Source organism: Mustelus asterias, chromosome 16 (genome assembly GCF_964213995.1).
Source record: "Mustelus asterias chromosome 16, sMusAst1.hap1.1, whole genome shotgun sequence".
NCBI classification, from domain to species: Eukaryota; Metazoa; Chordata; class Chondrichthyes; order Carcharhiniformes; family Triakidae; genus Mustelus; species Mustelus asterias.
This window is the reverse complement of record NC_135816.1, coordinates 24,662,113-24,776,884: the sequence shown is the minus strand read 5'-3', so window position 1 is coordinate 24,776,884 and position 114,772 is coordinate 24,662,113. Positions and strand designations below refer to the sequence as shown.

Genomic DNA, 114,772 nt, shown 5'->3' with positions numbered 1-114,772 from the left:
ACAGTGACCCAAGCCAGGAATCGAACCTGGGTCTCTGGCGCTGTGAGGCAGCAGTGCTAACCACTGTGCTACCATGCCGCCCTCAATGAAGAAATTTTAATTTTATCAGATCTACCTTTAGTTCTACATCTTGAGGTTAATCTTTTGAATGCTGTTGAATTATTTAAACTGTACCTAATTCCCTATGTTTCCTAAAAGTTAATTGATTGCTCGGGTCACTTGAAGCTGCTAACTGTTGTATTTGGCTAATGAACACACACACTTTCTGGATCAGTAATTTAGCGCACGCGTTGGCCTGAATTTCGCACAAGCTCGAGGGGGCCAGAGGTGCCGCAATTTTCACTTCTGGCCACGAATGTCAAAACAATTTCACGCTGGCTGGCCAGCTAAGGGTTGGCCAGCATGAAGCACACCCCCGCATTGGAGAAGAGCTGTTGGGAGGGGCGAGGGTGTGGTGGATGCTGGGTCCCTGGGGGTGGATTCAAATCAGCTGAGGCGGCTCCCTGAAGAGGTTCCAGAGGCGGCACAGGGAGCTAATCAAATATACGCCATACGGTTATGGCATCGGCAACTGCTCAACATGCTAGGTGGGAGATCAAAGCAGGTGGTCACTCTGCCTCACCCCTCCCACCCACCAAGAGGAAGCCACCCCACCAAATAAAGAAGGCCTCGGCAGAGGTGGCAGCCTAAGTCAGCAGGCACAATGTGGTGCCACATATCTGGATTTAGAGCTGAAGAAGGTTCAATGATCTTCTGTTCTTGGCAAGGTTGAATATCAATTTGGCATGGTACTATGTGGAGACATCTTGAATGGTGGCCATCCTTTGTGGCGCTCAGAGGTGTAAGATTCCGAGTAATAGAAGAAGGCAGATTACCATTTCCTGCTAAGGCTGGGAGAATAGACTGGTGGTATATAAGGGCTGGGTGTGCAAATATGATGGGCACTTTAACTTGGTTCCCGGTAGGGTGGTGGGGAGGCGGAGGCGAGCCTGGTATGGTGTTGCAGGTAGACTGTGGACTGCCTTTGTCCATACAGGAGAAGAGAAGCCATAATGCCAGAGTGCACAAGAACGTGTGGTACTAATCCTGAGCAAATGTGCAATGGACGTCATAGAGCTCGAATGTCAGAGCTCTGACGAAGGGTCATCCAGACTCGAAACATTGGCTCTATTCTCTCTCCACAGATGCTGTCAGACCTGCTGAGATTCTCCACCATTATCTGTTTTTGTTTCAGATTCCAGCATCCACAGTATTTTGCTTTTATCAGTTCATCAAATCAGTTGAGTCTTCCTCTGAGGTATGTGAAACTGCCTCACTATCCTCATCTTCCAGTGGGTCCCCTTTGCTAGTGCCAGGCTGTGCAGAGTGCAGCAGACAACGACAATGAGTGACACATGCTCTGGAAGATATCGCACCCTCTGATATCGCAGTGCACCCATGCAAGGAACTACAAAAGGTTGTGAATATAGCCCAATCCATCACGCAAACCAGCCTGCCATCCATTGATTCTGTCTACACTTCCCGCTGCCTCGGCAAAGCAGCCAGCATAATTAAGGACTCCACACACCATGGAAATTCTCTCTTCCACCTTCTTCCTTCGAGAAAAAGATGCAAAAGTCTGAGGTCACGTACCAACCGACTCAAGAACAGCTTCTTCCCTGCTGCTGTCAGACTTTTGAATGGACTTACCTTGCATTAAGTTGATCTTTCTCTACACCCTAGCTATGACTGTAATACTACATTCTGCACTCTCTCGTTTCCTTCTCTATGAACGGTATGCTTTGTCTGTATAACACGCAAGAAACAATATTTTTCACTGTATGTTACTACATGTGACAATAATAAATCAAATCAAAATCAAATCAAATTGGTCCAGACAGCGAAACCTTATCTTCAGCAGCCCAATGGTCCTCTCAACCGCCATTGTGGAGGCATGAAGTGATAGCGTAGTGGTATTATCACTGGATTAGTAATCCAGGAGCCCAGGGTATTACTCCAGAGACCTGTGTTTGAATTCCACCATGGCAGGTGGTGAAATTTGAATTCAATAAAAATCTGAAATTAAAAGTCTAACTCTCCCTGCAATGCTGCCTGTGGACACCTGGCCTTCTCTTCCTTCTGCCCCTCTCTTCCCGCCAGCAGAGTACACAATCCCCATCTGCTGAAATGCAGTGGGCACTACCCTGTGCACAGAAATGCTCCAAGGCAGTTGACAAAATGAAAGAATCCGCCAAAATGAAAAACCCACCTGGTTAGCTAATCTGCATCCTTACCTGGTCTGGTCTACATGTGACTCCAGGTCCACAGCAATGTTTTTGATTCGTAAATGCCCTAGCCTACGCATTTCAACGGCAATTAGGGATGGGCAATAAATGCCAGTCAGCAATGCCCACATCCCACGAATAAATTTTTAAAAACTCTCTTTTGCCTCTGTCCTTCGGTGCTGGAGTGGCATCACGAGCCACCTTTTCAAAGGATATCCTTTGTCACGAAGCAGCCGACTGCTCAGCTGAGCAGGAGACACAAACACCTGGGAGTGTCGCGGAATGTGTGCCTCCATGGGACCTTGCACAGAATTGATGAATCTGGGACATGTTCATTCACAAAAGCATCCAGCTGACCTGGTGGTGTGATGATGGCCACATGAATGCACCCTAGATGCTGGGGAAACCCAGCATTAGCTGCAAAGCCTCTGGCTTGTTCAGCCTGGCTGGCATGGTAATGAATGAATATGAGGAATGATCTGAACACAGCATCAGTTACGAGCCTCAGAAGAAACAACAGGAAAAGGTATGAAATCTCTGCAATAAAGTAGCAGCAAACGCTCCCCTCAACTCCTAATATCACACACAACCAATGCACCGGCCCTTTCTTTATCCCACCCTTGGATGAGAAATACTTTTAATTGCCTTAAATGGCTGATTAATTGTCAGCCACACTTCCGACTCCCGCGTGCACCTGCTGACCGTAATTTGGGCGGCACGGTAGCACAGTGGTTAGCGCTGCTGCCTCACAGAGGCAGGGACCCAGGTTCAATTCCGGCCTTGGGTCATTGTCTGTGTGGAGTTTGCATGTTCTCCCCGTGCCTGGGTGGGTTTCCTCCCACACTCCAAAGATGTGCAGGTTAGGTGGATTGGCCATGATAAATTGTCTTTTGGTGTCAGGAGGATTAGCAGGGTAAATACATGGGGTTACGGGGATAGGGCCTGGGTGGAATTGTTGTGGGTGTAGATTCGATGGGCCAAATGACCTCCTTCTGAATTGTAGGGATTCTATGATTCTATGAGTATTGTATGAGTGCACGATGGCATCAAGACATGTGTCCGACATCTTGTGAGATTTTAAATTCTTCCAGATCGGACGCACACTCACTACTACCATCTAAAAATCTGGTCATTAGCTGGAGGGGGTATTGCTTCCAACAGTGACGACACATCAAAAGTATTTAATTGTCTGTAAAGGCTTTGTGTTGACCTGAGGACATGAAACACATTGTATTAACACAAGTTCTTCCTTGAATTGTTCAGAATAAATTAAATATATATTATTAAAATTAAAACTGTAATTCTGGATGAGTAAAAGGAAGAAGAGAGAAGGGAGTAAAAAAGACGAACAAACATAAGATTTTAATATTGCTGAATTAAAGTTGTTCAAAATGTCCGTTTATATGACATTAATATAATGATGATAAAGCTCCTCTTACAACTCAGTACCAATATTATAAAGTAAAGTTTATTAATTAGTCACAAATAGGCTTACATTAACACTGCAATGAAGTTACTGTGAACATCCCCTAGTCACCATACCCTGGCACCTGTTTGGGTACACTGAGCGAGAATTTAGCATGGCCAATGCACCTAATCAGCACATCTTTGGACTGTGGGAGGAAACGGGAGCACCTGAAGGAAACCCACACAGACATGGGGAGAACGTGCAAACTCCACACAGACAGTGACCCAAGCCAGGAATCGAACCTGGGTCCCTGGCGCTGTGAGGCAGCAGTGCTAACCACTGTGCCACTGTGCCGCCCTGACATTACTAATTACCAATACTAAGACAGTTTGCAGTGTAGCCGTACAAAATAAATCTTTGAAAACTGGTCAGCGCAGGTGGCACGGAATTTTCTGGACCTGCTACCACATTAATGGTTACATTAAGTTGGCAGAGTCAAGGTCTATTAGAAGGGATAACTTTAATAAATGGTCGGTCTTTGTTCAATACTTTTCTCAACATTTTCCGATCAAGGAGTGGTGATTGGGAGTATTGATGGAAATGTGACGTTGCTCATTTTCAGAATATACCTGCAGTGTGGGCTAACACCATTAAGCATTTATATGTTATTAAAAGATGTGGCATCAGAAGGAACTTGAATATTTCCTTCTCCTTTCCCAACCCCCATACTCAAGCCCTTGTTATCTATTTGCTTAGTTGCACCTGTGAGATTATGAATGCCACAGAGTTGATCTTTGCTTCTTGAGCCAGTCATATCACCTGTTTTACGTCAAGAATGTGAGCCTATGCCAAGTGGCTGCCTATAAAACAAGGTGCAGAGTATTGCACTATGCATTCTCTGTTCCCTACTGCAGTGTGCACAACTATTACAGAGTACTGCAAAAATGAACGCTCAGCTTATGAAAGTCTTTGCAGCTATTTGCATAGCTTCAATTCTTTTGAGCAGCCAGGTATGTAACATTTCAAATTACAATCTTGCAGGAGATCATGTAATGAGGTTATGAAATGAAACATGTAGCAGTTATTTGTATTACAGTTATTTTATTGAGACAAGGTTAAGAATCCTTGCTACAGTCCCGAAACCTGAGTTCATGCCTGAGGTCTCACATGGAAAGATTCAAATCATCACTGTGACATCAGTAGCACCCAGATCCGTCAGGCAGGAAAGGTGGAGGGCAGGTCATTCTGGTGGTGCCTCCTCATGGCAGCTGGTGAATGAGCTGAAGCCTGGGAGCAAGTTGCCTTCCTAAGTTTCAGCTGGACTGCAATATACAGTGAATTTCAGCAATGCAAGTTTCCTGAGTCAACAAAGGTGGTTTATCTTTGGAAAAGTAGGGCGGCAATAGTTTTGCATTGCACTGCGAAGAGATTGTGCATCCACTGCTCTCCTGCACTGATCTAAGCCATTATGGTAACCACATTTCAAGCTGTTATTACCTTCTTAACTATAGCACATACATATTGATTGTGTGTCTTCGTGCTTGAGTGGAAAAGGTGACAGTAGTTTGTGAATTATGGCAAATGATAGCTTAAAAGCCATTTACTGGAGAAAATATACCTCCTAAAATGTTATTAACGTCTATTAAGCTGCTGAGTCCGTAGGGATTATTCTGCATATTGTGTCTGTGGCAGTTTTTTGCTCAATCAATCCAAATCTACTCTTGTTGCATTGTTGTCACTCGTTTCACAGTTTCAGCTGGTATGCCTGTGCGGACTGGTGCTCACAGGCATTTTGATATAGTCAGTTCCAGATCTCAGACCTATGCTTGGAATGAAGGAAAATCATCAGGTTATTTTCTCCAGTCCATACAACTATTGGTAGAATGAGGAGGTTGAGAACTGTTTCCCACCAGTTAATGTGTGTGGGAGACCCAATCAGAAAAAGTCAAAAAAAGAGAAGAGAGAAAGATAATTAGAAACACTTAACAGTCATTGATTAATGACTTTTGAGTTACACAGTAGGATATAATATTGTTGTATCTAAGCTACTGGATGATTTCCGTGTCATTATTAATAATGCTACTCTGGGCTTTTCTCCTAGGCTGATTGCGCCTCTATAGGGCAAGTGAAGACTGTGCTGCAGAGAGTCCGAAGAATGACTCCTCTCTGGAGATGGATCACTTACAGACCCCTTGGGTCCCCTTGCATGAGCAATAATGAATGCAGCTCCAAATACTGCAGGTAAACAAGGCAGATACACAGAAGAATCCATCGTGCAGAAAGAGGCCCAAGGCCATTCAGCCCATTGAGTCTTCATAACTCTCTAAAGGGTCATCTTACCCAGGCCCACCTCTCCTGCCCTATCCCCACAACCCCATGCATTTAGCATTGCTAATCCACCTAACCTGCACATGTTGGGACACTAAGGGGCAATTTTGCATAACCCACACATCTTTGGACTGTGGGAAGAAACCGGAGCACCCATAGGGAGCCCATGCAGGCCCAAGGGGAATGTGTAAACTCCACACAGATGGTCCCCAAAGCCGGATTGTTCCCGGGTCCCTGGCGCTGTGAGGCAGCAGTGCTAACCACTGTGCCACCGTGACGACCAAATTGAAAATGTGGAAAACTAATAAAGTGTAAACTAAAAGAAGCAAAGGAAAATTCAAACAGCCAGCAAATGTGTAACTATTTCCCTTTTATAATTTAGAGATGATAGGAATTAAGATGATCACATATTTCTTTTAAATATTTTAAATAATTAAGGAAACACTGTATTGGATTTACAGGCAAAACAATTTCTACTTTAGTTTAAACTCTCACCCAAGAATTGTCTTGTTTTTGCAGAAAGAAGCGCTGTTCCTTGATTGTCTATGAAGACTGATTATCATCCAAAGTTTTTGTAAAGAATCACTCTCAAAAACAGTCATGTAAATGAACTTTGACCAGTGTATTTATTGTAAATAATCTTTGGGCAATGTCCTTGTGTAAATTACTTTCTAGTCGACGTTCTCTTGTAAATGAATTGTGTACAGTATTGATTGTAAATACATATTTATGTGTATATATGTCAAACTGAGGTTGAATAAAATGTCCAAATGTGTGAAGAACAGTAGAATCAACTGTTTTCATTTCCAGTACACTAAAATCCATATATTGGTAACACTATCATGCATTAGGTGATTGTAATCAATATGTATCACTGTTATGTCTGTCATTTTTACTTGTTCAAAAGATGTGTTGCAACCTTCCCCAGCTGGTCACAACAAACACAGTTGGAACCGGGTTATTCTTCAATAAAAAGTATATGCATATTTATAAATCAAAAATATTTTCTCTTTGCATTGTATACTATCTGTATAGTATATGTGAGATTGATCCATGGACACTGCTTCTTCATTCCCGTGTAAAGTGCCTGGTTATAAATTAGTGGTCTTATTGAAATCAGGAGGAGGCTCTTGAGAGGGGAGATGGTGGTGCAATGGTATCGTCACTGGACTAACAATCCAGAGACCCAGGGGACTCGGGTTTGAATCCCACCACGCAGATGTTGAAATTTAACTTCAATAAAAATCTGGAATCAGAAGTCTAAAGATAACTCATTGTTGATTGTTGTAAAAACCCATCTGGTTCACTAATGCCCCTTTGGGGAAGGAAATCTGCTGTCCTTACCTGGTCTGGCCTACATGTGACTCCAGACCCACAGCAATGTGTTTGACTCTTAACTGCCCCTTTGAAAGGGCCTAGCAAGCCACTCAATTCAAGGGCAATTAGGGATGGGCAATCAATGCTGGCCCAGTCAATGATGCCCAGATCCATCAAAAAAAATAAAAGAGTTGCCCATCTGAGGAATTACTGGAAAAGAAGCATTCAACTCTCTAAAGGGCAGCAAGGTGGTGGTTATTCACTAAACATTCGCCAAATTCAATGGTGTTTTGCAGTAAATAAATGTGTGCCTTCCAATTCCTCATACCAGTGCATTATATATTCACCCCCTGTTTTTTTTTACGTTGACCCTCCCAGTACATCAGCAGTTACAGAGACATGATTCAATATATTTAAAACAAAGATTGCAAGGGATCAGCGATGCTCGAGTGAAACTATATGAGTGGGAAGAATTCTGTGAAAATCAAAGGGAAATGACTTCAGTAAGATGGATTGAGTCACTCGGCTAACAGCCGAAATAAACAGCACTATGGCCTGAATAATTCGCTGCATTTCTGCATTGTGCTGCTAAAGAGGCCGGAGTGGCACTTTAAATTACAGGTCGTGGCCTTAATCTGAGTCACAGCTGATAAGCTCCAATCTCAGATATCCTCTACTACGCTGATTGGATTCTCTCAGTCGATGGCCCAGAAACTACCCAGCACTCAGCACTCGTAATTGGCCCAACTGCCACTTTATTTGGTGTCGTTGGCAGTTTCGAGTCTGAAAGGCAGCCATTTTATTCAACCCTATATCTGTGAAGGGAGACAAAGTGCAATACTGCTGGATATGCAATCGTCTACAGTTTCAAAGTTGATTTTTTAAAAAACGTCATAGCTAGGGTGTAGTGAAAGGTCAACTTAGCTCCAGATAGGTCTATTCAAAAGTCTGATGACAGCAGGGAAGAAGTTGTCTTGAGTCAGTTGGTACTTGACCTCAGACTTTTGTATCTTTTTCCCCGACAGAAGGAGGTGGAAGAAAGTATGGCCGGTCTGCATGGGGTCCTGAATTATGCCGGCTGCTTTTCCGAGGCAGTGCGAAGTATAGACAGAATCAATGGATGGGAGGCTGGTTTGCGTGATGGACTGGGCTTAGTTCACGACCCTTTGTAGTTTCTTGCGGTCTTGGACAGAGCAGGCACCATACTAAGCTGTTATACAACCAGAAAGAATGCTTTCTATGATGCATCTGTAAAAGTCAGTGAGAGTCATAGCTGACATGCCAAATTTCCTTAGTCTTCTGAGAAAGTAGAGGCGTTGGTGGGCTTTCTTAACTGTAGTGTCAGCATGGGGTGGGTGGAACCATGAGTCAAAGGGCTGCTGATTAGTTTTTAACAAGAAAAAAAATCAATTAAACATGAAAAGGTAATGACACAATGGCCCCAACTTCCATCCCAAATCCCAGCATATGCAGATCGCACACGCACATTGACACTATAGCAAAGTCCCGATACATGGACATGTGCGCTAAAAATGCATCATGTTCAAACATCTGGTTCGGTTTTTTTTTTAAAAATAGCTGTTGAAATTGAAGCACTGCGCTGAAACACCTCAATGAAAAGTGACAGGACAGCACTAACCTCACTTACTTGCCCTAATGATAGGTCAGTATTTATACTTTTTTTTGGCACACATTTTTACTATTGTAGTTGCAGCGAACAGAGGCAGCAGACACATGGGAGGGATTCTTTAGGTGGATTAATTTTTTTTGTAAATGTGTTTAAAAGATATTTACAATATATGTAATTCATAGAAAGTGGAAGACATTTTTAAAATTTGTTTTACAACTTTGTCATGACATTCTGTTTCATATGTAACAAAATGGCTTTGAAATGTCTGTAATAAGTTTCAGTTGGATTTTAAGCAGTGTTGTTCATCCCAATTTGAAAAGTCTCCCTGATGCAATGTTGATCCTTAGAAGCCTCTCTCGTGAGTTTGATGTGCGATGAAACGCGTTCTGCATTTACAATGGGAAATATGCAACTAGGTTATTTGAAATACTTTAGGAAAGTATAATCCTTAATGTTGACATATGCAAGCCTCCTGTAAACTGATGTGAACACTCTCTCTGATATGTATTGCAGAATCCAGTGCAGATTGAAAACTTGATCGAGATAACCTGACCGCTGCTGCTTATCATAGAATCCTACAGTGCAGGAGGCGGCCATTCAGCCCATCAAGTCTGCATTGACCACCATCCCACCCAGGCCCTATCCATAACCCTATGTATTTATCCTAGCTAGTCCCCCTGACACTAAGGTGCAATATAGTATGGCCAATCCACCTAACCTACACATCTTTGGACTGTGGGAGGAAGCTGGAGTACCTGGAGGAAACCCACGCAGACATGGAGAGAACGTGCAGATTCCACACAGACAGTGACCCAAGCTGGGAGTCGAACCAGGGTCCCTGGCACTGTGAGGCAACAGTGCTCACCACTGTGCCTCGCTGAGCTTGTAAAATTAATGATATGTCTGTCCCTCCCTCTCTCCCTCATTTTCTTCCATCCCTCCATCATTCCCTTCCCAACTTCACTCATTCCTTTTCCTCCTTCCCCTCCTGGTTAACAAAAAGACAACTGAACCATTTTATTCGATTAAAAAATATTTTATTGCAAGAAATTTGGAAAGGTTGTAGTTATTAGACAAAATGTCATACTGCATCTGCTAATGTTAAACGTCAAGTTAAATGTCAACATGGTATCAACGTTTTGTACTTATAACATTTTGGTTAATAAATGTTTTACATTAAAGTTTACGAAATTCTACAAATAATTTAGTGAAACATCAGAACATTAAAATTTGAAATTCCACAAATAGGCCTCATTGAGACATAAAACACAACATTTAAATAGAAGATAATTATAACTGAATAACATAATTGAAATAATCAGAGGAAATATACGACTGATGAACACAAATAAAATAAACAGATGTTACACCACACATCTTACAGCAAGAACAAGCTAGCTGCACAGAACAATTAAAAAAAAGAGCAGCCATAACAGGAGGGGCTGGTTGAGGTAGAGGTAGCAGTGTTGAAGGGAGAGGAGAGGGACCCCATTTCCTCCTGCGTCACCCCCGGATGCTTTCCGTCCATGTGCGGTAACCTCCTGCATCCTTGATGGCACTGCATCTGTAACTGTAAACACAAAGTTACATTATAATATAGTGCAGATTTAAATAGTATTTTCATAGATTTAAAACAAACAAAACCTAAGTCCACTTAAAATATTAAATGATCATAATCTTCAATCATGGAAGATAAAATATAAAATTATACTTGTCATTGTCTGTTTAAAGGAAAGAACAAAAACAAAAAAAACCCTTCACCATCCAAGACAAAGCAATCTGATTGGTTGGCATCACATCCACTTCCTCCACCACTGACGCTCAGTAGCACTAGTGTGTACTATCTACAAGATGCATTGCAGAAGTTCACCAGCGATCCTTAGACAGCACCTTTCAAACCCACGGCCACCTCCACCTAGGTGGACAAGGGCAACAGACATGGGAATACCACCACCTGCAAGTTCCCCTCCAGGCCACTCACCATCCTCACTTGGAAATATATCGCCGTTCCTTTGCAGTCGCTGCGTCAAAATCCTGGAATTCCCTAACCCACAGCACGTGGACTGCAGCGTTTAAAGACGGCAGCTCACCACCACCTTCTAAAGGGCAACTAGGGACGGGCAATAAATGCTGGCCAGCCAGCGATGTCCATGTCCCACTATTGAATAAAAAATATATAATAGCTGACAGATATGTTGCTTCCTCTAACTTGAATACAAGGCTGCTGTTTAAATCTCTGCTCTTAATGGGAATTCCTTTTATTTTCCCAATCAGAAGGGGGTGTCCTCACTGCTCGAGCTTGCACAGACTGGTAGAAACGGAAGTTTCTTTGCTTTCTTTGAATGCAGGTATGTACTTTTTACTCTTAGTATCAATGGGCCATGGCTTCCTGCTGTTAAATGGAAATTATGGGGCCAATACTTCTTTACTCCCCCTCCCTCCCCTTAGCTTAACAAATACACACATTTTAAGATTAATACGGATTATAAAGTATATCTTAAGCTACAATTGTCGCAATAACACAAAGCCTTTTTAAACACACAAGCCAGTTGTGGCAAACAGACAGTCTGTTCTGAACCCAAGTAAATGTCTGTGGATTTCTTCTCAAAATCCCCCCAGATGATTCTTATACCGCAAGCCACCTTGTCTCACTTGATCAACTCTGGTATCCACACGAATGATATCAAATTCCGCTTTCAAATAAGACACTTTCAAATCTTCTTTAAACCAATGCTTTCTTTCAACTGAGCCCTTCAACGATTCACTGACATGTTTTACACCCCCTTCAGGAATTTAGTCTTCACAGTGGCTTGATCTATCAAATCCCAGGCAATATTAAAATGGCATCAAACTTTCGATTTATCTCTGAAGTCGGCTTTCCAACTTTAAATCTGGTTATTGCAGCTGTCTCTTTAACTCCGTATCCTCAACTCGGCCCATCTTTACTGAACAGTTCTCTGCTCTAGTACCTTTAGCCTCAGGTTTCTTACGACATTTCTTTCTGTCCCTATTCCTTGGTTATCCAGACTTGTATCTGGACCTTTGGGAAGTCTGCCTCTTTGCAGCTCCTTTGTCCTGTCCAGCTTGTCTTTTCCTGGTAGAGTTGAGATGTTCCCTGGTGTCTCATCTCCAACAGCAAACAAATTCAGCTAAAACTAAATTCAAAAAAGCCTTTCTACCTTAAAAGAGCCCCCAGTTGCTAAGCAATGACCACATGCTTCTGCCAACCTATTTACTTTTCATACCATAACCCTCTAAGCACAAGAGAAGCACAGTTGGCACTGCACACACACCCCTTTGCCCAGTGTCAATCTAACCATAGATAGGTATACACAAACATTAAATCAAACACATCAAACTATAACTTATTTCTAACGTTTACCAATACAAATCTAGATCCCTTAAAACTATTTTGTTTCCCTGGCACAAGGAAATGGCAGACTTTGAACAAGTGTTTTGTATCTGTCTTTGCAGTAGCAGACAATAAAAGCATCCCAATAATGGTAGAAAATCAAGGTGTAAAAGGAGAGAGGAAGTTATAATGACCACGATGACTAGAGAAAAAGTACCGGGAAAAATTAATAAGACTAAAGGCCAACAAGCCCCTTGTGCCGGGTGGCCAGCCGAGATAGTGGATGCATTAGTTGTAATCTTCCAAAATTCTGGAAATGTCCCAGCAGATTGGAAAACTACAAATGCAAAGACCCTATTCAAGAAAGGAGGAAGACAGAAAACAGGAAACAATAGGCCAGTTAGCCTATTGTCAGTGGGAAAATATTTTAAAAATCATGATTAGAATCCATTATTGAAGTAGCAGCAGCCCGGCAGAAAATGTAATACAATCAGAGAATCCTACAATGCAGGAGGAGGCCATTCGGCCCATTGAGTCTGCACCGGCCACAATCCCACCCAAGCCCTATCCCCATGCATTTACCTTAGCTTATTCTCCGACAATAAGGGAGAATTTAGCACGGCCAATTCACCTAACCCCTGCACATCTTTGGACTGTGGGAGGAAACCGGAGGAAACCCACGTAGACACGTGGAGAATGTGCAAACTCCACACAGACAGTGACCCAAGTCAGGAACCGAACCCAGGTTCCTGGAGCTGTGAGGCACCGAATCAACATAGTTTTGTGAAAGGGAAATCATGTTGACAAATTTGCTGGAAAATGAAGCTATTCATTTGCAGGGCGGGTAAAGGGGAAGTAGTTGATGTAATGTGTTTGGATTTCCAAAAAGCATTCAATAAGGTGTCACATGTTATTATACAGGAACTCATGGTGTTGGAGTAATATATTTGCATGGAGAACTGGCTAACAAATTGGAAAGTGTCAGGATAAATGGGTCATTTGCAGGTTGACAAATTGTAACTAGTGGAGTGCCTCAAGGCTCAGTGCTGGGATCTCAAATATTTACAATCTGTATTAATATCTTAGACGAAGGGACAGAATGCACTGTAGCCAAACTTGATAGATAGATGGGAAAGCATTTTTGAGGAGGGCACAAAGATTTTGAAAAGGATATAAATAGGTTAAGAAAATGGGCAAAAAATTTGGCAGATGGAACACAATGTTGGGAAATGAGGTTATTAACTTTAGCAGGAAGAAAACAAAATTTTATTTAAATGAAGACTGTTGCTTGCTGCTGCACAGGAGGACCTGGGCATCCTCATACACAAATCACAAAGTTAGCATGTAGGTACTGCAATTAAAGACAAATTGAATGTTGCCTTTGAATGGTTTTGTAGAAGTTACCCTGCTTAAAGTGGTTTTAATTCTAACTTTTTCCTGGGTAACTATTGGGGTTGCCTAGTCAGAACCATCCGAAGTTCGCGATTTTAGATCACATTTTTGGACGGTTCTCAGCAGGGCAATTGCTATGCAAACTTAACTTGTGAACCTCTGAAGGGGATTACCCACACATCTTTGGGATAGCCTCGCAATCCATTGCAGAACTAAGTAGTTAGGCTCTGTATCTTTAAAATAAATCCTAGCAACATTACACAGAGTAGTTAGGATCTGGAATGCACAACCCGAGTGTGGTGGAAACAGATGCAGTCGGGGCTTTTATAATCAATCCATGATATCCACACTGATCTCAATCTGGCCATGATCATTTCCATTGGGGCTTTCAGCTGCCCAGACCCAAGGCTCTGGAACTCCTTCCCTAAACCTCTTTGCCTATCTTTGGTCCTTAACACATTCCTTAAAATCTATCTCCTTGACCAAACTTTTGGCTATCTGTCCTAATATTTGCATGTGGCTTGGTGTATATGTTTTATAATGCACCTTTGGAAAACGTTAGGAAGTTTTATTACATTAATAGTGTCCGAGTGTTGCTTTTTTACAGGGGACCCAGATAATAACAAGTGCTGATCTGCACCTTGTTCACTTTACAATAGGCTTCCATTACTTATTTCATCTTTATTTCAAATATGGAATTACCAGTAGCTTTCTTGGTAGCTGTCACCCATATCATGAATTTTCACGATATTTCACGAGTGGGTACAAATCCCACTCCCAGGGCATGAGCCCAAGTATCTAGATACTCTAGTGCACTACTGAGGGAATGCTGCATGTCTGAGGTGTTATCTTTCAATTAAACCAAGGCTACATCTCCCTGCCCAGGGTGAATGCAAAGATCCCATGGCACTACTTCAAAGGAGGGTAGGAGAGTCATGCCTGATGTCATGGCCAATACATATCCCTCAATCAACATCGGAAAAGCAGATTATCTGCTCATCATCACGTTGCTGTTTAAACGAGTTTGCTGTGCATAAATTAGCTGCCACATTTTCTACAACTTCTAAAGTTATTTCATTGGCTATAGCTTGGAGATATTTACTGGTTGTGAAGTGTGCTATATAAATGCAAGTCTTTCTTTTCCCCCAGTTGATCTCCTGTGATTGGTTCATGCATCTGCAGCACAGTTCTAAAGTTCAGCTTCTAACCTGGCATAACTTCTGGAAAGCACTGCTCAGGAACTCCCTCTGAGATCACAACTAATTGTAATCATTTAAAATTACTTTACATTCTCATTTTGAGTCACACCTAGTCCCATTACAAGTAGATACAACAAAAGTTGCAGTCTCTTTACGTTAGAACATAGAACATAGAACATTACAGCGCAGAACAGGCCCTTCGGCCCACGATGTTGCACCGACCAGTTAAAAAAAAACTGTGACCCTCCAACCTAAACCAATTTCTTTTCGTCCATGAACCTATCTACGGATCTCTTAAACGCCCCCAAACTAGGCGCATTTACTACTGATGCTGGCAGGGCATTCCAATCCCTCACCACCCTCTGGGTAAAGAACCTACCCCTGACATCGGTTCTATAACTACCCCCCCTCAATTTAAAGCCATGCCCCCTCGTGCTGGATTTCTCCATCAGAGGAAAAAGGCTATCACTATCCACCCTATCTAAACCTCTAATCATCTTATATGTTTCAATAAGATCCCCTCTTAGCCGCCGCCTTTCCAGCGAAAACAATCCCAAATCCCTCAGCCTCTCCTCATAGGATCTCTCCTCCATACCAGGCAACATCCTGGTAAACCTCCTCTGCACCCTCTCCAAAGCCTCCACATCCTTCCTGTAATGTGGGGACCAGAACTGCACACAGTACTCCAAGTGCGGCCGCACCAGAGTTGTGTACAGTTGCAACATAACGCTACGACTCCTAAATTCAATCCCCCTACCAATAAACGCCAAGACACCATATGCCTTCTTAACAACCTTATCTACTTGATTCCCAACTTTCAGGGATCTATGCACACATACACCTAGATCCCTCTGCTCCTCCACACTATTCAAAGTCCTCCCGTTAGCCCTATACTCAACACATCTGTTATTCCTACCAAAGTGAATTACCTCACACTTCTCCGCATTAAACTCCATCCGCCACCTCTCGGCCCAACTTTGCAACCTGTCTAAGTCTTCCTGCAAACTACGACACCCTTCCTCACTGTCTACCACACCACCGACTTTGGTGTCATCAGCAAATTTGCTAATCCACCCAACTATACCCTCATCCAGATCATTAATAAATATTACAAACAGCAGTGGCCCCAAAACAGATCCCTGAGGTACACCACTTGTAACCGCACTCCATGATGAATATTTACTATCAACCACCACCCTCTGTTTCCTATCCGCTAGCCAATTCCTGATCCAATTTCCTAGATCACCCCCAATCCCATACATCTGCATTTTCTGCAGAAGCCTACCATGGTGAACCTTATCAAACGATACAATTCATGATCAATATTTAAATATCCTGTTGTGTTAGCTGTGGCTTGTTGGGAGCATCCGTGCCTGTGTCGGGAGGTTTTGAGACCCACTCCAGAGATTTGAGCATAAACAGTAAATAGTAGGTGCTGTACTTCTAGACAGCCGTAAGTGAAAAACATGGTTGGAGAAAATAATAGGACAAATCTCCAAGACCTGATGAGTTTGCACCTTAGGGTAAAAAGAGTGAGGAGATTCAAGATGCATTTTAGCCATAATTTTTCAAAGACTCCAGATTTGGAAATTGTGGTTTTGGATTGGGCAATTGCAAATATTAAACTGTTATTTAAGAGGAGATATAAAAACAATACATTCTCGATGTCAATTGTGCACAATTGCCGAATTGTCATACAGTGACTGAGCACTTGGAACAAGTATGATTAATGGTCAAATAATTAGACCAAAGAGGAAAAAAGCCTGTGTGAAGGACTCTGGATTCTGCTAGGACTCACGTTTTGTTCATAAATTCAGCACACCGCTTAGATTGGATTAGGTTGGGTGCCTTCAATCCCGAGGGACTTTCAACTATTACTTTAAAGTTAGAACTCGAGATGTTGCAGAGGAGACATTATATGGAAGCGCATAATATTTAATTTAGAAAAACAGAATACAATACAGCAGAACAAAACTGAGTTGTGAAGGACAAATTTAGAGCAACATGTCAGGCAATATTTCTTTACCTGGAGCGTGACCAATAAAATGGAAGTTGAGGCCATGACACATGACTAATTTAACAGCCAGATGCTGTAATGGGAAAATGATGGTATTTGCATTCTGGAAACAGGAAATCAAGAGCAGTTTTCATTAAAATCTGCCTTCGGCTTATCAAAAATCAACCTCAGATGAAAAAAAAAACATTTAGATGATTAAAGAGAATGGTGAAGACAAAGAACAAAGAAAATTACAGCACAGGAACAGGCCCTTCGGCCCTCCAGGCCTGCACCGACCATGCTGCCTGACTTAACCAAAACTCCCTAACCTTCAGGGGACCATATCCCTCTATTCATGTAGTTGTCAAGACCTCCCCTAAAAGTTACTACCGTATCCGCTTCCATTACCTCTCCTGGCAACAAGTTCCAGGCACCCACTACTCCGTAAAAAATCTGCCTCATACACCTCGTACAGTCCAAAGATGTGCGGGTTAGGTTGATTGGCCAGGTTAAAAAATTGCCCCTTAGAGTCCTGGGATGCGTAGGTTAGAGGGATTAGTGGGTAAAAAATATGTGGGGATAGGGCGTGGGTGGGATTGTGGTCGGTGCAGACTCGATGGGCCGAATGGCCTCCTTCTGCACTGTAGGGTTTCTATGATTCTATCTCCTTTAAACCTTGCCCCATACACCTTAAATCTATGCCCCCTAGTAATTGACTCTTCCACCCTGGGAAAAAGCTTGACTATCCACTCTGTCCATGCCTCTCAATCTTGTAGACTTCTTTCAGGTCTCCCCTCAACCTCCATCGCTCCAGTGAGAACAAACCAAGTTTCTCCAATCTCTCCTCATAGCTAATGCCCTCCATACCACGCAATATCCTCGTAAATCTTTTCTGTACCCTCACCAAAGCCTCCACATCCTTCTGGTAGTGTGGCGACCTGAATTGAACACTATATTCCAAGTTAAAGTTCTATAAAGCTGCAACATGACTTGCCAATTTTTAAACTCAATGCCCCGGCCGATGAAGGCAAGCATGCTGTATGCCTTCTTGACTACCTTCTCCACCTGCATTGTCACTTTCAGTGACCTGTGTACCTGTACACCCAGATCCTTTTACCTATCAATACTCTTAAGGATTCTTCCATTTACTGTATATTTCCTATCTGTATTAGACTTTCCAAAATACATTACCTCACATTTGTTCAGGTTAAACTCCATCTGCCATCTCTCCGCCCAAGTCTCCAACTGATCTATATCCTGCTGTATCCTCCGATGGTCCTCATCGCTATCTGAAAATCTACCAACCTGACTGTCGTTCGCAAACTTACTAATCAATCCAGTTACATTTTCCTCCAAATCATTTATATATATTACAAACAGTAAAGGTCCTAGCACTGGTCTCTGAGGAACACCACTTGTCACAGCCCTCCATTCAGAAACGGACCCTTCCACTACTACCCGGTCTTCTTTGACCGAGCTAGTTTTGTATCCACCTTGCCAGCTCACCTCTGATCCCATGCGACTTCACCTTCTGCACCAGTCTGCCATGAGGGACCTTGTCAAAGGCCTTACTGAAGTCCATGTAGACAACATCCACTGCCCTACCATCAATCATCTTCATCACTTCCTCGAAAAACTCAATCAAGTTCGTGAGACACGACCTCCCCTTCACAAAACCATGTTGCCTCTCACTAATACGTCCACTTATTTCCAAGTGGGAATAAATCCTATCTCGAAGAATCCTCTCCAATAATTTCCCTACCACTGATGTAAGGCTCACCGGCCTGTAATTAACTGGATTATTCTTGCTATCCTTCTTAAACAAAGGAACAACATTGGCTATTCTCCAATCCTCTGGGACCCCCACTGTAGCCAGTGAGGATATGAATATTTCTCTCAAGGCCCCAGCAATTTCCTCCCTTCCTTCTCTCAGTATTCTGGGGTATATCCCATCAGGCCCTGGGGACTGGTCTACTTTAATGTTTCTCAAGAACCCCAATACCTCCTCCTTTTTGATCTCAACATGACTCAAACTATCTACACATCCTTTCCCAGACTCATCATCCACCAAATCCTCCTCTTTGGTGAATACTGACGCAAAGTACTCATTTATTACCTCGCCCATTTCCTCTGGCTCCACGCATAGATTCCCTCCCTTGTCCTTGAGTGGGCCAACCCTCTCCCTGGCTACCCTCTTGCTCTTTATATATATGCAAAAAGCCTTGGGATTTTCCTTAATCCTGCTGGCAAATGCTTTTTCATGACTCCTTTTAGCCCTTCTTACACCTTGCTCAAGTTTCTTTCTACTTTCCTTGTATTCCACACTTGCTTCGTGTGTTCCCAGCCTCCTAGCTTTGACAAATGCTTCCTTTCTCTTTGACTAGGCTCACAATATCTCTCGTTATCCAAGGTTCCCAAAACTTGCCATACTTATCCTTCATCCTTCAAAAGACATTTAAACATCACATTTTCTAACTCTTTAATGTGTGCGCGCGTGCATGGGTGGGAGGAGGGGAGAAGAGAGAAACATTTCAGCAATGTAGCTTGATGGGAAGACTGCAGCCTTCACATGCATGGTAGCACGGATGCAATAAAAACAAAGACTAGTCAGCATTTGAAAAGTTTATTAAAGAAAAAGCTCACTGGAAGTTCACTAAAGTTAACAATTTTGCATTATACAAAGCAGACCTACTTTCCTGACAGAATAATTAACAAGAATCTGAGTGTTTTTTTTTATACACAGTAAATACGTGAATCCCATTTTCCTTAAAAATATGCAACTTGTGGCTGAAGTTGAAAAATACAGAGCGGAGCTGCAACAATCTAGATTTGCTAGAAACCCTTTTCCATTATGATGGAAATATATAATATTCTTTACAGAAGCCCAAAGTTCAGGTTATACAATGCTTTACTTGCCATAACCACATTATTTTACAAATACTTCCCAATGCAAATGCGTCATATCTGAGACAATCTTGACCCTGCAGTACTCTTTGTAGAGTCAAAGTACTGTATACTGCAAAAGATGGCACTATGTTAGAGAGCAACCTCATCCACAGTTATAAAGCTTTTACTCACTGAGTTCACTATTCACCTCCATTTGTATAAGTCAACGTAAGCAAGTGTTATAAATCATAAGCAAACAAGTTACTTGGAACATATTTAAAAGAAAATTAGAATTAAAAATAGTCCATTTCCCATAAACTCTAAAAAGGTACATTGTGTAAGGTACATTTTGTAAGTTACATAAACTAAATTATATTAACTAATTGTATTTAGTAATACATTTATTTGATGGGGATAACACTCCATGAACTTATATTGTTCAATTAAAATACAGGCAGTTACTCTGAGGACCTCCAAAACAATGAAAAATGCTAGCATTCAAGTTACTTCATTTTTTCTTCCATTATTGGTACAGACAATTTGTTTTTAGGTGGGTTGGGGAAGAGAAGAAATATTAAACAATCTAGCAATCAACTGAACATTGTGTGAATAACTTTGCAAAGAAATAAAACGTTAATTTTCAGGAAATCCTCCAAATTAAAATCGAAAAAGCCACAGGCAAATTGAGAACAATGGTGAGGTATAAACACTGATCAGAACATGTTTAAATAATATTATAGGAACATATAAAAGTCAGCTGCATACTAAAGTGTTCATAGTTATCACTTCCCTTTAAATTTATTTAAAATGTTTTCTGTCATTTTATATCTGAATGTTCAATGTGTTTTGACGAATTGGTCTATAGCACTAGACTGGAAAGAAACAAAAAATACTCTGTAGAAGCTAAATGAGGAGAAGATAGTTTCCAGTAAATTTTGTTCATCTTTGGATTCTGAAAATGAAAGTACAAACCATAGGGAGGCATTAAATGCAAACAGCTTGTTAAAAGGTCTAGATGACCTAGACATCTACAGTAATAAATACTATAAAATATTATAAGGTCAGTTATTTCTATCAAATAAACATTTATAATTAGAAATGCACATTACATTAAAAAACTTTTGATACTTTATGCGCAGACATCGTATCAAACACAAACCTATTACACACCTTCAGTATTAACATCACATACACATAGCTCAAGACGACAACGGTAAAGATTGAAACCATTTTGGAATTCGGCTGAATGACAACGTTTGAGGATCTCTCTAGATACCACTGGACAGGAAGACTGCTAGTTAGTGGTTCAACGGGCATTCCATGTGGTTCAATACATTTAGCAGTTTCTACAGAATGGACACTGGAAAATACATTACAGATTACTTTGCAGGTATTAGTTTATAACAAGTGGCTCTCTCATTTTTGATTACACCAAGTATTATTTGTTTGACTTCTCCAAAGTTTGCCACCAACACAAAGGCATTTCGGCAGTAACAGATGTGAGGAAAAGTATGGTTGCTGAGCTGTTCCATCCAGCTCCATTATGAAACTCTTAAGAATATGAACGGTTGCCATTTTAAGTTTTAAAAAATATATTCCTGTCTATTCCCAATGTTAAAAAATTCCCTGTTCTTAATTCATGGTGCTGCAGAGGCCGATTGTTACATCGGGCATACCTTACACAATCAGGCTGGTCCTTCCACATCAAGCATATTGGAAACATTCAACAATAAGAAGTTTTTCTGGGAAAAGGGAAAGTAAGCCTCCGCAATTCATTCACATTCTATCACATCCACGTACTCGCAATACTGATGTCACTTCAAAGTAGATTGGTGGATTTTCTGCAGGAAATCCATTTTGCAATATTTAAAAGCAGCTAAACAGAAAACATCTTTAGAATGTGCCTCCCAAAATAAAAAATAAATATATAAATAAGATGGCCTGATTTAGATTAATAACCCACCCAAATAAATTTCCTTTGTGTTTTAAACTACTTATACATTTGCTGATTGTGGTCTAATCATCATAAAGCTAGAATATGGCAAGTATACAATTTCCTGTTTTTAAAACTTGGCAGAATAGTTTTAAAACAAAAACTTTCAACATGGTAAATATTTCTAGACCAAAGTTAATTAGATTTAAAACAAAGTTACAGTAAAATAGACTATTTTAGGCTGCTATATTTCTCCAGTTCATCTGGCTGCAGATTACAAGAATGCTTGCACTCTGCACCCCCACCCACCCCCTCCAAATATTTTGTTTAGTCGCAGAAATTATTTCCCACACTAGTGTAATCATTTTAGAGTGACATAGATATCTGGCAGTTGTAGACACAAACTATACCAACATTCAACAGCACAACATGACCCGAGATGGGGAAGACAACTCGAATTAGCTTTCTTCAAAATTACATCATTACACAGCCTTAATGCTTGATGTAGCACCTTGTAAACTACTGTAAATATAAAACAAACCAGGGGAGAAATACAAGAGATGTATAAGGCACACCCAGTATGTTTGATGTGGCAGATTCAAACTCCCAAAGAGCATGGAACAAAAACATGGAAAATGCAAACTTGGTTATACTGCTTCAGTTTTAAAGAAATGCATTTATGTTAATCAATGATATTTAAAGCAGTGGTGTAAGTCTGATGCATAATTATTGTTGCATTGGTAATCCGAGTCCCCAGATCTTAGATTTAATACATAGAAACTCGATCAATTATTTATATTTATAAGTACTTTTTAAGCTGTGGCACATCCCACTCTTACTTTAAAAAAAACATTCAGTTAAACGAGAAGCATTTCCGACAAACACAGTATTCACTGTAAAGGATGTCAGTTCATATCTGGTACTGTCCAGCTGTGCATTTCTCAATGCTAACTCCTGTCTATGTACACTGTAGGTTTGGATAAGATGCTTACCTAGTGAAGCAGACCAGCAGATACTTGGAAGTTAGGGCAAGCTGTGTTGGTGATGCAAGCAGCTGCTACTCATTTGTCCAGCATCTCAGATAGGTTACTATAACCATATGAATGTTGTACATCTCCTGTACAAGGGTGCATGCATTCTGTACAAATGTTACACTAAACCATTTCAGACAATTCACTTATCCAGTACGCAACATTCAAAAATGAATGCAGTAAGGTACCCACATTACAATGTCTTAAAATGGTCAACTGGCAATAAATCCGTTCATAATTATATCGACTGTGCTAGAAAGTCAATGCTGTTCACAAAGAACTGTATACCACAGTTACAGCACAGCACATTTTTCTACTTTCGTGGATTAACTAAATTTCCCAAGTAGGTCACAGCACCTAACCTGGAAACAAAGTCTGGCCTTGAACATACTATCGCCTCTCGCAATTGAGTTCTTAATATACCCTGTGATAATTTCTGATTCAGCTCAGAAACTGAACAGTATTCAAAAGGTAGACAAACTCAGTTATTCTTACAGTTGTTATGTCTGTGGAACTATTAAATAGAACACAAAATAAAACACAAAAGCACGCATTGGAGATTCCATGTAAGATGACTTGGTTTTCTTAGCTCTGGTTGCTTGATTAGTGTAATGTAAAAGTTGCTAGTCACAGTGTTTACATGATTGCAAACAGAAAAAAATGATCCTTCATAATTGGGAAAAGCTTCTGAAGCTCTTGCTAAGATATTTGTGAAGAAATGTCATATAAGCGTTAAAATAGTTATATGTACTGGGTTCAAAAATAGTTTAATCAGCGTGTAACTCGTCATAATTTTTGTTCTGTAAAAGGTCAGGAGCCTATTTACAATTAGAAAAGTGGAAACAGCGACGTGAAAAGATAAAGTAAGTAAACAACAGATTTTTCAGGTCTTCTGTCCACCTTTTCCAAGCTCATGGTAACAGGTTAGCATCCAGTCGGAGCCAATGTAAACCCTGACGAGTGTAGCGTACAAGATCAGTCATACTGCTACTGCTGAACACCAAAGGATGCATCACTTTATCCAGCTCCACAAAAAAGTCTGTAAGCAAGAAAACAATTTTTCAATAATTTCATTAACATTATTAGCGATAACAATTATTGAAACTTCTAAGTATTTACCTGAAAAAGAGCAAGATAATTTAAAAAACAATAATCCAAGTATTTATTTGTGCAATAGTACAAATGTACTATTCAACTTATTTTCCCATTGGTACATGTGGTATTAATTATCACAAAAAGGAAAAAAATAAGAGCAGAGGAGGTCATTCACCCCCTCCAGCCAAAGCATAAAATCACGATCAATAAGATCAGGGCTCATCGTCTAACTCAGCTACACTTTCCGGCATTATTCCCATAGTATACAAGGACCCATCAATCTCTGATTTGAATGGACTCAATGACTGAGCATTCACAGCTCGCTGAAGTCAAGAATTCTGAAAGTTCACAATCCTTTGAGTGAAGGAATTTCTTCTCATTTGGCCAATCCTTTATTCGGAGACTGTGACCCAGTTCTAGACTCCCCAGCTAGGGAAACATCCTCCCAACATCTAACCCATCAAGCTCATGAAAAATTTAATGTTATAATGGGATCATCTCTCATTCTTTTAAACTGTAGGAAATACAGGTCTGGTGGACTTGATTTCTCCTCATAGGCCAAACCCTGCATTTTCCAGGAATAAGTTTAGCAATCCAAAGGCAGTGCTTTCCAAACTTTTCCCCAAAGTGACCCCATTGAGACTTGAAAATTTCATGATAGGACCTAGAGCAAGTAGGGGTAAAATTTGAGTGAAGGGGGAGAGAGATATTTGTGACAGCCAAAGGGAGGTGGGGAGGGAGAGATGATGTGAGAGTCAAGTATTTAAACTGCAGGGTTTTTAAAGAAAAACACACTATTTTACAAGCTTTTGTGTAGCAGGAATCTGTTAGGCTACACCCATCAGTAGAAATAGTGCAAACATATAAGGGGGCCTCGTAGGAATTAGCACTCAGTCCGAGCTTCACGGCAGCCATTGCTGTGCCAGAGCTCACAACTGCAAAAGCTAGTCCTGTGATTTCCCTTTCATCTGTAAGTGACTTTGCCCAATCATATTATGATTTTCTAAGTGCTCTGATGCCACTTTCTTAATATTGGATTTCAGCAATTTGCTAATAGTACATGCAAACAGGCTTGTAGTTCCGTGTTCTCTCTCGCTGCCTTCTTGAATAGTAGGGGTTCACTGTTTACCTTTCAATTTACAGTACAATTTCTAGAATCTAGGAAATTTTGAAAGATAAAATATATCTGCTATCTCTGTTAACTACTTCATTTAAAACTCTAGGGTTTAAACCATTAGGCCGATGGGATTTGTCATCTTTTAGTCCCAGTATTCCATAGTAGACAAGGCATCCACAATTATACTCCTACGCCAATTAAGTTGTTAAGACAAATCATTTAAATTCCATTTTTAACAAATTTGAGCTAAATAAAAGGCTTGGGACTGTGCACTGGACAAATATGGTTTTAGAGCAAGCTCGACAGTGACAGCTGTTAAGACGTACTTTAATTTTACATTTAATTCTGTCGCGCCCATTACAGGAATGTCATATTAGGAACTTGCAATCAATATTTTTAAAAGTTGGATCCAACCAAGCTGGTGTCGCAAATCATATGACTTCTGACACATGGACTACAGACAGCATCAAGTTTCTACCTGAATTTCCAGCAAAATAGGGACCTCTCAGCCACCTGTGGAATTCACATATCTCATTGCTTAAGGATGGGCTAACACAAAAAACTTACGGAATTTCCAGACTACCTGTTTTCATGTTTTATATTGGACAAAAGGGAAGATTGAAACTCAATTTGTGGCAGATGGAAGTGAATGGCGAGCATCAATTTTACAGCAAGACTACCAGTGCGGAAGTGCACATTTTTGTTAAATCATGTTGCACCGGGAGATTGCAGTCTGTGGAAACCTTACACCATGGAGGAGAGTAGACTCAAATAATAGCAACATCAGGATTTCCATGCTATTTTCTTGATATTAGTCAATTTCTGCAGAGTAATAGATGTAAATGCTGGAAATTTCACTGTCATCAGCACCACAAAATCTGGTTCATGACATCCAGAAATCATCTCCACTCACATATATCACAAGATAATGATTAGAAATTGTAATCTCTTTCCTACCCAGGGACATAAAGCAATCACTATTTTGAGATCAGTTAAATCGAGCACTTCAGGTTCCAACTAACTCTGCCTCTTAACCAAGTCTCTCGACTCATCCGTGGCCTCTGATTTGTCCAACATCCAGCCTTGATGAGCAGAAATTTCCAAATGAATATTGGGGAAACAGAAGGTCCCTGCCAGAAATCTCATCATCAATTCCATCCACCCCCCCTCTGAGATTGTGCAGACCTTTTACAACCGCAATGTTTCATTTAACCCCAAGATGAGCTTCAAACACATATCTACTTCATCACCAAGACTGCCTTCTTCCACCCCAGTAATATCACCCATCTCCACCCCCTGCCTCAGCTCAACTTCTGCTGAAAACCTCACTCATGCCTTTGCTCGCTCTATACTTGTCCAATGCTCATTTGGCCAGCTTCCCATTTTGCACTGTCCACAATAAGCTTAAACTCATCAAAAACACCGCTGCCTGTATTTTAACTCTCACTACATAAAGCCCCATTCACACATCACAACTATGCTACTGTCCTATATTGGCCCCTGCTCTGGTGAAGTCGTGGTCTTAAAATTTTGATCTTCATTTTCAAATCCCTCCATGGTGTTGGCTCTCTTCTATCTCTGTAACCTCCAAGAATCCTACAAGATATCTGCACTCCTCCTTCAACTAGCTGCCTTAGCCTTAGGCTCTGGAATTTCCTCCTTACCTCCCTCTCTCCACTCCTTATGGCCCATAAAATCTACCTCTTTGACCAAGGTTTCGTTCACCTCTCCTAATTATCGAGGGCGGCACGGTAGCACAGTGGTTAGCACTGCTGCTTCACAGCTCCAGGGTCCCAGGTTCGATTCCTGGCTCGGGTCACTGTCTGTGTGGAGTTTGCACATTCTCCTCGTGTCTGCGTGGGTTTCCTCCGGGTACTCCGGTTTCCTCCCACAGTCCAAAGATGTGCGGGTTAGGTTGATTGGCCAGGTTAAAAATTGCCCCTTAGAGTCCTGAGATGTGTAGGTTAGAGGGATTAGCGGGTAAATATGTGGGGGTAGGGCCTGGGTGGGATTGTGGTTGGTGCAGACTCGATGGGCCGAATGGCCTCCTTCTGCACTGTAGGGTTTCTATCATTTCTTCTTATCTGGCTCAGTATCAACATTTATTAGGTTTCGCCTTTACAGCAAATCGCACTGCAGAATCTAAAAAACGATCTCAGGCTATTTTCCCTTTCTGATGGTACTATATTTACACGTTAATAATATGTAAGCGCTGGGCTTTTAATTGAGGGAGTGGTCAACATATCTGCTGATGCCAAGCTGATAATTCAAGTTGCTAGAGTTCTACATTGTATGCCTGTTAAACACAGGCACCACTAATATAATGCACTCTTACTAACATACCAGGTATACTATAAAATAAAAGCCATTCATAACCTACCTTTGTTTTCTTTTCCCAACTGGTCAGCTTGGTCCCACACTTCCGTGGCATACAGGAAATTGGATGTGACTTGAACGTAACTAGCTGCCATCTGATGGATTCTCTGTGGTATTGTGACTGAGGCAGAAGAACTACTGGAGGAAGTATTACTTCCAGAGGAATAACTCCCAGTATTACCTGGAGAAAGTTTGGGAGAGACTGGAGATGGCGTACCTGCAGCTTTGCTAAGTAAAGAGGGAAAAAGAAGTTTTAAAAAAAACTTTAAGCACCTTCAAAAATGGTAAAATACGACAGCAAACTTTCAGACAACCACTTAAGTAATTCTGGTTTTTCTAGTTCTTTCCTTCCTCATCCTCTTGAACATAAAGGTTTATTTTGTAGAAAAATTCTATAGGTATCAGCTTCTCTGTGACTCCTCATCCAAGTGGCATAAGAGAATCAGAAATTAAGTACCAGCAACTTATTTGACAAGTACCACCATAATCTCAAGTGGGGCACATAATGGCAGAGAAGGCACTGATGCTTAGAAATGATTACACTTGGAGTTGACTGATACAGAAGGCTTCTTCGGCTTTTCCAGTACTTACCCCTTAAATAATTTTTCTATCTTTTCAGCATTGTTGTTCAGTAGTTTTATTACGAATAAAAAAAAAGAGGCATTTTTCTAGAGAAAGCTTCTGACCTATTTCCCAAAGTCCTGTGGTGAGAACCTCCATCAGGGCGAAGTCATATCAGATCGTATGTGGCTTGAAGCCACAGAGCTTAAACTCAACATTGGGCACAGTTTAAAAAGGCTTAGAGCTTCTTACAACTTAAAATGTATTTAAATGATTGTGATGGTTAAAATGCAATTGTCAAGAATGGATAACCATAGCAAAAACATAATCACAACATAAAATTCTTTGCAGTACATGAATTGTTAAATTAAGCATGGTCTCAGAAAAGTTTTGTTTTCATATGCAAGGCAATCAAACTTTTTTTTTAAGAGCTTGTGTTGCTTTTTAATTATTTAGTCAGAATGAAAGCGTTCCAGAATGGTGGTGAATTCAGAAGCTAGTTATGTGATATGCCTTGCAGCCCTCTTGCACACCAGCAGTCAAATCAATTAAGAGGAGGAAGTGACGTAACTGGCAATTCAGAGGCCGAGGCTAATGCTCTGGGGGGGGGCCTCTGTTCAAATCCTACCAAGACAACTAGTGGAATTTAAATTCAATGAATAAATCTGGAACTTAAAGCTAATTAAACCACTGCTGACTGGTAAAAAAAAATCTGGTTCAGTAATGTTGTTTAGGCAAGGAAATCGGCTATTCTTACCTGACCCAGCCTACATGCAATTCCAAACCCGCAGCAACTTGGCTGCCTCTTAACTGCCCTCTGAAATGGCCCAGCAAGCCACTTGGTTGTATCAAATCATTATAGAAAAATTAATACGGAATAAATCTGGATGGACCATTCAGCATTGACCTGTGCACTAGAAATACAAATGGCACAGTGTGCCAAAATTGGAAGACCTGTTCCATAAATTAGTCAAGCAATAGCCTGATGCTATAAGTATTGATTCCATGAATATGACTCTGTCTCAGACACCACTGAGGCGGCAACATAGTGGCATATAGTCAGGAGGAAATTGCTCTGGGAGCCCTCACGTTGGCTTCGGACCCCATGAATATCATGGAATCAGGTAGAGGAAACCTCCTGCTGATTACCACCAACCAACACTCCGCTCAGCTGATAAATCAGTACTGCTCCATGTTGAACATCAATTGGAAGTAGTATTGAGGATGGCAAGGGCACAGAATATATTCTGGGTGGGGAAACTTAAATGTCCACCACCAAGAGTAGCTCAGTAGCACCACTACTGGCCGCATCCTAAAGGGTACAGCTGCTAGACTGGGTCTGAGGCAGGTAGTGTGGGAACCAACAAGGTGAAAAACTTACTTGACTTTGACCGTACCAATTTGCCTGCCACAGGTGCATCTGTCTATGACAGTATTAGTACAAGTGACCGCTGCACAGTCCTTATGGAGACAAAGTCCCATCTTCACTTTGAGGATACCCTCCATCGTGCTGCGTGGCACTACATCCGTGCTCAGTGGGATAGATTTCAGACAGATCTAAACTCAAAACTGGGCAATCCACACGGTGCTGTGCAGCATCATTGCAGCAGCATCATATTCAACCACAATCTATAACCTCACGGCCCACATATCTCCCACTCTACCATTACCATCAAGCCAGACGATCAACCCTGCTTCAATGGGTGGAAAAGGACAAGCAAGGAGCAGCACCAGGTGAACCTAAAATGAGATGTGAACCGTGTGAAGCCAAAACACAGGACTACTTGCATGCCAAACAATGGAAGCAACATGTGATAGATGGAGCAAAGCGATCCCAAAAACCAAAGGATCAGATCTAAGTTCCACAGTCCTGCAACATCCAGTCTTGAATGGTGATGGACAATTCAACAACTGGAGCAGAAGGCTCCACAAATATACACATCTTCAATGATGGGGAAGCCCAGCACATCAATACAAAACACAAGGTTGAAGCATTCACAACTACCTTCAGCCAAAGGTGCCGAGTGGATGATCCATCGGGGCTTCCTCCTGAGGTTCCCAACATCAGATACTAATCTTCCATCAATTTGATTCACTCCATGTGATATCAAGAAATAGTGAAGGCACTGAATACTGCAAAGGGTCCTGACAACAGCATTGATTACCATCACTGAATCCCCCACTGGCACCTTGGGGATTACCATAGAACAGAATCTGAACTGAACCAGCCATATAAATATTATGGCTACAAAAACAGGTCAAAGACTGAAAATTCTGTAGTACATAACGCACTCTTGATTCCCCAAAGCCTGTCCACAAGTCAGGGGTGTGATAGAATACTTCTCCACTTGCCCGAATGAGTGCAGCTCCAAAAACACTTAAAAGCTTGACACCAGCCTGGACAACTTGATTAGCATTCCACTCACCACCTTAAACATTCGCTTCCTCCTCAAGCAACACACAGTGGCAGCAGTGTGCACTCTCTACAAGATGCACTATAGCATCTTCCAAACCCGTGACTTCTACCACCTAGAAGGACAAGGGCAACAGATGCATGGGGCCATCAAGTTCCCCTCCAGCCACACACGATCGAGACTTGGAACTAACTATAATCACGGCGCTTTCACTGTCGCTGGGTCAAAATCCTGGAACTGCCTTCCTAACAGGACTCGATTGTACCTACACCATGTGGACTGCAGAGATTCAAGAAGGTGGCTCACCACCACCTTCTCAAGGGCAATGAATGCTGTCCTAGCCAGCATTGCCCACATTCCATAAAAGAATAAATAATTTAAAAATCAAGTATTTAAAATAGCTTAGTGGCTATCATAATAATGAGGAATTTAAAGAGTGAAGATAAATATTTATTTTGAAGGAAATTGTTTCATGGCAGTGATTGGAAAATGCTGCATTTATAATTTTTTCATGAACACCCCCAGACCCCTTTGCTCTTCTCCCGATTTGCTTTCCTATTTTTTCTTACAAAAATGTATCACTACAAATTAAACCCAAAAGTAATGACGACAATTTTTTGCCTAGAAAATGTCTGGGAGTTGAAATGCAGTTCCTACATGTGGTGGGGGCTTTCAAAACAAACTGGATAAGCACCTGCAGATACATTTTCAGGGCTATGGTAACAGGGTGGCTGAATTGCTTTCAGAGAGGGCCACTTTGACTCCATGAGCTGAAGAGCCATCTTCTCTGCTGTAATCGTTCTAAAATTCTAGGAAGGCTTTGGAAAATCCACGTATATGATGTGTCACACTACCTCTGGCTACTCTAGACATTACCTCTTCAAATAATTTTATATAGTAGTTAAGCACAATAGCCTTTCAGATTTTTTGAAAATTTTTATATTGCATTTTGCATCTCCAGGTACTTATTTTTATATCATGTTAAATTGACTGGTCTATAATTCCCAGGTATTTTGTCCATCTCTCATCCTGTATACAGAAACATTAGCTGTCCATCAGTTCTTTGGCACTATTAACTCTTGCATTGCATACAAACTAGTGCCATCATCTTCTGTGTGGGCACATACCATCTGGACCTGGGGCTTCATCTGCCTAGTTTTGCTAGATTGTCAACTATTTTATTTCTTTATATCCCAACTGTATTACCATTCTTTTTAAACTTACTCTTTGGTAGAGTTAGCTTTAATGTTTCTGCAATTTCTCTGTCGTTAGACATCTTGCTCATACTGTAGTGGCCCTATCCCTATTTAATTTTTCATTTGCTTTTTTGCATCTTTAGACTACTTTTTAAAAACATATTCCTATTTCTTTCTGATATCATAATTTTGATTTGTATTCCTTTTCTTAAACTTCTCTCCTATTCCCTTTGACTTCCTCTCCTTCAGTATACAAGTCTTTCCTTGCCTTGAACTGCATTCTGTTGTGCTTTCCATCACCCTGTGAGGGAAAAACCTAAAATCAACCCCCCTCCAATCCTTCTACTAATTATGTTTATTTGGTTCTCGATGATTGGAAATAGCCCTTCCGAATTAATACATCTCAATTGATTTCCTTTCACTACTTCTTCCCGCCAGTTTAATTGAGTGTGGTTGGAAGTCGCCTATGATTATTCTATGCCTGTTGCTAGCTTTCTGATATGATATTTCTTCCGTCTTTTTGTTATTTCTCTATGGTATACCACTTGAAGGATGATGGATCTCTACTTCTCTTATTAACTCAATCCAAATGGACTGTGTCTTTCTTTTACTGCTAAAAACATACTTTTACTATAGCTATGACTATCTTTAATTAAGGTTTTTTAAAAGTATATTTATTAGTGTCACTAGTAGGCTTACATTAACACTGCAATGCGGTTACTGTGAAAATCCTCTAGTTGCCACACTCCGGCATCTGCTTGGGTACACTGAGGGAGAATTCTGCACGAGCACTGCACCTAATCAGCACGACATTCCGACTGAGACGAAGCCAGAGCAACCTGTGGAAACCCACTAAGAAGTCTCACAACACCAGGTTAAAGTCCAACAGGTTTATTTGGGCAAATACCATGGTATTTGCTACCAAATAAACCTGTTGGACTTCAACCTGGTGTTGTGAGACTTCTTAGTGTGTTCACCCCAGTCCAACGCCGGCATCTTCACATCATGGAAACCCACTAATACAGCTATTATCCCTCCTCCATCTTCTGCTCCTTTCATTCTGAAATTTATTATATCCTGCAATATTTAATTGCTAATCCCATTCGTTATGTAACCATTTAAGACTTTTCTAACCGTAGGAGTAGTAAATGGACTGTAAAATTAAAATTAAATAAGCTTGGCCTTGATTCAAACAAATTTTTAGCTTTAGTGTCTGAATGTCAATCATTTTGCTTTGTAGGTGGATAAATGCTCTCCTAAATGGCAAAGTAGCAGCAAGGCAGCAAAATAAAACTGTACTTTCATTATCAGTTTACCAATTGGTTAGTCCATGGAAGCAAAAAAAAATCCCCAAACTACCAGCAGCCTGTGGGTTAAGAGTCACTGCAGTAAATAAACAGCAATATCACATGAAGTGTCAAATAGCCCACCAAATAGCCTTAGTTGTGCCCAGTAACTAGAAGGACATGGAGCTTCCATGCTTCTCTGAACCAATGGTTTTAATATGGCAAAACTGAGCAAACTTAAAGTAGCGTGCTAAGGATTTAAATTCTTCCTAAAAAAATATATAGATTTATCATAGAATTCCGACAGTGCAGAAAGAGGCCATTCGGCCCATTGAGTCGGCATCGACTCTCCGAAACAGCATCTTACCCAGGCCCATGCCACCGCCCTCCCACCCTTTCCTCGAAACCTATTTGCCATGGCTAATCCACTTAACCTACACATCTTGGATATTAAGGGGCAATTTAGCATGGCCAATCCGTCTAATCCACACATCTTTGGACTGTGGGAGGAAACCGGGGCACCTGGACAAAACCCACACAGACATGGGGAGTACATGCAAACTCCACAGACAGTCACCCAAGGCCAGAATCAAACCAGGATTCTGGTGCTGTGAGGCAGCAGTGCTAACCATTGTCAGTAAAAGTTCATTAGCATCATCAGTTATTCAAGTATGATAGCCAATTGTTTTAGAATCAACTTTGCTTTTGGAAACATACCATTTAGCACATTTAAAAATATCCACTGTGAGATAGACAACCAAGTAAAGCTGACAGATTCAAAAGCATAACAGGAATGATTCACACTCATCAACAGGCATACACACAGGAAAAATAAATTACCTTCCTACGCCAGGTGATTGAGCCTGCGCACTGTTATATGAATTCTAGAAAATAAAATTATTTAATATCACAGCAATGAAATGTCTAGATTAATAGCAGCCAAGTAAAATAAACTGGGTATAAAAGCTCCATAATAATTTACCTTGAGGTGTTCAGTCAACGTTTTGGAGTATTTTAATGCACTGTCTTTCTTCAGTTTAAACAACCTCATGTACAAAAGTGACTGACATCGGAGACTAGAAAACAATGACGTGAATTTTAACTTCATTGTTAACCAGAGGAATTTACTATTGCATATTAATTACTATTGCACATGTTTTTCTACTCTGATCAGTTTTCAGCATGGACTAAATATTCAAAGAACGACTTAACCAGTTTTCCCTTTATCTACACTGTTTGCCTCAATTATCCCTTGTGGTAGAGTTCCACTTTCTTACTGCTCCTTGGGCAAATCACTTTCTCTTGAATTTGCTCTTAGATATATTTCTGACAATCCTAGGTTTCAGCCCCTAATTTTAGACTCGCCTTCAACTGAAAATACCTTCTCTCTCAAAACGCTTTCATAATTTTCAAGGCCTTGATTCAAGTCTCCCCCGCAGTCATCTCTCTTTTTGAGTAAAGAGCCCCTGACAAGTTTATTCTCTCAGTTCCAGTCTCATCCCCATCATTTTTTTTCTTGTTACAAACTGAAGTATCTTGTAGGGGATTTCAACCTGCATCCACATCAGGTTGGAAGTCCAACATAATCTCCCACACCTTATCAATAGTATTTTGATGTAGTTCAACTCCAGTGCAAACCGGAAGCATCATTAGAAGGTATAAAAACAAAATAATTATTACCTCCGCATGATTGTAAATAATTATAAAACTAAAATGCGATGCAGAAATGTTAAAAATACAAGTTTATTATTACAAGCCACCCATATAAAATAACCTCTCTGCTGGTTACAGCATCAGGTTAAGTAAATTTACAGGAGAATCCAGTAAGATTAGGACTGACAAAAATTCTTGCTAGCTCCCATGAATGTGTTAAGGTCCAGACTGTACATTAAATAGAAGACTGTAATAGCTTAAACCCACCACAAGACTGCCAGCTTTTTATCGGCTGCTGTAGCATCAGGTGCCATATGATTCTTTAATTTCATAGTGTATCTGGGAAGAAAAAGACAACTCTTGAAACAGAAATAGAGGGGACATTTTTTCTTAAAAGCAACTTAGTCACATACAATTATAAGGAAAACAAAATGATATTTTGAAGTTCAGAGGTTTTACTTACTTTATTAGTTCTACGGTTTCAGCATACATAGGGAAAGGAGATTTGGCTTCTTGAGAATTACGTTCCAAAGCATTACCACACTCGATGAAAGACACAACAGCATCAAGGTAATACACTGCTTTTTCAAACCTGTCCGACTACAATCGACAAAACAGGAAGCAGTCAGAGCAGAAGTCCATGGAATAAATCAAAAGAGACATAAAAATCAAGATTTCATTAACAGTCGTGTAGAGTACAAAAGCAAAGAGTCAATGCTAAATCTATTCAGTTCGGCACAGCCAAGAAGGGCCAAAGGCCTGTTTCTGTGCTGTAATGTTCTATGGTTCTATTGAAAACACTGGTTTAAGCAGCGAGAATATTGCACCTAATTTTTAATGCCCAATTTGGGGAGGAAGGTGAAGCCGTGGAAATGTTAGCAAAGTTTCATTAACATGCATCAGGGATGAGGGGTTTTCGTTATGAGGGGAATGAAAAACTGGGGCTCTTTTCATTAGAAGTGAAGGTCATATATACTTTTTAAATTAATTTTCAAAACTTCTACAGGATTTTGATAAGGTGGAGAGATGAGAACTATTTTCACTGCAAGAGTAACTAAAGAGGGTAATTTTAAGATATACATCAAAAGGGGATTCTTTATTGGGAACAGTGATGGAAGCAGAATCTACAATACATTTGAAAAAGGGAGGAGTGGAAAAGTATTTGAAGGGCAAAAATCTTAGGCAAAAAATCAGGAGAATGGGATTACATGGATAACTCAGAGCCAGGTAGCCCCTCTTCTGTCCTGAGAGTTTCTATAATTGTGTAGGACCACCAGAAATTAATACAAATAAAAAAAACAAGATTCTCCTAACCAGTATTTGAGATGGGGAAAAATAAAACAGCTGTTTTTCCACCAAATATATAGAACACTTAAATAAAAGAGTTCCTTTCAAGTGGACAGAAGTGCTGAGGACTGTACAAGATATTCTTTAATTCAGTGGTTTTCTAACTTCTTTTTCTGGTCACATGCTTTTTACACATGGCCACCCCATATGACCCACTGACCAGGCAAGCTGCAGTACTGCTACTACAGTCGTAGTCTAAATGGAATTTACTGTACAAAAATACACCTTCTTACCTTTTCCTTTTATAAAGCGCACATAACTTGAATTGTATCAGGCAATACTAAGCTTTTCCTCATGCTGGCTATGTCATTGTCTGAATCGAGAGATCCTCATTGTCATACTACCTTCTATAAAATGCACGCTATAAACAGAACATTCCGCTTTTCTTTTGAACAGGATCACAGAACTCCTTGGAATTTTGAACACAACGCTCAACGTTTTGAACAGGACAAAAGAATATATGTTTTGAAAAAGGACCAGAGAACAACTCACTTTTCTTTTAAAACAGGATACCCAGCAACCCATTTTCAACATCCCCATGACCCTGCTCTAATTACCTGCTTTTAATATCTATTTTCAATAGTTAACTCTTTACCAAATATCGCCATACAACAGAATACTTCAGTAATTCTACCATCTCTAAAATGTGTCTTTCTAGGACAAAGTTAAAATACTTAAATGACTGAGATAAACAGCAAATGTTGCTATTTACAATAGTTTATAAATTTCAAGCTCAATATTCCAGCTAAGTGAGATACTAGCTTATCAGCATTAAACAGAGCTGCTTTACTCAACCTGTTATTACAATTGCAACCAAAAAAAGCTGCCTTACTATCATTCAAATACTGACCAAGAGTTGCTTTTGACTGGTGGAGGGAAATGCTGAAAATGGAAGAACAAGTATCAATCACATCTGGAATTGCGTCTATATATGAAGGGATATGCTGTATGACAAACCAATCATTTGGGTGAGATGAGTTGCTATGGTGAGCAAACTGAGACACTGAATAGAATGAATCCTAGAATGGTTACAGCATAGAAGATGCCATTCAGCCCAATGAACCTATGCCAACTCTCTACAAGAGTAACTTAGCTATTGACATCACCCCCTCTTCCCCCCTACCCCACTCTTGTTTTTCAGACTGGAGGAAGGTGAAGTGGTGTTCTCAGGGGTCAGTACGATGACAACTGCTTTTCTTGATCCATGTTAATGACTTGAACTTGGGGTGTGCAAGGTACAATTTCAATACTTGGAGAACACAAAATTTGGAAGTGTAGTGAACTGTGAGGAGGATATTGATAAGACTTCCAAATTTGCTTCTTTATACCTTATTGATATTAGCGTCTCATTCCAGATTTTCTTAATTAAATTCAAACACCCTTGCTTTGGTGGGATTTGGCCTCACATCTTTGGATCCTCAGGTGTCTGAATTAATAGTCCAGTAACATGCTACCATATCCAAATTCATCATCTGGACTCCAAATGTGTAATATGTAATTTGGTTGTTTCAACTTTAGGGCAAGAAAACTAGATAATGGCACTGGAAGACAATGCATTTGCTCTCATCTGTTCTTCAGATGTCAGGTTGTTACCAAACTAAATAGGGCAAGCATCATTGTGGAGTGCTTACCAAAGCATCTGCATTGTGCTTAAGCTTTTTTGCTTCCTGAAGGTAATGATCTGCTGAATGCAACCTAAGATGGAAAAAGACAAAATTAGTATTTCGTGTTTAGTGCTCTGCACTGTTCAAATTTGCCAAATGCTAGCACCATTGCACATTAACCATACTTCACATGCATGCCAATAATAATCAAATCTTCCAAATTTTATTTGAAAACTTTTTTGATGTTGCTTAGCATTGACAGAATAAAATTTAGTTTAAAATTTCATTTTGAAACTATACATGGCCTAGATCTCGTGATCAACTGTGAAGCAATGCGGACTTAGACTGATGCCTGCAAAAATCTAGTCATCTCTGTGGCACGGATTGGTGTGGATTTCCCATTTCCAGATATCAGCTTGAATCCGGCACCCTCAAGGGGAATTCTAGGTCCAGCAGCAGTGGTGTTATCAGGCAGAGTAAGCAACCAATTGCATTAAATGCACTGAAATTTTCACTTTTCATTAAAATTTTAGAGAGTGTGATAAATGATTGGCCATAAGGTAGAAGCTGAAATATCAAACATTAAACACCCAAGAAATAGAGGAACTGAAGCAAACATTGAACCCTTAGAAGCAGACAGAGGAGAATGGGGAATTGGCAGAGACATAGATACAAAGTATTTGTTCAGTCTTCAGTCGAAGACACAAGTTATTTATCAGCAACAATGGGTAACCTAGGAGGCTAATAAGAATGAAGAAATTAAGGATATCCTCAGCAAAGAAAAAATGTAAAGGAAGTCGCGGGACTAAACTCCGACAAAATCACCAAGGCCTAGTGGCTTACATCCTATGGTTCTAAAAAAGATAGCTGCAGATATAGTGAACGCATTGGTTAATTTTCCAAAATTCCCTAGATCCTGGAACATCCATGGGTACATGAATGAAGAGGAAATAAAGAGATACGGACCGAGTAAGAGTAGAAGGTTTTTTTAATATTAGGGCATCATGATCAGCACAGACTTGGAGGGCCGAAGGGCCTGTCCCTGTGCTGTACTTTTCTTTGTTCTTTAGCTCCAGTTAATGAAGTTAGCAAATTTAACAGAGCTATTCAAGCAACAAAGAACACAGGAGTGGAGGCCAGTTAGCCTGAAATGTCATCAGAGAAATGCTGGGAGCTATTAAAGAAATCGTAATACACTTCAAAAAACATAGTGTGGTTAGAACAAGGTAACATGGTTTTACTAAAGGGAAATCTTTTTTGGCAAATTTATTAGTTTTTGAGGATGTAACTAGTAGAGTGGGTTAGATCAAGAGTAGAAGTTCAAGAACCCAAAAAGGTTTCTAAGTACAATTAAAAGGAAAGAACGATAGTCTAGTACAGATGATGGAACCAAAGACCCAACAGCCTTGTCCTGACAACAACTAAAGGAGAAATGGAGGGTAAAAACAGAAGAGGAAGAAGCAAAATTGCATGGGTGGTTAACATTGGAACATGGACTAAGGGAGGCTTGAAGAAAGAAAGGGAAGAAGCAAGACAATGGTAACTGCCCATTAAAGCTATGGTGAAAACATACAAACAAACTAGTAGGGTAGATAAAGGGGAGCCAGTAGCCATAGTATACTTGGTTTTCTAAAAGGCATTTGAGTAAGTGCCACATAAAAGGTTACACAAGGGCTCATGGAGTTGAGGGTGTTAAATTAGCATGTATACAGGATTGGTTAGTGAGGATGAAGCAGAGAACAGGCGTAAATGGGGCAGTTTGAAGTTGGCAGACTGTGACTAGTGAAGTGCTGGAAGGATCAACGTTGGGGCCTTAGCTATTTATATTAATGGCTTAAACTTAAAGGAAGAGACAGAGCCACAGTATCTTGGTTTGCTGACAATACAAAACTAGGTGGGAATGCAAGCTGTTAGGAGGTCATAAACAGGTTGCAGAGGCAGAAACAGAGACATAGACAAGTTGAGTAAGTGGGCAAAAAGATGGCAGATGAAGTATAATATGGGAAAGTATAGCATAATATGGGAAAGTGTGAGGTTATTATTCACTATGAGTGTAAGAATAGAGAAGCTTTTCTGAAGGAAGCATGAAACTTGCAAATGCTGATGTTCAGAGCGACTTGTGTGTAGTTGTATAAGGGACTAAGGTTAGCATAAAGGTATAGTTAAGTAGTTAGGAAGGGAAATGGCATGTTGACCTTTAATGCAAGAGGATTGGAGAATAAGGAAGTCTTGCTATAGTTGGATAGCAAGGTCAGGTCACACTAGTGTGTGCAAGTATATTCATTAAGTTGGGCCATGAGATGCAAGAGTTGTCCTCCGATGAGAGGCTGAGCAAGTTGTGTCTATATTCTCTGAAGTTTGGAAGAATGAAAGGTCATCTCACTGAAACATTCAAGATTATGAAGGGACTTGACAGGGTAGATACGAAGGTATTTCCCCTCACTGGGTAATCTACGACAGAGGGCACAGTTTCAGGATAAAGGGCCAATTGTTTAGGATGGCGATGAGGAGAAATTTCATCACTCAAAAGGGTTGTAGATCTCTAGCCTAGAGGGTTATGGATGGGTCATCATTGAATACAGTTAAGGCCGAAAAAGAAAGACTTTTGCTGTCTCAGGGAATCAATGATATGGGGAGTGGACGGGGAAGTGGAGCCGAGACCCAAGACTAGCCACACTCGTATTGAATACCAGAGCATGTTCAAAGGGCTGTACAAAATACAGAGAACATCAGTTTCACATGAATAATAAAAGATTGAAGGAGTCTGAGCATTTATGCAACTCTATTTTTGGAAAACTTTAGTCAAATGAAAATTGAAATACTGTTAAAAATAAGTGTGACAAAAAGGTTGAATGATATGTCAGTGGTCAAATGCACAGCCAACTTTCAGTTAAGTATAATGAACACAAATCTTCTTAATTATGGAACGCAGAATAGAAATTGAATAAAACATGGCTTTTTTTTTGAGGTCATACTCCTTCCGATAATTCTCCTTGGCTTTATTTTGAACTAGGAAACCAGGATGAGGGCCTATACTACAGAGCAACACTCAGGCAAAAAACATTAAAACTGGCAAGGTAAAGCATGAAATAATTAGGTGACACCAAGCTTGGATTTTAAATGTTGAACGATTGTAGTAAGAAAGTAAGAGCTACTAAAGATAAGATTTTCCTCAGGTTGGGGGCCCTGGGAAAGAATATTCTAAAGTAGAGATTGTGCAATGAGTCTGACTTGCAAGATGTTGACACATGCTAACCTACTGCTATAGATGAAAAGATAAACAATTACAGTTCACCTAGTTCATTGAACAGAACTCAATTACATCACCAGATTTGAACTCTTATGATTTAAAACATTTAATATTTCGTACTTATAAAATCGGTATTGTCCTTGAGTGTTGAACAATTATTGAAATTTAGTTACATGGATTACCAGAGAGATGACCATTATACTTACCGGTCATCAAAGCTGAGTTTGGGCCTTCTTGGCTTTAAACCATCGCCTGATGGCGTTGATGACTGTAAAGGGTTCAAGGAGCTAACTGGGTTTTTCTCTTGTAACTATAAATAAAACAAAATCAACTGAACTGTGTACTTCAATGAACATTACAAGAGTCAAATGCACTAATCACATTATGGACACATACCAAGCCCCATCGAACCATGATTCTGTCAACCACCTGAACATGCAGAACGTCAGCAGCAACTAACCTTTCCACAGCATGATCAAGGTAGGCACTCAACCTTATTTTGTATCCTCACTCCCATTATGCATAACTTGGTATTAAGTTGCAGAATTACATTGACTCAAGGCAGGTGTGAGCACAGCACGTGATTGCCAATACTCATCTCATTCACCATAGGACACACATTCGACAGTTAACTTGGAACATAGAACCATGAGGAAATGCATCAGGCATTTGTGAACTGCACCATACTGACACAGCATCTTGGTGCAATATTGTAATGTGATTAGATACTTAAGTTTTGAAATTTATCAAATACAATGACTTACTCTGTTTTCCTTAGGACGCAAGGTTGTTTTTTCTTCAGCCTTTTTATGCTTGGAAGATGAAGAATTGCTTTTGCTGCTATTACTGCTGCTACTGTTCTGCTTTGTGTTACCAGTATTGCTCTTTGACGTGGAGGTTTGATTGACAGTTTTCCTGCGACTTTGATGTTTGTGCTCGGTCTTGGGTGTTTTTTGCGCAGCACTTGCAGATGGAGAAGGTAGAGGCACATTTTCCCTTTCAGCAGTTGGTTTTGAAGAGCTGTGAAATTACATTGAATCAGTTTTACTCCTTCAGAATAAACAGATGCTAACATGTTAAATTGCAGGGTCATACCCCACCAACCAAGGAATATTAAAACTATGGAAATCACCAATGGTTGATGACCTATCTGCCTGACAATTGGTGTTTCCGACAGGTTCCCTTATCAGTTTCTATACTCACCAGTTTCTGCATTTTAATCAAACATGTGCCACATTCTGTCCTGATATGTGTGCTTGACTATGAGGTCAATGTTGGCATAGTAAGCATCTGATCTTACAGTCAACATGCTCATTGGAATTTATCGGAGTCCAATTTTAAAAAGAACCAATGAGCGGAATGAAACGTTGATGGTACAGACTTTTCTTCATGGTCAGGCCAGTGGTGAAAGACAGCAGCAGATTCTTAAAACATGCAACTGGTTGAAATTAAAAGCAAGTTGAGAAACTGACTGGGAAATGTTCAAGAGCATCATAATTCAAGATAGATGGATAATCCTCTCCCACATTTGACATAATGGGTATTAGTCTAATTCAGATTTCAGTCCAAATCATTTTAGTAGGGTGGGATGTCGATGCAGGTTACTGGAGAGTTTCCCTGTTCAGGAGGAATTTCTCATTCAGTATCTGGATGGCCCGACTAGAGAGGGGGGGCAAACCTTAACCTCCTCTTGGGAAATAAGGAAGGGCAGGTGACAGAAGTGTTAGTGAGGGATCACTTTGGGACCAGTGACCATAATTCTATTGGTTTTAAGATAGCTATGGAGAATGATAGGTCTGGCCTAAAGGTTAAAATTCTAAATTGGGGCAAGGCCAATTTTGATGGTATCAGGCAGGAACTTTCAAAAGTTAATTGGGGGAGTCTGTGGGAAGGCAAAGGGACGTCTGGTAAGTGGCACGCTTTCAAAAGTGTGTTAACCAGGGTTCAGGGTAAACACATTCCTCTTAGAGTGAAGGGCAAGGCTGGCAGAAGTAGGGGAACCCTGGATGACTCGGTATATTGAGGCCCTGGTCAAGAAGAAGAAAGAGGCACATGACATACATAGGCAGCTGGGATCAAGTGAATCCCTCGAAGAGTATAGGGGGTGTAGGAGCAGAGTTGAGAGAAATCAGGAGGGCAAAAAGGGGACACGAGATTGTTTTGGCAGATAAGGCAAAGGAGAATCCAGAGCTTCTACAAATACATAAAGGGCAAAAGAGTAACAAGGGAGAGAGTAGGGCCTCTTAAGGATCAACAAAGGTCATCACAAGAGATGGGCGAGATCTTAAATGAATATTTCTCACCAGTATTTACTGTTGAGAAAAGCATGCACGTTAGGGAACTTGGGGAAATAAATAGTGATGTCTTGAGGAGTGTACATATTACAGAGAAGGAGATGCTGGAAGACAAAGCGCATCAAGGTAGATAAATCCCCGGGACCTGATGAAGTGTATCCCAGGACATTGTGGGAGGCTAGGGAGGAAATTGCGAGTCCCCAAGCAGAGATATTTGAATCATCGATAGTCACAGGTGAGGTGCCTGAAGATTGGAGAGTGGCAAATGTTGTACCTTTGTTTAAAAAGGGTTGCAGGGAAAAGCCGGGAACTACAGGCCAGTGAGCCTCACATCTGTGGTGGGTAAATTGTTGGAAGGTATTTTGAGAGACAGGATCTACAGGCATTTAGAGACACAAGGACTGATTAGGGACAGTCAGCATGGCTTTGTGAGTGGAAAATCATGTCTCACAAATTTAATTGAGTTTTTTGAAGGGGTAACCAAGAAGGTAGATGAGGGTAGTGCAGTTGATGTTGTCTACATGGACTTTAGCAAGGCCTTTGACAAGGCACCGCACGGTAAGTTGTTGCATAAGATTAAATCTCACGGGATCCAGGGTGAGGTATCTAAATGGATGCAAAATTGGCTTCTTGACAGAAGCCAGAGGGTGGTTGTAGAGAATTGTTTTTCAAACTGGAGGCCTGTGACCAGCGGTGTGCCTCAGGGATCAGTGCTGGGTCCACTGTTATTTGTCATTTATATTAATGATTTGGATGAGAATATAGGAGGCATGGTTAGTAAGTTTGCAGATGACACCAAGATTGGTGGCACAGTGGACAGTGAAGTTATCTCCAATTGCAACGAGATCTTGATCAATTGGGCCAGTGGGCTGATGAATGGCACGGAGTTTAATTTCGACAAATGCGAGGTAATGCATTTTGGTAGATTGAACCAGAGCAGGACTTACTCAGTTAATGGTAGGGCGTTGGGGAGAGTTACAGAACAAAAAGATCTCGGGGTACATGTTCATAGCTCCTTGAAAGTGGAGTCACAGGTGGACAGAGTGGTGAAGGCAGCATTCGGCATGCTTGGTTTCATCGGTCAGAACATTGAATACAGGAGTTGGGACGTCTTGTTGAAGTTGTACAAGACATTGGTAAGGCCACACTTGGAATACTGCGTGCAATTCAGGTCACCCTATTATAGAAAGGATATTATTAAACGAGAAAGAGTGCAGAAAAGATTTACTAGGATGCTACCGGGACTTGATGGATTGAGTTATAAGGAGAGGCTGGATAGACTGGGACTTTTTTCTCTGGAGCGTAGGAGGCTGAGGGGTGATCTTATAGAGGTCTATAAAATAATGAGGGGCACAGATCAGCCAGATAGTCAATATCTTTTCCCGAAGGTAGGGGAGTCTAAAACTAGAGGGCATAGGTTTAAGGTGAGAGGGGAGAGATACAAAAGTGTCCAGAGGGGCAATTTTTTCACACAGAGGGTGGTGAGTGTCTGGAACAAGCTGCCAGAGGTGGTAGTAGAGGCGAGTACAATTTTGTATTTTAAAAAGCATTTAGATAGTTACATGGATACAATGGGTATAGAGGGATATGGGCCAAATGCAGGCAATTGGGATTAGCTTAGAGGAGTTTTTTTTAAAAAAAAGGGCGGCATGGACAAGTTGGGCCAAAGAGCCTGTTTCCATGCTGTAAACCTCTATGACTCTAATTCCAATGTGTGATATACTGTATGCACTGGCCTTCCCATGAAAATTCCAAACTCCTATGCAGTGTGAAAACTCCAGAATACTCGTACATAAAATCTGTCATTGTGTTTCAAAAATATAATCTTAACAATTTCAGTTATGTCATGTAATCACAATGATACAGGTGTCGCTTTGGTATTATTCTTTCATGGGATGCAGGCATTGCTGGCTAGGCCAGCAATTTTGTACTCATCCGCAATTACACTTGAGACGGTGGTGGTGACCTGCCTTCTTGAACCACTGCTGTCCATGTGGTGTAGGTACACTCACAGTGCTGTTTGGAAGTTCCAGCATTTTCATCCAGTGACAGTGAAGCAATGGTGATTTCATTCCAAACCAGGATGGCTTGGAGAGGAACTTGCAGGTGGTGGTATTCCCATGCAACATCTGCCCGTATCTTGCTAGGTGGTAGCGGTCACATGTTTGGAAGGTCCTGTTGAAGGGGCCTTGGTGAAGTATCACAGTGCATCTTACAAATAGCACACACTGCTGCCACTGTTCATCAGTGGTGGAGGGAGAGGATGCTGTAAGTGGTGAATGGCGAGCCAATCAAGCTGAATGCTTTGTCCTGCATAGTGTGAACCTTGAGTGTTGTTGGAGCTGCACTCATCCAGGCAAGGAGAGAGTATTCGATCACACTCCTGACTTGCGTCTTAGAGATGGTGGAGGGGCTTTGGGGAGTGAAAAGGAGAGTTACCTTCTGCAGAATTCCCACCCTCTGAGCTGCTCTGGCAGCTGTGATTATCATTCTCATTGATGATTGGAATGGGACTGGTGTAACGCACCTCAATATACAGACAAGCAAGTGGAAGCGATGGAAAAATGAAAAGGGAAAAAATAGAATGAGGACAAAAGACTCCTTCTCCAGAATGCTCCTTGTCCTAAAGTTCTGTGTGACGCAAGATGACAGAATGAAAATGGGATGATCTCCTACAATGGCAACCAAACACAACATCTCTAAGACTTCCTCAAATTTGCCTGCTGGATGAGGCAGTAGAGGGTGCTGGTTATGAACACGGAACTGTATCTCACTTTAAACAGCTGTGTTCAGCTGAGGGCAAATTGGTGAAAATGAAATGTTCAAAAAATTTGTAATGGTGGGAAAAGGTTAATTGGCGAATGCATCTAAAATAAGTTAATCCATAGCACTCACTCTTTACTACTGGAGGGCTTGTGGTTAGAATTACTCCTTTCTTCTGCTTTCGGCCTTTTGTTTTCACAACTCTCATTTTCCCCATCGTTCTGAGCAAACATGCAAAATAATAATCAAAATTTAGAAAATTTACATCGATTGCAGTTTTGCACTGATTAATGCACAACATAAACAATACTTTGCAACATTCCAATACTTCAATGTCATTTAGTATATCACATATCTCCTTAGATTCATGGGATCCAAGTTGAATGTAAATTGCAGGAAGCAAAATGTAATGGTTAATGTTAGACTGATTGGCCATGCTAAATTGCTCTTTGCGTGTCAGGGGGACTAGCAGGGTAAACTCGTGGGGTTACAGGGATAAGGGATTGCTGTTGGTGCAGACTTGATGGGCTGAATGGCCTCCTCCTCCACTGTAGGAATTCTATGATTCTAACGTGTGTATTTGCGACTGGAAAGCTGTTTTCAGTAGGGCTCAATACCAGATGCCTTGCTGTTTGTGACATATATCAATGATTTGAACTTGAATGCAGTGGGTATGATTAAGTTTACAGATGATATAAAAATTTGCCATTGTTGGGAAAGGGAGAGAGAAAGCTGTTGATAACATGCAGGAAGATATCAATGGATTCTTCAGGTGGACAGAATAGCGATAAATGGAGTTCAATTTGGAGAAGTGGGAGGTAATGCATTTAGGAAGGGAGAAAAGGCAAAGGAATACACAAGTGGCAGAAAACTTGTGTGTAGAGGAACAGAGGGACTTTGGAGTACATGTCCACAGATCACTGAATTTGTATGAATAAGTAGATAAGGTGGTCAATAAAGCAAAAAGGATACTTGCCTGTGTGAACTGAGCAATAGAATATAAGAGCTGGGAGATTATGCCAGAACCGTATAAAACACTGGTTCGGCCACAAAGGTGTGACTGGACGATAGTGGAGATTAACAAGAATGTTGCCTGGACTGGAAAACTTTTAAGTCTGAAGATTGGATAGGCTGGGTTGTTTTCTTTGAAACAAAAGAGGTCGAGGGAGGCCTAATTGAAGTGTACAGAATTATGAGGGATCTAGATAAGAGTGGATAGGAATGCCCGATTCATCTTGGTTGAGGGGTACATTAACCACAGGCCATAAATTAGGATAAAATGTGGGAGGTTTTGAGGGGATTAAATGAGAACTCTCTTCACATGGAGGGTGGCAGGGATCTGGAATTCACTGTTTGAGGGGTTGGTAAAGATAGAAGTCCTCATTACATTAAAAAGTACTCGAATATATACTTGGAGTGCTGTAAATTACAAGGCTATGGATCAAGAGCTGAAAGGATTGGGCTGGATGGCAACATGATGAGCTGAATGACCTCCTTCTGTAAATGTCTGACTCTGTAATGCCAGCAGGATTATAAAAGTATAGAGAACAAGGAAAATTTTCACTTAATTTTCTTTCAGTATTTTAAGTTTTACAATCCTAAATTTGAAATAGCTTTCATCTCTGCAAATTGTGGCAAATCTGGTACTAGCTGTATGGACAGTTGAACAAACCTCTTCAGATAGGGAAGGAGGTTAAAATGTGATCGTAGAAGAAACATTAAAGAGGCTAAGAATGTTATTTTTCAATCTAAAAATGCATTTTCTCTCCTAGCCAAGTTTAATTGTAGCATTAAACTTATTCCAGGCTGCCACTATTGCTGCTCGGAACCTGTTGTAAATACCCTAGCTTTCTAGGATATACCTGATATCCTAGATTTTGTTTCTATACTCAGTCAGTGCAAGGTTAACAGCATTTTCCACTTAAGGTGAGTAAGGAGAGAGGGGAGGAATTAATTCAAAGCAGAGCAAACTCCCAGAAACAGCAATGGGCCAATGAGTATTTAATCTATTTTCATGAAGTTGATTGAGGAATAAACATTGGCCAGGACACTAAGGATTATCTCCCTGTGCCTCAAAAGAGTGCTGTGGGATATTTTCTGTCCAGCTGAGAAAGCAGACACAATTACAGCTTAATATCACAGTTGAAAGATGACATCTGACAGTGCAGCACTCCACTAGTGCTGTATTGGTTTGTCAGCCTTTGCTTTTGTGCTTCAAGTTCTAGAGTGGGTCTTGAACACACAACCATCTGATTCAGAGATGAGTGCTACCAACTGAGCCACAGCTGACACTAAAAAATGGTATGACACACATTCTTTTGAAAAGTCATGCGACAGAGCCAATACTACAGTTGAAAGAGTCTTGATTATAAACAAAATTGAACTATTTCTACATGGTCATTTAGTCCATCTCTAAATGCATGGTAGAATGAGTCAAAAATGTCTTCCACTCACCTTATGTTTTCGCTTGCCTTTATTTGATTTTTTTTCAGTAGACTTTGGAGTGTCTCGCATGTGCCTATCCAAAGAGATCTCCTTGTCCACTTTGGGTTGCTCAGTTTCCTTACGAGGTGATTCAGGTTTCCTAGATAACAGACTTAAGTCAATTCTAACAATGAGTGAAGTAATGTTACGATATTTATCATCAACATCACTCAATGGTGAAAGGAGTTCTTTCTCTTCCATAGGAGAGAAAAGCCTTTGCCGAAAAAAGCTGTCTTCCCCATCAACAGAGGATTTATGGACAGGAGTCCTATTATTCTCAGAATACTTTGGAGTTTGGGAAGCAGGAGGGAGAGCTTCACTTTGCTCAGAATCAGAAGAAGACAAGTCTGTTTCAACATACTCCCTTGATTTCTGAGGTGTTTTATTGGCACTCTTGTGTTTTCTTTTTTCAATAGTTATCCTGGTAGAGGACTTGGATTCTCTCTTTGTGCTGGGTTTTCTAGAACCCTTTGTAGCAGCTTTATGACGGTTTGCAGGTATAGGAATTGCTCGATCAGAAGTGGGCTCACTTTCAACTTTTAGCCCTCCTCTTGGTTCCTCAGTTACAGCTGGTCGCTCTGCTTTCTTTGGCTGCTTTTTACCAACTGTCTTCCTCTGTGCATTGCCATCACTTTGGGCTGGTGACTTTTGGCGACTTCGAGTTTCTGACCCTTTCTGTGCATTTCTTGAATCCCTCCCAGGAGTAGCTGTGCTTACATCCTTGGATCCACCTGGATCCTCGTACGTGACACTCTGGTCTCGGTTCTCCTTCTTGTAACTGTGACTCTGTGATGACTGAATATGACTGTCCACAGATGAAGCTGGTGAGACTTTGTGAGAATTCACCTTGTTCAGCCAATTGTCTAATTGCCACTTACTTGAAGGTGGTGGTTCAGGCTGGAACAGAAAAGAACAGAATTTTAAATTGAGGTTCATAGACTTAAAAAAACAAAGTGGGAGATGATGGCATAGTGGCAATGTCACTGGACTAGTAACCACTAATTCCTCCATGGTAGCTGGTGGAATTTAAATTCATTAATTAAAACTAGTCTCAGGAATGGTGACCATTAAACTATCAATTGTCGTAAAAACTCATCTGGTTTACTAATGTCCTTTAGGGAAGTCTGACATCCTTAACTGATCTTGCCTACATGTGACATCAGCCCCACAGCAATGTGGCTGATTGTTAACTGCTCTCTGAAATGGCTTAGCAAACCACTCAGTTTAAGGGCAATTAGGGATGGACAACAAATGCTGGCCTTGCCAGTGATAACCACATCCCATCAGAGAATATAAAAAGTGAAAAATAGTCTCGAAAGAATTCTTTTGAATGCAAACACTGTCAACTTGGTGGCCAAAAACACATTGGTTGCGTTTTCCTTGGACCTTTGTCAAATACCTCCAATTTTTTCAATCCAACAATAGTAACAAATCATTGTTTCTATTATTTCCACCACCAAGTAAAGAAAAATGGAATGCTTTCAAAGTAGTTCTTATACAAGAAGCTATTCAGTTCATAGGGGTTAAAAAGAGCACATGAAATAAAACTGCATTGGCTAATTGACCATGTTAAAGATAATTTAGACTAAAGTAGAAATATTTTTTACAAGGAAATCTGCTCTCGAGAATAAGAATAAACACAACCAAAGTGTGGAGAAGCTAGGTGATAGCTTCATGGTAATGCCAAAGTGCTTTCCAACTATGTTAAAAATCATGGGGGGCATTGAGAACTGTTAAATAAATATTCTGTACTAATTTTCATTATTGATGATGTTAGATTATCAATAACAGAACATAGGGGTGGTGGTGCTATACTTGAACCCAGAATAATGATCGCCAAATGGGACTAGGTTGTGGGCCTAATAGTATGCGCACTGTGTCTTTGACTCTTTGTTGAGGAAGTTACAAAGTTGATCAAATTTAAAACCCAGCTTACATGTATCTAGACTTCAAGGCCTTTATCAAAATATCACAAAGTTACTAAGAATTTTGTGGGATTGGAGGGAAATTTTGGGATTGAAGAAGAAACTGTTGGTGCCGTCAACATAAATTCATTAGCAATTGTTGTGGTGCTTAGTGAGGGTCAGTTACTACACTAGTCCCAAATGTATGGCAAATAGAGCATTTGTTGTTCATCATTTCTCCAGTACAACACAGAGGGAATACTGCATTGGCAGAGGTCTAGTCTTTCAGATGAGACGTTAAACAGAGTTCCCACTCGCATCTCAGGTGAATGCAAAATATCCTATGGTATTATTTCAAAGAAGAGAAAGGGTGCCCTGACTAATATTGATCCCACAAATCAATAACAGAAATAGATTATCTGGCTATTTTCACATTGCTGCTTGTTTTGTTGGAGCTTGCTTGCTGCATTTTCAATATTAAAGCAGTGAGCACACTTCAAAAATACTTCATTGGTTGTAAAAGAACTTCAGAACATTCTTTGGTCATGAAAAGTGCTACAGAAATGTAAGTCTTTGTTTTATTGAGGGAACAATCACACTGTCTATATCACCTACATTGGTAGATAACACAAAATGTGGGTGCAACGGCCTCAAATGATGAAAACAAATTTCAGGCAGGTCTAGATGAGATGGAGAAATTAGTCCATATCCAACAGGTGTCCAGATAAATTCCATATGATATACACTTAAGTACGGACAACTCCATGAGGTAACACCAGAACAGGAAAGGCTCGATATATTTTCCATTATTTAACAAAAGTCTCCACTGACTAGGAGTGACAGCTTGAAATTGAACACCAGTTTTCTCTTTCTTTATGAATAAAACTACAGGACTCACCAATTTGATGTGGAATAGACATCTATGTCAAGGAAGATGGTGGGTGACATTTAGTAATGGAAGTAGATAAACCAGATTCAGTAATAGCAATTGAGTTGCTGGGCTTTGGCAGTATGGAGTGGTGGCATTAAAGCATGACAGTACAGTTGGAAAAGCTGGAGCTTCAATAATGTGGTGGAAGAACATTGGAATGTAGAACCTATTTTACTGTGCGATCTCTAGGTTTTGGAAGTACGGATACAGAACCCCACATTTTGGCAACACTGGGTGAGGAAGTGTATGAAAACTGGGGTAGGTACTGGGATTTGTCCGCACTTGGCACTTAGTGGGAAGTGATCACTGGAGAGTTCGGTAGTCTGAATTTTTAAAATGTATTCGTGAGAAATTGGTGTCTGGCAAATAACAGTATTAAATGGGAGTAAAGTATATAGCCAGAAAAGATCAGGCAGTATTGGTAGCTAACCACTGCAGGACAGGGGGTAAGGAAGGACGAACTGAAGAGGGAATGCCCTGACAATTAAATTATTTTAAGAAAATAAAGTGAAAACTGTTCTGAAGCGCATTTTGGCATCAGTTGTACAAAATAAGTTTAGAAATCTGTCATAGGATAAACAGTCTTTCAGAGGGAGAAAAACCTTTAGATGCTTGGTAAACTGTGGAAACTATATACATGTATATTGTTGGATCTCTAAAGTGAAAAGGAGACATAACTGAGTCAAAGTTGTTTAATGTAACTTTATAAGTTAGGGATAATTGATGAAACAATGCATTGCATGCAGTATCTAGAACCATTTAATATTTATTAATTCTGCATTTCAGTGGCATTGGTCATCACAGAATTATCTCTGGTTGTTTCCTTGCATTTAATTTGTACATTCCCTATCGATGTTAGTGTAAAGGGGAAAGTACAACAGAAGGGAGTTTCAAGAAGTTTCAACTAAATGCAATCCGGCTTACGAAACTGCCCAATACCAAAATGACAGCCTTCGAACACCTGGCAAGGTAAATGACACCAGTCACTGGTATACCCTTACATCATACAGTCAGGTACATGAAGATGAAACTCCTGACATACCTCAGGAGATATACATGATGGTTCATTCGCCTCACTGTCACTAGAGCTGCTCTCACTTTCAGAGTCTGATCCAGAACTACTTTCAGACCCACTGTGGCTGCTGGAGTCAGCCCTAGGAGGTTCCATAGCCTCATTGTTTTGCTGGGAAAGTTCAGAACTACTGAAAAAGAAGAATTATTTGGTAAGCCAATTAATAAATTTATTTTAACGTAAAAATGTGAAGTGGAAGTAGTCAACTATTTTTGCATCTATCACCAGATAAAACATTACATTTTAAGTGATATTTTCTAGCTGCACCAAAGATCTATTGTTAACCAGATATGCAAAATCACCGCATTAAACAAATTACCATGTTTCTACCTCTAATCGCAAGTAGTTTCTACATGACCTTTCTACATTACACAGATAACTACTACCTACCCTTCAAGATTAGTTCTTGCAGGTGGTTTCCCCAAATCCTAGGATTAAAGAAAAATACAAAGATACTCATAAAATTAAGGCAAATTGATACTCAAAACTAGGATATACCATTTCTTTCAAACATATTCCAAATATTTCTTTGGAAAGATGTGATATGTCAATTCTTCTCAGTACAAGTATATTTAAATATGGTCAGAAAATTTGTATTTTTGCGATGTACATTCAATGAAGGTTGAATTGCTCCACCCAAACAACGTTCAACTTTAGTACACAAGTAACAGAACCAGCAAAGTCTCCTAAAAGATGTTACTAAATATGTATTGAACCATTGAGCACAAAGCTAGGGGCTGATGTATTAAACTACACAAGATCGATAAACATACATGGGAAAATAATATTTTATTTGATAGCAATAAAAATCTGTTTCTAGTTGTTCTCGTAAATTGAGACCCAAATACAAAACCATCAGGATTAGTGCAGTTTTGGATCTTTTTCCCTCCATATGGTCTCCAAGCTTCAGATTTGACTTTACAGAGAAACGAATGAAAAAATCCACTTGCAAATACACCACCAGTTCTTTTTTGTTTTATCAAGCTGCAAAGTAAGTCAATCTATCAATGTATAGTTAATGCATTTCATTTTCCATTTCCATTCCTTTGTTGTTCCTTCGCCATCTGCTGCACGTGATCCTTTACGTATGGTTGTAGTTCTTACTTCCATTACCTTGAAGCACAAATATAAACCTTTCTTGCCAATCAAATATCTCAAAGTTTTTGGTGAGTGAAAAGGTCATCCAGGGGAAAAAAAATCTTGGTCCACTCTTCAAGAATCAAGCAATTTATTCATATCTTTCCAGCATCACATTTATCGATAAATTGCAAGTTAGTTTCAATAACTAAGCACTTCCACTTTTTCATACACAGTAAACAAATGCTGGAGTGAAGGCAAACCTGGTCTGCATCGCTGTCTTCACTGCTGCTAAGTTTGAGGTCATCTTCCAACATTCTACACAAAAAGAGAGAATTACCACTATCATCACTGTAAGAAGCAAGTCTTTTTGTTAGAAATTGATCTGCATCAACATGTTCAGCAGCTGTATTTGGGATAGGAAGTTCCAATTTCAGTGGAACTCTCTCCAGACAGCTAATGGAGTAAAATACCAAAGTTTTTAAAAAAAGTCAAATCTGTCAGTCAGGAATACAAAAATCACAAATTCGTTAAATGACCATACAAAGGAAAATAAAATCCACATTTCCATGGAATATTTAGGGCTGCAGTTCATTGAAAAAAAAAAGGACTGCGCAAAAGGGGTTCTATTCAAAGGCCTATCTCACTTTAACTTCATTAAGCAATTAATTTATATGTAGTTGTGGTCCAAGTAGAAGACAATTATATTTTCAGAGCATAGAAAAAAGTGATTGTTGGTAAATAATAATCTAAATCAAAATTAGTTAATTGAATTAATCTCTTGCAGTTTGAGTTATCTGAACCCTAAAGTTATTTTAAACAATTACCAGCTATCAAGGTGGATGACTAATGTGCATCATGTACATTAAGTCCTTGCTTCAAGTTGTTTCCTTTTTAAATGTGTTACAATCTAACATTTTTAGTGTTTAGCATTGTGGATTCATACTAATATTGTTTTGCACCAGGTGTGCTGAAAGGTAACGTGACCCAATTGTCAGTTTTTGGAGCATAGTTTCCTCACTCCCTAACACTGGCACCCATTCAACATTTGTGCTTACCGTCATGATCACACAAATTGAAACTGACGTGACACCTCTCTACACACATGCACGCACCCACACCTCCCCCCTGCACACACGCCTGCAAACCCCCCCCCCACACACGCACCCCAACTCACACATATGCCCCACCATCCCACATTTAGCTGTCAATGTCCATCAATGCCATGACACGGTCTGCAATACCTAATTCCCTTGCAGACGACACCTGAACACCTACTATAGAATTTGGGAAAGTGATCTAGCTCTTTTAGACTGTCCTACAGGATCATTTGCAACTCAGGTACAAGCATCAACGCAAAACATTGCAACAATCATACTGTATACCACAAGTTACATTGAAAATCCCATGCAGATAGACTTACCTTGAAGCAGTCTGGTCAGTTTCAGAGCTATTTAAAAAGAAAGAAGGCATTAAATGATACCATTTATGAACTATTTTGATATTTTGATATCTAAGCATCACTTCATAGAAACCCTAGAAACCCTACAGTGCAGAAGGAGGCCATTCGGCCCATCGAGTCTGCACCGACCACAATCCCACCCAGGCCCTATCCCCACATATTTTGCTCACTAATCCCTCTAACCTATGCATCTCAGGACTCTAAGGGGCAATTTCTAACCTGGCCAATCAACCTAACCCGCACATCTTTGGACTGTGGGAGGAAACCGGAGCACCCGGAGGAAACCGGAGCACCCGGAGGAAACCCACGCAGACACGAGGAGAATGTGCAAACTCCACACAGACAATGACCCGAGCTGGGAACCGAACCCGGGACCTTGGAGCTGTGAAGCAGCAGTGCTAACCACTGTGCTACCGTGCCGCCCTCACTTCATGAATGTTATTTGAATCTTTAGTAACTTGGAATCCTGAGTAGCTTTAAAAACATAAAAAGCTACACACAAGATTCTTCTGTTCACTTCAGTTCCAAAAGGAGACCTCCGTTCAGCCAAGAATACATTTACCGACACACCAATATCACTAAACTGTACGATTTAAAATTAGAAAATCAAATCAAAGCCTCAATTATGGCATTGAAATTCTTTTTACTAGTTCCTGTTATTTTGTGTACTCCTTGTACAATTTCAGTGATTGAAATTGCTAACATACTCAATACTTAATAAAACGGAATGAGGACTGCAAACTTAGGAGCAATACAATATCAATGTGGCATCTAACGGTGGGTTACATATCCATTGGCTGTTATAAAATCAAATAATCCTCATAAGCCCATGGCACATTATCAGGCTGCCCAGATGAAGTATTTGAAAGTGATGATTGAGAGGGGCTAATTGTTTTAGGAGGATGAGGATGGCAGTTAGATAATGATTAGGTTTACTGTTAAACTGGTTAGTTATTCTGAAACATGTCAGAATACGTCCACCTGGCAACCCTCCAACAATTTTGTTGTTCTTTTGTGAATCTATTCACAGGGAACATCTTAACTTGCTTGGTAATGACCTCACTATTCTCCTGTCTCAATAGAGTCATTATAGCACAGAAGACGGCCATTTGGTACATCAAGTCCAAACTGGTTCTCTGTAGAGGAATTCTATCAGTCCCATTTCCACAGTCCACAACAGAGATCAATAAATTAAGCACTGATTAGGACTTGAACATTGGGCAGTGTAACATGGATCTCCTTGGCTTGTTGGAACATTCTACAGTCCAAAATAATGGGAACTTCCACTACCACTGCCAGCACAGATACTGGATTGAAGCGGACACTTGTATAGCTTGTATGCTTTAATATCATGCCACATACTGTATTTACCCTGAAATCCTCCTGATCTGATGTTGATATATTGGAATCACTTGACCAGTTTTCATCAATGCATGTTTGCACTTCCCCAACAAGCTATTAACAGCTGTACTTTCTCAAACACCATGACGTATGGTGGCACAGTGGTTAGTACTGCTGCCTCACAGTACCAGGGACCCGGGTTCAATTCCGGCCTCAAGTCACTGTGTGGAGTTTGCATGTTCTCCTCCTATCTACGTGGTTTTTCCTCAGGTGCTCCAGTTTCCACCCACACTCCAAAGATGTGGTTAGGTGGATTAGCCATGCTAAATTCATCCTTAGTGTCAGGGGGATTAGCAGGGCAAATACGTGGTGGTACAGGAGTTATCAGTGAAGGCTTGATGGACTGAATGACCTCATTCTGCAGTGCAGCAATTCTGTCATTCTATACTTAAATTTTGAACGGTCTAAAGCCCATGATTAATACAGATCACATGATTTGAGAGATGCAAAGGAAGGTGAATACAAGGATTTTGATGACAGATTTGTGAGATGCAAATTTCCAATCCTGATCACAACAGTAGGGAGGGGATCAATTGGAAGAAACTATTCTAATACCTTTCTCTTATAGCATTTCACAGAAGTGTTACGATGCAGAAGGCGGCCATCTGGCCCATTGTGACTGCACCGGCTCTTCAGACGAGCATTATGGCTTAGTGCCATTCCCGACCTTTCAGCACCTCCATGCATATTGCTTTTATTCAAGTAATCATCTAATGCCTCCACCACATTTCCAGACAGTGCATTCCACACCTGAACCACTCGTGAGAGAAAAAAATCTTTTCACACCGCGTCAACTACTTTTGCCAATCACTTTAAATTTAGGTCCTCTCTTGATCATTTTATGAGGGACCACTTTCTCCCCATCTATCCTGTTCAACCCCCTCATGATTTTGAACATCTCTATCAAATTTTCTCAGTTGCCTTCTCTCCAAGTAGAATAGTCCTCGCCACTCCAACCTTTTCCCATAACTGAGGTTTCTCATCTCTGGAACCATTCTTGTAAACCTTTTTGCATGCTTTCCAGTGCGTTCACATGCTTTTTATAGTGTGGTGCCCAGAACTGTACACAATATTCTAGTTGAAGTCTAAGTCCTGTCCTGTATAAGTTCAGCATAACCTCTTTGCTCTTGTACTCTATGCCTCTATTAATAAAGCCCAGAATACTGCATGCTTTATTAACTGCTCCCCACCTGTCCTGCCAACTTCAATGATCTATGCACATTAACACCCAGCCCCTCCCTACTCTGGCGGACTCAATTTTAGCACTTATGTTATGTGGTCTCTCTATGTTCTTCCTACCAAAATGCATCACCTTACATTCTCCATATTGAATTGCCACCTATCTGCCCACTCCACCAACTTGTCTCTGCACTTCTGTCCTCTTCACAGTTGATGTGGAGATACCGGCGTTGGACTGGGGTAAGCACAGTAAGAAGTCTCACAACACCAGGTTAAAGTCCAACAGGTTTATTTGGTAGCACAAGCCACAAGCTTTCAGAGCGCTGCTCCATCATCAGGTGAGTGGGAGTTCTGTTCACAACAGGGCATATAAAGACACAAACTCAATTTACAAAATAATGGTTGGAATGCGAGTCTTTACAGGTAATCAAGTCTTAAAGGTACAGACAATGTGAGTGGAGAGAGGGTTAAGCACAGGTTAGAGAGATGTGTATTGTCTCCAGCCAGGACAGTTAGTGAAATTTTGCAACCCCAGCAAGTCGTGGGGGTTACAGATAGTGTAACATGAACCCAAGATCCCGGTTGAAGCTGTCCTCATGTGTGCGGAACTTGGCTATTAGTTTCTGCTCAGCGATTCTGCGTCGTGTGTCGTGAAGGCTACCTTGGAGAACGCTTACCCGAAGATCAGAGGCTGAATGCCCGTGACCGCTGAAGTGTTTCCCAACAGGAAGAGAACACTCCTGCCTGGTGATTGTTGAGCGGTGTTCATTCATCCGTTGTCGTAGTGTCTGCATAGTCTCCCCAATGTACCATTCCTTGGGACATCCTTTCCTGCAGCGTATCAGGTAGACAACGTTGGCCGAGTTGCAAGAGTATGTACCGTGTACCTGGTGGATGGTGTTCTCACGTGAGATGATGGCGTCCGTGTCAATGATCCGGCACGTTTTGCAGAGGTTGCTGTGGCAGGGTTGTGTGGTGTCGTGGTCACTGTTCTCCTGAAGACTGGGTAGTTTGCTGTGGACAATGGTCTGTTTGAGGTTGTTTGAAGGCAAGAAGTGGGGGTGTGGGGATGGCCTTGGCGAGATGTTCATCTTCATTGATGACATGTTGAATGCTCCGGAGAAGACGTTGTAGCTTCTCCGCTCTGGGGAAGTACTGGACGATGAAGGGTACTCTGTCCGTATCCCGTGTTTGTCTTCTGAGGAGGTCGGTGCGGTTTTTCACTGTGGCGCGTCGGAACTGTCGATCAATGAGTCGAGTGCCATATCCTGTTCTTACAAGGGCATCTTTCAGCGTCTGGAGGTGTCTGTTGCGATCCTCCTCATCTGATCAGATCCTGTGTATAAGGAGGGCTTGTCCGTGGGGGATGGCTTCTTTAACGTGTTTAGGGTGGAAGCTGGAGAAGTGGAGCATCAGGAGGTTATCCGTCGGCTTGCGGTACAGTGAAGTGCTGAGATGACTGTCCTTGATGGAGATGCGTGTGTCCAAGAATGCTACCAATTCTGGAGAGTAGTCCATGGTGAGTCTGATGGTAGGATGGAACTTGTTGATGTCATCGCATAGTTGTTTCAGTGATTGTTCACCATGAGTCTAAAGGAAGAAAATGTCATCGATGTATCTGGTGTATAGCATCAGTTGAAGGTCCTGTGCGGTGAAGAGGCCTTGTTCGAACCTGTGCGTGACGATGTTGGCATATTGAGGTGCGAATGTGGTCCCCATGGCTGTTCCATGTGTCTGGATGAAAAACTGGTTGTTGAAGGTGAAGACATTGTGGTCCAGGATGAAGTGGATGAGTTGTAAAATTGCATCTGGAGATTGGCAGTTGTCGGCATTGAGTACTGAGGCAGTTGCAGCAATGCCATCGTCGTGGCAGCGTGTAAATCAGCGTGTAAAGACTCACATTCCAACCATTATTTTGTAACTTGAGTTTGTGTCTTTATATGCCCTGTTTGTGAACAGAACTCCCACTCACCTGATGAAGGAGCAGCGCTCTGAAAGCTTGTGGCTTGTGCTACCAAATAAACCTGTTGGACTTTAACCTGGTGTTGTGAGACTTCTTATTCTTCACAGTTTACAATACTTCCAAGTTTTGCATAATCTGTAAACTATGAAACTATATCCTGCATACCAAGATCTAGGTTAACATACATCAGGAAAAGCAAGGGTCCCAATATTGACCCTGGGAAACACCATCATAAACCTTCCTCCAGCCCAAAAATATCCATTGACCATTATTCTCTGCTTTCTTTTATTCAGCCAATTTTGTATCCACGTTTTTACAGTTCCTTTTATTCCATGAGTTACAATTTTGCTTGTCTGTTGGGTGGCACTGTATCGAATGCCTTCTGAAAGTCCATGTACACCACATCAACAGCATTACCCTAATTGACCCTGTTACCTCTTCAGCAAATTAGTTAAACATGATTTACTCTTCAGAAATCCATGTTGGGCCTACCTAATCAACCTGCATCTTTCCCATGTGACTACTAATTCTATCCCACATAATTGTTTCTAGAAGCTTGCCCACTACTGATGTTAAACAGACTGGCCTGTTATCCTTAGAACCTTTTTTGAACAAGGCGTAACATTTGCAATTCTACAGTCCTGTGGCATCTCCCGAATCTAGGGAAAACTGGAAGATTATGGCCAGCGCCCTTGCAATTTCCTTTCATACTTCCTTCAAAATTCTTGGATGCATCTCATCCATTGCTGCAATTAGAATGATGATTTATTGGTTTGGAATTTTTTTTAATGGAGAAGAGGGGAAAAAAACTGGCAGTTTGAAACAAAAGTAAATAAACTGGAATTAAGTGGAGCACTTTTTTTTTTAACTTAGGATGCTTATTTCATTCTAGACAGTCTGTTTTACAATAAAGCTAATTATCCAAGCACCCACTCCAGAAGACAAGGGCATTGACATCATAATTACAACAGACTTGAAACTTTACAAGAGATGCATTTTGCCATATTTATAGATAATTCCAAAGTACGATAGAAACATAGAAAATAGTAGGTGGCCATTTGGCCCTTCAAGCCTGCTCTGCCATTCAAATGAAAATTACTTACCATTTTGCTTGGTGATGATTGGAGGTTGATTTTGATGTTGCATTGTATCTCTCTGCAATTAAAATCTCATTATTAAAAAATATACATAGTTCTAAGCACTACCAAAACAGTTGATGTCCTTCTAGTAGGTAGAGTAAATTTCTACTCAACTTCGGGATAAAGGCTCCTTTAATCCTCAAGTCATTATGCCTAGAGAATGCAAGTCACAGACTAAGTAGATCCCAGTTCAATGCTTGATCTGTGCTGAATTAACTGATCTCAATTGGGGTAGTGTTAGAAGCATTATGCTGGTCTCAGTAACCTAGGTTGCCGATGAAAATCATTTTCTTGTATGCGTTGCTAATTGCAACCCTTTCTGGTGTAATCACTGGATGAGGATAGAATCAAGTTTGTCTGTTCTGTTGAAGCCTGTTTGCATTGAATAGCTCAGCAAGGAGTTACTGAGTTCAAGAGGGAGAAGAGAAATTGGGGAAAACAGACACACTTTCCTGGTTATAATTTGACGAAACTGTGGTTCAGGGAAGAAATTTCAGAGGTTTGGACAACTAAAGGCAGAGTGATCAATGGTGGAGTGAAGAAATTGGAGGATGTGTAGGAGGCCAGAGGTGGACTGTAGTGTCCTCATAAATATAGACTGAAAGAAGCTACTAAGATGAGGGGTGGGTGGTGCGTGAGACCAATAGGAATATGACTACAAAAGAAATGAGATGGAGACAAAGTAGGTCATTGACAGTAGGGATGATGGATGAGCAAGCAGGAGTCGAGTTCTGAATGAGTTTAAGTTGAGAGGAGGCTGGCCAAGAGGCCACTGGAATAGCCAATCATAAGGTTGCAATTCTGAACAAGATTTAAGTAGCAAGTGGGTTGAGGTAGAGATGGGATATGTTACAGAACTGGAGGTAGAAGTAGACAGTCCTTGTATGGCAGAGAACATACATCTCAGTACTCAGTTGAGGATCAAATGGGGCACCGAGGTTGCACACAGTTTGATTTAGCCTGAGACATTGGTCCCAGAAGGCAATGGTGAGGGAATGAAGTATGTGAGGTAAGGAGGCAAAAAGACAATGGCTTTGGCATTTGAAAAGTTTATTTGGAGGATGACTATCATATTGATAAGTGTGGAATCAATCAAGGGAAATTTAATAGTTGGGTAATACAGGGAAAGTTTTGGAAAAAGGGGTATCAACGTTGGCTCAGTGGTAACATCCTTCCAAAATTAGGTTAAGTGAGACTTGAGCACATAAATTAGGCCAGCACTGGAGTGTAATACTGAAGGAAACACATAGAAATAGGTGGTCATTCAACTGTCATGCATGTCAGTTAGATGAAGGCTGATTTGTATCTCAGTACACTTTGCTCCACACCTCGATACTCTCCAACTAACAACCCCGGAAGGGTAGGGGATTTTAGTTAAGCCAGGTAGCATGGTCGGTGCAGACTTGGGAGGGCTGAAGGGCCTGTTCATGCGCTGTAGTTTTCTTTGTTCTCATTTATAGATCTGTTTTGAAAGTTTCAATTGAAGCAGCAGCAGCATCCACCACTTAATGGGAGAGAAAGATTTGGATTTCCACTGCCATGAGAGAAAAAGTGCACCCTGATGTCATCCCTAAAAGGCCTGATTTTAATTTAAGATCATGTTTGTTTTGGATGGCGTGTTGGACAGAAATAACATCTTTTGGATGAGATATTAAGTGGAGGTTACAACTGCTCTTAAGTAGAGATTACAACTGCCCTCACTGGTGGACATAAATAATTCATAGAATTAATCTTCTAACAGCTGGATGGTGAAGCAGGAAATCAATCTTTTATTTAATACTAGATATATTTATGGGACGCAACATTGTAAATGTCTTCCTACTCCCTAACCAACACCTTTTGTTCCAAGTATGTGCTTAATGCACTTGAACTCATTTAATGCCTTCCACTTGTATATCCTCAACGTTAGTAAAATTAGCAATTAACACTTCTATTTTAGGCCCTGTTCTTTTTTCTATTTACATGAACAATGTGGTTTAAGTAACAGAGGACTCTTCAATCCATCTGTATGCAGATGATACAATCTTATATTCTGTAGGTCTATCCATTCTTTGTTTTGCACAATTTGCAACTCAGTTTTGCTAATGTACAACAGTACGTTTTGGTCTTCATTTGCTGAACTCGACTGAAACCAAGTTTATGTTTAATAGGAAAACGTCTTAGTCTACCTGTGATCAGAGTTTTAGTGCTTGATAACTCGACCTGAGCAAATTTCCACTTACAAGTATTTCAGAATCTGATTGAACTATGCTTTGACTTGCAATTCGCACATTTGACATTTTAAGTCTAGACTCGGGTTTTCTCTATCGCAGTAAATCCTGCTTTACTCACCTACCGGATACACCGTAGTTCAGATGTTTATCCTGCATTTTTGGTTACAGTGACTTACCTTATAAAATGGCCTCCAAAACCTCTATTGCTAAGTTAGATGTCCTCTTTCACTCTGCAATTAGATTTGTGACTGGTCTACCTTATCACAACAACCACAGTGACTGCACTCCTTGATTAGCTGACCCTCATTGTACACAAAGGCGCCAACTCCACTGACTTCTGTTAATTCATTGAATCTTACTAGGGAAAACACCTGCCTATTGGAAAATTTGTTACATTTTACTGCGAGGTCATGTGACTTGATCAAATTGGTCACTTCAAGGGTGAGCACAGTCTTTGGTTGCAATTCATTTCAGTTGGCAGCTGCTAATGAACGGAATGAGGTACAACTAAACCTGATGCTAACCAATTATATTACCATGGATGTCTTGCATTGAAGGGTTAATGCCCTGTTGCTGGTACTTTCACTTACTAAACTATCAATTCTCACTCATTGTTAATTTGTATTTTATTGTTTTTGGTGTTTAAATGAATTGCATCGTGTAATTTTTGTTGCTACGGCATTAACTTCATGGCAAGGTCAATCCTGTAAATGAGAATAGGCTCTCAATTGACTCACCTGGCGAAATAAAGGTTAAATAAAACACACAGCATCATTTAAAGTAGAGCTGGAGGATTATTGAAGTAGTCCTGGCCTATGTTTGCCCCTCAGTTATCAATAAATCAAATTATCTGTTCTAAAAAGAAAAAGTGCTGCGAAAACGAAGTAGGTCTGGCAGCATCGGTGGAGAGAGAAGCAGGGTTAATGTTTGCATTAGCTGAGTTTTTCCAACACTTTGTTTTTTATCCAGATTTCCAGCATTCACATTATCGTTTTTTTGGGATGGCATGGTTCAATTCCGGCCTCTGGTCACTTTCTGTCTGGAGTTTGTGCATTCGCCCCGTGTCTGTGTGGGTTTCCTCTGGGCGCTCCAGTTTCCTCCCACAGTCCAAAGATGTGCGGGTTAGGTTGAGTGCCCATGCAAAATTGACCCGAGTATCAGGGGATTAGCAGGGTAAATATGTGGGGTTACAGGAATAGGGCCTGGTGGGATTGTGGTCAGCGCAGACTTGATGGGCCTAATGGCTTCCTTCTGCACTGTAGAGATTCTATGATTGCTGTTTATCTGGTCATTTATCTCTGCTGTTCATTGGTCCATGCGGTGTTCACATTGACCATTGTATTTATCTTACCACGGTGATTAGACATCAAAAGTATTTAATTAACTGATGAGCTTTACGATGTTCAGGGAAGCTAAAGGCACTACATAAATGCAAGCTTATTTTTTTCAATCTTTGTTTTACATTTGCACTTCAATTATAGTTATACTTCAGATTTTTACTTAGTAAACAACATTAGATAATAAAGTAATTATTTTGACCTAATTACCCATAGCATTATAAGCTTTTCAGGGTTACTTTGCATTCTTCACAATCAACAAAACAGATACAATCCTGGGTAAACAATCTTATGATGTGGAGATGCCGGCGTTGGACTGGGGTAAGCACAGTAAGAAGTCTCACAACACCAGGTTAAAGTCCAACAGGTTTATTTGGTAGCACAAGCTTTCGGAATGTCGATTCTTCTTCAGGTGAGTGAGGAGCTGTGTTCACAAACAGGGCATATATAAACACAAACTCAATTTACAAGATTATCTGGTAAATCTGGTGCTGTGAGACTTCTTACTAAACAATCTTATACCATCATGGACTATCCTTAATCAATAAGGAGATATCAACAACCAGCCACTAGGAAAGAACTATCGCCTACCAACTTCATTTTTTAGCACCGTTTTGCCTGCTTCAATCAGTCAGTTACCTGGCGTATATCAATATCAAGTTTTTGCTTACTGGTGCTTTTTAACCAATGGATAGGCATGTTAAGCACAGTAAGAAGTCTCACAACACCAGGTTAAAGTCCAACAGGTTTATTTGGTAGCAAATACCATCATTTATTTATTTGCTACCAAATAAACCTGTTGGACTTTAACCTGGTGTTGTGAGACTTCTTACTGTGCTTACCCCAGTCCAACGCCGGCATCTCCACATCATAGGCATGTTAAAGCAGTCCTTTAATTATTTGGCCTCTAATCTTTCCTACCTGCTGCAAAGGAGTGCCTAGTTTCTTGTGGCGTTCACCACCCTGTGATGCCAAATGGTGGGCATTGCAGAATCAAATCTGCACCTGACCATGGGATATGCTGCCAATCTGACTTGAAATAAAAGGCACATCAGATTCTGAAGACAAATTATCCTTGAAATCTTAATGTGGCCTGACAATTATAAATAGATATGGGCAACTGTTAACCATTAGATACCTTAATTTTTAAATCATTCCACATGTGTAGTGAATATATCATAGAATCATAGAAACCCTACAGTGCAGAAGGAGGCCATTCGGCCCATCGAGTCTGCACCGACCACAATCCCACCCAGGCCCTACCCCCACATATTTTACCCGCTAATTCCTCTAACCTACGCATCCCAGGACTCTAAGGGGCAATTTTTTTAACCTGGCCAATCAACCTAACCCGCACACCTTTGGACTGTGGGAGGAAACCGGAGCACCCGGAGGAAACCCACGCAGACACGAGGAGAATGTGCAAACTCCACACAGACAGTGACCCGAGCCGGGAATCGAACCCGGGACCCTGGAGCTGTGAAGCAGCAGTGCTAACCACTGTGCTACCGTGCCGCCCCTATATGTTTCATTATTGTGACAAGATTTTAAAAGTACTAGTATATTCCCATGGAAGTACTCACGGAGGTACATGAAAGCGTATGGTAGAGTTCTGATAACTGCTGGGAGAGTTCAATAAGTGGATAATGGTGGCACTTCCTGATTGAAGTTGCACCCAAAAATCAGAAAATGGTATTACAATTTCAGTGCTAAAGATAAAGAATGCTGTGCATTATTTTATAAAGCTATGATATACCACAAGGAAACAAACTAACTATTAAGGTGTAGGTGTCTCTTTGGAAGGTTAAAAATGTCTAGCTAATGTTAAGTAAACACTGGTTAAGCCCATACACAGGTCGGGTTTGACTGTTTCTCTTGCGTTTCTGTCACTGCAGCGCGTACATTCCAAGTAACTGCCTTTGCTCGTCATTACCTTTCAGCAGAGACAGAAATTTCATTAGCGTGCCATGATTGAAGTACATAGTATTTGTTTAGATTATGGTAAAGGAGGATCTTCCAAGCTGTGGCCATCAGCAAGTTGGATGAAAAGTAATTTTCTATTCACAGGAGCATCACACCATGTAACGAAGACTAATATAATATGGATAAATTAATAAATATCCAAGTTTAAATAGCTTTAAATACTTACTCTGCCCTGGTACACTGTAGTTAACATGCTGAGATTCCTAAAAAATAAAAGATAATAAAGATGTGAAACGTACTGCAACGAAAATGGTCACCCGAGGACCAGAAATGGAACAAACTTCTCCTTTAGCCACAGATGTTCTGCCGACTATTCAAATTTTAAATAATACAGGCCTTCAAAATCCACTGCCATTTAGGAAATTTTCATAGTTCACTTTACCTGTAAGATCATGTACATATTCTGTAGGATTTTAGTCACGATGCATGCTGTAAAACAGTGCTGGAAGTAGCTTCTGAAATTTATTGACAATTAGGACCTCTTTCAAACTCAGTGCAATGAACTTTCCACTCACCAAAATCAGTTATTTGAACTTTAACCAGAGAAAATAAATCCTAAAAAGAATTAAAATACACTTTTTTTTTGGTTGGGACAAGAATCAATCAGCGGGTATGGAAGAACAGCTACAGGACGTAAAAAGGATCAGGTGCAGCATGAAAGCAAAAGGAAATGGAAAAAGAGAGAAAGAACACACCAAGGTTAATCCCAAACTGTAGTGATTTTCAATTTGCAAAAGGTACAAATAGTAGAGGTTCCTCAAGCTAGCTAGTAAGTATACTTCTAAATTGGCTGCAAAATAAATGCATCATCTTAAAATACAAACTGATGCCTGTACATAATCACAGGTTCCACTTAGTAGTATATTAATAGAAATATTCAATTTGCTGATTCATTTGAGATTCTCATCTCAGGAATGGATTTCCATTTGTTCAAAGAAATAGTCAATGCTATCAACATTAAAATGCATCAACTTGTAACGTGCCAAATTTCAGAATTAAGTTTAACGTGGTTTGGTCGATTGCAAGTACATTTTTTCTACTAAAAGGATACAAAGATACTCAAGTTCCCTTCCTTTGTGAACTCCTCTGCAATGCCTTCCTCACTCTTGCAGTGTGCTTGTCCTTTGACATTTCTTCTTTTGCTCTCTCACTGAGTAGCTCCTTTTTCTTCTCCCACATCACGGATTCACAGCTACATTATTTCCTTCCTACATCACACCAATTCCACTGTTCTTGTACTCTTCTCTTGACCCCAGTTTTAAACATTCCATGTCTGTAGAAGTAAACACAAATACCCACCTTTGTTGGAAATGGAAATTTTGATGGCTCAGCCTTGCACGGTGTATGAATTGCCGTCAGAGGTGGTGGCCAGGAGTGAGTCATTTCCTATAGCACACAGTGTACAATGGGTCAGAATTGTATTCTATAACAGATGACTGAATAGTAAATCCTAATCAACATGTAACTTACACAAGTTTTATCGAAACAGAACCTGATTGGGGAAAATTGGGCTTAAATTCTCTGGGGTTTAAAATGAAAAGAGGTGATCTCATTGAAACCTACAAATACTGAAGGGGTTTGATAGTGTAGATGGAGATTTTTCCATTGGTCAAGGAATGTAAAACACAGAGGCACAGTTTCAGGATAAGGGGCCAATCATTTAGGATCGAGACTAGGAGGTATTTCTTCACTCAGAGGGTTGTGAATCTTTGGAATATGCGGCCCCAGAGGGTTGCGGATGGTCCATCGTTGAATATATTTAAGGCTGGGATGGACAGATTTTTGTATATGAACAGCAAGCAGGACAATGGAGTTGAAGCCCAAGATCTGCCATGATCCCATTGAATAGAGTGAGCTGAGTTGACCTGCTCCTGTTTCTTATGTTTTGTTCTGATAACAGCTCAAACAATCTGGAGCTTCAACTATCGACTACATTAAAAAGTTCACTTTTGCACACGCATCCTGGTAACATTTTTCATTATAAATTTTTATACTCAAAAACTTTAAGGAGGCTGATGTGGATTTATCAAGGTACAATTACACCCTCCCACCAATTAGATCATAACAAGTCTACATAATCAATTTCCATTATAGATGTGGGCATCAGAATTTACAAGGGACATATAGATTAACAGAATGTTTTAAATTGGGTGGGGACTAAATCACGTTGTGCACTCTGAGCAAATTATCCCCCACCTTCTAATTGCACTTCACTCAAATATACACTTGATCTTTGACTTTGCATGTACAATGCCACGGGGATTGACTAAGAAACTAAAGATACTTTACCCATCACTACATTGTCACTATTCTTTTAGTTCCACAGATTTCATCATCCATTTCAAGTTTGTCGTTACCTTTTAATTCCAAAGATTTCATCACAAGTGAAGCTCTATTTATTTGTGAACTCCTGACCCAGTGTCTCAAAATCCGGAAGGACCCGAAAACTGGGTCCCACCCTGGAATCTACAATCTCCATCATTGCTCACCATATCCGAATCGCTGAAAGCTACTCTCCTACTTTTTGCACTGTATTGTTTGTGGAGGTTATAAATAGCCCTTTATCTTATGGTGGCTATACAGGAATTGCATGAAGCTTTAAAGTAATGTTTTATTTTTAGTGCTTTGTGCAAAAGTGAATGAAATACCCAAAATCCAGAAAATCCCCTAAACCGGCACCTGCCCAGATATGGGGTTGGTGCCTGTATAATGAGCTTTGAAGTAATGTACATATATGAGGAAAACAGTATTAACACTACAGTCAACAAAGCTTATTTTCAGGTTTTCCACTTTTTCTGGTTTTACATTATTGAATCACTGCTGCTATTCGGTTACAGAAAATTCAATTTCGCAAAATGGGAAGAAATACCTATTGCCACTGTAAAGCAACAACAAACCATTTTACAAAGTAGATCCCACACATATTACTAACTGCACTCTCTGGGATTGCTTTTGCAAAACTGATGGCAAGCTTGGAATTCACACGATCACCCTTGCACTGCAAAAGTAGAGAAACGCATTGTCTGCATTACATTAAGCCATACAGACAAGGATTTGATCCCTGCTATGTGCTAAGTTAGACAGCAGGGAAACACTATAATTGCCCTTAGCACTGATGACGGAAAATATCAGCAAAGAGAGCTTCTCCTTATCACCAACTAGTGCACATGCATTTAAAGCGATTGTGTGAACACAGGACTGGTCTTGGTTATAATTAACCACACCATAAATCGAGCAATCTGTCGGGCAGTGACCCATAATATCAGATGTTTCCAGTATCTGTGATATTATACTGTGGCAGCACGATTGCCTTGAATAAGGCAGCACCTCTGGTAAAGGGGGGAGTAAAGGGAGAGAGGATAAAAATAAAAATGCCAGGAGTAAAGGTTAAAGATGTACTAACATCCATAATCATAATGGACGTACCTTCAGAATCTCATCCACACAGCTGGCATCACCTGACACAGAAGACTGCAAATTGCAAAAAGAAATAAATGTAATTTTTCCTTACCAACAGAATATTTTATTTGATGGTTTCATGTCTGCTGTATACTACTGACCTTGCAACCAAAGCATCAGAAACACCACCATTTTTAACAAATTTAAACCAGATCCCATGTGAGTTGGACATCACTTATGCCTAAATGAGTGAGCCAACAAACTAACAAATAAAAGGTACCTATCAGAAAGCATTCCATGAAAAAGCCAAAGACTCATTAAACAGCATTTTCTAAATCCCAGAATCAAAGCAACATGGAAATACATGTCTGGTGACATAATTTTTGAAGTTTCAGGAACCAGTTTTTCCCTTTGCTGGAGTCCACAGTCAGCAAATTTTGAATTGTATTCATGCAAACATCATAAACAGGAATCATTAACAGGCTAAACAGAATTCAAAATAGTTACCCACTCATAGGATGTAGGTTTCACTGGCAAGACCAACATATTTGGAAGGAGGAACTGAAGGCACTGCTGCTAAGTTTGCAGATGATACAAAGATATGTAGAGGGGGAGGGGGGGGGGGGGGGGGGGGGGTGTGGCGGCAGCTCCAGAAGGACTTGGACAGGTTAGGAGAGTGGGCAAAGAAGTGGCAGATGGAATACAATGTGGAAAAGTGTGAGGTTATGCACTTTGGAAGGAGGAATGGAGGCATAGACTATTTTCTAAATGAGTAAATGCTTAGGAAATCAGCAACACAAAGGGACTTGGGAGTCACTGTTCAAGATTCTCTTAAGGTTAACGTCCAGGTTCAGTCAGCAGTTAGGAAGGCAAATGCAATGTTAGCATTCATATCGAGAGGGCTAGAATACAAGAACAGGGATGTACTTCTGAGGCTGGAGAAGGCTCTGGGCAGACTCCATTTGGAGTATTGTGAGCAGTTTTGGGTCCCGTATCCAAGGAAGGATGTGCTGGCCTTGGAAAGGATCCAGAGGAGGTTCACAAGAACGATCCCTGGAATGAAGAGCTTGTCGTATGCGGAATGGTTGAGGGACTCTGGGTCTGTACTCATTGGAGTTTAGAAGGATGAGGGGGGATCTTATTGAAACTTACAGGATACTGTGAGGCCTGAATAGAGTGGACATGAAGAGGATGTTTCCACTAGTAGGAAAAACTCGAACCAGAGGGCACAACCACAGGCTAAAGAGACGATCCTTTAGAAGAGAGATGAGGGGGCATTTCCTCAGCCAGAGAGTAGTGAATCTGTGGAACTCTTTGCTGCAGAAGGCTGTGGAGGCCAGGTCATTGAGTGTCTTTAAGACAGAGATAGATAGGTTCTTGATTGATAAGGGGGTCAGAGGTTGTGGGGAAAAGGCAGGAGAATGAGGATGAGAAAAATATCAGCCATGATTGAATGGCGGAGCAGACTCGATGGGCTAAGTGGCCTAATTCTGCTCCTATGTGTTATGGTCATATGTTGCCCCTCCCCAATTGCTCTTGAACTGAGTGGTTTTGCTAGGCCACATCAGAGAGCCATTAGGTGTCAGTACATTGTTATGTTCTTGGAGTCACATGGAAGCCAGACCAGATAAACTCTGCAGAATTCCTGCCCTAAAGGACATTGGCTTTTACAACAATGATAGCTGTCATGGCCACCATTACTGATACTAGATTTCAATTCCAGATTTCATTAATAGAAGTAAATTCCACCAGCTGTCATGATGGAATTTGAACCCAAATCCCCAGAGTATTAGATTGGGCCTCTGGGTTACTAGTCGAGTGACATTGCCACACACCACTGCCCTTTGTTATCGTGGCTAAATAGCTACTTAGTCTCTCAATTTATTCCTTGCATACATAAAGTAAAACCTGCAGATGCTGGAGAGAACTCAAGAGAATACAGGAAACATTCAAGTCAGGCACCATCAATAGAAAGGACAGAGAAATTGATATTTCGGGTGCAAACCAAATGCATAGCTGAAATCATAGAATCCCTACTGTGCAGAAGGAGGCCATTCGGCCCATCGGATCTGCACCGACTCAGAATCTTACCCAGGCCGGCCGCCCGATTGATCCCCTTAACCGCGAATCCACCTTACCTAAACAACCTGGGGCACTAACAGGCAATTTAGCATGGCAATCCACCTAACCTGCATATCTCTGGACTGTGGGGGGAAACTGGAGGATGCGGAGAAAACCCATGCAGACTCCTTACAAACAGTGACCCAAGGCTAGAAACGAACCCAGGTCCCGCGTTGAGGTAGCAGTGCTAACCACTGTGCCACCATGTCGCCCCTTGAAATGTCAACTATTCTGTTCTGACCAAAGATGCAGTTTAAAAGCACCTGCAACTTTATCAGCTTTTGTTTTGCCACTTTGCTTACCATATTTAAATATGAGCCCTCATTAGCTCTTTCTGATGGATGGCAGCACTTCTTGACAGCCCTCATTTACTCCCATAACACAGCAGTCTGCCTGCTCGAATATGGAATTTCAGAATTTTCTTTCAAAACTGCCCAAACCAAGCTGATAATCAGTAATTATCAGTTTTCCTAAATTAGGTCAATTAAATAAACGTTTACACAGTAAGTGGAGCACCTACTGCTAACTTATCCACAATGACAATCTAACAATATATAGAGGTGAACAAAGGTTAATTAGCTATTGTTTTGCAAATTCATTCACTGCAATATTATAGACCAGCGCTTCCTCCGTCGGTTAGGCAGTTTTATGTAAAGCTGTCATTCCAGCTTTTCCAATCAAAGGTGTTTTTCACTTTGTTGGCTACTGATAGGTGTAGTAATCAGCCTATCAGTAGCCAATGCGCTGAAAAGCTAGTCTCAGGTTGGACAAGCTAGAAATAGCAGCAAAGTCAGGGCAAGAGTGACGGCAACCAACTGGTGAAATGAATTAAACCGGAGAACTGCGGAATGGACAGCAAGAGAGAGGGAGAGGTGGGAGAGAGGGGGAGGATAAGGGAGTATAGGTAGTTCAGAAGTTAGGGAGAGAGGGCTGTGGCTGTCTGGATGGGCAAAAGAACAAGCTGGGATGATGGTGTGAGAGTGAGGGGGTGGGGCCAGAGGTAGAGAGAGAGGCAGACAGAGCGAGCGAGAGCGAGAGACACAATGTGTGCGCAGGAAAGAGAGCTTCTTTTGAGTGAGTGTCTGTGAGAGTCTGATATGAGAATCCAGCTCTCCACAACACTCCTGATATTAAACTAATTTCTGGTTGGGGATGGAGAGTTAGGCTAATGGCCTATCCATGTTAAATGGGTCATTGTTACAGAAACAACCTTGATTAAAAAAAAAGAGTAGAGCAAAAGCTTTTTGTTTAAAAAAATCATTCAAGGCATGTGGGTGTTGCTGGCTAGGCCAGCATTTATTGCCCATCCCTAACAGCCTTTGAGAAGGTGGTGTCGAGTTGCATTTATGAACCACTGCAGTCCATGTGGTGTAGGTACACCCACAAGAGTTCCAGCATTTTGACTCAGCAATAGTGAAGGAATGGCGATATATTTCCAAGTCAGGATGGTGAATATGGTATCCTAAGCTTTATTAATAGAAGCAGAGTACTTGAGGAACGAGGTCATGTTGAACTTACATAAGACATTAGTTAGGCTTCTCATTCTGGAGTACTGCATCGAGTTCTGGGGGCCATACTTGAGGAAGAATGTGAAGGCATTGGAGAGAGTACAGAGGAGATTCACAAAAATTATTCCAAGGATAAACGACCGTAGCTATGAGGATAGACTGGAGAGGTTGGGTTTGCTTTCATTAGAGAAAAGAAGGCTAAATTGAGAAGACTTGATAGTGGTACTCAAGATCCTCAGGGCATGGGCAGAGTAAACAGCAAGCAACTGTTCCTATTTAAAAGATCAAAAACCAGAGGACAAGATTCAAAATAGTGGGCAAAAGGAGTAGAAGTGATGGGAGGAAAAACGTTTTCACCCAGTGGGTGGCTGGAATCCGAAACGAACTTCCTAAAAAGGTGGTGGGGGCAGGTTCGATTGTGATATTCAAAAAGGAATTGGATTGATATCTGAAAAGAAATAACGTGCAAGGTTATGGGGATAAGGCAGGAGAGTGGGATTAGGTAGAATGTTCTTTCATCAAACCAGTGCAGGCCTCCTTGTGCAGTGTAGAGCTTTTGTGATTGCCTGGCACTTGTGTGGCAGAAATGTTACATGCCACTTGTCAGCTCAAGTCTGGATATTGTCCAGGTTTTGCTGCATTTGGACATGGACTGCTTCAGAATCTGGGTAGTCGCGAATAGTGCTGAGCATTGTGCAATCATCAGCGAACATCTCCACTTGACCTTATGATGAAAGGAAATTCATTAATGAAGCAGCTGAAGATGGTTGGGCCTCAGACACTACCCTGAGGAGCTCCTGCTGTGATGTCCGAGAACAAATGATTGACCTCCAACAACCACAATCACCTTCCTTTGTGCTAGGTATGACCCCCAGCAAGCGGAAATTTTTCGCGATAGCCACTGATTCCAGTTTTGCTCAGACTCCTTCCTATACTAGTCAGAGTGAAACCTCAAAGCAGAAGCTGTTCACTTTACAGTTGAGACTGTCAGTTTCATGACTGTCATGATCTAAGGGTCTGTGCAAAGATAAAATAGTGCATTCTGTCTCAGCAGGGACAATAAAGGTAGCAGTAAAGTGCAGCTAAACTAACTCCTTTATGGCCGTAGATTTGTATTGAACTAACTGCAAATTCTGTATTGTTCATAAAATCTGGATTTGAGGTTTTAAAACTACTTGAAGGAACTTATGGTGCCAGCAAAATACCATTTTTTAATGTCAGATAAGATGGGTACATCAATTCGATTACTTCAAAATTCAGTTCTTGAATTATTGGAAAACAAAATGAGACAATTCACTTACCTCCACTTGTTGAGATGGGATTTTTAGTTTTGAGAGATGTACTTTGTTGCCCGACTTCATTTCTGCCAGACTACTGCCATGAGACTGGTTACCATAATGCTCGGAAGGAATCTTCGGTTCTAATGATTCATTAGGGGCTTGATCCTGTCCATCCATAGGCCTTACATATGCAGTGGGTTTCTGTAACATGGAGTTGGGTTTGGACATCAATGCTGGAGTGAATGACTGCGAAGAATGCTGCCCACTAGCAGGAAATGTGTGAACACGAGATGGAGAGTCCCAGGTAGCGTCCAGGTCTCGAGGAGATTTTGACCGATGCCGCTCCTTACTATGGTGGTCACTTCCTTGAGATCTGGAATGACTAGAACTTAAAGATGAAGAAACTGCAGGTGGTTTCGCTGGGCTGACCGAATGGGATTTTGAATGTTCAGATCCATGTTGGCCACTTCTCTTACGACTGCTGTATGAATCACGGTCGTGTCTCTGGCTACTGCTACTGCCACTACTGCTGCTGCCACCACTAAGTCTTTGGCTACTGCCATGGCTGCTTTGCAACCCTGAACTTGACCTCTTTTGTGACTGTGATGAAGTACCAGGAGCAGAATTTGCTGGACCTACTGGAGTCCACTTACTATTTTGGTGAGATGTACCGTGTCTCTGATCACCAAAGAAAGCTTGGTCAGGTTTCTCATCTGTAGTTGATGGAACTGTCCCTTTGGGGGGTATGCATATGAGCTTTTCAAGAGATTTATCTCCTATGAAGTCTTTCATTTCATCATAATTTCCCAACATGCTCTGGATTCTGCTAGAAAGTTTATCTTCCGTTCGTCCCTGTTTTTTAAAAAACAAAAGTATATTAAAGAGTAGAAAATTCAATTTTAAGTGTTTAGCCAATGATGAATGCAACAATTGACAACTACAAAGCATATGGCGGGAACTGTGCGAATCATGACAATCACAATCGTGGGCGAATTACATATACACTTTTACAGGGCCTTCTGTTTCAATTACTGCTGTTGCATCGTTACATCATAAACCACCAAGAGGTCAGTGTGATTTCTAGCTGTACAACAAGAATGCAAAATTACACAACCAGGTGCAGCTCTAACAATAAAACAGAACGGAATATTGGTACAACCACAGTGCAGAGCCAAAACATAGTATTGAACATTACCATTTAAAAATGCACTCAGGAAAACTGTGTAATCTGATCCCACACCTCTTTTACCCCTAAAAGTAGGGCTTTTTCATATTGACTGCAACTTTCTTTGCTTATTATAAATTTGGACTATGACAATTTGTGCAATAAAGTTTATAGCAAAGGCAACTATCATAGCATCTTCAAAAAAACTCAGGTTTACAATCCTTAATATTTATGAAACAACCAGGAAATTCAGATTACATAGAGTAGACCATAGCATGCACACAAGACACTGAATAAAGTAGTAAACTACCCTAAGTATATATGATGCACACGCTATTGTGAAAACTAAAGGTATTTTGATTTTTGGTGAGTAGTGGCTCTTGACTGCAAGATATTGATTACCTTCAGAGGCAGAAAAAACTCAATTATTTTCCTGAAACAAACCCACACAGAAAATAAAAGTACAGCATGTTCAAAAAGATTTAGCTTAAGCCCATCAAATGCATTTCACACAAGACTTCCGAAGCCAAGACTTTCCACTTGGTGCCTGTGGAATCCACAAAAATTGCCATATTTCAAAATAAATCGTTAAATTTGAAACACCTTGAGACATGTAAATGTTTTTTCACATATTCGAGGCTTATTTTTATTTATTCAGTTTCAAATTTGCTATTGTCAACTTTATAATATTTCTATTTTAGGACCACAAGAGAAAGGGTCAGGACACATGGCTTCCTGTCCTAAATAAGCTGCATGTTCAAGGATAATTATTAGCTTTGCTCACCCATATTTACTGTACCTGTACTTTATACGGCTCAGCAAAGAGAGGGGAATTTCCAGCGAAAGTCTCTTCATTCTGAATTCCTTGATTTCTTCGTTCACGTTCTTTCATTCGTAGTACATTTCTATCTTCACGGTTCATGTTTCTGACAAGAAAGAAACAGCCAGTTGTGTTTTCAAAGAAATGTCGATGGCATGAGTCTAAAAGAGTCTTTTAAAACCTGCAATTTTTGAGAAGGCCTGATTGGTGCCAAATGTTACATCAGTAAGTGTGTTAAATTCACATTTGGAAACAACTGCTGCCAGGTCCAGCTTTTTTCTAGTTTCATTGTCTGTTTTGCTGGCTGCGTCTAGCGTATTTCAATGCAAGTAAGTTGCTAATAAATGTAAATAAAATAGAGCACGGACATGAGTTAGTTGCTTTTGGTATGGTCTTATGTGGTCTATACGGACATCAAGTTCAGGACTTTCTCCAAACCGATCTTTTACCAATTAGGTCATCAGTACCCCCATTTGGATAAAATAACAAAGGCAAATTCATAATAAAATGATGGTTGATGGAAACAATGACTTTAAGGAACAGAAGCATTACCAATAAATTTTTCAATCAAACACTATGATTTTGGAGACTTGCTAATTTCATTGTGACCTTCTAGTATAACTTATGAGGACATTATAAAATTCATTCATGAAATATGGGGATCACTGGTAAGATTAGCATTTATTGCCCATTCCTAATAATCCTGGAGAAAGTAGTTGTGAGCGGCCTTCTTGACCAACTGCAGCCCCTGTGCTGTATGTACACCAACAGTGCCAACAAGGCAGTTCCAGGATTTTGACCCAATGACAGTGAAAGAATTGGGAGGGAACTTCCAGGTGGTGGTGTTCCCATGGCCTTCTGGATGGTATTAATTGTGGTTTTGGAAGGTGCCAAGGAGTCTTGGTGAGTTCCTGGGTGCACCTTTTGGGTAGTACACACTGCTGGTACTGTGCATCGGTGATGGAGGGAGTAAAGGTGGTGAATTACTCACTGCAGGATTCCTAGCCTTTGCCCGACTCTTGTAGCCATAGTATATGTTCAGTTCAGTTTCTGGTCAATGGTAACTGCCAAGGTGTCGATAGTGGGTGATTCAGCGATGATAATGCCATTGAATGTCAAAGAGCGATGGTTAGATTCTCTCTTGTTGGATTGCCTGGCACTTGTGTGGTGGGAATCTTACTTGCCACTTGTCAGCCCAAGCCTAGATATCGTTCAGGTCTTACTGTATTTGGACACGCACTGCTTGAGTATGAGTCGCCGCGAACGGTGTTGAACATTGTGCAATCATTAATGTTGAGTGAACATCCCTAATTTTGACCTTATGATGGAAGTAGCTGAAGATGATTGGGTCTGGGACACTATCCTGAGGAACCTCTGCAGTGATTTCCTGGAGCTGAGGTAGCTAACCTTCAATAATCACAGCCATCCTCCTTTGTGCTAGGTATGACTCCAACCAGCGGAGAGTTTTCCCACTGATTCCCACTAACTCCTGTTTTGCCAGGACTCGTCGATGCCACCCTTGGTCAAACGTGGCCTTGATGTCAACAGCAGTTACTCTCACCACACCTCTGAAGTTCAGTTCTTTTGTTCACGTTTGAACCAAGGCTGTAATGAGGTCAGGCGCTGAGTGGCCCTGGTGGAACCCAAACTGAGTGTCAATGAGCAAGTTATTGCTAAGCTCATGTTGCTTGATAGCACGGGTTAGAGATCAAAAACCCCAAGGTATATTATGAAGTGAAACTAGACCCCAACTATTTGCTATTTTGGCAGTGAGGATAAGGTGTTTCACTCCAGGTGTGATTCTGTTGACACACTAGGAAGCCTTTAGCAAAACAAGCTTTATTTAATACAGTTTAACTATAACCAACAAATTAGCTTAACGTTTACCAATTGAACAATATTTAAACATGACAACATACAGTTCTTAACTATTAACATATTAGTTATACTAATAGATTCTGAAAGGATATACTGGCACTGGAGGGGGTGCAGAGGAGATTCACTAGGTTGATTCTGGAGTTGAAAGGGTTGGCTTATGAGGAGAGACTGAGTAGACTGGGGCTATACTCATTGGAATTCAGAAGAATGAGGGGAGATTTCATAGAAACATATATTATGAAGGGAATAGACAAGATAGAAGCAGGGAAGTTGTTTCCACTGGCGGGTGAAACTAGAACTAGGGGGCATGGCCTCAAAATAAGGGGGAGCAGATTTAGGATCGAGTTGAGGAGGAACTTCTTCACACAAAACGGTTGTGAATCTGTGGAATTCCCTGCCCAGTGAAGCAGTTGAGGCGAACGCATTGTGTTTTTAAGGCAAGGATAGATAAGATTTTTGAACAGTAAAGGAATTAAGGGTTATGGTGAGTGGAGTTGAGTCCACGAAAAGATCAGCCATGATCTTATTGAATGGCAGAGCAGGCTCGAAGGGCCAGATGGCCTACTCCTAGTTCTTAAGTTCTTATTAGTTCCAATTCAAGCAATATTCCTCTTAGACTTAAATCCCCTCTTCGAAGTCAGTTCGTAACACACAGGCTTACATCTTGTTCTTCTAAACAGTCCTAGAACTTTCGGTGGCACAGTGGTTAGCACTGCTGCCAAACAGCACCAGTGACCCGGGTTCAATTCCAGCCTTGGATTTAAGTTTATTTGTCACAAGTAGGCTTACTTTAACATTGCAATGAAGTTATTGTGAAAATCCCCTGGTCACCACAATCAGGCGCCTGTTCGGGTACATGGAGGGAGAATTTAGCATGGCCAATGCACCTAACCAGCACGTCTTTTGGATTGTGGGCGGAAACCAGAGCACCTGGAGGAAACCCACGCAGACACGGGGAGAACGTGCAGACTCCACACAGACAGTGACCCAAGCCAGGAATTGAACCCGTGTCCCTGGCCTCCTTCTGCACTGTAGGGGTTCTGAGAGCTCTATGAGATTAAGCATTAGCACGTAATTATACCACGAGTGAGAAATGGGTACCAGCCATAGTTTTGGCAAAAACAGGTCCAATTTCTTACATGGTTCAAATTGAAGATGAACTAATTTGCTGACACCAGGCTGACCAAATGTCATTTCAGAATGATTTCTCAGAATCATCTTCAGAAATACCAATTACTTAGTCCCTAGTGTTGCAAATAATACTATGGAAAACTTAGTTGAATCGGAGGTATCTGATGATTGTGCCTTAGCTCTACCACGTGAGAATGATGCTGAATTAGTTCCAAGAGAGGAAGTGTCTACAGAAGTTCCAAATCATACTTCTCGGGTCAAGGACAGCCAAATTCTAGAACATTGCGTACAACTAAAGAGAAAGAGATGTCCTCCTAATCGACTTTCTTATTGACTCTGTATAATGATTAATGGTGCATAGTACTGTGTCTAAAGTACTATTGATCCGATATATAACATGACAGTAATTTGTTGTCATGACCACCAAATTAAAGGGAGAGGGATATCATACTTAAGTGGGTTGCAGATTGCTTTAAGAGCTGATTGCATGAATTGATGATGATGCCATCAGGGTGTTGCACAGGCTGCTGTTTTGTTTGTACTCTGGACAGGCAAGGACTTCAGGAATAAATCTGTTATTGTTAGTCTGAATCTACGTGTGCAAACTATGTATTTTCTTTGTGTAAAACCCACAAATCCTAGCATAGTGTGGACATTACACTTCCCAACACATTCACAGTTGCCCAGTTGACCATGCCATCTTACGCATAATTGCATCATATCAAAGACCGATAAGGCCATCTGATTCCTTGTACTACCCTCCATCTGCATCTTCTTCCATACCAACTCTACTTCCTCCTATATTCCTTCCTAAAAAACCTAATTCACTTGTATGAAGTTTCAAATTCTGAACTATTTCGCCCACTGTTCCCAGCAACATTCCTGCAGCTACAGATTTGCTCAACCACACCCTCACCTTTGCCCTACTCCCCAATAAAACCACTAGTTTCCTCACCTTGGTTGTTGCTTCAAGTCCCAGAAACTGACTTGATATGACGGACAACTGATTTAGTCATCCACTGCGGCTGGATCATTTAAAACAATAAATACAAATTCGAAAGATTCTATGAGAAGGAGGCAGTATCCCTGGCTAACTAAGTTAAGGATAGGTTAAAATTGAAAGAAAAGGCATATACTGTGAAGATTAGCGTTAGGCCAGAAGACTAGCAAAATTTTAGAAACTGGTAAAGGATGAATAAAAAATTAGGAGAAATTAGAATACAAGAGTAAACTCGGAAGAAATAAAAATAAGCAGCAAGGGCTTCTACGAGTATATAAAAAGGAGAACTCTCCTTGATCCGTCAGAGGTTGAGAAGGGAATTAATAGGAAACAAGGAAATGGCTTTAAACGAGTACCTTCTATCTGTCAAGGCATCAATGAAAGGGAGAGGTGAACTTATCAGGAGAGAAAAGTGGGAAAATAATGGGACAGAGGTTGACCAGATGGCCTGCATCCTAGGTTTTCTAAAAGAACTGACTGTAGAGATAATGGATGCATTGATTATAATCTTCCAAAATCTCTAAATTCTGGATAGTTCCAAGCAGATTAGAAAACTGTGAAGTTTTCAAGAAAGGAGGGAAACAAAACATTAAATTTTAGACCAGTTAACCTGACATACACCATTGGGAAAATGTTAGAATCCATTAACATAGTCGTAGCAGGACATTTAAAAAATCATATTCCAATCAAGCAGTTGACATGGTTTTATGAAAGGGAAATCGTATTTGACAAGTTTACTCAAGTTCTTTGAAGTAGTAACAAGCAAGATGGATAAAGGGGAACCAGTACGTTGTGTAGGTGGATTTGCAAAATGCATTAAATATAGTGCCAAGAGTTGGGGGTAATATATTAGTATGGATAGAGGATTTGCTAACTAGCAGTAAATAGCTGAGATAAATGGGTCATTTTCAGGTTGGCAATCTGTACTTAATAGGGTGGTACAGGGATCCGCGCTGGGGCCTTGCTTACAATCCATATTCATAATTTGAATGAAGAAAAGAATGGATAGCAGCTAAATTTACCGAAGATTCAAAGGTAGGAAAAAACGGATTGTGACAAGGGCAGAGATTGCAAATGGACATAGGTAGGTTAAGTGAATGGGCAAAAATACGGCAAATGGAGTATAACATATGAAAATGGCAGAAACAATAGAAAAGCAAATTTTAGTTGAGAGACTGCAGAATGCTGTGGTGTACAGGGATCTAGGTATCCTCACGCATGATTCACAAAATGTTAGCACGTAGATATAGCAAGTAATGATGAAGGCAAATGGGACATTAATATTTCTTGCAAGGGGATGGAGTAGGAAATTCTTACTACAACCATACAAGGCATTGGTGACACCACACCTAGAGTTTTGCACACAATTTTGGATGTATTTGCATTACAGGCGATTCACAAACATTGAGGAGGTTGATTCCTGGGGTTAAGGATGTCTCATGAGGAAAGAGTGGGTAGGTTAGGCCTATATTCATTGACATTTAGAAGAATTAGAGGTGATTTTATTGAAACATAAAAGATTCTGAGGGAGCTTGATAGAGTAAATGTTGACAGAACGTTTCCCCTCATTGGGGGGAATCTAGAACCAGGGGACAAAGTATCAAAATAAGGGGTCTTCCATTTAAGATGGAAATGAGAAGGAATTTCTTTTCAGAGAGTTTGAAATTTTTTTCCCTAGCAAGCAATGGGAACTGAGTCACTGAATATGCTTGAGGCTGAGTTAGACAGATTTTTGATCCACAAATGAGTCAAGGTTTTTTTGGGGGTGGGGGAGAAGGTCACAGGCAGGAAAGTGGAGTTAAAGCCACAATCAGGTTAGCCACAATCCAACTACATCGAGAGGCAGGTCTGAGGGGCCAAATGGCCTCCTCCTGCTTTTATTAACGATATGTTCTTAACAGGTCCTTTGCTCATCTGTTAAAACTGCTTACTGTTCTAGGATCATCCTGGAATGCAAAGATAACCTCTGGCTTCTTTTCTACCCTGCAAACCATCTTCTTAAATGTCTCTTCCAGCAACGAGAGTCAATTTCGGTGTCAGTAAAATGAAAACCACCTGATCAGCCACTTCTGCCACGTCCTTCCCTCCCACTAGTCCATCTGGCTAAACTTGCTCTGAAGCTCTCTCTTTGCCGTCCCCACTCCCGTCTCCCAACTACCACACCAGCCCTGAATTGCACCTTGCTCTAGTTTCTTTACCATCTGCCTTCATGCCATTTCCAGGCTCATCTTGCCCAAAAATTCCAATTTCTGCTCCCTTGACCCTATTCCACTGAATTGTTGGGTACCCAATTTCATATCCAGAATCCAAGGTTAGCTGAAGTTAACATTTTTCTCTCTCTCAAACCTGCCATCACCTCTCGCCACAAAAAAAAATTCTTGGCCCAAATGTGCTTACAAACCACTGGCCCATTTCAAAATTCAATTTCTGTCCAAAGTCTTGGAACATATTGTCATCTCCCAAATCCATGCTCATCTTTCCAAGAACTCCCACGTTTGTATCCTTCATATTCTGACCATCCAGTGCTGAAACAGCTCTTTCAAAAATCACATAATTACATCCTACCTGACAATGACACAAGTAGGCTTTTCCTCCCGGTCCTTCCCAGCATACCTGCAGCCTTTGACAAGCTGACCACATCATAGTCCTTCAATGCCTCACCACTGCTATCTGATTGTATAAAGATGAACGGGAGGTGAGCAGAGGGTTAGAAACTGCATATAGGCGCAAGCTTGGTGGGCTGAAGGGCCTGTTCCTGTGCTGCATTCTCTTTGATGTTAGCAAGGACGATTTTGCAGGATCAACTTGGCATGGTATGCTTTTGCCGTTTCCAGTACCTAGGTTGTATCCTGGGTTTCAGATCTATTCATGATCTCTCTCCCCCATCGCTATCACCAGCCCCTTAACACAAAGTGACTACATTCATGTAACTTTGACCTTCTGAGCATCCCCAATTTTAATCGCCCCACAGTGGCCGCACCTTCAGTTGCTTCAGACCAAGGCTGCGGAGTTCCCTTCCCATATCTCTCCACCTCTCTATCTTGCTTTCCTCAGTCCAGAATCTTCTACAAACGTACATCTTTGACCAAACTTTTAGCCATCTGATAGATGACTCATGTGGTCATGCTTTTTTTATAATGCCCCTGTGAAGTGCCTTGGGACGTTTTATTAGATTTATACAGCATTTTAAAAGGAAGGTATTGTTTATGCACAAGGCTGATGATGGTAAACCAATGGAAAATTGCTGGTATAAACACCTGAAAGTGCATCTTAAACTACTTGTACACACAACTTTGTTGGACATTTAAAATACAATGACCCAGGCCTGCAAACAAGTTACATCTCCAATACCTCAACTAAGAATGGTCCATGGTGCAGCCAAGTGAGTAAAGTAGGAAAAGGAAATCAATTTCGAAGTGAACAGAATTTTGTGTTTCTTCCACTTGTGATGTTAGTGTACCTTTAAGAGATTTTTAAAAATTCACGTTCGCGGCCGTAGGTGGTCATTGTTGGGAGGAGAAAAAACTGTGGGCAGCTCAGAAAATTTCATTTTCAGTTTGTTTGGAGCTGCAGGTTTGTGTTTTTAGTTTTAGAAGGGACACAAGCTAAAAAGAAGTGTTTTCCCTCTCTCCCTGTTGTTTTGAAAATTCTGTTGGTTAGCTAAAAACAAGAACTTGTTTTCCTGAAGGGTGAAAACCTGCTGTTGTTAATAGAACATAGAACAGTACAGCACAGAACAGGCCCTTCGGCCCACGATGTTGTGCCGAGCTTTATCTGAAACCAAGATCAAGCTATCCCACTCCCTATCATCCTGGTGTGCTCCATGTGCCTATCCAATAACCGCTTAAATGTTCCTAAAGTGTCTGACTCCACTATCACTGTAGGCAGTCCATTCCACACCCCAACCACTCTCTGCGTAAAGAACCTACCTCTGATATCCTTCCTGTATCTCCCACCACGAACCCTATAGTTATGCCCCCTTGTAATAGCTCCATCCACCCGAGGAAATAGTCTTTGAACGTTCACTCTATCTATCCCCTTCATCATTTTATAAACCTCTATTAAGTCTCCCCTCAGCCTCCTCCGCTCCAGAGAGAACAGCCCTAGCTCCCTCAACCTTTCCTCATAAGACCTACCCTCCAAACCAGGCAGCATCCTGGTAAATCTCCTCTGCACTCTTTCCAGCGCTTCCACATCCTTCTTATAGTGAGGTGACCAGAACTGCACACAATATTCCAAATGTGGTCTCACCAAGGTCCTGTACAGTTGCAGCATAACCCCACGGCTCTTAAACTCCTGTTGGGGGCTGGACCAGAGTCTCTCTGGTGTTTTGGGAAGCTGTCTTGTCTTCAAACTGTTCGGAGTCTCAAGAGCATTTCACTGCTCAATTCGACTAACAGCCTCGATCCTAGTATCACATGGGCATTAGTCTGTGCTGTGTTAAACCTGTGAAGAAGGGTATTTTGTCTATGGTGGTTCGTTTTGATTGGGGCAGCTTATATATATTCATTAAGGGTTATACATTATCATGATTGTTTGTAATTGTTAATAGTTCTTGCTAATTTTCTTACCATACATGTTAACTATATTCCTAAATAAACTTTGTTTGATAAAAGTTTCCTAGTGGGTCACTTGAATCATACCCGAAGTGAAACATCTCATGCTTATCCTAGCCAAATTCAAAACTTATGATTCAGGCAGGCTTTATAAAACACTTTGGAGTTTCTAATCTGAACCATAACACATTAATCACAAAAAAAATTAAATAATAAAATGTACCTACCAAGTGTCATCTACTGTAGATAGGACTGAAAGATAAGTGCACATATCTTTCAGTCCATGATAAAAGTATCCAGACCGGACAGATAGATTTGATTTTGTGATACAAAGAGTAAAGTATGAAATGGCCAATCAGCCATAGTAAATACTGGCCATGTATGGATTTGAGTGAATTATATATAATGTAAGCATCTTAGAACATAGAACATAGAACATAACAGCGCAGAACAGGCCCTTCGGCCCACGATGTTGCACCGACCAGTTAAAAAAAAAAACTGTGACCCTCCAACCTAAACCAATTTCTTTTCGTCCATGAACCTATCTACGGATCTCTTAAACGCCCCCAAACTAGGCGCATTTACAACTGATGCTGGCAGGGCATTCCAATCCCTCACCACCCTCTGGGTAAAGAACCTACCCCTGACATCGGTTCTATAACTACCCCCCCTCAATTTAAAGCCATGCCCCCTCGTGCTGGATTTCTCCATCAGAGGAAAAAGGCTATCACTATCCACCCTATCTAAACCTCTAATCATCTTGGTATATATCTAAACTTTCATCAAGGCAAGAAGTGTCACTTGCACATCACATGATGCCGTTTAGAGATTATTGCAGTCAGTTATATAACAATCTTCAACTTTACACATGATGCAGCTTTATTCATTTTCCATCACTGTGCCTGTGATTGCCATCTCTGTGGACACCAGCCAAACAGCTGTTACATGCTTGTGATATTGGCAAACATTCTCACGATTAATGATGGCACCTTGACTAACTTCAGTAAGAAAGCTGCATCAAGGAACAAGGCTTTCATCATCGAATTTTGCAATGGTGCACAGTATCCCCGATGTGGGGGAAAATAACTGCTATGCAAATGATAACGGTTTTATTTGCCAAGAAAGTTACGGAAAAGAATCAGTATGAGGCAATGCCACATAAAGGTGTAGGACAGGAAAGAGAGAAAACAATTAACATTAGTTAGTAGCGTAGAGGATATAATTCACTCCAAACAACAACTAGTACAAAGGCAGCTCTCAGAAACACTCAGTGCCACTGTTAAGGAGATGGTAGTTTTCAGCTGGATGACATATAGAAGTGAGGCAGACAAGAATTACAAATCCAGGCTGCCAGGGAATTTGGTGAGGGAATAACAACACTTCTTGAAGAGGGATGCTGCACTGCACCATTTTTTTTCTCCTTTTTGGGATGTGGGCATCACTGCAAAGCCAGCAGTTGTTGCACATCCCTTACTGCCCTTGAGACAGTGACAATGAGCCATCTTCTTTAATTGCTCCAGCCTATCTAGTGTAGGTACATCAGAGTGCTGTTAGAAAAAGGGTTCCAAGGCTTTACATAGAAGCACTGAAGATAGGAGCAGGAGGTGGCCATTCGGCCCTTCGAGCTTGCTCCGCCATTCATCACAATCATGGCTGATCGCCCAACTCAACAGCCTAATTCCAGCTTTCTCCCCATAACCTTTGATCCCATTTGCCCCAAGTGCTATATCTAGCCACCTCTTGAATACATTCAATGTTTTGGCATCAACTACTTACGGTAGTAATGAATTCCACAGGCTCACCCGTCTTTGGGTGCAGAAATGTCTCCTCACCTCCGTCCTAAATGGTCTACCCTGTATCCTCAGACTGTGACCCCTGGTTCTGGACTCCCCCACCATCAGGAACATCCTTCCTGCATTGACCCAGTCTAGTCCTGTTAGAATTTTATAAGTCTCTATGAGATCCCCCCTCATTCATCTGAACTCCAGCAAAAACAATCCTAATCTAGTCAATCTCTCCTCATATATCAGTCCCGCCATCCCCGGAATCAGCCTAGCTGCACTTGAAAGCAAGAACATCTTTCCTCAGAAAAGGAGACTAAACTGCATACAATACTCTAGGTGTGGCCTCACCAAGGTCCTGTATAATTGCAACAACACATCCCTGCTCCTGTACTTGAAACCTCTCGCAATGAAGACCAACATACCATTTGCCTTCTTTACCACCTACTGCACCTGCATGCTTACCTTCTGGTCCCACTGCACACTCCCCTCTCTCAATTTACAGCCAGTCAGGTAGTAATCTGCCTTCTTGTTTTTGCTTCCAAAGTGAATAACCTCACCTTTATCCAAATTATACTGCATCTGCCATTGATTAGCCCACTCATCCAACCTGTCCAAATCATGCTGAAGGATCTCTGCATCCTTGTCACAGTTCACCCTCCCACCCAACTTGGTATCATCTGCAAACTTTGAGATGTTATATTTTGTTCCCTCATCCAAATCATTAATATACATGGGGTGAATATCTGGGGTCCCAGCAGTGATTCCTGTGGCACCCCACTAGTTACTGCCTGCTAATTTGAAAAGAACCCATTAATTCCTACTCTTTGTTTCCTCTCTGCTAACCAGTTTTCTATCCATTTCAATACACTTCCCCAATCCCATGTGCTTTAATCTTGCACGATAATCTCTTACCTCTTTGACCCAGCAACTGTGAAGGAACAGGATTACAGATTCAAGTCAGGATGGTGTATGATTTGAAGGAAACCTTGCAAGTGGTGTTAATGTACAGAAAATGCATTGTGCATTTTGTACACTTAAGTCTACCATACACATCTCCCACCAGAGAGAGTTTAGAAGGTGAAGAAATCTATGTTTGAACAGCATATGTAGTTTTGATTCCAAATGTTTCTTCCCAAGAACTTCACAATACTGCTCCCATGTGTCTATTGCTCTGATCTTTCTCAGGTGTACCGGTCACAAGTTTGGAAGGTGCAGTCCATAGAACCTCAACAGTGCAGAAAAGAGGTCCAACAAGTCTGCACCAAGAGTCCCACCATCCTATTATGGTAACTCCATTTACCATGGCTAATCCACCTCACCTACCATATCTTTGGACACTAAGGGGCAATTTACTATGGCCAATCCACCTAACCTGCATATTGTTAGACTGTGGGTGGAAACCCATACTGACACAGGGAGAAGGAGCCTTGCTGAGTTACTGCAGTTAATCTTATAGATGGTACACACTAGTGTACTGGTGGTGGAGTGAGTGGATGTTTAAGTTGCTGGGTGGGGTGCTGATCAAGTAGGTTGCTTTATCCTGGATGGTGTCAAGTTTGAAGTGTTGATGGAACTATAATTATCCAAGAAAGTGGTGGACAGGCCTGAGGGAGCTAGATGAGCTACACACCAAAGATTTCCCAGCCTCTGACCTGTGGCCAGAGTATTTATATGGCTGATTCCGTAATGTTTCTGATCAACAGTAACACTTAGGATTTTGATAGTATGGAATTTTGCCACTGAATGCAAATGGGAAATGGCTACATTTCCTCTTGTTGGAATTGGTCATTGCCTGGCACTCAAGGCACATGTTGCTTGTCATTTATCAGTCCAGACCTGAATGCTGTCCAGGTTTTATGGACAAAGATTGCTTCAGCATCAAGAGGAGCTGCAATGGCACTGAGCACTGGATAATGATCTGCAAGCATTCCCACTTCACTCAGGATCAGTCTGGCAGATAAGTTATGGCCAATTCAGTCAGTGCTACTGAGCCACTCTTGGTGATGGGCATTGAAGCCCCCAACCCAAAGTATATTTGGGGCCCTTACTACCCTCAGTGCTTCTTCCAAATGGTGTTCAACATGGGAGGAGCTAGAAATAGTGTGGTCCGAATGTTAATTGCCACTCAGAAGTTCCAAGCCTCAATGTTATTCAGGTCATTCTGCACATGGATACTTACGCCTTCAGTACGAGGAGTCACAAATGGCACTGAACATTGCACAATCATCAGTGAACATCCCATCTCTGACCTTATGATGGCCAGAAGGTCATTGATGAAGCAGCCAAAGATGGTTAGGCTTAGGACACTACCCCAATGCGCTCCTGAAATGAAATCGTCGGACTGAGATGATTGACCTCCAACAACCACAATCATCTTTCCTTGTGCTAGTTACTGTTACTGGGCCAGTGTGTGGAGTTTGCACATTCTCCGTGTCTGCATGGGTTTCCTCCGGGTGCTCCAGTTTCCTCCCACAGTCTGAAAGACATGCTGGTTAGGTGCATTGACCTGAACAGTGTGGCGACTAGGGGAATTTCACAGTAACTTCATTGCAGTGTTAATGTAAGACTTACTTGTGACTGATAAACAAACTTTAACTTTACTTTATGGCTCCATCCAGTTGGAGAATCTCCCTCCTCACCAACACCACCATCCCACCCCAATTCCCATTCCCACTGACCTCAATTGTGCTAGGGTTCCTTGATGCCACACCCAGTCATATGCTCCCTTGGCGCCACAAGCAGTCATTCTGTTCCTCTTATAGCTTCCTCAAGTCCAGTACATTGGTTAAACATGATCTGCAATTCGTGAAACCAAGCTAGCTACTATCTCTAATTAACCCATCACTCAAAAGGATTTCTAATTATCATTTCAAACAAGTTAAGGCGTGGTAATTTACAAGAGCCTAGGGCCTAATCTAGTCCTGCAACTTGCCTTGGCTTTGTGATTTTTGAAGTTGCTATTCCATCAGCATTTAGCCACATCTTCATTTTCAGCATTTACTTACTGCAAAGTAGCGATTTAATTTTTTGGCAGTTTTGCTGCCCTCAGCCACCACCTGCCCATCATTTAATTTTGCTTGTTTTAGATATATGACTAGTTGCTTTCTTATGAAGCTCTCACTAATCCTTTGTTTGTCAGACTGATATTATTAATCTATTCTGTTCCCACACTGCATAAGAAACTCATCAGTTTTAAACCATACATAGCTGCATAATTTCTAACAATTCAGAATACAATCTCCAAATTGGAACTTCATAAATAGTTTTTTAAAAATCATTATTTTACTGTCCAACGTATCATTCAATTGAATTGCTTTGCAATACACTCAAACATTGTTTGCAAATGAGCATCAGCAGTATATTTTTTAAGTGCTGTATCAATTTCCACTGCCTCAATTAAACCATGAAATATTAGGAATGTATTGGAATTTGCAAGCTTCAGAGAACTACACTATTTACAAAGTATTAGAACAAACTTGCATTTCTATAGCGCGTTCAACACAAAATATTCCAACAAGCTTTACAATCAAACAAATAATTTGTTACCTAACCCCAAGATACATTAGGCCAGGCGACCAAATGCTTGGTGGAAGAGGCAGGCTTTAAAGGACATCTTGAAAGAAGAAAAAGAGGAATAGGGACTGAGGGGGTTAAAAGCTTCAGACTTTGCAGCTGAAGACGCTGCTGCCAGTGGTGGAGCAATAAAAATTGGAGGCCAGAATTTAAAAAAGGTTCTAGGGATGGAGGAGATTACAGAAATTTGGGGGAGTGAGGTGTGGGTTTGGGAATGTTGAGGCCAGAGAGAGATTTGAAAACAAGAATGAGAATTCTCAAATAAAGGCTTTACTTCACCCAGAGTTACTATAGGTTAGTGAACACAGGTGATATCACCCTCGGACTTGTATGACACTGGGAGAATTTTGGATGACCTCAAGCTTGGAGGGTATCAACATGGGAGGTTGGCAAGGAGTTGGAATAGCTAAGCCGAGAAGTTACAAAGATTCAGATGAGGGTTTCAGCAGATAATCTGAGACAAAGATTTGGGTGATATTACGGAGGTGGAAATAGGCAGCCTTTGTGACAGAGTGAATCTGTGGTTGAAGATCTTGGGCTCAAATGTGACATCTAGGTCACAAACAGTCTGCTTCAGCCTTAGATAGTTGCCAGGGAGAGGGATGGAGTTGGGGCTAGGAATATGAATCTGTGGTGGACACCAAAGACATTGGTTTTATTCTTCCCAATATTTAGATGGAGGAACTTTCTGTTCTCAGTGTCAGCCTGACATCTAAGAGTCAGTGAAAGGGCTGATTGTAGGGAGTAGTTGGTGAGGTAGAGCAAGGTGTCATTATTGTACACGTGGAAACTGCATTGTTTTTGGATGATGTCACCAAGGGGCATCGGGGGGGGTGTGTGTGTGTGTGTGTGTGTGTGTGTGTGTGTGTGTGTGTGTGTGTGTGTGTGTGTGTGTGTGTGTGTCACCGGAGGTAACCATGCAGGAACAGGAAGAGATGCTAATACAAGAGATACTTTGAATACAATTAGGTAGAAAAAAAGGATGGAACTTAGTGAGTATAATCCCACCCAGCTGGACAGCAGGCTTTGGAGGAGGATGGTATGGTCAATTATGTCAAAGGCTGCAGACAAGTTGAGAAAGGAGAGATAGTTAACCCCTGTCACAGTCACATATGTTATTTACGATTTTGCCAAGAGCTGTTTTGGTACAGTGGGGGAAACCTGATCAGAAGGTTTCAAGACAGAGTTCCTGAGAAAGATAGGCACTAATCTGAGTTGTGACAAAAAGTTCAAAGATTTTGGAGAAGGAAAGCTGGAGATGGGGCAGTAATTTGCAAGAAGAGAGAGCCCAATGGATTTTTGAACAGGGTGATGACAGCACTTCTCCTGTACTTTCTCCAGTGCCTCGGTATTCTTTTTTATATGGAAACCAAAATTAATTGAGAAAGTTGAAATTTAAAGAAGAATTCAATTTCAGATCACTTGAATTCCATCCAAAATTGAATTGGAGTATCTTTGCTCACAACACACAAAAGTAAAAAAAACCTTAATTAACTGGGCAGCACGGTAGCACAGCGGTTAGCACTGCTGCTTCACAGCTCCAGGGACCTGGGTTCGAATCCCGGCTTGGTCACTGTTGTGGAGTTTGCACATTTTCTTCGTGTCTGCGTGGGTTTTCCCCAGGTGCTCTGGTTTCCTCCCACAGTCCAAAGATGTGCGGGTTAGGTTGATTGGCCATGCTAAAAATTGCCCCTTAGAGTCCTGCGATGTGTACGTTAGGGGGATTAGCGGGTAAATATGTAGGGATATGGGGGTGGAGCCTGGGTGGGATTGTGGTCGGCGCAGACTCGATGGGCCAAATGGCCTCTTTCTGCACTGTAGGGTTTCTATGATTCTATGAATCAAAATACTGTATTCTAAATACCAAAGCATTTCAACTTTTAAAACAAATTGAACATACTGTTCAAGCTATTGAGCTAAACTTCTTAACTGACACACACCTAGAAGTCAATTTAATGATGAGATGTGTCCACCCAAATCCAACATCAGAAATATGACTCAAAAGAGTCTATTAAGAATTATAACACACAAATTCCTTTCAAATTCAGTATTTAGACTGGCTAAAAAGTTTGCCTTGCTCTTTACCATTTGGAGAAAAATTGTCATTTAAGATTTTTTAAAACTTTCTAATTAGTCTACACCTTTAAGATCAAATCTAAATTGATCGAGCGTTTAGAATAAAATGAAAGGATTTCTTTTAGATTGAATTGAGTGCCTGCTCTACATGTAATTTATCATGCAAAGGCTGATACTAATCATAGCATTTTATTTGTACTATAAATATAACTTGGTTATACTTGTTGGGTTCATGAGTACCACAGCTAAAAAACCCCATCCAACTGGCAACTGGAGGTCCAATTCATATTTCACCATAGTTCCTAATTTACAGGTTTTGAATTCAGACTCATTATTATGCAAGGCAGTCAACAAGGCTTATAATCATTGCACATGAAATATTGCAAACCTTTTTAAAAATAAATGCTGCTGCATTTTGAATATTTTCATCAAAATAGTTAAAAGTTTTAAGGGCTCAGAAAGGTCATGAGGTTTATGTCACACCCAAACTTAATCAAATGTAATTCCTTATGACTGTGAGTCTACAAACTCCTTGACTTCTTCATTGCCTTCAATATTATGACCTACTTTATCCTAACCACAGTGGTGGGCTTGACAGTTTAATTTTTACTTGCTTAAAAACCAAAAGCAGAAATCAAATAAGCAACACAACTTCATATATTTCTAAGGGTGTGCTTATGCACTAGTTTAGCAGTGGGAAGCCGACATCACTTCTTTGTACTTGTGCTAAATTGTTACTTGTGCTAAATTGGTGTAAATTCCGAGTAAAGTTTCCTGGAGAGGCAAGTTTCACAAGGCTTTGATTTGACACCACATGAACTGCAAATTTAAAATGGTGTCAAATCTGATTTGTAAAATTGGACCCAAGAAACTCTAATTGACATAGCAAACGAATAACTTTTCTCTAGTAGTTAAATTTGTAACTATTAGGGTGACAGCTCTGTTCATGCACATATTTAGGTAAAAGCTAAAAGTTTCAGGAGAGGCCAAGCAATAGAAACGGGGTTCTTCTGCATGGCTAGAAACGCAAGTGTCCAATTGTTATTAGGTCAGTTACTGTGGTATAAACACACCCGTAAAATCATTCTAATGATTCAACATTGTCTTGTTAAAAGTGAACAGCAACAAAAAAATTTTCAATATCTCCAATTTTCGAGCTTTGGAGAAAATGAGACTATCAAGTCAAAGTTCAATTCCAAAATGATTCACATTCAAACATGTAACATTAAAGTCACTCAAACATATCCAAACGTATAATAACCAAACTTTTAGATACTTACCCAGTCTGAGAAGCCATGGAGAAGTGTGTGAAGCAAGGTAAAAGGCTTCACTGATCTGAAAGGCACACTCAGCTCACATCTCTTCCTACATCTCTTCTCTCACAAATCAGGAAATAAACTTTTCTTCTGCAGTTTTGAGAGAAATAAGAAACCCAGTTACATGAAGAAAAGGTTGTAACTGAGCTCAATTCTGTTTCTGGACGTACACAGTATAACAATGGGGCTAGGAATAATACACATTTAAAGCAAACAAGGTTCCACATTGAATATCTAAAATGTCCATCCTCCTCCTCCACAATTGTCATGCCGCTTATGGCACCTTTGCCATCCTCAAATTCAGGATCTCCCAAGCCTACCACACACATTCCCCTGCAAGTACAGCAGCCGCACCTATAGGCCATAAGATTGTGCTTGCTTTGGTTATCTGCCAGATACGGCTGTACCATCGCTCCTTAGACGAAAACTTAACCACTCCAAGAACATCTACAAAGTTCCATCCCACTTCACAACAAGCTCTCTCCTCAGAACTACCATTCTAAATGTAAGCTACTGCTTTACTTGCTGTTGCCTCTTCAATGCTCAACTCCTGGTTCTCACTTTCCTTCCTGTTAAGTTCTCGCTCCAAAATCTTCCTTAAGTGCACATCTCATTTATGAAACTCTCAACCTGTTCTCTTCAGCCCTTCTTAGGCCAACACGTGTCATCAGCCCCATTTTTGCTTACTGTTGCTTGTTAGTTAATTCTATGTGCTTTCCATCCGATCCACAGTTCAGACATTATGCTGTTGAGATAGTGATTACAACTCACCGCATTCCACTAGACTTCTCCACCACCTTCCACAATTTTAACCATTCCTTTGTGGTAGTCTCATCTCATTCTACTTGCATCTGTCAAAATACAGGCACGGCACCACCTCAAATGAGTTATCATAGTTTACCCTCTCAGTCACTTCTCCTGAACATTTACATATTATGTTGGACATATTACCCAGAAGAGATCAGTTTCAAATGCATATTAATAATGACCTGGCTTCCCCATTGATCCAAATGCTGTTGCTACACTCCAATTGCCTGTCTGATATGAAACCTGAACAAGTCAAAACCGTCATCTGTTTTGTTGGTCAACTCTTGCCTTGACTGCCATCCAGGAGAGGCAGGACTGCTCAAAGTTCTACCAAGAATCATTATACCTACCAAGACTGCTTTATTCTATTTCTGAATTATTCTCTACCTTCTCAGCTAGATCACCACCACTGCTACCTTCGAGGCTTGATTAATTGATTACTCATTTAAATAGTGACAGTAAGCAACCTAATTTATACAGCATATGACATTCGTATCGCTTTTGTCCCTCCAAACAAGGTGGCTACTTGAGCCCAACTAAGCCTATTTCAAAATTTGTCTCCCCAGTTTCAAATCCCTAATCTTTAGTGCTTAAATTTCAATTGCCATTTTTCGCTTCTACATCACTTTTCCTTGTACCCTTGTTCTCTCCAGCCAGAGACAGAAAGTAGCCTGGCTGCAGAGTTAACATTTCAGGCGACTGTAGCTATTTCCCTCTCCACAGGTGAGGTCAGATCTGATTATTCCTAGCATTCCCTATTTTTACTTGATATTTCCAACAACTGCAGTATTTTGCTTTTGTCCAAGTGAGACACCCATTTTACAGGTGCCACACGAAATACTGAGTATATTTACTCGTCTTATCTTTTTCCCTGTCTGTTTTCAAAAGCTTCCTCAATGTTACTGCTTTCATGATTTTGCTTCTCCACCATGAACCATCCATACAATCCTTTCCTTAGATCAATTTTCATCTTGGACATAAAGCACTTTCAAAGTGTCACATGAGGAACATTATAATAATGCAAGTTGTTGGATACCATGCTGCTATAGCATAGCACAGTCAGATACACATAGATTTCCACACACAAATTGTTTTATCTCATCTGAACTATGACAGCAGTATTTTGTCAGCATTGCACTGGGAGAGCCACACTAGATTACAAACTCAGGTCCTTAAAGTTTGACTTTATCCAACCTATTTTTAAAAAATTCTACATGACACATCAGGAAGTGACCACCTTGCATTTAACATCTTGGGAATCACCGACCAGAAACTCAACTGAACTAGCCTTATAAATGCCAGTGCTCCTGGAGCAGGTCAGAGACTGGGTATTCTGAGGTGAGAGACGCACCTTTGAATCAATGTTTTCGTTCAGCAATGCAACCTGTGTGTTTCCAGGCAAGTAGAGCACAAGTAAGTCCATTTAAATTGATGCACAAAAAATGTTGGAGGGCCTGTACACTTAAATGAATAGGCAGATAAAAACAAAGAAAGGGAATGTTGCTCAGAACTCATGAAATGCATACCACCAACTACAGGGTAAGAGTCAAGGGAATAACGGAATACTCTTCACTTGCCTGGATGAGTACAGCTTCAACAAACACTCAAAAAGCCTGAAACTATTCAGCATCAAGCAGTTCACTTGATTGATTGATATCTCATCCACTGGCTTAAAATACCCAGTGTGCACTGCAGCAACCTGCCAAAGTCTATTCAGCAATATCGCCCTGGCCACCTAGGGCAAGATGGCAGGCACATGTAACACCATACAAGTTCTCCTTCGAGCACATGCTATCCCAGAATATATTGACTGCCGTTTGTTCATTTTAGCTGGGTCAAAATCCTGAAACTTCCCGACAGCATGCAACTTGACCATACTCAAGTGATTCAAGATGGCCCACTGGCACTTTTAAGAGCAACTAGCAATGAGCAATAAATTACAGCTTGACAAGTAGCACCTACAACCCAAAAACTGAAAAAAATTAAATCCCCTCTGAAGATAGATGCATTGTGTCAAAACACAATGGGCTTAACGACCAAATCCAATTTTATTCAATAATTGTAGCAATGGTTAATCAAGTAATTGGGCTTGAAACCCTGCCAATACAGCCCCCATCTTCCCAAACTTGAATATTTACAAAAACATTAGTGCTCCCATGAGTCAACTGAAATTGGCTGGGTAATAATAAGACTGTTATAAAGTCTGAGATGTTACTGTTAGGCACAATGCAATACATTTAAACTTGGCTATCAAAAGGGTACCAACCAGACTTTTAGCATCCCCATGTCTGCATGGGTTTCATCCGGGTGCTTTAGTTTTCTCCCAGTCAAAAGATGTGCAGATTAGGTGGATTAGCTATGGTAAATGTGCGGGGTTACGAGAATTGGGCAGAGGGGAGGGCCTGGGTGGAATGCTCTTTCAGAGAGTCTGTGCAAACTTGATGGGCCGGATGGCCCTTTTTTTGCTCTGTAGGGGTTCTATGGTTCTATAGTCTTGCCCAACCCACTGTTGCTTTATCCAATACAAAATCCTCAATCAAGAAAGCAAGGTAAGGGACTACTTTACCCAGTAATCACAGAATCTGAGACCCAATTGCCCCAGCCTTGTATCAAAACTCCTCTGCAGTCCTACGAATTTAAAGACTTCCCAGGTTACAGAGCTGCCCCTAGTGTGGGTAAATGAGTGTCTACGTAACATAACATTCCTGTTTTTATAAAAGGTCCATCTCAAAGCAATGACAAATTTGTCAATAAATTACAGAACATTACATATGTACGCATTTTGTCAATCACACTTCAAACGTACCATGCTACCCAGTGCAAATTTCTAGACATCAATGGAAATATACAGAAAGGCAATCAGATAGATGTTTTAAAACAACAACAACCGCTCACACAATGGTACAAGAATAATTTACTCTTTTACCAAGATAACCTTCGACAGCCCTCTTGTACCTCACCCACTCTATTCACTTCACCTTTAGCAGTAGCACCTTCAGTACACACTACCTGAATTCTGGAATTCCTTCCTTAAAGTTGCCTCAACTCCATCAGGATGGTCCTTCAAAACAACCTCGAATCAATCTTTCAATCACCCTTAATATTTCCTTCTTCAACCTGGCATGAATATTTGTCTGATCATGCTTCTACAAAATGCTTTGGGACTCTGTCAAAGGCACTATATAAATGCAAACACAATCTTGTACATATTACGAGTTTCAAATTTTACTTGTTCTCTTTAAATCAATGCATTTAAGAGTATTTAAATTATTTTTCTGTATCTTGCACTTATTTTTAAGGACAAAAAAATTGGGCGGGACGGTGGCTAGCACTGCTGCCTCACAGTGCCAGGGATCCGGGTTCGATTCCCGCCTTGGGTCACTGTGTGGAGTCTGCACGTTCTCCCCATGTCTGCGTGGGTTTCCTCTCAGGTCTGAAAGACGTGCTGGTTAGGTGCAATGACCTGAACAGGCGCCTGAGTGTGGCGACTAGGGGAATTTCACAGTAACTTCATTGCAATGATAACGTAAGGCTTACTTGTGACTAATAAATAAACTTTAAAAAAAGATTGACTTCTGACAACAGCAGAAATGCCCACGAACAATTTGCTGATCAAAGATTTCCGTTACAAATTATAAAATGCTAAATGAAAGTTGGTAAATTCAGTATTTGTGTACTTGAGCTTTGCTCTGGGAATTTAAATAACTAAAACTGGATTGGAGGGGTGGATCAAGCATGTTCATCTTGATTTGTTGCAAAAATTGTACTTATGCATTAATATGAATTATATCACTCAGTTTTATGGTCATCTCAATCCTTTGTCACAATTGCTATCAGAGGGTCTTGTTATTACTGCGGTTGCTACTGCAGCATTGCTTCAATATCATGTCAAAATTGCAGCTCAGTGTGACCTTATAAACTCCCTTCCTGACATCCATTTATCTACATTCCATAAAATGTTCATGAGGAAAAGGATGAGTTGGATGTTCTATAAATTAAGATGTACACAAATGGAGAAGGTTGAAATAAAACCAGAATGATGCAGCACAGAAATGGAAACCTGTGCTGGTAATTCTCTCCACAAGCTACAACTCTCCTGCTTTTAAATGCTATTCATTTTCAAGAAAATATCCAACTCAATTTTAAAATCTAAACTCTTCTTGAACTGTTTGTGGCACATACTCCAAATATTGTTTGTTAAAACAAGTAGTGAATTAAAAAAGATTTTTAAAACTATGATCTTAATACAATGACCAGTGGAAGCAAACCATTATTATTTAGCTTATCATTGTCCCTCAACCCCTCATAAGGAAACAAAGTCAACACTAATTTCGCAGCTCTGATGAAAAATAAATCTCAAAAGTTCAACATGCCTCCATGTTTTTATATTCTGATACAAAACTAAAAGGTACAATGTTAATATTGCTTTGTCTACTGGCTTGCCACCTTGCATCACTGTTTATTTAAAATCTTACCAATTGAGCTGCATTTCCTTACTAAATGTACCACTGTACTTCCATTTTTTGCTGTATTAAACTGCATCTGCCACTCAGCCTGCAAGTCCAGGTGTCCTCCGGTTTTTCACAATTAGCTATACCCCCTAACTTGGTGTTATCAGAAACTTTCAACATCGTTGCGTAAATTTTCAAGTTCACTTCATTTGTGTTTGGAATAAGTTTAGACAAATACAGACCTCTATGAAACACCATTTGGTAGCCAATGCATCTAATCACCAAACTAATTTTGGTATTTTCAATTTGCAGTATTGAGATGGTTGCAATACCAGAGCTGCTGCCCATTGGATAGCAAATTACAGACCTCTATAAAACACCATTTGTGACATCTGTCCAGTCCAAAGAATTTCCTTTCACTTCTGCTCTTTGATTGTACCCTCAGGCACCTACCAAGGTAATCAGACTGCTCATAAATCCATCTTGCTGTCATAATTAGTTTGAAAGACGTTTAGCAAATTCATAGATCCTGTTTCTTTTGAAAGAAATCCAAGGCTGTGGTTTGGATATTTTGGTGTATGGCTGTTGCAACACTCCAACATAGTTTCTAACAGATAAGCTGTGGAGTCTACAAAAGATAGAACTATTAGTGGGGCTCAAACCAAGAGTTGGGGCATGAGAATTGTTGAGGCTGGGACAGAAATCTGAAGATACAATAATTAACTCCTCAATATATGAAATAAAGTTTATTAGTGTCACAAGTAAGCTTTACATTAACACTGCAATGAAGTTACTGTGAAAATTCCCTAGTCGCCACACTCCGGCACCTATTCTGGTACAGTGAGGGAGAATTTAGCATGGCCAATGCACCTAACCACTAAACTAATATTGGTTTTTTTAACCTGCAGTATTGAGATGGTTGCAATATCAGAGCTGCTGCCCATTGGATAGCAAATTAAACTAATGCCACATTTAGTCCAGTGGTTCAGATGAACATTAAAAATGCCTCAAATATTTTGGAGAGTTCAGTGCCCTGGTAAACATTCCACCCTCAATAAATAACAAACCAGTCAGATATTGCTGCTTTTTGTACATTCTATACAAAATAGCTATCATGTCTACTTGAATAATTTTATTTCTTCTCACCTATCTCTCCTTAAATCAGCAGAGTATTCAACATGCAGAAAGCCACAATCTTTAAGAATCTCTGAGCCAAACCACTAAGTTCCTTGGTGCAGAGGGACAGACATCACTCACCCAAGTCTATAGAACTTGGATACTGGTTGATATCAATGTTAAAATCCTCAGGTGGACATGTGGATGCTGCTGGAGCTTAGCCAGCTAAAAATAATACATCTTAACAGTACAAAACATTGGTGAGCCCATCCAGCTAGGACCACCCGACTCACAAACGCTTGCAGCTTCATGTATTCTGAGTGGGAATAATCTTCACCTCGGGTGACAGGTTGGCCCTTCCAAGTTCCATTTGTGGGGTCAGGTTGGTCAGTCATTTTTGTCACCAAAATCACTCCAATTTAAATAACTGAGCTCTAGTATGCATGCTCACTCAGAAACTGAATTCAAGGTCATTGTTGACTCCTTATCTGAAGCAACTGAGAAAATAGGCCTTTCCCTAAAACACCCATAAAACTAAGACCATCTTCTGAATAGCTCCCATAACACACCTCCCTCCAACCAGCTCCCAAATCTCAACATTTCACCCATCAACAGCAAAATCCTGTAAAATTAGGAACATCTGCCATTGGAAGCCTTCCCTCAATGAAGATAGACGCTGAAATTCATCATCACCTCCATCTGCCAGCTCAGCCTTCAGCCCAAAGAGGAAAACCGTATTTAAAGATCAGGATCTCAAACCTGGGTCGAAGGTCATGGCTGACCATGCAGCAGCAATTCCTGCACTCCTACATGCTTCAGAGACTTGGCCAGCTTATATATAGCAAGTACTCAAGAAAGGCAGTTCAACAGCAGTGTCTCTCCCAAGCCAACATGCACAGCATTGAGATGCTAATCACTCAAGCAGCTCCCAGGACGGACGTATCATTTGTATGCCTGGAACCAGACTCTTGAAGCAATTGCTCTACTTGGAACATAGCAGGGGGTTCCCAATCATCCCTTAACGCACACATGTTTTGCAAATGTTCAGGCAATAATTCTTTTTTTTTGCTTTATACATAATTATTGCAGTTTTCAGTTCAATTAACTCCCGAAACTTTAAAGCCTGCACATTTATAAATAATTTGTTATGTCCACTGTACCCACTATTCTAGCTGCAGTAAATGCACGGAGGTTACAGGAATAGGGTGGAAGAAAAAACTTTCCAGGCTCTTTCGGAGAGTCAGTAGACTTGATGGGCCAAATGACCTCCTTCTGCCTTGCAGGGATTTTATGAATAATTCAATATGGAAGTAAACAATATAAAATGTACAATAACTGTGGATCCAATATATATTGGATTTTACTCATAATAGCAATATCCTTTGATAACTTTGTCTTAATGCATTTTTATGTGGTTTCCAAAAAGCACCATGGTCTATTAAAACAGCCAAAAATGTATTTATATATACACTTTCAATATTGACATTTATTATATTAACCTCGGTATTTACTTTACCATTACCAAATAACAAACTTAGTTGTACTCAGATTCAATCACAATCTACTTATGGCAAACCATATCTTTAATTTATCCAATTCAACACTACAAATTTCAATTAGCAGTTGCAGATCCTACCCAGGATTTAAAAAAATGGTGTCATCTGCAAATAAAACGAATTGAAATAACTTTGATACCATACAAATGTGATTTATAAATCAATTAGGACCCAAAACAGATCCCTGTGGGACTCCACATACAACATTCATATGATCTGATTCATAACCATCTATTTTTACAAACTGTTGCCAGGATAGGAGGCCAATTGGCCCACATCAGCCCTTGAACAACAATTCATTTGGTTCCATTCCTTTGCCTTTCCCCCCACAGTCCAGGAAATTATGTTTGCTTCAGAAAATTTTCCAATTCTCTTTACAAGGCCTTGAATGAATCTGAATCCACTATGCACTCAGGTAGACCATTACACATCTTCGCCACATGCTGCATAAAAATGTTTTTCATGTCACCGTTGTTTCTTTTCCACCCATGTGAGCAGTTTCTCCAATGTACTCTGTTCAGATTCCTCAATTGTGAAAACCTCCATGAAATCTCCTCTCCACCTTATTTGCTCAAGGAGAGCAGCCCTAGCTTCTCCAACCTATCCATGTAATTGGCTCCAGGGAAGGGAGAATTGTGAATTCTCTGCACTTCCTCTCCTCCTTCATAGAATCATAGAAACCCTACAGTGCAGAAGGAGGCTATTCAGCCCATGGAGTCTGCACCGACCACAATCCCACCCAAGCCCTACCCCCACATATTTACCCGCTAATCCCTCTAACCTACGCATCTCAGGGGCAATTTTAACCTGGCCAATCAACCTAACCCGCACATCTTTGGACTGTGGGAGGAAACCGGAGCACCCGGAGGAAACCCACGCAGACACGAGGAGAATGTGCAAACTCCACACAGACAGTGACCCGAGCCGGGAATCGAACCCAGGACCCTGGAGCTGTGAAGCAGCAATGCTAACCACTGTGCTACCGTGTGAAGCAGCAGTGCTAACCACTGTGCTACCGTGTGAAGCAGCAGTGCTAACCACTGTGCTACCGTGCCGCCCTTCACCCGTGGTGCCCAGCATAGGACATAATAGCCCAGATGAGACCAAAGCAGAGTTTTTAAATACAGGTTCATTATAACTTCTAAAACAAATGCAAAATACTTCAGATGCTGGAAATCTAAATTAAACACAGAAAATGCTGAATAAACTCAGCAGGCCTGTGGAGAGAGAAACAGCTAACGTTTGAGTCTGTATGACTTCTTCAGAGCTGAAGGGGTAGAAATGTAATAGATTATATACTTTTTTTGGGGGTGGGGGGTGGTGGACACCTATCTCTGATGGGTCTGTCATACCAGTGGGACAGGGCGTTCTTACGAATGGCGATGGAGGAATCTGGGATGTTGAGATAATTCTATGAGTATGACTACTTAACTAATCTGTCGAATTTTGGCACTAGTCCACAAATGCTAATCAAGATGACTTTGCAGGGCCAACTGGATTGGGAGTAATACTAAGAATTAGCATATTATTCAAAATGTAGCACCAGATAAGCAAACTTCCAATTTAAAAATGAGATCAGTTTCCAGACTGATCTATTAACACTGAAGTAATGTCTTTGCCTAAGCATTCCAAAAGCATTATGTGCTCTTAGTGTTTCTCATTGACCCAATTAAATCAGAACTGGTTAGAGCCAGTCTCAGACAAGCCATTTTGTGCAGAGTTTCAAACATGACACATCATGAAGTTCTGCTCAGGATGTCATTGATAGGAGCAGTGGATTTTCTTTTGCAGTGTTAGTCACTCCCACACTACAGCAAGCTTCCATGCCCAAAGAAAAGTTCTACAAATATCTTCTTTTCAGCAACTGCTAACCAGCAGAATGATGTGGAGATGACCAGCAGAATACCAGACATGGTAGTAAGGTGTTTTTTTCTTGTAATACTGGTACAATTATCTAAACTCAGGAGAACGGAATTCCCCTATGAATCAATTCTACACTGGTATAAGCATTCTGCCACATTTACAAGCAACAGTTGCTCACATGGAGACACCAAATGCAGGGAAGGTGACCTATATGCTGAACACCAAACTCTTATCTGAAGCTATGAGCTTGAAGTGGTGATCCACAGACTTAAAATTCCCCTCACATTCTGAGCTCTCAGTATTGAGCTTTATAAAGTGCTTCTAAAAGTCCACCATATACCCAGGAAGAGCAATGTATCTTTCTCAGTAGTTTCAAAAGAGTTTTCTTTAGAGTAGGGGTTGCTGGTGAGGTGGGGACGAAGGCGATCTTGGTTAGCATAGCTCTTTTCCTTTTGGAACTAGCAGACCAACCCTAACTTGTCAACATTTTCACTTCTAATTCCAGATCTGGTATACAGGTTTTCCTTGTTTCTTGCCTTTTGGGCAAACACCTCATTGTGCCTTAGTTATTCACCCACACATTTTCTCTCATGTCTTTAATGAATCTATAATTAATGCAACTGGTTACCTCAGATGATCATTCCCCTTGCACCTTACTTCTGCTTTTCAATCTTTCTCCACCCCCACTATATCCCCATCACTGTCAACATTCTCATTAATCTTCTGTTGTAAAAGGCTAAATAAACCATTGACCTGTCTTTTCTCCATAGTTTCTATTTTGTTTTCAGCATTTCTAATGCAACTGTGTATTTTTACTTGCAAGCAAAGGGATAAATAGCGAAGAATAGATTCCAATCAATGACAAGAAAAATTTGGGGAGATGATTGAAACCAGAAGGTTCTGAGGATGGGGAAGATGAAGCAAAATCAGGGGTTTAGAAAGTGATGCCAGAGTTAAATGAAAAGTCTTCCAGCAATAATGGAACTAAGTGAGGAAAAGATGCATAAAAGACTTAAAGCTGAAAAAGTGAAGGTGCTTGTTGGGATGTCGGGCAAAGATTGGATGCGCTGAAACCATGAATACATCTATACACAAAATCAATGCACTTAAGAATGGGGAATCAAGGGCACAAGCACAAATTTTAAGAGCAGTAGGCCATTTGGCCCCTCAGGTCGGTTCCTAAGATCATGGCTGATCTGCCGGTGACCTCAACTCTACCTTGCTGGCTGTCCACCATTATCCTCTACTCGCTTGTCAATGAAAATCAAATTCAGTGAAGTTCAACGACCTACTGTCCATTTGAGGGGGAAAGAATTCTACAGACCAATGGCCCCCCAAAAAATATTCTCATCTCCCTCTTAAATTGGGGAACCTTAATATTTAAATTCTGTCCTCTTGTTCAAGACTCCACGCTGTCCACCCAAAGAGGAAATGTTCTCTCAGCATCCACCCTGTCAAGTCCACTCAGAACTTTACATGGTTCAATAAGATCACCTTTTCTAAACCCAAATGAGTATCGGCCCAACCAGCTCAACCTTTCCTCACACAACATCCCCTTCATCCCATCAGCATGTCAATTGCAGAAACAATGATCACATCCCAAAAAGGCAACCATACAAAATGCCTTCATTCAACTGCACCCTTCACATGCACATGCATCATATATGCAGACATTCAAAATAAATGAAACTGAACAATTTACATAACTTCTAAAACATTAGATGAAATCTGATACTGATCTCACCAAATTATGACACAGATACCTGTAGGATTCATAGAGAATCCCTACAGTGCAGAAGGAGGTCATTTGGCCCATCGAGCCAGCACCAACCACAATCTCACCCAGGCCCGTAACCCCATGTATTTACTCTGCTAATTCCCCTGACACTAGGATTAATTTAGCATGGACACAAAAACCCAAGCAATATTACCAACTCTGGCATTGCTCCGTGATCAGGGATAACGCAGTGTAGAGGATCAGAAGGACCTTGGGGTCCGGGTCCATAGGACTCTTAAATCGGCCTCGCAGGTGGAGGATGCGGTCAAGAAGGCGTATGGCGTACTAGCCTTCATTAATCGAGGGATTGAGTTTAGGAGTCGGGAGATAATGCTGCAGCTTTATAGGACCCTGGTTAGACCCCACTTGGAGTACTGCGCGCAGTTCTGGTCACCTCATTACAGGAAAGATGTTGAAGCCATTGAAAGGGTGCAGAGGAGATTTACAAGGATGTTGCCTGGATTGGGGGGCATGCCTTATGAGGATAGGTTGAGGGAGCTTGGTCTCTTCTCCCTGGAGAGACGAAGGATGAGAGGTGACCTGATAGAGGTTTACAAGATGTTGAGGGGTCTGGATAGGGTGGACTCTCAGAGGCTATTTCCAAGGGCTGAAATGGTTGCTACGAGAGGACACAGGTTTAAGGTGCTGGGGGGTAGGTACAGGGGGGATGTCAGGGGTAAGTTTTTCACTCAGAGGGTGGTGGGTGAGTGGAATCGGCTGACGTCGGTGGTGGTGGAGGCAAACTCGTTGGGGTCTTTTAAGAGACTTCTGGATGAGTACATGGGATTTAATGGGATTGAGGGCTATAGATAGGCCTAGAGGTGGGGATGTGATCGGCGCAACTTGTGGGCCGAAGGGCCTGTTTGTGCTGTGGCTTTCTATGTTCTATGTTCTATAACAGTGCACCACATTTGCACTTTCCAATGTTAAATTTATTTAAGTTAGTAGACAGCAACTATGTTTGAACACAATAGAAAACCATAGAAAAGTTAGTGCAGAAAGAGGTCATTGTGTCAGCACTGGCCAAAACCGAGAGAAAAAAAGAAATGAGGCACTCACTTCAATCCCACTTTCCAGGACCTAGTCTGTAGCCTTGCAGGTTACAGCACTTCGGATGCAGAACCAGGGACCTTTTAAATGAGTTGGGCATTTCAGCCTGGCAGTGAATTCCAGATGTCCACCATTCTCTGGATGAAAATGTTTTTGCTCATGTCCCTGTAATCCTTCTACCAATCACCTTGAATCTATATGCCCTGGTAATTGACCACTCAACTAGGGGTAACAAGTGTTTCCTGTTTACCCTGTCTAGACCCCTCAATATTTTACACCTCAATTAGGTCACACCCTAGCCTCCGCTGTTCGAAGGAAAACAACCGTAGCCAATCCAATCTCTCCTCATGGATGCAATTTTCAAACCCTGGCAACATTCTTGTATCTCCTCTGCACACTCTCCACGTCAATTACATTCTTCCTGACCAAAACTGTACAAAAAAAGCTTCAGCTGTGGCCCAACCAGCATTTTATACAGTTCCATTATTACATCCTTGCTTTTGTACTCAATACCTTGCTCAATAAGGGAAAGCATTCCATATGCTTTCTTGGCCACTTTGCCTATCTCTCCTGCCACCTTCAAGGGCCAATGGATGTGCATTCCAAGGTCTCTCACTTCAACCCCAACTCAATATCTTCTCTTTTATTGCTTGGTTTGCCCTCCCGAAATGCATTACCTCTCACTTTTCTGGATTTAATTCTATTTGCCACTTCTCTGCCCCTCAAGCAAACCACTGATGTCATTTTGGAGTCAAAAACTATTCTCTTCACTATGAACTACACTTCCAATTTGTATCATCTGAAAATTTCCTAATCATACCATCCCCATTTAAGTCTAAATCATTAATATATACAACAAACAGCAGTGGAACACCACTGTAAACAGTTTTTATTTGCAAAAACATTTATTGACTATGACACTTTGTTTCCTGTCACTGAACTCATTTTGGATCCAATCTGCATGGTCCTGCATCTTTTCTGACCAGTCTGCCATGTGGGATTTTGTCCAATGCCTTACTAAAATCCACACAGACAATATACACTTGTACTACCCTCACCAGTCCACCTTCTTACTTCTTTCAAAAATTAAGTTAGTAAGACACAATCGTCCGCTAACAAAACCATGCTGTCTATCCCTGATCAATCTACTGCCTAAGTGACAGTTTATCCTGTCTCGCAAAGTTATTTCCAATAATTTGCCCACCACTGAAGTCAGACTGACTGGGCTATTGTTTTCTGGCCTAATCCTCTAGCTCTTTTTAAATAATGGTACAATGTTTGCAGACCTCCAATCCTCTGGAATCTTTTGATTTGATTTATTGTCACATGCAATGGGATACAGTGAAAAGTACTATTTCTTGTGCACTGTACATACAGTACTTGAGGAGAGGGTGCAGAATATAGTGTTACATCATAGCTAGGATGTAGAGAAAGATCAGCTTAATATATGGTAGGTCCATTCAAAAGTCTGATGGCATCAGAGAAGAAACTGTTCTTGAGTCGGTTGGTATGTGATCTCAGACTTTTGTATCTTTTTCCCAATGGAAGAAAGTGGAAGAGAGTATCCCGGGTGCTTGATTATGCTGGCTGCCTTTCTGAGGCAGCTGGAAGCGTTGATGGAGTGAATGGATGGGAGGCTGGTTTGCGTGATGGACTGGGCTACATTCACAACCCTTTGTAGTTTCTCTCAGTCTTAGAGCAGGAGCCATACCAAGATGAGATACCAATAGGAAACATCTTTTCCGGATGAGAGTGTCATAGCAGACATGCCGAATTTCCTTAGTCTCCTGAGAAAGCAGAGGCGTTGGTGAGCTTTCTTAACTAACACGTCAGCACGGAGGAACCAGAATAAGTTGTTGGTGATCTGGACACCTAGAAACCTGAAGCTCTCGACCATCTCGTCTGTATCTAGTGATTGGAAAACGATCCTCAAAGTACCAATTATTTCGCCTTGGCTTCCTTCAATAGCCTGGAATACAATCCATCTGGCTCTGGTAATTTATCCACCTTCAAAGATGCAAGTCCCTCCAGTACTTCCTCTCTCACATGACTTTTGAACTCAAACTTTTAAATGTACTTCAAAGAATCTATGCCTTTAAGAGGAGAAAGTTGGAAAGAAAATTATAGCTTGCCGTTATATTGAAATGCGAATAGCACGATGTTCAATATCTGGTCCCTTCCGAGCATGGAAAGGTTAGTAGTGAAAGTATCAGAAGTACCTTGAACTCTCCTGGAGCAAGGAGAGAAAAGCAATATCAGGTGAAGACAAAATGAGGCTAATTTGTTATGGGCGACACACTATGGCAAATCATGTGGATGAGGTATGAACGTCTGCCAATGGAATTGCACATTATCATTAACATCCAAAGACACAACATTACATACCTGCCTGTCACATTGTTTAAAAAGATGCATGCAATACAAGCTTCTTCAATTTTATATCCTTCGCTTTAAAATTCAAACCTGAGCATTCCTGCCTCAGAACTAAAAAAAACTGAAATGATTCCTCGGAATCAACCAAAATTCTACAGTGGCTAGCCACGTGTAATTTTTTTTGACCACACAGATGCATTTTTTAAAATGTAGACTTCCAGTACAGAGATTTATTAACGTAATGAAACACCCCAAGGTGCTTCATAGGAGCATTATTCACAAAGTATGATACCCTACCACAAGGAAATATTAGGCCAAATGACCCAACAGCTTGGTCAAAGGAGGAAGTTTTAAGAAAGGTTTTAGAGGAAAGTGAAGTAAGAGAGGCAGAGAAGTATAAGGAGGATGTTCCAGAGCTTGGAGCCTAGGCAACATGAAAGGTACAGTCACAATGGAAGAGTGATTAAATTTGGGAATGCATAAGATCCCAGAATTACGAGTATCTCAGAAGATTGTGGGAAATTACAAAAAGAGAGAGAATTAAGCCATGAAGGTATCTGAAAACAAATATACAAATTTTAAAATCAAGACATACTTGACCAGAAGCCAGTGTTGCTCAGGTCAGGGATGATAGAGGAACGAGACTTGAGTTACGGCACATACAGCATTGTTTTAGACAACCTCAAGTCAACAGACAATAGAATTTGAAGACCAGTCAGAAATGTGTTGGAACAGTTGAGGCGAGAGGTAACGAAAGCATAGAAGGTTTCAGCTAAGCTGAGACAGAGGAAAAGCCAGGCAATGCTACGTAGGTGGAACTAGGCAGTCTTCGTGATACAACAAATGAAGCTCATCTCAGGATCAAATGCAATGCCAAGGGTGCAAACAGATAAGCTTATCTCAAACAGTTGGCAAGGAGATGGATGGCATTTGGAGCAGAAACCCAGAGCAATGACTGCAATCTTCCCAATATTTAATTGGGGGAAATTTGTGATCATTCAGCATCAGATGTCAGACAAGGAGGCTGATAATTTAGCAATAGTGGAGTCATTAAGAGGTGTAGTAGAGCTGGGTGCCAGTGTGTACCTGTGGGCATTACTGGTAAGGCCAGCATTTGTTGCCCATCCCCAAGTGCCCCTGAGAAGGTGAGGAGCTGTCTTCTTGAGCCGTTGCAGTCCACGTAATGTAGGTGCACCCACAGTGTTGTTCAGGGGGAAGTTCCAGGATTTGAGCAGCGATTGTGAAGAAAGTGATAAATTTCCAAGTCAGGATGGTGAGTGACTTGGAGGAAAACTTCTAGGTGGTGGTGTTCCCAGGTGTCTGCTGACCGTCTCCTTCACGATGGCAGCAGCTGTGGGCTTGAAAGGTGCTGTCCAAGGAGCCTTGCTGAGCTCCTGCAGTGCCACTTGTAAATGCATAGAAACAGGTAATTATGCCAGGCCTACAAGATGTCTGTGTTTATGCTCCACTTGAGTCTCCTCCCATTTTTCCTAGTCTGAATTTAATCCTATGTTTCTTTTGTCATTTTTATTCATTTATGGGACATGGGCGTCGCTGGCTGGCCAGCATTTACTGCCCATCCATAGTTGCCCTCGAGAAGATGGTGATGAGCTACCTTCCTGAATCGCTGCAGTCCACATGCTGTGGGTTGAACCACAATGTCATTAGGGAGGGAATTCCATTTTGTCACATGCTCACCTAGCCTCCCCTTAAATGTATCTATACTACTCACTTCAAGTATTTTGTTTTTGAGTGATTTCCACATTCTACTCTCATCTAAACTGGAGTATGCCTGTATTGAACATTATATATTCAATTACACTGGAGCTAAAGGGTTATAATGTGAGGAGGACAGGTTGCACAGACCAGGCTTGTATTCCTTTGAGTAAAGACTAAGGGGTGAAGTGCTAAAAACGATCAAAGGAGTTGATGGTTTTTCTCCACCATCTAGCGCATTTCCTCTGGTGAAGAATCCAGAACAAGGGTGGGCAACCTTAAAATTAATGTCAAGCCACCCAGGGTGATGTCAGGGTGCACTTGACATGCAAAAGGAAGCAGAAACCGAGAACCAACTCTCTATTCACCCGCAAAATAAAATTTCAAAACTGAGATTCACAGATTTGTTAGCTGAGTCTACTAAGGGTTAAGCGCATGGAGTTAAAATCATGATTTGTTTTCCACATTACAAGATCTGCCTATCCATCAGATCTTTTGATCCCATTGATTGCAAAGTACTCAGATCTCCTGAGATTGTAAATGGAGTTGTAGAAATGCAACTTCTCTATTATTCTTATTTTACTTTCAATGGAATTCCAAGGTAAATGGAATTTCCCAATATTTTCAACAGTATTTGAAAGGACTATCCTTCAACCCATCCTAAGCTATGTCTAATTTTTTTACAGGAAGATCCATACAATATGTATATTTGCAGTCTGCATGACCCACAATCTAAACTATGAGACCAATCTAAACTAAAAGACCTACATTTATATAATGAATGCTCAGTCAGTTTAAAATGACTCCCATACAACAACATTACAGAATTTATATTTCCACTTAATCAGCTTCTAAAAAAACCCCCGATATATCAGGTCCTCTGTCACTCTGTTCGCCATTAGGGATTTAGAGATGGGGAAACAATAAACCCACCAAAACAGTGGTCATTAGGAAGGAACACAAAGTTCCATTATATGAAAAATGTTTGGTGAAGATAAAATACAAAAAATAATTCAAATTCAGGTGAGAAGTTATACTTTTAAAAGTTGATTTATGTAGTCACTTCCCAGTAGGTTACTGCCAAACCACACAGAACAGGCTCTATTTTGTTTTACCGTCGTGATTCTCAGCAATCAGAAAACTTCAAAATCAACAAGCGAAGGACCAAAAAGTCAAAAACCCCAAAATTACACAAGTTTAATGCTACAATGCTGTTATTCCATTCTGTGTATGAACCAAGTCTCTACAAGTCAAACAAGTAACATGAAGAGCTTGGTGCAAATCTGACAAATGGAGTAGTCCATTTAGAATAGGGATAACAAAATAAAACAAACAAGTTTGTATTCAACACTTCAGTTCAAAAACAAGTTCAATAGTCTAACTACTGATTTAAGTTCAAGTCAGAATAATTGTTAAAAAATACTCACTACCCTTAAATTCCACATTTCAACCGTCAGTTTTGATGCAAGAGAATGAGGCAATTCTAAAAAAAATTGCAGAATAATCTGGAACAACGCCATTGTTTAGTAAGCTTTCCATTGAAGCTATTTCTCACTCCCCTTCTCTGTCCCTTATCTTGTGTATGGCTACAGACCATGGCTCATCATCATTGTGATATCACAAGAAACGCTTCACTATCAACATTACACATTCAAAATTGTCTATTCATTCAGAAATCAAATTATCCATCAAATTTAGCTATTTGAAGACACAGGGGCAACCCATTACTAAAAGATACACTCGTAGAACACAAATAATGGCATTTATATTGAAACAAACTTATCTAGAAATGGCAACGCCAAAAACATTTCAAATCTAATATAAAACCAGGCGCAACTAATGGCAGTTGTGGACAACTGTAAATAGATTACATTACATACCACTTGCTGGCCCCAGACAACTTAAGATAGCTGATAGAGTCAACACTTGCCACAATTCAGGGTAACGGGCACCAGAGTATCTTGACAAAGATAAAACGTTCCTAAGTTCGCACTTGGTCAACAGTGCATAAATATACGGTCAACATTAAAAGAAAACTTCAAACAGTGAGCAGAATTAGATGGACAGATTAACCACCGCTCTGAACACTTGGCTGTTTGGGGGGGGGGAGGCGGGAGAAGAGTCCATGTCATACGTCCTTCCGTTCCCTTTCCGAGAAACTGCATGGTTAATCCTGTCGCTGCCAACACAATCCTGACGGTGGACATCTTTGTTAATGGATTTGTAGTTCTCGTCGGGCGCCGGGACGGCCTCCTGACAGTGTGTGTGTGTCGGTGGGGAAAGAGACACTCCGGGGATGCGGTGTCGGTTTGCGGACCCCCCTCCCGCAGAGCACCCCCCCCCCCCCCGGGGAACAAAAGGCTTCGGCCCCACTGACGCGTCTCAAAGACTAAAGGGGGGGGGGGGGGGAGCACAAAATTTATCACACACTTCAAACCGCCAACATCCCAGAGGACAACAATTTGTGTGGGGGGGGGGGGGGGGGGAGAGAGAGAGAGAGAGCATTACAGCGACACAATTAAGATATAATCAACCCAGGGTCATTTTTTTTGGGGGGGGGGGGTAAGAGAGAGAATCTAACCCTTTTTTTTGGTTTGGGGAGGGGGGGGGGTGTAGGTTATAAACTCCCCCCTCCTCCAGTACCCAGACGCCTGATTTTGGGTGAAGGTTGGGAGTGGGCTGATATCCACACAGACACCCCGGGGCCCACTGAGCAGAGAGAGAGAGAGAGCGCGCAGCCAAGTAAACCACAGCGGCTTTGTTTTTACCTTCAGTCCTGTCCGGCCTCCTGATCCATTCCCGCACGGCGACACAAACCCGGGGGGGGGGGGGGGTGAAGGGGAGGAGGGAAAAAAAAGAGGATGAACCCCCCCACCGGGCCACAGAGGGGGTGGAAAAGAGGAGGTGCCACCGAGAAGGCCGACAACGACCGGCCGGGGCCGGGGCAAGGCCGCTCCTACCGCCTCCCGATCGCACTCAGAAAAGGAACAACACCTCCCTCCCGGGTGGCCGGCCTCCTGCACGCTCCCTCCTCATTCATCGCACCGCTGATTCCTGGGGTTTCTTTCCTCTTCCCACCCCTCTCCCCTCTCACAACCCCTTCAATTTTTTACCGACTTAAAATAAATAAAAGTTTAAAAACAAATGGGATCACGCCGCCGCCATTTTAGGTGCCGGCCCCGAGCAAGAACAGCTGGTAACCAGGGGGGAAAGCGCGTCACGTAACTCCGCCCCTGAGGGGGGCGGGGCCTCTCCGCTGCGCATGACGGGACAGACTGGACGGCACGTGACCCAGGCTCCTCCCTCCCCTCCACCCAGCTGGAAAGTAGCAAAAAGGGGCCCCAGAGTCTTTCCCTGAGTAAGAAGTCTCTCAACACCCAGGTTAAAAGTCCAACAGGTTTATTTAAACGTGTCACAAGTAAGGCTTACATTAACACCGCAATGAAGTGACTGTGAAATTCCCCTCATTGCCACTCACCTGATGAAGGAGCAGTGCTCCAAAAGCTCGTGCTGCCAAATAAACCTGTTAGACTTCAACCTGGTGTTGTCAGACTTCTTACTGTGCCCCACCCCAGTCCAACAACGGCATCTGCACACCACATCTTTCCCTCTGAGTTCAGTGCAGCCTGGCCTTCCTCACCCCTGATGGGGTCACAAAAGTTGCAATCTGTCCTGTCAACATCAACAATACTTTTCACTCTATCCCAGTACATATGACAATAATAAATCAATTTAATCATTAATTTTTTAAATTAGTGTCACAGTTATCTTACAATAACACTGCAATTAAGTTACTGTGAAAATCCTCCAGTCGCCACACTCTGGCGTCTGTTCGGGTACACTGAGGGAGAATTTAGCATAGCCAATGCACTTAACCAAAGTGTCTTTCGGACAGTGGGAGGAAACTAGAACACCTGGAGGGAACCTATGTGGACATAGGGAGAACATGCAGACTCCACATAGACTGTGACCCAAGCCAGGAATATAACCTAGGTCCCTGTTGCTGTGAGGCAAGAGTGCTAACAACTGTGCCACCATGCCACCCAAAAGTTGCAATCTATCCACTCATCACCAACAATACTTTTCACTCTGTTCCCAATACATGTGACAATAATAAATCAATGCAATCATACCAGTGGCACAGTGGTTAGCACTGCTGCCTCACGGCGCCAGGGACCTGGGTTCAATTCCGGCCTCGGGTGACTGAGTTTGCACATTCTCCCCGTGTCTGCATGGGTTTCCTCTGAGTGCTCCAGTTTCTTTCCACACTTCAAAGATGAATGGGTTAGGTTGATTGGCCATGCTAATTTGTCCCTTAGTATTAGGGGGATTTGCAGGGTAAATATGTGGGGTTACAGAGATAGGGCCCGAGTTGGATTATTGTCGGTGCAGACTCGATGGGCTGAGTGGCCTCCTGCACTGTAGGGATTCTGTGATTCTCAGTCTTGCAGGTCTCGACAGGTTAGATGCAGGAAGGATGTTTCCCTTGGCTTGATGGGGTGGGGTGGGGATCTGCAACCAGGAGACTTAACTGGCAGGGGTGAAACCATGATCAGGAAGGGGATGAGACTGCGCATTGCATTTTGGGTGTGCTGACACTTGCGATTGTGGTTTGCCTA

The 114,772-nt window shown here is 41.1% G+C and overlaps 1 protein-coding gene across 7 annotated transcripts; it reads right to left on the bottom strand.

Annotated features, from left to right (window-relative positions):
- Positions 1–19,493: 19,493 nt before the first annotated feature.
- Positions 19,494–113,382, bottom strand: aff4 (AF4/FMR2 family, member 4). 7 transcript variants are annotated; one of them, XM_078230765.1, is made up of 23 exons: positions 112,922–113,355; positions 93,409–93,534; positions 76,110–76,236; positions 74,167–74,997; positions 69,264–69,308; positions 67,137–67,223; positions 66,004–66,040; positions 60,269–60,320; positions 54,584–54,610; positions 53,424–53,478; positions 52,474–52,511; positions 52,054–52,213; positions 48,147–49,073; positions 45,825–45,913; positions 41,400–41,655; positions 40,842–40,945; positions 37,413–37,476; positions 34,898–35,034; positions 34,702–34,773; positions 33,764–33,857; positions 33,622–33,665; positions 27,329–27,552; positions 19,494–23,775 (listed from the first exon to the last, which is right to left on the bottom strand). In XM_078230765.1, the coding sequence occupies exons 2-23, from the start codon at positions 93,423–93,425 to the stop codon at positions 23,648–23,650; spliced, it is 3,615 nt and encodes a 1,204-aa protein (XP_078086891.1). In that variant the 5' UTR covers positions 93,426–93,534; positions 112,922–113,355; the 3' UTR covers positions 19,494–23,647. The 7 variants fall into 7 exon arrangements, with proteins under 7 accessions (XP_078086891.1, XP_078086892.1, XP_078086895.1 ...); XM_078230766.1 differs by having other exon boundaries at positions 52,054–52,210; XM_078230769.1 differs by having other exon boundaries at positions 76,095–76,236; positions 112,922–113,026.
- Between the last annotated feature and the right edge of the window lie 1,390 nt (positions 113,383–114,772).

Bases quoted from the DNA above. Each gene is read 5' to 3' on its own strand.
- aff4 (XM_078230765.1), bottom strand. The intron at 60,321-66,003 runs GTAAGTATTTAA...TTTTAATTGCAG, and splicing joins CTACAGTGTACCAGGGCAGA to AGAGATACAATGCAACATCA. The intron at 52,214-52,473 runs GTAGGTAGTAGT...CTTCTTTTTCAG, and splicing joins GCAAGAACTAATCTTGAAGG to TAGTTCTGAACTTTCCCAGC.